Source organism: Diadema antillarum, unplaced genomic scaffold, assembly GCF_040938485.1.
Source record: "Diadema antillarum isolate AM-2024a unplaced genomic scaffold, OU_Dant_1.0 seq00001523_RagTag, whole genome shotgun sequence".
NCBI lineage: Eukaryota > Metazoa > Echinodermata > Echinoidea > Diadematoida > Diadematidae > Diadema > Diadema antillarum.
In genome coordinates this window covers 721,911-866,089 of record NW_027272255.1, presented here as the reverse complement: position 1 = coordinate 866,089, position 144,179 = coordinate 721,911, and the positions used below count along the sequence as shown (strand labels likewise).

Below are 144,179 nucleotides of genomic sequence, written 5' to 3'. Positions count from 1 at the left end.
GCGTCTCTGTTTGTCAAATAAAAAAACAAAACATCACCGTTTACATAATAGCTCTGCCACATTTGTCATACAATGTACAGCGATGAATTTTTGAAAAGCTCAAGGGACTCACTCCTCCGCCAATCCGCCACTCCTGATTTTTCAGTTGTGACGTCATTTTCTTTAAATCCAAAAGTAGCCCTGAGACGACTTGCTTGCATAATCATACAGCCTATATAAATGGCATTTCGAGATTATCACGATGATGGTGTTAAGAGGGGTAAAAAAGTCCTCCCTTTTACCACCGGGTGGTTCTCCTCCTCTTAACCGCGCTGCCGTTGTGGTGTGAGCCGGCGCTTCCGTAATGGCAATTGGGACTTCTCGTCAGAGGATAAGTCGGCAGTCAGACTCGTCAGCTGCCCGCAAGAAGGCATTATGGGGTATTTCTTGCCATTTTCTGTTTTTATTTTAGAATTGGAAAGAGGACCCCAAACATGCCATGGCACAGAGCGGAAATGAAAGTTGAATGTTGTTGTAGATAATGTTAATGAATCCTAGAGAATTGTTGTGTTGATGATGGAGATAGAAATTTGTGATGTCCCAACTCCACTTAGTAAGATCCTCAAGACAGCTGCCAGAAATTATCAACATGAATCCCGAGCGTGCCGAAATCATTTTGTTCTAATTTTCTACAAATAGAAAGATTTTAAAGTTGCAAATGGCGCTCATGCACAGACATACTAAAACGCACTCATTGACATGTATGAATTATGCAAACCATGTGTATAATGACTAACTAGACTAAATGTTACAGGATAAAAGCTTCATAAGTACCAGGTAGTTTCTGGCAAGGGTCATTTCGAAATGCCATAGATCTCTCGAAACTTTTATCACTCCCCCTCCCCCTCCCCCTCCCCTCCAAGAATGTACCGGCCGCGAGCATCAAGTCAAGTGCTTGCTTGTCTGAGGACGAGAGGAGGCAAAACATTGACAAACATTTACTGGGTTGACATTTTGTCGACAAGCTGTTTGCTCCTCGAAAATACAGACGTCTTCGCAGCCATGGACCCACACCGCCTACAGACTCCACGGTATACGACTTGTCTTATCGAGCATTCTTTTTAAATTTTCATTCATTTTTATTTTATTTCTTTTTCTCCAAAATATTCTTTCGAACCCCCCACCCCCACCCCCAAAAAAACAACAACAGGAAAACAACCCCCTCAAAACAACAACAACAACAACAACAACAACAACAACATCAAAAACAGTGCTATCGATATTATCAAGTAGTAGGTTTATTATAGGCATTATTTACCACTTGCAGATGAAACAAAAAACCTAGCTTTAGTGCTTCGAGATAGTTCTAAAATGTGAGTGAGGGACAGAATCAACCATAATGTAAAAATGTCAATCTGTATAATCATTGTTAAGTATCGTTAGATATACAAATGTGACCGATAGTTATAATAAAGGTGTTTGTAGAATAAACCGTCCTTCTCATTCTCAACAGACGATATATGTTTTTTTAGAAAAAAAAGTGGTATCTCCCTATATCTTAGGCTTTACTGCGAAATTTTTATTTGCTAGGATGTTTTGTGTTACAACAGACCTACACATATGTATCAAATGTGATATCTGCTTCCAATGGTAAACAATACCTTTAATGCATGGAGAGGTAAAACAACATGTAGTCGCAGTGAGAGACTTGCAAAATGGAAGTTACGTCCGTATTATCTTAATGTTGCTCTGCTCAACTCGATGATGTAGTAATGTTAATAGTATGTCACAATGATCTGAAACTAATCAGTGTTGAAGGACCAGTACACTTTATACGCCCTTGTGATGTTGCGATCTGCCAGATTGAATTGCAGATAAATGTGTTTAAAGAATGTTGGCCTATACTGACAAAGATTAATTTCCACATTGATAATGGAAGAATTTTTTTTTCTCCAATGTGTGGATGTATGTCATAAACGCAGATAAATGAAACGGGTGTCATAGATCACCCCCCCCCAAAAAAAAAAAAAAAACAACAACAACAACAACAACAAAACAACACACACACACACACACATCGCGAAATACAACCCAACATAGTGATTCCTGCCATCCTATGTTCTTCAAGTCTTCAAAAGTCATCGCTATGGCAACATATCACTTCCGAGGTTAACGATGTGTATGTCATATCGGATGACGATACATTCGAAAATGATACGACTCAGAACGGAGGAAAGATGCATGAGAATGAAAACATTATTCTTTTTATTGGAGAGTTAATTGCATCAAGTTTGTCCGAAGAGGGCGTTGTTTTTGTTATTTTTCGTCGCGGGCATTTTGTGTCACACTTTTGACCACACACTTGTGATTGTTTTCGAAGTCGAGTCCTGCTTCGGAGCCGCAAGCGTAGCTTGCCATCTATTCCCTTCGCTTCGACCGCGCATAACTGCGCTGTCTGCGATCATGGTTAATTATTCGTGTGTACCTCTGTTGATTTATTTATTTATTTAACTGAATAATAGATTTGCTGACCTATGGAGATTTTCCTCGATAATTCATGACGTATCTGGGCTACATCGTCACCATCAACAAGCTAAGAAACCATACATTCAATATGCACGTATTCACTAAAGTGAATATTATGCCGTGTGTGTAGAGAGACACCGGTGTGTTTCCACGAAGCGCAACAGTGCGGATTACAGAGTGAATGAATGATTAAAAGGATAGTCGTACTTTCTGCCGAGAGCTCTGCACGAACATGTATCAAGCATTCAGATGATGAATCCGTAGTTTAGACACCGAGAACACATCAATATCGCCAGGCAAATTAACATTATTGCATCAGCAGAATTGGGCAAACTACGTGATAGGGCAAGATTTTTGATGTTCGTTCGAGGATAGCTTGAAGTTTACGTTTTTGTTTGTTCTATATAAAATTTTTTCGATTCTTTACGTCTGCGCTGAGTGAATTGTGTTCAACGCTCCTCTACATTGTGCGTTCCTGTAACCAATATTCAAGCAGTATAGCAGAGTAAAAAAAACACACAAAAAATAACAAAAACAGACAAACAAAAGGGAGACAAACAAAAGCGCGTTTTGAGTTAAAGTCAAAAACGTACCAACGGACGATGTACTCGTCACTGCCTTTGGAAATCGTGAGATCATTTTATTCGGCATGAGTAATTCTATTCTGCAGCTATGTCTTATTCCAAGCGATTACCCACCCGTTCTGACAATAGCTGAAAAGAAATTTCAACGCGGACTACAAAAATACTTCTTTTTTTTTTTTACATAATTTTCTCCTAGCATAACCTCAGGCAAGTGGAAAAGTATTTATACACTTCCCTTGAAACTCGTCACATGTGCGGTTTTGCTATGCTACTCTGCAAAATGAATCGACGCCGTCTTCTTAACAAAGGGAAAGAAAAAAACTTTAATTTTTCAAAAAGACACTGAGTTCACTGCTACTTTTCCACGATATGGCAGATAATCAAACTTTGAAATTTTACATTCTTAGCGCAGAGAAAAAGAAGATAGATAGATCGGTGCGCCTGACTGCTTTTGGCAAAAATGTATTCTGATTCTGTTCACCCACCAAGTGCCATGCAGAAATTATATTTTCGTGGTTTGGTAATTTTCATTTTTTCATCATTAAACTAACTTTTGCCGATCAGATTTCTAGCTTTTAGACCGGATGTCATACCGTAGATGTGAGAATTAGCCTGACAAGGCATGAATGAAAATAATCAGTGAGGTATACTACACCTATTGATTAATGTCTAACAGGTCGTATTTATTTCCACCAAACACCCTCGGGGTTTTTCATCTGTTTCTTTGCTCGTTTGCGTGTTTGTTCGTTCTAGTGTTTGTTTTTTGCTTATCTGTTTGTTTGTTGGTTTTTTTTTTTGGGGGGGGGGGTGGAGTGTTAATTTTTTTAGCGACAAACAAAAACGATCGTTAAGACAACTTCCTCTCAGCTTCTTCAATCTCCCTTCAGGCTGCCCCGAAATAAGAACGGTCATTTTATATGCCTTCAGATGTCATGGTAACGCCATGCCCACGGATCCTGCTCATCGTTACACTCCTAGTCAGGCGTCATTTTCGATGCCATTACCCTGTACTAGTATCTTGTTTCAGAACCCCAAGTTTACGCCGATCGACAACGGACCAATGGTATTAGCCAAATATCTGACTCTTCAGATCAACCCCAGGGCACTTGATCTCTGTTTTGTGTAGTTCCCCCTTTCTCTCTCTCTCTCTCTCTCTCTCTCTCTCTCTCTCTCTCTCTCTCCATCTTTATTATACAATGTATTTCTGTTTGTGTGTGTCGTAAAAACATGGATCCATAAACTTTTAAATAATACGGATGCCCCGCGCCCCGGGGCACGATAGATCGCAAAATCGCGATTGATGAGTGCAAGTATTCGTTTCTCGGCGGAAGTAAACTGTAAAGGAGGTCACCCTTCTTTTGATGTTGACTGTAGATACTCATTTAGGCTGTTCTTTCAGAGCATCGAAAAATTAGTCCATCTTAAAGGGATGAAACAGTTTCGGTTGAGATGGGGCGTCAGGTTTCCAATATTTTTTGATGATTTCTTAATTGAGCAAAGAGAAACTTCTTATGAATTAATGAAAGAGCATACCTAACAGCAATTCAAAGTTTATTTGAGGAAAATTGGTTTCGAACTGGCTGAGATATATCCAAAACAAGGCGACTCTGATAAAAGTTGGGATCCACCTTTTATTAGGATCGTTTTGTTTTACTTTGTTTGTTTGTTGTTGTTTTTTTATATCTCAGCCATTCTAAAGCTGATTTTCAGCGAATAAACTTTAAATTCCTTTGAAAATTCTATGTCCTTTAAGATTTCATGAAGTGATTTCTATGTATCTCGCAAAAAGTTAACAGCTGAATCCTCATCTCAACCAATACAATACCATCTCTTTAATCGTACTTGTTGATTCTCTGGCTATACCTTTGATAAATGTTGCACTCTCCTATCTCTGTGAGTAATTCCACTCAATGCGATATTGAGAGAGAGAGAGGGGAAACAAAATAAGGACGTGACAGACAGACAGACAGACAGACATATTAATTTTGAGATCCCAAAATGGAGAAAATCGGGAAAGCAGTCTATTTTATCAATAGTAGCGAGATGTATCTTTCCACCAACATGACCAAAAAATATCCACGTCTATGCCATTTTTCCCTTCTTCGAAAGGGCAATGCGTTAATATTTCATCTTCACGGCGAAAGGCAGCTGTAGAATAAAGAACGGCCTCTGAATATAGACCTTTCATTCGGTCATCAGCTTTTCGCTTTTTCTTCTTATCATTTAATGATTCATAGAGACGTTTCCATGGAAACGGAAATACGCGTAGACTTATGATTATAACGTTAATGCGGCAAACAGTGTCACAGGTATAGAGGAAATGAAAAAAAAAAGAGAGGGAAATTTTGTCAAGAGCAGGCGTAGCTTGAGTAGCTCCCTGAGTATTGATCGTTTCTTAAATGCCTGGAGGTATTGATGTGGCGAACAGCGATGCCTCTTCGTCTTATTTACCTTCGGCACACTGCGCTCGCTGTGACATAGAAGATGGACAATTTTCCCCTTTTCCAACGGTCAGTATCTGATCGTGGTCTTAATGTGGTGGTAATAAGTATCAAAATGCCTCCACAACCTCCATATTTATTGGTCGTGCAAACCGGGGCACTCCCTTGATTCATTTTGTTATGAATGCTTAAGATTTGAGCGCAAGTGATTGCTGTTTAGTACTCAATGCTTTGCTATTTTGTATCTCTGTCTGTGTGTGTGTCTATCTTTCTGTGTGTCTGTCTGTCTCTGTGCATGTGTGCGTTTGTTTGCGTGTGGTGTAACTATGCATGTACCCAACCTTCGTTTACATTATCATTGATTGATATGTAGGAATAACAGACCTGAAGCTTCCAAAATGCTGTTCGGCCCCTTTAGTTCCGTGTGTTATTTGATCATTTTCTGTTAAAAAGTGAATAAGTCTTCGCTTCACGCAGTGTTATCGCACTCAAAAATCCATTGATACCTCGACACACATGACAAGGAAATCGAATACAATTGAACCAACAATCTTTTGATAAAACATTGTATGTGAAAGCGTCCTAAACTATAGATTACTAGACTACACTGGGACTCATTCATATCAGCCACAAGATAATTTTTCATTGGATCATTCATATCAAATCTTATTGTGATTCCTATTTGTAATTCGCGAAAATTCATCACTTAGCTTGGGGCTAGGGGGTTGCTGTCGGTTCTGCGGTTCTGTTATTTGTTGTTTGGGTGGGTTTTTAGTTTATTCTTTTTGTGCCACTATACCCGACATTGATCGCATCAAAGTGAAGCATATATACGTCACACACCCACCCACACACACGCACACACACACACACAAAGCTTGGAAAGTTCCTATATCTTCTGACGATATCTCAATAGAGATGGCGAAGGTTTCTCATTCGCCGCAGATGACGCCTTCTAATTCCACAACAAAACGAGGGAAACCGGAGGAGGAAGACGAAAAAAAAAAAATGCCGCAAAGTTTGAATAGATGAAAGAAAGCCCAAAGCTGAGGAAGATAACCTCACACTGATCTCCAATTTCCTTTCGAACCCGTTGCCATGGTAACAGCCATGAAATTACCCCCGCCAGTAATCGAGTCTTTTGGCTATGATATCGTTTGTTTAACGTGAACCGGTGGGAGGGTAGGTAATCGTTGCCAATTTGATGCTAGATCCCTGTACTGTATATTGCTCTTCATATTTTTCCATTATACATCTTTTTTCCTCTCTCTCTTTTGTTCGGTCGGAGGATCTGAGCATAAAGCATGTCTACGTATACAAACGTGCCATGGTCAGTGGTGGCATGTTGCGTAAGGGGCGAGGGAGACAGTGTTGACCCCGTCAGGGTAGAATATTTACAAGTTATCTAGAAAGATTTGACTTACGTGACAGAAGGTCAGATCTCCACCTACCATCATTCTTACGTGGCAGCAATAGCTTTATCCCACGGCCAACTAGATGATACCATAGACTACTATACTAGTATACAGATATTATAAGATGCATTATTAGTCATTATCTTATCATAAAAAAGTCCAGCTAATGTCGGACTATAATTATAGTGACCCTTGCGTGCATTATCTTTCAAGGCGCTCTGAGGAGGCAAACAGAACTTCATGACCAGCTCAAGGGCAGATACAAAGTCAAAGGCTAGTATTCGTCTGTAAAATGTCTCGAACACTATGGGTTTACTGGCAACTTAACGCCCTTATCATTCTCAACCGAAGTATTTTACATCATAAAAGACCTTTACAACCCGCTCTACAAGCATGCCTTGTATACCAATAGTTCAGTGCTGATGGTGCGCCCTCTTCCGTGTAAAAACAGCTAGACATTCAATTCAATTCAGTTCAGTTCAATTCAATTCAATTCAATCCAATTTAGTTTAATTCAGTTCAGTTGAATTTATTTCATTTCAACAGTAATGTCCTATCTCAACGGAACACGAGTTAAACAAGGTATGCGCATGGGCTGACGATACAGTGAAATCAATTGGCAATTACGGAATTCTCTTTACAGCAAATATGCTTTACCATAACAATAAATTGTAAATTTGAAATAGGTTCAGGGAAAAACGGCGGAACCAGAGGGAGAGAGATAGATGGAGAGAGAGGGGGAGAGATGGAATCCGGCAATTCACACCTGACATTTCCCGCTCAAACATGACGTCGCCCTTAGAGAGGTCTCAATGGACCAATAGCCGGAATTGACGTGTGTCCTGGCATTTCGGACCAAACAGGTGAATTTCCCTCTTCGGATGACATTTTGGCTCCGCATGGGGTAACGTATAGCCAGAGTTGTTTTGACGGAAGATGGTCCTCCAGAAAGGTCCCAAGTTTGGATACTGCTTAGTTACATACTTGTGGGTTTTGTTTTGTTTTGTTTCGCTTGTTGATTTTTTTTTTTTTTTTTGGTGTCTTCTTCTTGCTGTCTAACTCTTTGTCGGATACCAGCACTTAGCTGTATTAAAAGTACAGTGAACAAGAAATGTACGGGAACGCTCTTCTGAATTCTTCTCTTTGTTAAGTTGGTTACATGTTTACTCAGCTTATTGAGCATCACAGGGAAAGCAAACAGGAAGATATAATGTAAGCATCTCAACTGAAAAAAATAGGCAAAATTGGCGTCTTTTATCTACTTCGTTTGTGAATATCAGCCTGCACACCGGAACAAAAACAAAATGTGGTTTATGGCACGTTTTCGGGTATATATACAGAGTGTGATTCAAAATGAAACAAAAATCATTTTATACAAGAAGAACACTTTCCCTCAAAGTGGAAATGTGTCCGGTATAACAGCTTGGCAAACACGCTTGATGGAAGAGAAGCTTTATGGCGAAGTTTTCTGCGCTGCCCAGACTGCGAGCATAGATGGAAATAAATGTGACTAAATCAATGAGCCCTGGCCACCCTTGGGAACAACAGAATAGAGGAGGGGGAAAGAGAGAGAGAGAGAGAGAGGAAGAGGAGGACTGAGAAGGGGGACCACTTTAGGAAAACTAGAACAAAAATGCGTGAAAAATATTCGCACTATTTGCCCACTCCTTGACGACGAATGCAGCCAAAATTTGTGGCGGTAATTGGTGTGACGCGCGACACTTCACCCTCTCCGGCGCGAAGATGCGATCCTTCTAAAGGGTCCAAAAATTCCACCTGCCCATCCCTCTTTTCGTCTTTGGAAGGTGCCATGTGCTCCGGAAGAGTTTGTGTATATACATGTGTGTGTGGGGGGGGGGGGGGAGGGGGGGGGGGGACTTTAAGCTTCAACTGATGACGCAATTATTTCTTCAGCTAAGACCAGTTATGAACACCAGTTGCGTGTCTAGAATGTTTTGGAGGACCCCCCCCCCCCCCACAAACACGCAAAAGAAGAAGAATTAACGAATAGATAGATAAAGATACATGTAATACATATATAAAGATGAATAGATGAATAAATGAATGAATAAACAAATACTAATTTAAAGAGTGAATAATTATAAAGTTTTCCCTCAGAATTAAAATAATTTCTTGATGAAATGCAGAAGATCTGTTGTATTTAATTAATAATCTTCCTGATTTTTCATCATGATATATATTTCATTCAATATCATGATATTGATGAGCTAAAGTCGCCAAAGCGTGTGCTAACAAGTCGGCAGGTAAACATTTAGATGAATGAATTCCACTTCACTAGACAGTGACTCGAATTGCTGAACTTCAACTACTCAAGGGCATGAAAAGTTAACTGAATGCAAGGTCGTGATGATGCTGCTGACTGGTGTTAACAACTGAGTTGGAAATGACTAAAGAAGTAATAAGCGTTAATACCAATTCTCACTGATACCTTAATGGGATTTACCTATCGAAAGATCCGGTGGTCATTGAGCAACCGTTTTCAGAAGAATAATATGTCGAATTATGACATACACTGCTGACAATATGAGTGATCCAATTGATGCCTATGATGTAGCAAAATCCCCTCGTTCTGTTGAATTATTCCCGCCATAAAGCTCTCCCAATTACACGCCTCGCCGCGAGCTGTATGAAGAGCCGCGCGCGGAGATGGTTTTTGCTTTTTTCATGCTCAAACAACGAACGAGGATAACCGCGGAGGATGCGATGAATTATTGAGGAGCGGTTAACGTATTAAATAATTCATCTTGCCGGTAATGAACAAACCGGAACGTCGAGTACGTGGTGCAAAGTCATGAAGTTAATAGAAGAGAGAGACCTTCACGAGAGAGCCCATTGAGTTGATGAATGACTTTGGGAAGTCGACATGTTACACGCTAAATGTGCATGCGTACCAGTCTGTATTGGCGTATAAATCGTCCAACGTAAGAAACGTATATAGTTGTTGGGTTTTTTACGTTCTTGAAACTGTCACTTAAAGCTTTGCATATTGTTGCATTCATAGAAACGAAAAAGCTGTCTGACTGCAGCAAAGTTATAGAGGAATTGATCAGCACAAGCGATGATACACAAACATGCATTGGTATAAACGCGCGCACAAATACCATCATCATTATAATTATTCCACAATGGGTCAGTCTTTTTTTATCAGCATGAATAGCTCGACCGCTAACGTTGATGATTTGGTTAACCTCATAATGAAATGATATGGTTTCTTCCTTCTGGTGTCTTATCCTTGACACAGAAAGCAGAAACTCCAAGATATGCTCCTGGTTCTCGAAAATTTCGGTCAAGTTTCAGTTCGTCCTATTGGTTAGAATATTTGAGGGGTTATAGGGTATTTGTTTTATGCTTGATATGATTTCTTGTATTGGTAAACTTGGTTTCAATATCACCAATTGGGCTAGAGGTCTTACAGATCTAGGTTTATGCGATAAGTATCTAGGTTCAATTACTAGACTAAGTCTAGCCCGTTCTTCCTCGATCTATAGACTTCCAGCTTTACTGCATCTGAAATGTGGTTTGTGATCATTAGTTTACTGTCCACGAGTCATTAGGGAATTTTTTATTTAACGTACAGCTGTAAAGTTTGGTAAAGGTTAAACATTTCCATTCCAAACGGCACCCACAGATTAGATCAAGTCTGAATCATGTTCTATCCATGGGACTACATATGAAACGCAAAAAAAAAAAAATAATTAATTAAGAATTAAGAATGCGTAATTAGCGCGTCATAATTTGATGATAAAAGAAGACTTACGGTTAGATTTAAATGCATACCTCCGACTAATTTAGGGACTCTATCCCGACACCAGATTCTTTTCTGGAAACTCTATAAATTGTGTCTCATTTGCCTTTTTCTCTGTGGACTCGTTCCTATCGAATAAGGAAGTTTGCGGCTACGGATCGTCACACGCGACCATGCTATAAAGTTTTGACATGGTCAAGTTCGCAGTAAGAGTCATTAGATAAGATTGCTTGTGTTTCTCTGCTGTTGTATCGCACACCTCGGCACACTGGGCGGTATCGAAAAGGTCTCCTTATCTAAGATATATCATTCATTCATTCAATTCAATAAAAAAAATATTTCATTTTTCGAAAAGAACATAGACATTTCACTTTCTGTGGTATCAGAGAATAAGGTTTCATAAACAAAACAAAGTAAACTGAGAAGAGACTGAAATTATTGTGGAACCTCGTAATAATATATATGTTGTCATGAAAACTGAAGTGATGAAAATGAAATAACAATACGCAAACTTCGAAAAATGGAGGGACCCACTAAAAAGACATAGCTTTAGAATGTGGGCCCCTCAGGTACAGAATGTCAATAGAGAAATAAGTTAATGCGCAAAGGAATAAAAAAAGGTCTTGAAAAGAAAAAAAAAATGTCTGGAAAAGGTTAATTAAAATGTGAGGCGGGCTATTGATGAGTTTGCTTCAGTGATTATAAAAGAACGAATATGATTCTTAATATGAAAACGAAATTACAGGACAGACTACCAATTTCGTTTCATGGTGATTAATGTATAATGTAGTCCTCATTATAACTCTGGCTACTTTTCAAGTTATCGAGAAAAGAGATATCTTATAACAAGATAATGAAAAGAATCGAAGTAGCAATGCAGAGTTACGTGGCTAGATAAATCTTCACTTGAAGATAATTATAACGTACTCAGGTACAGTTTCATGCTACGTTGAGAGAAATGCACAAACCCTTGCAGATAGGGCGTATATAGATTTAAAGGTCGTAAGGGCTCAAAATTCATCATGCACCAATCCGAATTTGCTTGCAGTTATATCGTGTATATCGAAAAACTGTACCGGAAAAACTTGTCAGGCTGACGCCATTTGCCGGGATAGTGAGTTATCATTATCATCTTGCTTTTGGTAGTATTTTAGTTCAATAGTTTGAAATAATAAAAGTTAGTATACCGACTTTTGTTTCGTATGCGCCCTCCCCGTTCATTATCCATCGGTAATCGTGTTATCATGACGTTCTTTCACACACTTCTTTTACATTTATACAGTCGACTCCCGTTCATATATTATAACGAAGTCCTCGGAACCTGCATTTTTCCTTCATTATATCGAAATTTCGTTATAATCGAACAAATGCACAATAAAGGATATAGAGCTGATAATGATTATGTTTGGGACTGAATGTTTACTTCGTTGTGAGCGGAACTTCGTTTCAACCGTTTTCGTTATAACGGGAGTGCGCTATATAGCAAAAATCTACAGTTCTGCAGGCGCACGAGAACTACAGTATTATGTTTTCACTGTAAAATGATTCGCTATCTCCCCCATGTCCATGTATGCCTATTTTCCTATCTCTTTATATATCTATAGCTCTCATCTCTGTCATGTCTTTTTCTTTCATTCTAATCATCTCCCCAACTTATAATGCGACGAGGAAAAACTAAGTACAACATGGAGACTTTGATTGTCTGGTCTTTGGTGAGAGGATTACATCCACACCGATCGAGGAAACCACCGATCGATACTCTTTCATTTCTCGCCTACGAGAAATCTGCGCTAGTGTTTAGCGTGTGATTAATTGATTGAGTATTATGTCTCGTGTAATGGATCGCGTCTTTGCGGGTTTTTTTTTTTGTCCGTTTGTTTAAGTAAACTTTTACTTCTAATATAGTTGCTTTCATCAAAAAATCAGAAAAAATTAAAGCGATAGCTACTAATCTGGAGTCAGTTTTTGTCCCCCCCCCCCCTGTAAAACATTCGTCATGTCATTGTTTTGTCACGGGACATCTTTTTTTTAACATTTTTTTTTTTTTTTGCAGTTTTGGAAGATCTTGCTGACTCGCTGAAAAAGAGATAACATAATTTTTTGAGTGAAATTCATGTAATTTGTAGCAACTCAAACTTACACGGAATGCCACTTATTGATCAATCCATGAAGTCAATTGGTATACAGGAAAAGAAAGGTTGATTCTCTCCTCTTACAATGTGTTTTCATAAGACTTTGATTGAAACACACACACACACACACACACACACAAAACAAACACACACACACACACACACACAATAACACACACATACATACACAGAGTATAACATACCAAAAAAGCAGGATGATTTATTTACCTCATGATTACTCCGTTAAGAGATGACGTCATCCTTCATTAGAGTTAATGACTAAGTACTGCTGGTCAAAATTTACAATGTAATTCAAATGGGTTATTCTGTCGTAAAGTAATTCATGCAACTTGCGATAATGATGATTTAGCACATCTCATAAGCGCAAAGATTATCTGGCGCATTTATGTTTATTTAATGTTTCATAAGGAATAAATGACCGTGGTAATGTGCGGCTAACCGATAAACCTCATAATATTTCAAGGGCTGATTATTCATGAACCTATTTCCGAGGCTTTTGCTTCTGAGCCAGTGAACAGCGTTGCGTTAATTTGCCATTATATTTGATTTATTTGGTCTGTTCCAGATACATTGCACTTCTACAGGTCGTTTCATATGGATTGATAAATGAACATAGACAGTTTAAACAGATTATGTCGTATCTTGGTATAGTCATCTTACTGTTAAACTTCACACCACGTAATTAGTGTATCTCTCCCTGCATGTCTTTCTTCTCTACCAGTCTACTGACAGCGACTTAGTTATATATAGGGGCCCCAGCGTACCCAGGGAAACACTTTAATATAGGCATAGTATAGAAAGAAAGGGTTAAATAGCTAATCGTTCATTAGAAATGTCAGTCTGCAAATAGATTCGTTTAGGAATATTTTTCTTTCGAGGTTGTTTTCAGAGTATAGTGATATTTCCCTGTAATCTGTCCTGAAAATTCTGATTATCCCATCTTGAATCCAAGCTCTTCGTATACATACTAGCGACGTTCTGTTCGTATCAGGAGCTGTTGCATGTACCCATCTCTAAGTTAGTGACTCACTGGCAAAGATGCCCTTTCATTTTAGCTTCTCGTTGGACTTCTATAATAGACGAGTTGGCTTGCGTTGTATACGTGACGAAGCGCACAATGACCGCCCTCGGTATTGGTATGAATATAGTCCTTCCGTTCGCGCGTCGTCATCGTCGTCAGGTCGAGGTCGTTATGCGGGTCTGCTTCCACGGCCGATGTCCTTGGTGTGGTGGACGCCCATACTGTTAGGCCATGGTGTATGTTTTTATTTCATTTTCTGGACAAATATTGTCTTACTGACCATATTCTTTTGAGAGAAAAAGAAAAAGAAGGAGAGGTGGACGTCGCCTCATTTTTATATGTTTTTTTTTGTTGGTTCCTCACTCGCTTCCATTTGTTGAATTGATTAAGTTAGTACAAGACAAGTTTCAATGGCAAATTAACCATTTTGTGTTTGTTTGTTTTTATCTTTTCTTTTTTTTTTTGTCTTAGGCTGCCACCAGTATCATGCCACACTCCTGCCTTTGTTTTTGGTTTTTTTCTTTTCTCTCCCTAACCATACGAACTGGAAATAAGTGTATTGCTGATTTCTTTGCTTTCATGGCATTTGTCCAAATACTATTATACTGCAAAGCTATTATGTAGGGCCTTCATTTTCTTCAAAATACACTTTACGTTTACCGTAAAATTTGTATGATTTTCATGGAGAAATACAGAAACAAAATCGAACTGAAAATGAAGAGAGAGAAAGAGAGGGAGAGAGAGGCAAGAGAGACGCAGAAAGGAAGGGGGAGAGAGGGGTAGAGAGCCATATCTTCAGGCAGGAGGGGATTTTGCATTTTCAAAAAATCTAGTTCGCGATGTGGCGTTGGAGAAAAACTACGTTACTTTTTTACCCCGTAAGATACCCAGTCGCCTGGCAAAACGAAAAAAATAGATTTCCGCGGATGCGTGAAATTGGAGAAAGCTTATTTGAAAATGCGATACCTCACGAGCTGTTCTATCAGGCGCCATTTTCATCCGTCTCCTCTAAATTCTTCGCGATTTGGACCGATTGTTGCTCAATTACCGCGTCAGAGAGCGAATAATCACCCGAAAGCACTTGGCAACATTCGGGAGGAGTTGGGGGGGGGGGGGGGTGGGGAACAGACGAGATTGTACCAATTACTTTCGAGAAACGATTTATTTCGATATGGAAATGGCGAGGACCATCGCCTGAATGAACCAGTGACAGGATTAATTACCCAAACGAGGCATTCTCTTGCAATAAAATAATGACCTGTGTTCGATTTTTTTTTTCGAAACAGGAACACTTTTTCTAACCCTTGGTCTATAGCAGACAGTATGAAGCACTAAGGTGCAGTAAGGAAGATGATATGTTCGATAGTTTTCACTGCTTAATCGAGGTCGATAAGTTGCTGTACAAGGGTAGGAAAGCTAATCCCATACCACCATGCCCATAAAGTTTCGAAAATTGAATGCCTTGATTTTAAAAAGACAACATACGGATATGATATATTGATATATGATAGGGAAAACGGATATTATTAAAGTATGTGTGCCGTAAGAATGCATACTCTGGAAATATCAGGAATAAAAGGGGACAACTGCCCCAATCACCCTCTGCTACATAATGCGGCCGTGTGCTGAATGTTTGAAAATCCATAATCCACAACTTGCCCGCAAACAAAAAATATTTGGTCCATGGCCTAATACCGATTCAAGCATAGAAAAGACACAACGGGATGTAGAATACAATATTAGAAGAAAAAAAAATACGCAGAGAGCGCTTTCGGAATCCATAACTTGCCTCGAAGCCTGACTTTTCGAGAGAAAAAATAAAAACACGAGGGAAAATCGATGTTTTTTGAGAAGCAGATGCTCTCACTAATTCCATCCATTGGAATTGTACTCAGTAGATTTGAGTTCCTAATATATTTTCCTCTCTTTTTCCCATCCCACCCTTCTCTACCTCATTTCTTTTCTCCAGTGATTACACAATGTCACCAGATAAACAGACTCCTATCAGAGGCCAACGATGCGAGACAATTGAGTGAGTATTCTGTTCCTTTCTTCCCTATTTACAAGACTGCCGAATAATGTCGCATTAGTTGAAACGCATAGCTGAAGCAGATTGGAATTTTGTCGTAAATATCACTGCTCTTTATTCTCACAGTGGCATTTATATGATAGCTTCTTCCCGGGCAAATTACAAGGATTGTTAATTTTAGTGGGGGGGGGGGGGGGTCGCTCTCCATGACTACGCACCCATGTCCAAAGGAAATAAAAGCGTCGAAAAGGGTCTGCTTTTAGACACTTATGTCGTCGACGACGTTTACAAAAAAAAAAGGAAAACTTTTTCTTTTGTCTATCGCCAGTTTAAGAGTCCCATTTTACAAAAATAGGATTTCGACATTCAGAAAGGTACATTAGTAAATTCTAAGAGAATGATATGAAGTTCACTGGTATGTGTTGTCGATTGAATAGAATTAGATCTGACATCCATTCGACTGAATTCCTTCTTGTATTTCAGGGAAGATTATTTTATTGTTATTTTCAAACTAGTGTAAGAATCACCTATTCAAAACGCCATTTAGGGAATGGTTCGCCCCTGGTGACACCATGCATTTAGGTATGTCTTTACAGGTGTGACGCCAGTTAGAGGTCCATATGGGATATGCACTAATATGCCATGTAGGTGCCATTTCCGAGGTGCTTAGATGCTGATGGGTTGCATAATTATTATGTCGTCATGTAATTAAGGATAAAGATCTAACGATATGTTGGACAATGAAAAACTGTTTTGTTTCTTTCAAATTATTCATTACACATGATTTTGATGTTTCTAACATGAAACATTTCACATTCATAGAGAATGTATTGTCGTAATGTACTTAACCATTTACATTCTGTCTTTATCATGAGGCCACATTTAGTAATCTCCCCTATACTCCCCCTGAGTTCGTACATTTACCAATCTAGGTTCCATAATTGCAAACACAAAAAAAAAACTGCCCACATATTTTCAATTGTTCATTAATGATAAGCTGATGTCTTTATGAATGTTAATTGTGAATGAATTGTCTTTGTAACGTGAAGCTTAATCTTGACAGAATTATGATTTGTTTAATTATCGAAATTTTGCTGAAAAATACCATGCAAACACATATTGTAAACTAATAACAAATTCCCTTATAAAATGCTATTTACAAAGCCTAATAATTCCCTTTATTTAATTTTCCTGCTATCAGACATACCGATAGGTTTAATTGTTTTGTGTATGATGAGGTATTACTATAAACAACATTTAGGTATGGCAAAAGAGAGGCTTGAGGGAGAATGAGTTAAAATCACAGTTAGCAATGACGTTGCACACCTATCTATTTTGTTTAGTCAAGGAATTTCCCCTTCGTAGGTTTGTTGTTCTGACTAATTTTGAAATTTAGCGCCAGAACTAACTTACACATAAGATTTGCCTTTCAAAATCACATCGTTTGAGGAAAATGAATATCGAATGCGTTTCCCCCATATTATTGGTAAAACTGTAAAACGCTCTATATGAGTATCTATTTGGATATTTGTGTTCTAAATATATTTCTTTAAGGATTTCTTTGCCCTCGCATCGAATTTGTGTGATAGATAAATCTCAATTGATTTGTTGAATATCAATCAACATTGAAACCTGCTCATAAGGACATACGTTTAATATTATTGATAATCGCAATATGAATGAAATTAAACCGCCGTCATTTCATTAAACTCAGCAACAGAAGGTAACTGTTTGTCGCACTTTAAGAACGTTAACACTTCTACTCACATTGAATGCATTGCGGACATTTTAAATGTTATTGTCCCAATGAATTCGTCACTCTTTTCACCTTTTCTCGCTAGCCTTTTTCCATTCGCTGGGAGCATTTGAGGTGATCAGCGCGGCGGCCACGCTCACCGGTTGCTCCGTCGCCCTGGTAGCCATGCTGCACCAACAGCCCCTTGCTATGCTTGTGGCTGGCTTCACCATGCTCTTTTCAGGTACGTGGGGAGACTAATATGTCTCAGGAAAAATTGACTTGTTCTTTCCACTGCCATGACGTTGTCATAAAGTGTTGCTTGAAACTTCTTCCTTGTGAAAGATAATAATCTTAAAGTGACCTATTATCAAGAGGACTCTTAAAAACTCATAGATAGAGATCAAGAGAGTTTGTTGGTGGAGGAAAGGGAGTGTTTTTATTAGAAAATACAAATGTTTTTTACTTATCCTGTGGCTTGAGTACAAGAATACATTTTGTGCACGTTTGTGTATGCACGTACTGTAAGTAAATTATTTCAATTAGTAACCAATGAATATTCATCAACTAGGGATTGGCGGTTTTTTAATTGATGTATGTACCATCGCAAGACCGTTTCCTTAATCTGTGTGTTCTACGAACATTCATTACATCACCTTGCTTGTAGTTTTGTTTTGTTTGATTGTCTTACATGCGTTGTGCTTCTGCGTCTTTGCCGTAGGAAGAAAGACAAAAATAAATCCGATTTGATATGGAAAATCATAATCATTGTTGTTTAATATTGTCATCATAGCTATTTTTTTGTCTTCTTTAAAAAGCAAGAAATGTATAAATAAAAGGCTGTACTTTATATGACCACTTTTGCTGCCATTTCAACAATAAATGCTTGTCAAAATTTTAGGCATCACATCTGCACTTGTTCTGTTAGTTCCTCCCATAAACTCTCTTGTAAGTGTAATTCTAAACTAAAACAAAAACAATTAATTCAAAATTATACTAAACAGGATTTCATTCTGTGCTGTCTATATCTATGCGTCATTTAGTAATAACTGAAATCAACGAACTAATTGTCATATTATCAATCTAATCATATGCCTGTCTCTCTGTAGACCTTTTATGTATCGCTATATTTATCTCTTTCTTCTCTTCATTTTAGTCTATCTATGCAAATATCAATGAATGCTGACACGACATTTGCTCCGGTCTTATTTTTAGGATTGTGATGGGATTTTAGGTTTAGTGTGATGTGAGAATTAGGGTAAGGGGTTATGTTTGGGACAGAATTTATGTTTGGCTTAAAGTGCAAATATTTCAACGTTGTCGAAGGAGCAAATGTCACGGAACGAATTATCACAAGTCGTGTGTAACATCATGTACATTGACTAGTAGTCAGAGAGTGAGGTACATTGTGCTGGATTGGGTGCGTAGTTTTTTAGCCCGGATGGGTGCTGTGCTCCACTCACTTCCCCGAACAGTTGATCGACTGTTGGAAGGGCAATCCTATTGTGTGTATGTTTAATTTTTTTTCATTGTATCATCTCACATTGTATCTGCATGTTTTTAGGAATATTTTACTGTATATATATGTGCTAAGAAGCGAATAAAGAATATAATAATTGCATCTCGTCAATTTCACCAACATTTTTCTCCTGTCAGGATTGTTCATGCTGGTGGGGCATCTTATGATGCTCACGGCACATCAGGAGGAGGAAGAAGAAAACACCCTGATCGGGGCGATCGTCGAAGAGGCGTCGACGTGGCGCTACGGCTGGAGCTTCGTCGTCGGCTGGACGGCCTTCGTTCTCTGCCTCTGCGCCGGCATCACGGACTTTCTCGTCTACCGCAACTTCCGGAAGATCACGGAAGAGCTCCACAACACGCCCGCGCGCGTCAAGTACGTGCAGAGACAGAGCCCCGTTCCGCTCGGTCCTACCATATGATCGTTGCTCCTTCAAGTGGTATAATTGTCAATCGGCTGAAGACGAACTGTCGAACTGTGCCGCCGGGGAACAGAAACGCACGAAAGCGAGTACTAAGTACATTGTAGGCCTACTAAGAATTGTTATTACAGGTTCAAGACTACAAGGGCGCCACCAAGCAATGATTATTCAGAAGACTATAAACCAAACGTGAGGAAGGTACACGTATTGCAGAGCACATGGATTTTTGCTTGAGACGATAATATTTCGTTGGGCAATGTTGAGTAAACACGAGCGAAGTCATGGTCCGCCATCTTGTCATCATGAAAGCCGCTTCAAAGAGTATTACTAGTTCACAGAGCACAGACTGACTCTTGCCTTGCTCTCATTTTGAGCAAATTTTCACTATATAAAGAACGATCAACAATCAAGAGTTTACCAAGCACCCACTTTTGAGCCTGTGTGATGGCCGTTATTTATGTCTCGATAATTATCATTTACTGCTCCCTAAATCTACATGATTTTATGGAATACAGTTCATGATTTTGATATTTCACTAATTAGCGAAACATACATTCATGTTTGTCTTTTGTGTCTTTCTGTGTTTACCCTTTATTCACTTTTTCCTTCCTTGTAGTACTTCCCTTGATATTTTCAGATATCAAAGTGATAAGATTTGGGTTCCCGTGCAGTGGCGGTCGTTATCTGAGGCTTCTGAAGCGTCTTTTATCGATCCATATCCACAGACACAGCGGAGTAAAGCTTTGAATTTCATCTTCACTCGCAGTATCAGATGATAAGCGAGAGTAAGACGGCAGTTGGAGAAGATTGGTGATGATTATTACGATCACGTGAGGTTAAAATGCAGCGGCAGTGGATCGAGCCAAAGATGATAAGAATCTGTCCTCGTCGTAAATACAGTAGTATACCGACAGATAATTATCGCCATTGATATGTAATAGACTGGTAATTGTTGCGATATATCTTTGGCAGACGATACAACACATATCTATGGAGATCATGCATACCATGACGATTAAAAGAGAGCACGAAGTACAGTATCTAATGTTTTATTTAGACGATTACATCAGCACAATAATATTGCCCAGAGTGCATCCAAAAGAGCCAAATCACGACATCATTACGGTTGTTGCGACGTATTTGATTGCTGTATAATACTGTTAATTCCAAGACGTTTCGCGCCAAAAGATATCTCAAGCAGCCTCCATCTCCCCAGCGCTGCGTTTAGAGTGGAGCGAGGGATGAATGATAAACCAATTTAAAAAGAAAACAATATGTAGCGAAAGTGTGACAAACTGCACATAATGAGGCTGAGGGATTGCTCGCTGCGCCGCCGAATAAAACGCATACGTAATTGTGACGACAGCTCAAAACAATCACAGTAATCCGTGACAGGAATTGGATTGTGCTTCCTTGCAGTCTATTGGTACTTGTGCGTTCGCATTCGTTCAGGTCATTATAGACATGATAGAAGGGAAATGTAGGCTCATAGTGTATTGGTGTCATTGCTTTCGGACAAAAATAGAAAACATTCTGAGAAACTCAGTGTAAAAGAAAATGATTAAAATGTTATGTAAACATGTCGCGGCTGATCATTTATAATATTTCTTACGTCATGTAAATCTGAAGCTTATCTTCTTCTTTTTTCGAAGAAGGTCCGCCGCCTCGCAAATACTGTATACTGTATACGATCACCCCTGGGTGTCTTAGGCTCTTCGATCAACCTCGAGTTCTGCCGATTTCTCCTCGTAATGGCGGCAACATCCGTCCCCAAAGACTCGAATCCGATGCCGATGATACAGTTGTCTTAATCTCAATGGCAGAATCTCTATCAATATCTAGAGCAAACATTCAATCGAAAGAGAAATGCGATCGCCCGAATAGCTTCGGGTCGTGTGTCGTCGTCCCCCTCAATTCAGCAAGTCGTGGCGTCCTCTATATATCAATAAAATGCTGAATTCCTATAGGGAATAGTCAGCCCAACTACCCCTGGCCAAATATGATACAAACAATGTTTGTATAATGCGGTGCCGCACATTCAGTGAGCAACATGAAAAATCATATCTTGTCTCTCCCTTAAAGGTATTACTTTCCATTTGCAGATGAAACAAAAACCCAGCTTTTGTGCTTCAAAATAGTTCTAAAAAGTGAGTTAGGGATAGAAACAATCATTGTAAAAATGGTGATCAGTATAACCAAAGTTAAGTATTGTTAGATTTATAATATGTGAACAATAGTTATGATAAAATTGTTTCGAAAATAAACCGTCTACAGTAATGGTTTATTGAAAAAAATGTGATTTTTCCTTATACTTTCGGCTTTATTGCAAAATGTGAAAGATGTTTTGTGATACAACTAACCTACACATATGCATCAAGAAAGTGATAACTCGAACATTTTTTTTTTCAATTACTGCTTTGAATGGTATAAAGTACCTTTAAATCTTACAAAAACTGCGTGCGCATCCCCCCCCCCCCCCCCCCCCCCTTGGCGTTTATCAGACAGTTTCATTCCAGTCCGGGGCACTGTGAACAAACAAATGGAACAATAGATTGGATATTGCCGACGAGCAGTGGACATGATTGCTAGCAAATCTGAGCAATGACGCGCCTTTAATTCGATGTGGGACTGAATTTAGTAGGAACCGCCGCGTCATTGGAGTCCAAGTCACACTTGCGTGTTTGTGAGTGATACATACAATTTGGTATTATGGAGTAAATAGAGGGCTCCCCACCCCCCCCCCATCCTCTCTCTCGCTTTCCCTCTCTTTCGATCTCTTTATCAATCGAAAAATGATTGAAAAACCACATTATTCGAATAGGTACTCAATTATCGCATATTCCACGCTGTATTAGAAAATGTTAACGTTAAAGACAATGCTGAATTATTTTCTTAGATACTGTTCACAAAAGAAGTTCTTTTCAAGTTATCTTCCTAATTTAAAAAAAAAAACATCCTGTAAACTAGACCTATTCAAATAACCTCTTTACTGAGAGGAGACGGCTAGTGCTCCAAAAAGGACTGATCGCAAAATGCAAAGTTATCCGTCAATGTAAATCGTTTAATTACATACACTACAAAGCAAAAACAAAAAAGACATCAACTCAGGGTGATGGAGAAAGCTTGTACAAAAAAAAAATGATGTTCTCACGATGTCGATATCTAGATGAATTCCTTGCACAAATGAGAATGTCACATTGTAAATCTTGCCGTGCAGTGTTTGTGAGTGAGTGTACGACGTGCTGCAGTGATGCTTTAAGACGGCGCCAAATTCTGACTGTACAAACAATTGCAGATCTGTTCAATTTGCCTCGAACCAGCCATGTCACGTGACTGATTTTATTCTAGATCAGTGCAATGATAACTATGATGATTTATGTATTTGCTTATTCATTTACTCACAACATCTTTTAAAAGGTACATTCCGTTCAGTTCTGCTGATATCCAGCAGACTTGCTTTTCAAGGAAGCCCTGCATACAGTATACATAGACTTTAAAATTAAAACAAACACTACAATACAAACAATCGAACAAACAAACATACATATATATATATATATATATATATATATATATATATATATATATATATATATATAGTATTTACAATAATAATTTACAACTACATTCGCAAAGGGTACAAAATGGGTACCAGTGTAAACAAAAAACATTATTTTCTATCGTACTTGGCAAACTGAGATTATGATTATAATTTCTATCGCATTTTTCTTCTAAACGTTCTCCTTCTTCATCCACACCATCTTCATCTCCTCTGACTTGTTATCATGATTATAATTATCATTATCATTATTTTGTTCATTATCATTATTGTCAGTATTATTGCTATCATTATCTTTATCAATGCACTGCTGGGAACCAAATTTATGAGATAGCTTCCCAGCAGGACTAGATTGCTTAAAGTTTTGTACATTAAAGATAGAGCCTATCCCCACTATAGCTTATAACATGTTGAGATGTGTGGTACATTGTATAAAGTATCTAGTGTGATGTGTTTGGTATATGCGGCCTTGATTTCTTCATTTCACTGACGACATTCTACTAGGCAACTGCCTCTACTAGTCCTTAATAGTACTTTATTCGTGTATATATGATATGTATAGAACAAATAACTACTTCCGGAACATGACTATATTTTAGCACCACTGTGAGTAAGAAATTGTTAAGAAATCACGTATGGTGGTATAGGAATCATGTACAGTACGCGTAAGGTGAACGACCGTAAAAGAAGAAGAAGAAGAAGAAGATAATCTACTATTGTTTATATTTTTATACGAGTGACTGAATTCTTATTCTCATGATTGTTATATAATATCACTGTTTCTTTAGTACAATCTATCGAATGGGAAAATATGTTTCGACTGCTATTCGACTGTGTTATGCTGTGTATACGTATCTTTAACCTCACTTGTACATAATTAAAGTCTTGAAATCATATAGATAGAAGCCTATATGAGGGAAATATGTCTCGCCTTTTCATCTTATAATTCCCAGTTTCATATCCCACCATAGCACCGGGAAAACGGCTCACTCATGCGTTGTAATTTATCAACAAGTATACGAGTGCCTTCACTCTAAAAAAAATCCGAGTCAGAACTGACCTGGAACCGGGTCCGTTGGGGTCACACCCCATTCCGGGTCAAAAATGACTTGGAATTTGGTCATGAAGACCCAGAATGGGGTCACCTGACCCAATTCATGACTCTGAATGGGGTCATATCTGACCCCATTCCTTGTCATTTCTTACCCGGAACGGGGTGTGACCCCAACGGACTCTTTCCGGGTCAGTTCTGACCCGGAGTGTGGTGACCCGGATGTTTTAAGAGTATTGGACGTGCAAATACACATTATAAAAAAAAAAAAAAAACAGAAAAAAAATAATGATGTCAAATATTGAAAATAAGAGTAGGGTAAGAAAATTGGTCACGCTGATTTACGCAACAAACTCTGTCATTTTGGTTGTACCGTCACCCACCGTATTTGCTTACGGCTTTGCACAACTGCAGTTGAATTGTTTTTGCAGTAACGAGGACTATAGTTGAATCCGATGATACATGGTTCTAGATTGACACGGATAATGAACAATCACACTGCACTGAGACCACCATCCAGCTCTGATACAGTATACAACTTTTGCAGTTTGTTCAGTTCATGTAGTTTCTTCTCTTTGTTTCAAAATTTTCCCCATTTTCTCTGTGCATTTTGAATGGCAGAGAGAGAGAGAGATCGATCTGCAGTCTCAATTTCATTTCACATATTGTGTGGTCCGATTACCATTGTCCTTGCATTGCCATAATATGCATGATTTATTGTTTATTAAGCTTTAATGTTATTTCCCCATTATATGCCCCCTTTTCTTCTTTTTTTTTCTTGTCATTTATGTAATAATCTTTCTGATGCTACCGATTTTATAAAGTCACAATTTTATGGGATTTACCATAAGACTATTCGATAAGAAAATTTTACAAGTGACAGTACATATATTTTATTATCGCCATAACTCATGCTTCTACTATCCCACTATCATTATTATTTGTTCTCCATCAAATTGTAGCTTGTTCTTTTCGTTTTTAAGCGATGAAATATGAATAAATAATACAATCAGTTTAAGATTAAGCAAAATGTCACTGAAGTTTTGAATTTCATTGGCTTAATTCATTTTGCGAGTTTGTCTGAATTATAAACTTGTATCTAAACTTTGGAGCACGTCGACACATTCACACAAAGACTCCAAGAATCCGCCATGACAAGGGGAGGGGGGGGGGGGGTAATTCAAAGACAATTACTAGTTCAAGTCTTGGTATCACGACTAGTGACCAATAACTACCAAACCATCATTTCAGAAGCAAGTTATTAGACCGTTTTTGTCTATCAGTGGGTGCTAATTAGCTCATGCTTCGTTGAAGTGCTTGACAAGAATTTTCAGCTGTGTGCACTTAAAAAAAGAAAAAGAAAAAGAAGGAAATTGCTCCAATTTTGTAAAAAACCACTCTCCTGTTTGGTTCCGATTGAGCGAGCACCCTTCAAATTGTTTCATCTTTACGTATAGTTCTCCCAAAATGGGGAAACCAATCGAACCAATGCACGATGTAACTTTCATGGATGAAAAAGGCTTCAGTGACGTCGAAGTTAGCGAAATTGTCTGCAACAGTACGTTAGAAATCTCCTATGACATCGAGTTATGATTTTTATTGAGAGAAAAAACAGTGACGATGCATTACTTCGCTGGAAACATAAGTGTATCTTACGCACTGAAACTGATGCTCTCTATCTGATGTGTGTTTTCATCTTATTGTGATGTCATCTCGACTGTAGTCCTCATTAAACCACGAACTTTGTAATTATTGAATGTGCCACTTTTTGACTGTTGTTTCCGAACGAAAAACCGTCACAGCAGATAATCAATACCAAGACTTCAAGTGAACAAAAAAAAAAAGAAAAAAAAAAAGAAGAGAGAAATGCTTAAAGGGAGGATACAGTTTTGGATGAGATGGGGCTTCAGGTTTCCAACGTTTTTTGATGATTTTTTTTTCTAGATAATGAGTAACCTGTTATGAAATATGAAAATTTATTTTGAAATGGCCGAGATATCTGAAACAAAGCGATCCCAATAAAAGGTGGGACCCATTCTTTATTAGGATTGCTTTGTTTTACTTTGTTTTTGGATATCTCGGCCATTTTAAAACCGATTTTTATCAAATAAAGTTTGAATTCCTCTTAGAATTGTATGTTCTTTAACATTTTCATAATGTGATTTTTAAGTATCTCGCAAAAAAAAGTTAGAAGCTGAATCCTCACCTCAACCAATACTGTATCATCCCTTTAATGGTTGTGTATTGCGTGGATGCGAAGAGAGAAAGAAACACACACACACATTATATATATATATATATATATATATATATATATATATATATATATATATACATATATATATATATGTATATATATACACACACACACACATATATATATATATATATATATATATATATATATATATATATATATATATATATATATATATATACATATCATATATTATATACATATTAGAAAAAGAAGAGAAAATAAGAGACGCCACACCTGACACCACGATTGACTTGAAATAGTTTAATTTTAGCTTAGATTTTTTTTAATCTCTTCCAATGGTACATGTGTTGTTCTCAGAATACAACGAAGATATCATCTCACCTTTCTTATCACGTTATGCCTCTAGCGAAAAGGAAAAAAAAAACTGAACAAAACAACCGTCTTACACAACAGAAGACAAACGTGACGTCCGAAGTTTGTCTCGCAAAAAAGTTAGATACTCAATGGCATTTGATAGAGATGTCACTATGTACAACGTTTAATATTAAAGACACTCTGCAAGTATCTTGTTTAATTTCTCTACACATTTGCCTTCACTTCACATCTCCGTGTTCTCGGCAATAAAAGAAAAACAATAAAGAAAGAAAATATAAGTATTAATATCATCATCATCACTATTTGACAAGACATAAACACAAAAAGATGTCTTGCCAAAATATATTCGGTCGCTGTTAAGCTGAAAAAAAAAAGAGAAAGAGTCTTTGAAGCTCGGTAAATTCCAAGACATAATTCAAGTCTTATAGAAGTCGCTATGATTCCAGCGGACAGTGTCGTTTTGAAAACACGGAAAATTGCAATACGAATTAAGTATCATTTACAGCGCTTTTTTTTTGTCACCGTTTTTTCTCAAACACAGCAAGTGACGTCGTGCGAGTGACATGTTTCGAATAGTAAACCGCATGTTCATATCCGAAATATACTTAATACAACTCCATATTTACAGATTGTACAGATTTTTCTGTTGCTCAATTTATCCACTTTTTTTCGTTTTTTGCAGTCTTGATAATATTCTCGTCAAATCTGGAAATTTCGAGAGTAACTTTTGGCACTTCACATTCGTATCATACAGCATTTGTACAGTTCACTGCTTTAAGCTTAAGAACGTAATATAGACACTAAGTTCTGTTTTAGTTTCTTGCCAAGTGGAAATACGTACCGAAATAAATAGAATCTGACGAACTTGCAAGAAATGATATACAACGAGTGTATTCACAACGGACGCAAACCAACTGACTTAATCAGCTGTTCCTATCTCTAGAAACTCTAAAAGTTCACACAAAATATGATATGTATATACTACATCAACAAGACAGCAATAATGCCAAATGAATCAACGCGAAACGAACATGATGAACAAGCCAAGTATACAGCGGAAATCTAAAACACAAATGAACAGCTTGATAATGTCTTCGACCAGTTACGACGTCAGAGGGAAAAAAAATCCCCAAAGCTTGAATACGTCCTGCAGGTTTTGCAGTTGATCACGTGTTGGAATCATACGACACATAAATACAAGGCTGAACTCCAAACAACTCCCCATCTCTATTCCGCCTATACTTACGCAAATGATGCCATTTCATTTTTTTTTTTTTTTTTGCTTAAAAATGCGTAAAAAGACGGAAAATGTGCCAATATTGCACAAGCTTTTTTTGTTTGTTTCCTTGGTAACGAAACGCTCGACTAGATCCCATTGAAGCGTGATACAAAATGGCAGACATATTAAACTGAAATATTTAGGCACCTCCCTTTACTTTACTCCTCTTTGGCTTATAAACGTTCAAACCACTCTTTTAAAAAAGAAAGAAAAAAGACAAAGACAAACACGAACAAGAGATCATCAAATGCTCATTTTAGTAATGAATCATTTTTTATGGCGATTTCAATCTTTTCCAACATGAGAAAAATATAAATAAGCAGTAATAATGATGACATTTTACAAATTGTCATCAATTATGCTGTATTTTTTTCTTCTCCTAATCAGTCTTTTCCATTCTAATGATGCACTAATTAAAAAAAGAATTACAATCACGATGAAGACAAAACAAAAATGATAAAAACCGGAAAATACTCTTTGTGACAGATATTTTTACCGAATCATCACTCTTTTGCGTAATCTTTTTCGCAGCTCAAATTGAAAAAAAAAAAAAACAACAAGTATTGTTTTCTGTTTAATCCATGATCAATGAAATTATTCACAGTACTGTTAATACATATTTGCCGTCCATTGCACATATATCGTTCTAAAAGTGGGAATATGTGCAAGTAAAGCGACACTGCATAAAATCAGTCAAGAGTCCAATGAGAACAGAAAAGACAAACAAACAAACAAACTTCATTTTGTCTATCAAAACAAACGTATTTCGGTGGCGCTATTTGTTTACGCAACAATAATTTCATTCCACACGATCGACACTACATTCCTTGTCGACCTTCTGGAACGTTAATATTCTCATGATTTGACGATAATATCTGACTTACAAAAATATGACTGGATTTCTTTACAATGAATCTGACGACAATGCACACCATCAAAATGTTCCTTTCCATTAAAAAGACCTAACATACAGGCCATACAACCGCCGGCGTCATAAAACAATAGTACTCTGATCAAAAAGATAAAACATTCATAGAATTAAAATACTGTCCATTACTTGATTTTGGTCGCAATTCAAGTACGCTTGATTCTACTCCATCTAAAACGCAAAGACTCGGTCACGAGATATAATGATATCACATTACGTAATCACGCCCATTTTATTTTCTGGCAGGCCTATCTGCTGCCACCTTTTGTCCAACTTTGAGCAGTCTCTCTCTTTGAAAGAGTTGTAAACCTGGATGCGACGGATCTACGACGGCAAGGACGTAGCAATCTAACACTCCTCCCATTCCATAGTTATGCACTCAGTTTGTCGACTGGCAGTACCACATGAAAATGAATACCTGGAATTACCATGACTTTTTTTTTCAAAATCTGCATTAAAAACAGCGGCGACAACAGCCGGAAGTAAATTCTTGCAGAATACTGCAAGGGCATGGTATTCATTTTCAGCTTCGTCTTGGATGGTTGTTGATTTACACAATTTATTGTGTGGCTGCCAAATTACTGGAACATGATCACTGAAAAGAACAGATTTTATGAAGGTTGGTGTTTCATAATTCATGCTGTGCTGCGTAAAATTTTCTGCTCCAACTTTAATCCTCCGCGAGCGTGCGCGCTCGTCGTCACGTACTATAGACGCGTGCGTATAAAAACCAACCATTATGTTACTTTGACTAAGGTATACCGGTCTCCCACTTAATATCACTTATAGCAACCGTACAAAGTGAAAATCGGCCACTTCGTACTAATTTTCTCTTCATATTAGAAACAAATAGCACATTCTATGCAAGACAGATGTAGAATTATCGCGTGGCTCATCCAGGCGTAATACATAATTCCGTCTTCTGCTCGCTAAATTGGATATGAATCCCTTCCATGGTCAAAGTTTAAACATACACCGCTCTTCTGTCGTGGTCAAAATAATTATGATGTAAGGGGGTAAAGGTCAGTTCCGTTCCGGGGGGTCAGTTGGCCGAAACGGTGTGGCCGCTGCCCGGGTCGTAGGTGCCCGCTAGATAGTAGATGTCCTGGCGTTTGACGAACGTGTTGCGCACTTTCTTGCCGGACACGTACTGCTTGAACTCGTCGAGTGAGAAAACCTCACACTTGTGCGATATGGTCTGCACGTCATTTTCGTCCACGTGCTGGGACAGGTAGAGCGCCATCTGTTGGCAAGGGGTAAGTAAAATAGATCAGTAAATTTACGCACTGTTTTAACTGTTTTAACCACATTTTTAGCATCATCCATTACAACGGCAGTACAACGAGAAGTAGTCGTGATAGTTGTCGACGTAATATGAGAATTAGTGAAAAACGAGCAGTACCAATCATTTTCTTGTTTTCTTGGAGTCTGCTGCACTTTTCTTTGTAAAATTCAAAATGACCTTTTTTTTTTCTCTCTCATAAACGTCAGGGTAACCATGCTGTTTCACTTAAAACAAACGAAGAAATAAAGCATCATAAAATGACACGCGAACAAATATGAAATATCTACATACTAAATATATCAATAAAACGACACGCATGAACAACAACCAAGGCAAAATTAAAAACAATACATAACATATGTCAACAGAATACAGTGTACAACAAAAATAAAATTTAAAAAAAAGTGAAGGAGAAAAGGAAGTACAGGGGGCATTTTATGAAGCATTTTGTCCAAAAAATTTGTCGGACAAATTTGCTCTCAGCCAATTAGATGCAAGGATTTCAGTAGCTTATAACAGTTTGCCAGAAGGAAAAAAAAAAATATCCGACAAAATGCTTCATGAAAAGACCCCCAGAAAGGAGACGGAAAGTCGCACAGCTCTAGATGTCCTCGCTCACCTTGCCATCGCTGGACTTCCGGCCGCCCTTCGTCTCCTCGGGGTGGTAGAACCACTTGACCCGCACCACCATCATACCACCCCACGACTCCCACATGCTCTCAATGCGGCCGATGTACGGCAAGCGAGGGCGCCCTAGCGAGAGGAACACGGCGCATTCGCCAACCTGAAGAAGAGAAAACGTGGAAATGATGCATTGTGAACAAGAGTTAAACATTTTTAATCGTAGTAAATGGAATAACGTATAGTGTTATTTCAAGAACCGTACATTAGACCATCCTTGGAAGTCTAAAGCACTCTAGACCAGTCAGAAATCCTACGATTATAGTACAATGTTTGAGGAAAAGTAAAACATAATGTTGACATGACGAATTTCATACGCAAATGCACCATTTTCACGCAATTGCTAGGGTCTGTAACGACCAAATCGGCCTTTGATCGTTTGAATGGACTGCACTGAACAGAGACATAAGACAATTTGCTATACCTGTCAAAACAGTGAACCAGCTGGGCGGCTTTAATACAAATTATGAGAGAGAAGAAGTGTAGAAAAGTAACTATGAGTAAAATCTTCACCAGAAGGATATCGTCACCAGGGTGAACTACACCAACACTGAAAAAATGACACACACTGGTATGCATCACTGTTAAGGGGCGGGGAAGGGGGCGAAGGGGTGGATTTCAGACGACATGGGTTAGAGACTAATTGTAATTTTGATTTACAAGAGCAAGCACCTCTAAAACTTTTCGTTTTAGTCTTTGTTTTGTTTGTTTGCTTGTTTGTTTGTTTTGTTTGATGAAGTCACAATGTTTCGTATAGGGCTCCAAGAAAACATCGAGAAACAAACAGAACAGCACTACAAATTCAACACTTTGTCGAACATTCAAGGACAACCGTTAGGCTTGGCTACCTCAAATCATTCCCAGCTCAAAGTCACGATCACTTTCACTCTACAGTGCATTAAGGTAGTAAGGTAGCTGGTGTACACAGCTTTAGCACGTACGAATCTTCCCGACACCCCTCTACCAAACACCACGTCCTCTCGCTCTCTAAGGAAACGAAGAGGAGGGATGGAGGGATGGGGGGGGGGGGGGGAGGGGGGTCATCGAGTCAAACGACATTTTTTCAAATTGCATTCATAAATTCGTCCTCAATGGGTGCCGAGGAGTACTTGTAGGTGACAATCAGTGTCGGAAAACCAAAAGACATTTACGGTCCTTGTGGGGCTCCAATTGCGGATATAACATAATGGACAGACATGACAGGAGGGTACGAGAAAAGAAAAGGTGGAAACACAAATCACATTGCGTTTCCTATGAGGATAGGTTAGGACTTCAAAACAGGCGGTGCACTCGTGCGCTGATGAATACCGCATATTTTGGATGGAAAATCATTTACAACTGAAAACAGATCATGAAGTTAATCACCTCAAATCCTTTCCCTTCCTATTCGCCCCTTTTCTTTTTCCCCTTTTCTGTTTCTTTCATGGGAATTCACCGCAGTGAGACGTTGTTTCGACAACGTTTGATCGTTTATGACTGATTTCATGGGCGGTATTGCTCTTATTTCTCATGAGTTATGTGACTCATAATCTGACGTTGAAACTTAAGACTGGACTGGTGGAATCTCGGGGGCGGGCCGGCAAAATGTCGAGAGAAATTAAACGACAAATATCTCAAACGACATGATCACTACTGAGAGCCTGTCAACTACGCAAAGAACTCATTTGCAAACCGTCTGTGGACGCACAAGTTTTATGTTGATCAATGATTTTCTTTAAATCTGAAAGTAAGTTGGAATCCTGTTTTCCAAAACAGGTTTTTCTCATCGCGATTGGCAAATCGTGGCGTGGAGGTGCTTTCCAGTTGAGTTTTGCTACTTTTTTCGTCGAACTGTGTGACCTTTAAAACACAATTGAGGTGAATCTTCGCTTGACCTTACATTAATTTCCGCCATAGTGCGTACGTGTGGGAAATACTCTAGCCCATGGACATGATTATCAAGAGCTGTGTGTGATCTGCAAGCCAAAGTTTGTTACACGACAGATGGGTGGAAGTACTTTTGCAACGTGCAGTTAGCGAGGAGACAAATTTCCGTGTCTGAACACTTCAACTCTAACTCTAAACACGTTTAGAAACGCGTTTCAGAAACAATAATTGCAAGCGAGCAAGATATTTTGTAGGTGTGAAACACCTCCAAGTCATCCTATCTATGGAATGCGGTATGCAAACACCTCGAAATAGCCGTCCTGCTCACATGACTGTGACGTCATATCCGGAAAGCCCACAACTTCCTACGACTGTATACGAAGGGGATCAATTTTTGTGTCGCGATGGATGTACCAACACACAACATCCTCATAACACGAAATGCAGAGTGTCGGGGGGCTAGGAGAAACGTCACGCGACAAAAATGTGAACATTTTTGACATTTCAGTCATGACCTAAATGAGAGGTGTAATGTGATCTAACGAATGATTTAAGGTACCCACGCTTACTAAACGTCATATAAGATGAATTACTGACATTCTAAACTTGTACCGGTATTTCCATTTTCTTGGAATGGGGGTCACGAATGATTCCAACATGAAGCTTTCATTCAATCCTCTTCACACTTTGATATGACTGACATTTATATTGTATTTTCAGTAAAATGAACTGAATTGAAGGAAATTGCATTGACATTTGAATCTCTGTCTTCTACATCAATATATTAATTTTCATCTGATTTTACTCGAGAGTTTCATTAAGTTCTTGCTTTTCTTCCACACTTCTCCTCATAAGAGTAAGTGAGCTCTGTACGTTCTCGTAAAAAAAAGAAGAAAAAAAAACGGTTGATGGCTTAACCCATTCTTTGCCAAATAGTCAAATGTGCACACACAAACCTATGGACATAGGAATGAATGTGGCACGCAGAGTTATGTTGTAAGCTCTTGACAGAGAATGGAATTAAAAGTTATCGAAGCTTTACGACAATAATGAGAGGTATAGGAAATCACGCGATATCTCATCTTAAAACGAGGTCTCCGCAGTTGAGCTGGTGTGTTTGTTTTGTTACAAAAGACCCTAATTCTATAACATATCCATTCTCTCTTCATGTTGCGGATGTAACATTCTGACCACCATACTTTAATTTGCAACCCACCTTCTCATATGAAAATACCGCGTTTTCAGTGGACACTCATTCCATTGTTAGGCCATTCTCCGGACTTCTAACCCATCTGATGACCAAACCCAAACATCTAAACCACACCTAGACATCTAACCAAAACATCAATTGGTCACTGACTAATACTATATCTGTACCAATGAAACTTCAATAATGAAACACACACTTATCCTCCCAACCACCGCGAATAAGTGAATACAGTTCATTTAAGTTATGCCCACGCATAATTTGTATGAATTAATATTACATGGTCATACAATAGAAAAATATTGCCTTTCTATTTTTAACAAATTAATTATGCAAATTTGTGCATGAAATCATATTTTTACCTATAACTCCATTAAAAAGACTGGAGGATTGCTAAATTTTTGTGTCAGAATTCCTCAAGACACATCAAACAATTTTTTTGTAAAAAAATAGCTCAATTGAAATCAATTTCTTTTGTTTTTTATTGTTTTGTTAATTTCTTATGTATTTTATTGTTTTTTCAACCTTTTGTTTTCTATTGTTTTTTGCCAAAATTTGTTGCAGGCACTTTTTCAGGCTTATCTAAACTAGAATTTATTAATTTCAGTGGTTAAAAGTTGAAATAATCTAATTTATATCAATTTAACCAAAAAACACAATTTGCATTGGATTTGCACACGATATCATGAATTTGAGCTGTTTTTTGGTTGACATGCATATGCAAAACATTATGTAACTTCAAAACGGTGTAACCAGACGTCGCAAATTTGGTCTAGGAGACCTCTGGATGATTTTTAGACTTACGTTTGAACAGCTAATAGTTGGTAATACTGGGTACAGAGTTTCAGAATTTATAGTAATTGCGGTTTCGGATGAGGAATAAGAATGTTTTCAAAATTTATAACTAATCACAATGAACAAGGATGGTGTCATGGCAGCTTCACCATAGGAATGCAGGAGTTGGGGCTCAAGGAAGCAGAACAAAAGAAGAAGGCATGAATAGATTATACGCAGGTGAACTTGTTAAAAGCGGTATTGTAATGGAAGTACATTGCTACATTTCTACAAGATATGAGCCTCCTATGTCATCATCATTGTTCAGTGTAATTTATGTTGTTGCTGTTTTTTTATTGGTTTCTCTGCTCAAGGACCACAATAAATTCCAAAAATCTATACATGGAGCTGTCGATTTATGTACTTCATGATGTGAAATTATGAAAATCGTCTGGACTTCCCCTTTAAACAGTCACTATATCACAAACTAAACGTGGCATATTACAGAACACGCTGGGCATGTTATGCCAGAATAATTGTGCGGGGAGGACCTCGCGTAGGAAGTGGTTTTTGAGGGGCGCGGCACTTACCCGTATCACTTCCTTATCGCGTACGATGGACCTGTAGAACAACTTGCGGGCCTTGCCTTTACTGCCCCGCCTCTGCGTTGCCTTCCCCAACCACCTCCACAGCTGCCGAGGGGGCGAAAATGCTGCCAGACACGAGAGAAATAAACGAACGAAAACAATGCATACACCGATAAGTTCTTTCTTTGTCTGCGGTCGAAAACAACCAACCACACACACACAGACACACACACACACACACACACACACACAGAGTGCTGCCAACAATCACACATCAAAATTAGAGTGACACTATTCCAAAAGGGGGTAACTCACTGAGCGGAAAATGTTTGCGAACGTAGCGAATCTTAGGTTTTGTCAGGGTTCGTAAACAGTTGCAATCGAAATTCTCAAACTGTTTTCTTTGTCGCTGTTTGCGACAATGGAAACTGCTTGCAAATTTAATGACACCTACCGAAAGAACACAACAACAAAAATATGGGAAAAGAAACGATGAAAAATTCAAGATATAAGTAAAGTCATTTATGGACTTATATGGCCATCATCTCTATAGGGTTAACACTAAAGCAAGAAGTAGGCAGCATCTCAAAATGGACTCCTACCTGGGAGGCTGCAGGACGAGGATAGAGTGTCCTTACTCCTCTTCTTGGTTTTCTTCTTTTTCCTCAAGTTGTCCACGCTCTGTACGAATTAAACATGACAAAATTCGCGTCAGATCAAGTATAAAACCAATATACAATTCTAAATATCACTTCTGAGTGCGCATAAATGTTTGTTTAGAATAGATATCGCATGAACATGCAAGAAACTCACAATCATCAGCCCCTTACATAAGAATCGGATTGCAAGAGTCCTTAATCCGCAGAATTTTGAAGAAATAGTTGCCACTGATGGAGTTACGCAGATGACAATTTCGAAAGTTACCTTTGAGAACTGATCGCTCTCATCGTCGCTGGAGTCGTCCGAGTCGAAGGCGTTTGGTACCAGGCCGCAGTCGTGGAAGTCCAGTTCGTCCGTGTACACCTCGGAGGAGTAGACCGTTTCGATCTCCACCGTACACTGGGATCCTCCTCCTCCTCCTCCTCCTCTTCCGGCACCGGACAAGGGCCTGACCACGCCCGAGCCTCCGCCGGATGCCTTCTTCTTCGTCGTTTTCTTCTTGCTGCCAGTCTTCTTCCCCTTGGTGGCAAATCCTTTCTCGCGCTTGTTCAGCAGGTTCCTCGACATCGAAGGCGGCACTTTCCGCTTCTTTAGCTTCCCCAGCTTAGGCTTCAGCGAGAGACCGGAGCGCACTTCCGACGAGGAGGACGTACCCTTGCCGGCGAACAGGCTCTTGGAGAGCTTGGAGGTCTTGGTCTTAAGCTTCAGCTTGCTCTTCGTTTTCTTCGAGGCCAGCTTCTTGAAGGACTTCTGGTCGCGGTCGCTGTTCTTCCTCGACTTCGGATGAGAGGGCAAGAAGACGTCGTTGTCCCCCTCGGAGATAGCGTTGATGTCGTCTTTGCTGCTTTGCGATTGCCACGAGTAATCTGCAGAGGTAAAGAAAGTGGATGCAAAGATAATGGTTTTGTGTCAGTTACCGTGTCTTACCTTAATCCTGATCCTAAATATTTGATTAATATTGTATTTTTTTAAATTTTAATTTGTACGTTTGCTCGTTCTTTTTTTTTCTTACAGTTTTGCTCGTTTGTATGTTGTAGTTGTTGCTTGCTTTGAGGAGGCATTATAAATTATGACTGTTGACGCAATTTACCAAGAGCGTCATGTTGAAAGCTTAATAATTATTCACTTCTGACAGTTGGTACTGGCACTCGTCTCTCAAGGTTTAGGTACGATTAAAATCAATTCATGAGTAAGCTCTGGTCATGCTCAGCATCGCAAAGAGAATAAGTTATCTTTACAAGATGACGGTTGTATCGAAGCTTTTAAAGGCGGAGATGATACAAAAGGAAACAAAAACCAGAGAAGTGACGGAAGCAGAAGCAAAGGGAAGTCTTACCTCTACTTTTACCAACTCGTCTCTCATCCAAATCGACGTCGTCCTTCATGAGGTCCATTTTCCAGTCCATGGTAGAACTTGTCTCCGACGGTCTCCTGCGCCGCTTCCGTTGTGCCATGATGGGCGACGGCTCGAAGTCGACGATGGGATAGTCCTGGGGAAGCATTCGAATGTGATCGAGCGGTATACGGCCGGAGTCGCCATCGTCGAATTCGACGGAGATGAAATTCGAGTCGAGCGTCGGGTTGGGAGATCCCTTGACGACGGTCCCTGGGTAGAGATACTTGTACTGCTGGCTCCAGTAGGCGCAGATGCGGGTCCCCTCCGGGAGGTACCTGGAGGAGGATGGCTTGACGTCCGCAATAGCTTCCTGCAGAATTTGCTCTTGCGAGAACACGTGCGGTCGACTTCCGCGTCCGCCTTCGATCACGACGCCGTAGACGTCCGGGGGTTGTATGCCGCGGACGTTGCCGGCGTGGAAGAGTCCGTCGATGGGTATCAGCACGCGGAGTCCATCCTGCAGTTCGTCCACGGAGATAACACAGCTTCGCGGTGCCGGCGTGGAAGGTCTGTCCACCAGGGATATCAAAGGAACATTCTCTCCGTCACTGTCGCTACTGTCCGTCAGATTCCTAGCGTTCAGCGCCATGTCTAGATTGGCCATGTCAAGAGCAGGAGTCTTATCCTTCTTCTTGGCCTTCTTCTTCAGCTTCTTTCTCCTTGATTCGTCCTGGGGGCAGCTGTCCTCCTCGTCCTCCTGGGCGCTCAGACGGATGAGTTTCTTCCTCATCTGGAGAGGGTCGGTCTTGAGGGCGTCCAGGACGCTTCCTATCTGACTAACGACCGGGTTGGCACTGGCTGTAGACGTCGGCGGCTGCTCCGTCGTCTTCTTCTTCGCTGGCGATCGCAGGAGCCGTTTCTTCGCGGCATCGGCCTCGACTTTGCGGCTCGGGCTGATGTCTCGAGACTGGACAGGGCTAATGTCGCTGAGGAAGATGCGCTCGCTCCGTCGACGACACCAGGTTCTCTCGTCAAACTGAGGGGTGGGAGTCGGGTTTGGAGCAGGTGGCTGACTGGGCTCGCTGGAATCAGTCTGGTTGTTTGAGACCGTCAGCTGTTTTGCCTTCTTGGGCTTGTCATTCTTGGTGGACGCTGTTTGTGATTCGGTGTCCTTGTCAGGCTTGCTGGTTTTCTTCACTTTCTTCACAACTGATCCTGGTAAGATGACATATAAAAACACAATTAGTTAGCTTCGGAATAATGGATACTTCGGATTTGAACATACGGATCTCAAATAAAGGTCAAACTGTAAATGGTCAAGATACTTGGATTGTCACGAGAGAGAGAGAACGAGTTGCCATAGTTACTGTCGTTTGTAGTACTCGAAGAAGCTATGCGCATGGAAGTGCACGATTTCAGAATATAGCCACTAGTTTAATGAATTAGTAACACAGATCTAGAAAACTTAACATCTGTTCAAAAATACAACACCAATGAAACTGAGGATATAAACGTCTAGACATGTAAATAAGCATAATGAAATGGTCATTAATTTCATTAGTTGTAAATATTACCACTAAATAGGCGACAATGATATACTGGAAATGTCATTCTATTTCTTGAATTTAAAATAGCAACCACAAGATGTAAAGGCAGTCAGGACTTCAACACCGACGGAAATTATCCAATTATCCACATATGAATTTGATCATTTCAGGACTTAAATTTCTATAACCCTCACCGTTCTCGCTCTTATTCGGAGACGACTTCTTCTTCAGGATCTTCTTCTTGCTACTGACTTTGACCCCGTTGTTGGAATGGCCTGAGGTCGTCGTCGTCCCTGTCATCGACATGGATGTCGATGACGAGATTTTACCACTCCCGGAAACCGCTGACGGGGACGATGCAGACTTGCTCTTGTCCTTGATCTTTTTCTTCTTGGCCTTGGTGGGCGTGGCACAGCGAGAGGAGGATTGGTTGGAGGAGAGCTCGGCTAGGAGGGCAAGGCCCTTGTGGCTGGTCCAGCTGTTCTGCAGGGAGACCGAGGTAGCCGTACTGCCGTCTTCCAACGTGGAGTCGCTATCTTCACCTGCAGTGCAGCCAACCATTGATAAATACCACATAACGCATACTTATGACGGTCACTATGAATGACATACATGTAATAGTGATTATAGTAGTATGGTCTTCTTTATCCAGGGTTGCCTCTTCGGTATTGCCACTCTACCAGACGGCCCTGTCACTATTCTCCTCATCCTAACATTGTCAGGTACCCATTTATACACCTGGATCGTGAGGGACATGGTGGGTAAATATCATCTAGTCCAAGGACGTAAGCACTGGACTGGATTCGAACTCAGACTGAAAGTCAAGAGTCTTATCCACTATGCCACAGTGCCCCTTCATGGGGAGAATTCATCTTGTTATTTAGTAGTCATATCTGTTTCAGAAGCATGGGCTCAAAAGGTCTCCTATATGTGGCATTTGAGTGACGATGTACGATAACATAGATTCTACACGAAAAATTTTATTTCCTCTTTCCTCAAGAGGAATCACATTACATACTTAATGCTCAGGACGTAGAAAAAGATAACGATCCACATCGACAATAATGCCTATCATATAACTTGCCTATTTGGTAGCCTACAATAGAATATTGATGGCTTTTGCTGTAAGTAAGGTGCAACTATTTTATATTTCATCACCGAATCTTCGTTTTAAACTGTGAATGATTTGCATTATTATTTTGGGATTTTCTTTTTCCTTTTCCTCTTACCATAGACATGTGCTATCGAAAGTTCAGACTTGGGCTTGGTCTCGAGGCCGGATACAGCATCCAGCTTCGGCGGAGATGCATCACTCTTGGAGACCACGCCACCGGATGGTGTAGCCATAGCAACCCCATCCGCCGCACCCTTGGGCTTGATGCTCTTCTTCTTCTTCCGCACGGTGGACGAGATTCCCAGCTTGCCGTCCTTGCTCTTCAGCTTCTTGGACAGCTTGGTCTTGAGCTTGGGCACTTTGACGGTCTTGACGGAGGCGGAAGACGGGGAGGATGGGGCGGGCTTGTTCGGCCAGATGATGCTACCAGAATCTGTGTCTGCGACAAAAAAAGAAAAGAAGAAAGACTTTATATATAGGCCTACTTTATATTTTTTGCAAGCAATAAAAAAAAATCAATTTAGCTAAATTTTGTCCATTTTTGGAGCAAGCGAAGAAAGTAGACGAATATATGTCTAAAAAACAAACTAAAGGTTTTGTATCTGATATTAATTGGAATCGTATTCATATTATTTAGACGTTTTGTAGCTGCCTGTCAAATTTGTATCATTTGTCTTTATGTATCATATGTGACATTTATTTTTAACCTGAATAAAGTTTCTTAGTGAAAACAACGCAGAAGAAACAACCCATTTAAACAAACCAGCATACACAATTAGCAATAGATCGCTTTATACACTCGGCACTTTGCATCGCACAACTTTTTGGTAAATACACAAAAACCTTCTAAGGAAATCAGGGGAATGGACGGTAGGAACAAACCCTTCGTCATTTAAATCGTCGCGTTTGAGATCCATGCAGATTTGATTAAGTCATTTTTTTCAAATCCTCGATAGTTTTGTTATTAATGATCAATGATGTAAAGAGATTATCAGGAATCACAACAAACTATAAACGACAGGCTAAGAATAGAAGTAAGAGATAAATCTCCTTGTCATACCAGAAGTAAATGAATCCTGGCTAGCCAGGTTGGCAATCTGCAGTTTCTTGGACGCGCTTTTGGATAAAACTTGTTTCTTCGACTGAACGTCTCCGGAGATGGGAGAACCGAGGCGTTTCTTGGAACTCTTGGATCCTGAAGGGGAAATTAAAATCATAATGATTAGAACAGAGAATAAACGTGTCGTCATTACTCGCTTTTAAATTGACATACACAGTTTCTCTGTCAATTATTTGGCATCAGGGAAAATAGAACAAAAATAAAAACCCATCAAAATCATATAAAGGGTATCAGCAAAGACACATTCTCGTAACAACAATTTTCACCTGCTACCTTTCCTGTTCGATTACGGTACAGGAATTGAATCAGTAACGTGTATATACGTACATATGTATGTATGTATGTATGTGGTGGTAGTGGCGGCTGTTGATGTGGTGGTGGTGGTGGCTGTTGTTGATGTTATGGTGATGGTAGTTGTAGCGGTGGTGGCTGTTGTGGCTGTTGTTGTTATTGTTTGAGATGCTTTGTTGTTATTATTTTGTCTGGGAGTCACCTTTACTCTTGAGTGAGGCCGAAAGACTGGTCTCTGATGACGTTGACGGATGCGACGAGCCAGTCCTGTCTTTGTCTCTCTTCTTCTTGGTGGGAGTCTTGGTATCCGAACCCGTCAAACCAACTCCACTGTCGGCGTTCAGCTTGGACTTTAACTTCTTCGTCTTTTTGCCCTGCGGAAAACATAATCAAAACGCGCCATGACATACGTGAAGTGGCCAACATTTGTAGTTTTATCACGAACCCACTAAAATCACACACAGTACCTATGCACTTTTTAACCTGCTGCTCAAGCTTTGCCACAGAGCAGAATGGACAACGTGAATGATTGAATATAAATTCATCTTTCATTGCAAAACGTATGGCTTATTCGTCATCATGCTCTAGCTTACCAGGTTTGGAAGACGGTCTCATTTCAAGAAAACATTTTTGATCTATATATATTTTTTTCTCACAAATTTACAGAATTAGAGATGATTTAGAACCTAATGTCCAAATTACATACGTATTGAATCAATTTCGCTAAGAAGAGCCCCCCCCCCCCTCGCCCCCCCCCCCTCGCCCCCCCCCCCCCCCAAAAAAAAGAATAAACATATAAAATATTTTGCATTAAAAACAAAATATACATTATACCACTTAGGATTTTACTGTGGAACTAAAGTACTTCTAGTAATTTGAGCTTTATTCTGTTACATTATTTCCTGTATTTGAAAAACAAATCTTTGTGTGACATCGCATTCCCCAAACAAATATATAATTGTTTCTGTGGAGCTCGAACAAAATGTACAGAGGTCTATGTTAGAGATTCCCACAGCAAAAAGTAATTCATCGACACCAAAATTTCTATGTACAATTTTGTATTGAAAATAACAAAGTCTTTGATTCAGAGTAGATCTACAAGGAACATCGTATATCTTTAGTCCAGTTTCAAAGATCAAACTTGGGAGACTACGTTTCGTACGTTCTGACAGGTTTCGATGCATTTCTCAACACTCACCTGTTTAATCGTCTTTTCCTTGTGTTCCTTCTTGGTCTTGTGTTCCTTCTTCTTCTTCTTCTTGGGGACAGGTTCCTCCAGCGAGGCCGCGGCCTCCAGGAGCACCGTGGCCGATGAGTGGAGCGTTCTCACCTCCCTACACACAAACACACATGACACAGATGAAAAATCACCGTACCACATGACTAACCCTCAGCGTGTCACATTCATTACCTGTCTATAGGTTTGTGTGTAAAATTTGTACACATCTGAGTCATTGGCAAAGAAGGGATTAATGGACACGGCTGGAAGCATAACATGGCCGTCATGTACACAGCTGACACTCACGTACCACCCCCCCCCCCTACACACACAGAGTTGACTCGTATATAATGCATAGTTGAAGCACACATAGTTGCATTCATACACACGCACACACACACACAAATAAACAATCAAACACGTATGAGGAAACACTCTGCATGATTAACTTTCATCTTTTCGCTTATGATTTAACCTATATTGGGTGTTATTTCAGTGACTACACACAGATGAAAACAATGATGTGATTAATAACTTGAGCATTCTGCCTGCTAAGAGACATACATGTATAGAAGGCTACATGAGGTCGGTTTGATGCTCTTGTTACCACAATGTGCATTCACGTTTTTCAATCCCATTCCTACCCCTAAAAAAAAAGATGGAACCAACAAACAGATGAACAGCTTCTTCTGTAAAAGTGCGTCTAACGTGTATCTGGCATTACGTTTTCCCCTGGAATAAACACATACGAATCACATTTCGTCTGTGTCGAAACGGTTTAACGACCTAACAGCAAAATTCATGATTTATCGACTTTGTAAAAGTGTCACATGCCATAAGGAGAAATCAGGCAAGACAAAATAAACATACAAAACGAAACGAGTCTGGCAGCAAAGCAGGAAGTATATTAAGATATAATATCATGAATACTTAGTAAAAGTTTAGCTTATTGTTCAAAATCATTGCTCTCAAAATAAGGATATGGAGCAGGAAGGTGAAAACTCACTTTTCTTTGACTGGAGTCGTTTCGACCTGCTCCGTGCCAGTGCTGGATTTACTGCTAAACTTCCGCTTTCGGGGTCGACCACGCCCCCTCCTCTCTTCTCCACTGTCGGGCTGTTGTTCTTGGAGTCTTCTCTCGCCCTGTTACCTGCGAAATTACACCAAGAGTATTTTCAGGAACGCCGCCCATGTGCTTAGGTTTTCCTTCTTCGCTTTTACTGTACTTGAAACTTTTTTGTGCATTATATGAACGTGTCCTTTCGTAAAAATACTCAACCGAATACAAATATCAAGAAAAATGTGCGGCTTTGCACAGTCCAGCTTTAACACAAACATTGTGTGTAAGTGTAAATTTCATATCATAACAATGCTTACCAAACATGTTCACATTCAATTTTGAATTACATAAACTATAAACATAATAACAAATGAGTGCAGCAGAGTGAATCATTTTGACTAGCAATAACGACTCGAGCCTTTGTTCTAATACAAAAGACGGTCTTCACAGAAATTGCACTAGAATTTATAATTGAGACAAAGAGTATAAAAACTTCAAAGTAAAATATGAAAACTATTCTATTCTATTCTCTTTCTTAAATTGACCACAAAATTAACTGTGATGAGAGGCACGTCGAAAAAAACAAAACAAAACAAAACAAAACAAACAAAACAAAAAACATTACACACACAAAGAACATCCCGGAACTCTTGAAAAAATACAGGGGTTTCCCCAATCTTACTTTTTATCTTTCTTTTTCTGCAGTTTGTCTAGTTCCTTCTTCTTCTCCTTGTACTTCCTCTGCAGTTCGGCCAGTTTCATCCTCATTTCCAGCTCCATGGGGTTCATGTTCTCCGCCGACCCGAGCGGGGTGCCGCACGCCGAAACTTCGCTCCGACCTGGACGAAACGAGGACAAGGTTTACTGAGTGAATGCCTTGCAAAAGCATAGCGTCAATGGTCCACTAGCTTTGACGCACAGGAGTTTCATATTCGGCATCCTAGCTGTTGAACTCTATGCACTCAATTTCCTGATACTATATGTTAAATACGGGTCTAGGGCAATTACCCCCTGGGCAATTGCCCCTGACCCTAACGCTACTAATCCTAATCCTGAACCTAATCCTAACCTTAACTTAACCCAAACTATAACCCTAAAACCTAATCCTAACCCTAAAACCTGAAAAACAAAATACAAAAACGTATTTTTGTAATTGAATAGATTAAGCCAGCTTGCTGCAGAAGTCAGTTGCCAACACCGACACATAGAGTTGTGGAGGCATTTAAAATCCTAGTTTCCCTTCATTATTAAAAAAAAAAACCACCCACCCACCAACAACAGCAACAGCAAAAAGACATTGCCAATGTAACTTAAGTTTCGCACGCACCATTAGCCTCTTTCTTGATGGTGATTGGACATCTGATCTTCAGACTCAGCTCGCCTGGAATGCTGGGAATGACGTCATCGTCCAGGTCGCAGCCACCGTTGGACGCCATGGCGCTCACGGAGTTGCCTTGCAAGGGCGTGTTCGACTCCGTCGTCGTCGATTCGGCGTCGTCCGCCTGCTCGGAGTTCCGGTTTTCCGTCCGGTGTTGTTCTGAAAGATGTCAAAAAACGGAAAGGGGGGAGGAGTTATTCTTCATTCTATTGACTAGGATGGTTGGGAGAAGCAATTACTTTTACCCTTTTAAGTTATACTTTGTCTACAGCTTTTGTTTTGTTTTGTTTTATTGTTGTTGGTTTGTTTTTTTTTTTTTCATTTGTGAGCAATCAGTCAATGAGACTACATGAATTTGAACAATACTTACTTGGCTTCCCCACCACACCCCAAAAATTGTCAGTGTATACCCAGTAGTATATATATATATATATATATATATTTGACTACATGAATACACAAATATATATTTTGTGTATTGATGAACGGTGTAATGGTTGAGACCGAATCTACTGGTAAGGTTACACATGTTAAAGAATGGAAAGCATCCCGACAATGAAAGTAATATGTCGGTGATTCTGAAAGATTAGTTCACTGAAAAACAGAAATAAAAGGAAATCCCAATGCACTGACCAGCCACACAGTTCCAGAATTCAGCTCTAGTGGCTAACGCCTTGCGTTCCGCTACTTCGCTCAGGAGCGCGATTCCCTCAATGGCAGCCATCTGGTCGGGATCGAGTCCGTCGACGGTGGAGGCAAACGTTTGCATCGTCGTCATCACGTTGGTGATCAGCGTCTCTCGACTCGTGGTCACTGGGATGCTGTCGGTCGGCAAAGTCGGCATCGCGGTGCTCTTTTCGAGCGTCGTGTCCGTGGGAGCGACCTCGGGCTGGTTGTCCGCGCATGAGTTGTCAGTCTGAGCGGGCGGCTCGGTCGGTGGGGCTGCCGGTTCATCGGGCAGCGTTTCGAGTGGAGTCCGCGGGCGGGGTTCCGCTTCGTCAAGGTTTGCACTGGTGTCTTTGACCTCTTCCTTCACGCATACTGTCTCGGTGGATGGGGATTCTGTTTGAATACTCACTGGCTGCGATTGCTCCTGCGGGCTTGCATGTTCACACTGCGTCGGCACTTCGGCTTTGGTCAGAATGCTGTAGGCGTCTGACACCAAAGACGGCGATGATGACGACGCGACTAACAGTGAATCGGGCGAGTCCACAGTGACCACGTCGATGTTAGGTTCTAATAATACTTTCTGCTGACTTGCTTCGGTTTGTTGCGTCCTGAAAACTTTGGCACTTTTACTACTCACAGCGGCATCCGAATCGGTCTCCGATTCGGTCTCTACTTTGGCCGTCGGTGCGGGAGGCGTTTCCGCGGGCGATGTCTGCACGCTAGTACTCTTCAGGGCACTCTCCTTCTTGTCCTTGTCCAACCGTGACGACGGCACAGAGGCCATGCGATCGGGGAAGGGCTCCTTCTTCTCCTTCGAATCTTGGCAAGTTCTGGAACCCGGCGCCTGCGGCGCCGACGGTGGAGCATTTTCGTATAAGTAGGGGACAGGCGGCGTGTACATAAAGGGGAGCGGAGGGTGCTGGGAGGCCGCAACGGGAATGGCCGGCAGGAACGGGGCTTGCGAGTGATGGATGGAATGTTTGATATCGAGGGGCTCCTGGGAAGAAGTTCTAGTCCTGTCCGCTTGCCGACTCTCCGGTCGGCCCTCCCCCTTCACATCACCCGACTCACGACGATTCCGGTGGTGTCCACTGCCTCCCTTGATAGCATCTGGCGGAAGCTTGATGCCCCCGATCTCGCCACTGGCGTTCGTCTTCGGTTGCTCCTTCCGCATTCGCTCCTGCTGCTCGGCGTTCCTGAACATGTGGGCGATGGCTTCTTGGTGCTGTTGAATGATGGTCTGCACCTCCACGCTGGTGCCTGCGGCCGGCAGGTGCTGCAGGAGAGCCGGGTGCTGAGATGGATGCGCCGGGCCGGGCAGGGGACCGTAGGGAAACTGGTTGAGCATCAGCTGCTGGAGTTGGTGGCTATGAGGCTGCAAGTGCGGTGGGACAAGGTATCGTGGCCACACTGTTGAAAAAAAAAAAAAAAAAAAAAAGGAGTTAAGGCGCAGCCGTTAGTGACACATTTCTAGTTTGAAGCGTATTCCAGGAAACAATGACCCACTAAGATCAAAACCACTGTTTTAGACATACTGATACAGACAACATCAAAACTTTACGATATTTTCAGTTTATAAGTGAGACTTCAATATATCCTCCATTGAAGAAATAAACAATACTCAACATATGTATTCTATTAAGAGTGAAATATTGAAGACAAGATCGCCAAAGTATCTCGAGATTTTATGAAATTTCCAACAACATATGGCACAGGCCAATGACACTATTGTTTTTGCATTCTACGCACAGCAAAATTTCTTTCTTAAAACACTTTCCCTATCTCATTCTTGCATCGAATCTATCCAAAAGAAAACTATACTGCATTAAAAGTCGATGAAACCTCCGATGACTTTTATTCACATTGGGAGGCATTTAACTTGCAACGTGGAAGGGAAAAAAGGAAGAAGCAAATCTTACCAAGATTTGAAAGCGGGCTGTCAGGATGGGTCGGATGCGGCGGCACCAGCATCAGTTGGCCCGTGGTGGGATCCTGCGCCCAGTGCATGCCTCCCGGGCCGACGGGGAACGGCGATCCCCGAGGCGACGCCTCCAGGCTGCTGCTCGTGATGGGCGACGGTGGCAGTCCGTACGGCCAGAGAGGGGACGGGGTGGCACTGGCGTGGCTCGATGGTCGTTGCCAGTGGTGAGGCGACGTCGGCAGGTGCGGATGAATCGTCGAGTCCGGCCTGCCAATCGTCCCGCCTCCTGCAATGATAAAACATCACTCAGTGCTATGCAGACAACCACTTCACAAAACCCTTACGATATACAACTTCATCAGCTGGTAATGCACATGGGAAGAGCAGTGAAAAAGGTCTTCAAGTAAGCTTCGTGCAGGTTCCGACAAGAAAAGTCAACGTGTTCTCTACATTGCGTCATAAAATTGTCATTGCGGTCTTGGGAAAAACTATGACTGGACATTGGTATGGATGACGTTTTTATTTCAAAGATAGTCGAATTTTAGTGCATCCTCCCTCAGAATATATCCATTTTCATTAAAAAATAATAATAATGGCAGAAAGGGTAAAACTTCCATATAGACGTGTTAGAGGAAGATGTGATATTAGAGTATCCCTTGAGATTCCCTTCTTTGAAAATTCTCACTCCGTCTTTCAGTCCAAAGCGTCTGCTTTGTCTGGTGACTGGTTCTTTGATACAATGAGCTCCGTGTTGGCACGAGTCCTTGACCTGGAAAGGTTGCTAAATTACTCAGATCGCAATATCTTTCTGCCGATACTTTAACCGAAAAGAAGTAGGGAAGTCTCAGAAATATTCCCTCATGATTTCCCCTTCAACAGAGGAAAAACAAAAAAAACAAAACAATAAACAGAGCGAGATACTGACACCTCTCGAGATCACCTAGAAGTCTCCAAGAGATATAAAATTTAAGTACCGGGCAAAAAAAAAAAAAAACAAAATCCTCAGTACACGTCTTTTGAAGCATGGCAGTGATTGAACAGATTAATGTCGACCAATCCGGAAATCAAAATAAAAAATTGATTGGCTACTGTCCGGACAAGGGGAATCTTCATTCAAGATCTATGTTACTTTTTTTCTGCCTTTTTCCTGGGGCAGAGAGCAAAATGATTAATGCCTATACAGTGTCACCGCCACGCACGCGAGCTTACCCACAGGAATCACGCGACTTGGGTATAATTTCACTTCCGGAGAGGGTGGAAGGGCTACAGAGTTTCGCTGGGACCTTGGAAAAGGGTGTCTTTACGTGTTACATCCGAGGAATTATAATAATAATACCCACTACACTTGACACAACTACACTTAATTTATCGTAACCCAATACATTTGACACAACTACACTAAATTCTGATAACCCAATACATTGGAGACAACTACACCAAATTCTGATAACCCAATACATTTGACACAACTACACCAAATTCTGATAACCCAATACATTTGACACAACTACACCAAAGTCTGATCTGATACACAACTACATCAAAGTCCCAATACATTTGACACAACTACACCAAAGTTTGATAACCCAATATTCGACACAAGTACACCAAATTCTGATACGCGATGACTTTCATGAAAGCGATCATTTGAATGAGAGCTGAACCATCTGCCTACGAAAAAAGACCATATTGTCGTTTAAACGATTACGTAACCCTTGACCTTGGCCTTCAGAGTGGTAACTTGATGATGTGCTTTGGCCACGGAACTGGTCTGAAACTCACCTGTCACTACAAGGTTGGCGCTGAGATCGTGGGGATACCGTCTGTGGCCAGCTAGATGGAACGGAACGTCACTGCCAGATCGGGATTCCCTAGAAACACAAAATCATCATGATAACGATGACAACAGTATGCTTATCATAATAATAATAATAATAATAATAATAATAATAATGATAATAATAATGATAGTAAATAAAAAATCATAAAGAAGAAAAAAATCAACGAATCCTTCATTTCATCTTATACCATGTACAATGTTTCGACGTGCAGGCTCGGTTGAGGTCATCGCACTTTAAATAACTTTTATTGACGAACTTTCCTTCGACATCTCAAAGTTGAGCATTTTATTTTGGAAAGAGGAATACCATTAAAGTGGGTATGTTTCTCGTCACAAAACAATAACAACAATCAAAATAACATATATCTGATTTATCCAGGGTAGCCTGTCTGACGTATGCGCTATTCTCTTCGAGGACCCTGCCATTATGATAAACCCAACATTGCGGGCTGCATTAGTAAGACCATCTGGGCCCTGTTGCATAAAAGCTGACATCATACAAGTAAAAAAATCAAAAAGAAGTCTTTGAATATTCAACTCTGACTGGCTGATACTTGAGTTCCGTTTAATTTTCTGACTTCTGTTTGATCGCATCTTTCATACTTATAATGAATTTCACCCATCACCATTCATATCACATGACACGCTGTTTTATCACAAACGAGGAGGTAGAGCCACAAAGATATTTATCAGTCGAACGGGATGACATGAGCTACTTACCTCGGTGACTGATCGCGTACGGCCCGGTGGTCGCGTTCGGTCGATCGGCCGTGGCCCCCGATGCTGGACTCCCGACATCTGCCGGGCCGATCGTCATCGGGCTCTCCGCCGTCCGTGGAAGGCATAACGCGACTGACGTGCGGACTCGAACTCGCACCTAGGCGGATGACAATACGACAAACGGTTCCTGATCAAGTCAACGAATCGATTTAACACTGAGAGATTTTGTGTGAAGTTTTTTTTTTCTTCCCTTGCCTGGTTTTCTTTCCTTCCTTTCCTCTTCTCTTTTCCCTACACGTTCTCTACAATATTCTCACTTGATCTATATTCTAATAAACATTAGATCTGAGGGCGGTTTTATCTATAATGTATTCATTATACACATTTCAACACCACTGAAAGATGACGAGAAAGTTTACTTTCAATATCCTTTGAGAGCGAACTTTAGATCTGCGACGCGAACGCCAAGACGACGCAGCCTCTCGGGTTGAACAATGGAAACGATTGTCTCGCGCATGTGCAGAACATTATTTGTAGCGTAATAACGTCGTCTTAAGCGTTCACGTCGCAGATGACAATGTTAGTGATGACATCTGCTCATAGGGTTACATGGGAATGATTTTCAAGTTTACTGCTTGTCAAACAATCCCCTGTTCCTTTAATTTACTGGAAAGACAGGACAATACTTACTTCTGGAGCTGTTACGAGGGGGGATCCTGCCCTGGGACCCGCTCGAGTCCCCATCCTGCCTTTGCTGCGCCACAGCAATGCCGATGGGTGGGCAACGCCCGTCAGACGCCTTGATCCCCGGCGTACCCCTGCCTCCTAGGACCGTCCCTTCGCTGGCACTACTGCTGCTTGGGACTTTCTTACTGCTGGACGACGTGTGCGTGTTGACCGTCGCGTGACTGGTCACCAGGAATGGCTTGGAGCTGGGAGTGGACACCAGAGGCGCTCCTGTCCCTACCTGCATGCGGTGTGCGCTGCCCATGAGAGCTGTCCGGAGCATACTATCATGCCTCGCCATCGCTTCGTGGGCCGCGGACGACGGAGTGAAGCACTCCCCATGGTATGTGGGTATGGGAAGGTTGGGGTCAGTCCTGGCCCGGTCGGCAACCAGGGCCATCTCGTAATACAAGTTCGGATGCGCGACCCTCCCACCGGCCAGTTCAAGCCGCCGGTGTTCTTCGCTCGTCACAGACTTTTCGCCCCCATGGCGGTCACTGTGTCGCGCGCTCGCTTCCCTCGGAGAGGCTAATCCGCTGAACGAGGAGGGTTCGTGTGGTCCCGAAACGTGCCGCGAACGTTCGGCATGCTTGCCAATACTGTGGCATGTAGTCCTATCCGACTTACACTCACTCCGCGGCACTTTCACTCCACCACAGGATCCATTCCCGCTCGAGTGTCTTTTCGGAGCGTGGGACTCTTTCTTCTCACCATCGTCTGTTTTCGCATGTCTATTCTCCTTTGCTTCCACTCCCGAGGCATGCACCTTCCCACCATCCACCTGATCACATGGTGACGTACTCACAGATTTGGTCTCTTCCGTCTTACTTCCGGTTTCGGACTTCTCTGCGGACAGATGGCCGACTGGACCTTTCCACGTGTCCTTTTTCGCGCTTCCCGTTTCCCCCGATTTTGATTTTCCGCCGACGGACACGGGAGACTTACCCCCCGAAGCCGCGGAGGGTGAAGGTGACGTCTTGGACTTGCTCTCCTTCCCGACCGATATTCCCGTGGTGGCGTTTGTTGCCGGTCCGGGAATGAACTCCCCGGGAGCGGGAACGAACGTGGTGGCGTGGACCTTGGAGCCGCTCCTTGGCGCGTCCTTGTTGGATTCCTTCTCTAAGCTCAGCTGACATGTGTTTGGCAAATACATTGGCATGTAACCCAGGTGGACTGCGCTGGTGTTGGGCGGCGACGACGTGGACGTTGACGTCGATGTTTCACTGGACGAAGTTGTAACGTGAGGACTGACGCTAGAGGGCGCCATGCCTAATATCGGAGAAATGTTAAAAAGAACAGCAGAACAGTCATCACGATGTCTATATTGCATGATTTTATGTTCAGTATCTGTCTCTCTCTCTCTCTCTCTCACTCTGTCGCGTGCAAGTTTTTACTTCGTCAAATTCATTTCTAGACAGCCTAACAAAGCTTCTGTCTGTTAAATTCGGACAAGGAACAGTTCCGAAATGCAATTCAAATTATCATAATACACTAAACACATCAACGTCGACTTAATCCCAAATGTTCATGTCAGTGTGCGTGCAGTGCGGGGATTTCCTTGCAGAAAATTTGACTATGGTTTTAAACACTAACACTGATCCCAAGCGAAAGAGAGAGAGATGGAGAGCTTGAGCTTTATTAAAATTTCCTGGAGTGAAGAAGAGTCCTTGTAGTGATAACGTAAAGATGGGGGAAACAAAGGTCTAGGGGAAAGAGTAAGGTTTGCAACATACGTCCTACATCATTGACTATAACCTCTGATCATCTCTACAGACTCCTCTAATGAATTGTGTTCTGCGAATGGCCGTCGAAAAAATAGATGCTGTGTGGGCACACACGTCCCGTCCTGCGCCCACGAATATTTATCGTAAACTCAAAATAGTTAAAATCATTTTGAGAGGTCTCTTCTGACGGATCTTCGGTCCTTGAACTATTTTATGCTGTCTTGAACTTTTCTGGCTTCCCTTCTGTTGCTGCAGATTCTGCTTTTCAGTCTTTATAATTTGTTTGATTCAATTCCCTCATATCCATCCAATGTCTGTCTTCATATTTCTTTCTTTCTTTTTTCTTAGGTCAAAACTGACCATGGTATACTCTGCTTCTTCTTTTTTCCATTTATAATACTTTGTTAATGTCGCTGTTTTTGTCGTAAATGTTCTTATGGATAATATTCTCGATATGTTCTATCTTGCTCGTTTTACTCTACTATTTCAAACGTGTGATGATTTCAATGTTCCTTCTAACGGCGATCACGGTTTATTCAAGCATGTAGTTTTTATAGTGGACCCCGTCATATTTCAATGTAATATAAACATTTTACATCTTAACCCTAAAAAGACTGGGCTATTTTGGTAGCTCGAAAGACTGGGGGGCCTCAAGGCCCCCCCCCCCCAAGATCTCGGCCGTGGATCGCGCGATCGCCGCGGAACTTTGCACAATGGTAGTGTGCGATGTAATCTACAAGATCGTGTTTTTAAATTTTAGAAAATAGTTTTCTTTTATTTCATTTTGATTAATTATGATAATTTATGCGAGAAATCAGAATCTTTCATCTAAATCAGTAAATAAAGCTCCAAAAGTGCTCATTTCTGGTATAATTATTCTTTGTGGCATTCTTAGCAAATGTACTTGAAAAAAATTCGGTATCAAAATTAATTTCTCATTTACTTTATTGTTTCATGAATTTCTTATGTATTTCCTTGTTTTTTCGACTTTTGTTTTGTTGTTTTTTGTAACAAAATTTGTCACAGACACTTTTTGAAGCATAATACTCCTAAAACAAACTAATTTTAGCCATTGAGAGTAAAAATAAACATATTTATATGAACCATGTGAAAAAACTCAATTTGCATTGACTTTGTACACAAAATCACATTTTTTAGCCATTTTTGGTCTCACGTGCATGTACAAAAAGTCATGTAACTGCAGAACCGTACCCCCAGGCGTCACAAATTTGGTGTCAAAATGTGCGGGAAACTCAAAAGAAAAAAAGTCATGGAGCATCGCGGCGAGAGCATTGCGTGTTGCAGAGTAATCGTGCGAAATGTCGAGGGGGGGGGGGGCCTCCGAGCCCCCCCCCCCCCCAGTGCAGTTAGGGTTAATGCGATATAATTTATACACATTTTATATTACGAAATCAAGAAAATCAATTTAAAATGAGGGCTGATAGATTTCCTGTCCACGTCATCGGAGTGAATTTGTGATTTGCCAGCAGTGTGTAAATCCCATCAAAGCATCGATCACGGAAGCAATCATCATTAAAACATTAAAATCGGGAAGGAAGACGCTATAAGCGGGGATTAGCGAGTTATATGACCATTTCCCAAACAAATTTGAGGTAAACAAAAAACAGCCGCGCGGGTATTTTCTCTCTTGCCATAGTGATACGAGACAATTCTCACGTACAAAGTAATACAGACGTTGGTGTGTGTGCGTGTGCGTGTGTACCTGTGTCTGTATAGGTACGTGTGTGAGTTTGTCTGCATCACGTTGTGCATATGTGTGTTTGAGTTTGAGGCATTCGTTTAGATTTCAAGAACCACATGACATTTGAACCGGATTGACGTTTTCAAACTGTTTTGTTGAATCACACGTAACAAAATCACTGCAGTATAAACGTTATCACTTTACAAAGCTGCGATATTATGTCGTCAAGCACAAAACATAGAATCATAGTAGACGATTAAACTGTGCATGTTTTGTTTTGTGCCCTGTTTGTTTGTGTGTGGGTGTATTAGATTGAAACATAAGGTAAACAATTGACATAAGCTAGATCACCCCGCAATGACAAAGAAAGTTATCCGGACTGGATGATTTGTATGACACATGAACTCCTAGTAAATAAATTGGGTTGTGTGTACCGTCATCTACTTGTACAGCATGGAAACCTACGTGTACTGGATTGTGCGAGAGTGATTGCTTATGTGATTGTGTAGATGTGTGTGTGTATGTGTGTGTGCACGCGTGCGCGCGCGTGTGTGTGTTGTGCTTGTTGTTCATGAGGGCAAGAGAATGAGTGTTTTTGTGCAGGTTAAGGGAAAAGGGAAGATTATATTGTACTCAAATCTCAACCGGATCTGCGTCAATTGAGAGTATACATGTATTATTCTTATCATGCTGAGCGCTCAAAATCAACCGTAATCCACACGAATGAGTGGTGTTCTAAAAGGGCCTGGTAGCTTTTGCCATTTTCTTCTGACGGAGTGAACATCCTAAACATGTCTTTTTCAGAAACGGTGCATACTAAAAAGCTCTGAGAGTTGGCTGGTTTATATATTCTTTATTTTACATTTATTATAATTTTTTTCGCAAGTCTTCAATACATGAATCCGCAGGTGCTCAAGCAATATAGCAACGGGGGTAACAATAATTCGGACACTTTTAGCTTTCTCAATCACCTCGATGGAAGATTACACAGAATACCGGGGATGTAGTAATGCTTTGTGGCATCCCCTGATGTTTACATTGACGAAGTAGATTCCATGTTTGTTGTTGGCATTGCGAGATAGGGCAAGAATATCGTGAAACAAAAAAATATTTCCCGCAGACGAGATCTAATTATATTCCATCTTCGCTGCATGAAAATTAGGGCATATTGTGTGTGTGTGTATGTGTGTGTGTGTGTGTGTGCGTCTGTTTACTGGCGCGCTCAAACGGATGGCCGTGTTTCTGAATTGTGCTGTACGACTCAAAGCCCTGAATTAATCATTGTCACTGTATGTTTGCGGGAGGGGAAAAAATAGACAACACAGCGGGGAAAAAACGCGAGCGCATGAATATAAGCCTAATACCGCCCTCAGGTGTTGTTTCAGAGCACAGAGTTGGCGAAATTTGCATCAAATTTTCGAGACGTGGTTTCACAGGGGACTCCAGATGGCGTATAATGACCAACATGGAAATCGACGTGAAATAGGAAACACTCGTATCCTGGAGACACACAGAGCCGCAGCTAACGGCCTGATGATTGTCAGCTGCCCGCACGGGGCGCCTGCATCCTGTCCAGGTTTCTAGCTTCACTCATGCGGGACACGAATATATATATACAAACATATATATGTTAAAGGGCCTATCAATCCTTCCATCATTTCCTATTTTGTCACCACTTTTGGTTGACGTTCCTATGAGACCAGATGACCAAAACTTCGAAATCGCAGCATAGAGGACTTTTTAATAGATTTTCTGTCTGCGCGTCAAAGTGTGAAAATCACGAAAATCTTTTATCCGTTGACTTAAGTATAAAAAAATATTATGCACGATTCGTTACGTAGACCATCCGAGGGATTAACACTTTCAAGATCGCTTTAAATTTGAATGAGGCTTGTTAGAAAAATGAGAACAATCTATCTGAACGCGATATACATTCGCGCCATAACAAACAAACAGACAGACAAACAAACAAACAACAACAGAACAGAACAGTTCACACATTCGCTGACTTTGATGCCCCCCCCCCCCCCCGGCGAGTTATTCAACATCAGTTTCAATGGCAAAAAAAAAAACACACACACACACACACAAAAGAAACTGGCTGACCTTACCGGAAGTAATCTGAGCAACACAACTTCCCGCTATAGACATGAAAACTAGAAGACAAAGGTGCAATAAAGGATAATGGTTCAGCATGCTTCACTATGGACCTAAAGGCAGCTACGACTTTGTACGTATCACTGATTCGGTGTATGGTGAAAACTTAATACTGTATGTAGTATGAACATGACCTTTTGACAATTGTGTGCCGCATAGTTATGTCTGCGACATTGACTACTTTCGTAAACAAGGCAAGCAAAGCTATGACTGCAAAACCGCGTAAGTATTAAAACACTATCAAATATCAGCTGGCAGTCTTAAACGCGTGTGTAACTCACACGCAAGTTTAAACTCCTCTATTCCGTACAGGTTGTCGAGTCAGTTAAGAGGGTTCAAAATCCGTTCAACTGATTTTCCTGTTCCAATTCTGCAAATGCAAGCCGCAAACAAAACTCTCTGCATGCTCATATTGCGGAGAACAGAAGAAACTTATTCAGCTTCGTTAATCTATCTTTGTCATACAAATTTATAGAAGTGAGCACCCATGCGAGAATTTGCGGCTGTGTCACGTTAATGGCCAAACATCGGGCCAAGTTACAAATTCATTCCACTTTCGAGACTTTTAATACGGAGCCTCTGGGAAAGGCCCTAGTCACTGCCAGCAAAACGCTGCCAAAAAATAAGAAGAATGAAAGAGTGCGATTATCACAAGTGCAACATGCCGGGGAAAGGGCTGGCGACATGACAATAAAAGTTGCGGAGGGGAAGAAGCATTGTTCTCGCGTGCTCACTGCCACACACGTGTGCGCCGGCGATAAAATCCCGCGAAATGATGAGCCCAGCGACGTGACTTGAACATAACCGCCGTACGTGTGTAGATCGTATACATCTGCATGTAATAAATACTGGCATATCATGGCCGTGTCGGCTTGTCACAAGTGCGGGGTACTCTGCAAACCTACTTACACAGTATGGGAGGTGCACAGAACAGTAACTTTATATCATAATTATATTCACGACGAAATCGTGATGAGTAATTTGAAAGAAACGGAAAGTTGTTTTAGAATATAACTATGCCAGAAGGGACAAAAATACAGAATACAACACTTCGCCATCAGTCTTTGAATAATTACAATTATGTCAGAACTAATATTTTTGTGTCTTTTGCATTTACGTAATGACTTTCACAGACTGTGCAAATTTGTATAAGTTATTGCAATAGATTATGTAAAACATTGAGGTCTCGGTCCATTTTGCTTTAACAATAAACGGAGGACAACGCAGTATACCGATCCTGAAATTCCTTTCACCCGTTCATTACCAGAAGACGCTTATAACGCACTGCCAATAATATTCCCTACCAATATCATACAAACGCATACAGATGTATGATACAACATTCATAGACGAAGAAAAAGACGAGGAAGAAAAAGAGAGAGAAACAAAAAGCAACTAGGGACTTTCACAACAACATTCATAAAAACACAAATATACTCACAATAGATATGTACACTAAAGTATTTGAGGATATTTCTCAGGACGTTAAAATCACAGGTGCGACATTCTTAAAGTCCCTCTCCATAAATACAAAATATAATTTACCACACAGGAGCAACGGATATGACTATATTACACTATAATTTGACTCGGATGCACTAGAGCATACATTGATATATATATAAACTGTTGAGCATAAACAAGTATTTTTCCTACTTCTTTTCATCGAATTTATACACTCTGTTAAAGCTCACGCCATGGCTGTTACGAAGAGAGAGTGAGAGGGCTTATGCGATATCAAAAGAGTCAGTCACGTTTTTTTTTTTCTCGTTCGCCCCTTCGATTCTGATTAACATGGCTTGATTAATCGGTGGAAAATTATCGCGGCAGCCCATGCGCAAATCTCGAAAAAGAAACCCCCTCTCACCGCGACCTTCGCCTGGGATAGCCGCAGCTCGAAAGAGCTGCAAAAAATGGTAAAGAAAGAAAAAAAGAAAGAAACGGGAGCTGCAACGCAGAACGGTCACAGAGGATTTGCGCGGGAACGTGAAATGCTCGTTCGGGTTTGAGATTAGGAGCCGAATTGCCTCCGCGGGATTACAAAACGGCTCTCGCTAGACTGTTGAGGCGCGGGGATTGCACGGTTAAAGGAGCTATAACTGAGTCGTCGGTGCCAAACGTCACTCCACGGCTATGTCATTATCCAGAAAACTAAAACAGAAACAACTCTTGCAGAAACTACGAAATTCGTTGCTTTGTTATGCTGAGGTCTCTATATCACTAATGTGTGCATTTGCATGACTTTAATTTGTGTGTCCGTGTGTTCGCCTATTTGTCGCATTTGTTTATTTATTCACATTAATCATTATTTCTTCTTTCTTGGTCAACATCCGACGTGCAATTTCACTGAAGTAATCATTGAAGGTTTTAATCACACATCAAGCCCTGCAACTAAAAACTGGAGAGCTTGAAAAACAGTCAAATACGTATATTAAGTCAGTTACTAGAAGTGGGTAAAATCGTTTGCTTATTTACTTGCTCGTTTCGCTTATTCTGTGTACATTTGAATATTTCATGAATAGTGAAATAACCTAAAACGTGACAGTCCATCATACACAAAGAAGTGCTACGACAGATTTTCTGCCAATGTCACCCTCTGTGTACATCGACATCGATTGTCTCACATGTTTGTTAAAATGTAGATCAGCAAATGCGATATTACATATACATTTGTACAGAGGGTGAAATTAATCATTAAAACATTTGTCATAGCACATCTCTACTTACTCCGTATTGATAATCTCTTTCTTTTATAGACAAAGATATTCATCACATCACGTGCATATGAATAATAAGCAAATAATCAACGTTGGTGAAGGTGATGGGACAAACTATCACTTCCGAGGCGATCTGGATGTAGCTATCTTTCCGAAGCGCAGCTGAGGAAAGATAGCGTACACATTCAGATTGCCGAGGTCTTTAGGTATCCTTAGGGCTTAGGCTACGTATGCGCGTAGATGACAAAACAATGAATTTGCTGCGCGCACCGCGCGGCACCGAGGTGAAAGTGCATTGCACTGTGTACTATCAAGTGACCTAGGTCACATGATAGTCCACAGTGCAACGCACTTTTATTTCGCGCGTACTCATCTTGCGTTAGGACTGTGTGGACTGTGTGGAGATCAGCGAAACAAAAGGGACTATCAACATAGAGTGTAACGAACTTTTCTTTTCAGGTGATGTGATGGGCAAAACTACGCTTCATCACGTGATCAGCTCTGGACCAATCCTATTGCAACATTCTTAGTATGTGGAATATAATTTCTTATAACCGGTGATATAACAATCACAGTTGGTCCTTTCGCGCATAAATTCCTAAAGATGTTATATAACAGAAAGTTGTTTCTGTAGTCTTTCACTAATTCGCATTTTGTTGGACGTAATGTGAGATAGATCGCCAAATTTGGCAGGCAGGAGTTATCTTCACGCTATCAAGAAACATCACATGGAAAGAAGTGAGTCTGTTGAGAAAAGTCTCCAGCCAATATAACGGCTACTGATCAACGGTCATTGCATGGCGTATTCAAAATCGTGTCCCTGCGCTGACGTCACATCCACACTTCTTCCATTGTAACAGTAGGGGGCGGGATAACTTCTTTCATGCATCTCGCACACTTGCTGTTCACATATCTTATTATACATTAATGTTTCAATTCAATATTTCTGTGACTAAAATAACTTCCCACTACATTAAGAAAGAAAGAAAGAAACCTCTCTTCCATTGTCTCCTCGCAAGGTTGAATGTGCATGTCTCAAACAGTAACTTACTAGCTCTTATACAGCTCATTAATACATGTAATACCATGTTAGAGCTGGTCTCGCACGTAAATAGGGTGCATAAAACAGCAACCCGCTACCTGTACTACTCAACTCATTTCCAGATATGGCTTGTATTATCCACATTAAGAGTTGTGTTCGATCGACTGCTTCTGGATCAGTAAAAAGTCGTACTCATCTGAATATTACTAACGGGCATTTTGTTTGAGCATTCCTTCCCAAACAAATCTGCAAAAGTTACACAGAAAAAAAAAGAAAAACAAGAAAACAGACTTAATATAGCTGCCAGTAGATTTTATCAGTAATAGGCACTGTTGTTTCCGAATGAGAAATTTCCTATTCCCTAAGCGAAAAAAAAATCTAACAAAACCCTTAAAAAAGACCCAACAAAATGGAATAGCATGAACATGAACTACCCTTTGTTTTACTTTCAGGCTTGTGCCTTGACGGCGAGTCTTCTTTGCGAGGGTATGACTCAGACAAGTAAAGGTATTTTTAGACGCTATCCATAGAGTGTTGGGGGTACAGCGACTAACAAGGAATGAATGAGAAGTAATACTTTTCATCTCTCGTCACCCCTTATCGTCGTCATTCGGAAAAGCATCTTTGCATGGATGTAGCAGAGCGCTTTTGTGTTTTGTGGTTGTTTTGGTGGATATAATGTGTGTTTTTCCCCTCTCTCTCTTTCTCATGGCGGTAGATTCACTTAAAAATGATATACAATCCATATGCACCAAGCGGTAGACTGAAATATATTCATCTGCCCTAATAGCGCCATCCTTCCATTCTGGTATTTAAAGGCGGTGATTCACCGCCGCTTACAATGGGAGACATGTCAACCATAGCAGAGGGTTCCGATCTGAGAGAGCCTTAACGAGGGTGTATTATTTTGGGACAGGGAGTCGTGACGTGACGCAGGTCTTTGGAAACCAACTCAAGGGTCATCATAAGGAGGCGCTGGCAAACAGGAAAATGAATATATGGGACTGAATGACATTAATAGAAGAATCTCCGATTGATTTTTACCTGAATTTGGACTCGTGAGTTTATCTCTCGGGGAGCCGAGGTCCTTGGGAGATTTGTTGTTGTCCCTCTTGTCGTCGGTTGGCCGCTTCGTGGACTCGCCCTCGCTGCCTGACCTCCCGACATCCCTTGGGGAGGGTTTCTTGTGGTGCACGAGCGTTGAAGACTCCCGTGAAGGGACGGGGCTCACTCCCGGCGACGCCTTATGCGCTGGTTGCTTCGGCCCGTCCTGGAGTGCGACCAGGCTGTTAGTCAGGGGCGGTGACACGGTTTTGAGGAGCGGCGTGGTGTGGTGTATGTCCCCGGTGACTGGGTACAGCTCCACGCCGACGGAAAGGGCGTTGCCCATGCTGCTGACCGTACCGAAAGGCACGCTGGGCACCTTAAGCCCGCAAGGTGAGCTGGTGAGCTTCTCCGTCGTGACCTTGGCCACCGGTTTCCCGTCGCTCGTCTTCAGCGAGTTGCCATTCTCGTCCGCGTGCTCGATCCTCTTCTTCGAGCTCTTCCGCCTCTTCTCCGACGCATCCCCATCGCGCTTGTCCCGACACTGCGAGGGAGGGGAATTCCCCTTCCCGGCGAGGGGGTCGGTAGGACCCGCCCCTTTGTGCGTCCGGCTTTCGCCAACAACCTCGGCGCCATTGTTGGGTTGACATTTCGCTGCGCTCTCGGCATGAGGATGCACTTCCTCTTTCACGTGTCTCTTCCCGCTGGGTGGTGGCTGCTGACTCTGGCGGCCCAGCGAGTCAGCAGCGCCGTGTGTCTCCCGTGAAACCAATTTATCGTGTTTGCTCCCCGCCCTCGCTGCGTTGACGTCAGTTTCTATTTTGGAGGCCAGGGCTAGATGCTTCTTGGACGCCATGTGGTGCTTGGCACCGTCTACCGTTGGCAGGGGGCTCTCTTTCTCCTTTAGCACTTGGAGGTGGTGGAAGGGGAGCACTGCTTTGCCGTCGATTTGCGGCGGGTTGAGAGTGGCAGGAATGGGTTGACGATCTGAAATATCAAAACATTAATCATATTCGGTCGTCAATGGTTGTAATTTCAACAATACCAAAATGACAATGTCTACTGAATGTAAAGAGCTACCTAACGTTCTAAAGCACATATAGTTTGTTATCATTATTATTCCTACCAGTCCATTAGTAATGTAACTGATGATGAGGATTGTACTTGCAACATAACTATGATGAAGATACTAATGATAATACTACTGAGAATAATGATAATAAGGATAATGAGAACACCAAAAAAAAAGATAAAAAGAAGAAATGGAAAGATGAAGACAAGAAGAGAAAGCACTAGAAGAGGGAGGAGGAAAACAAAAAAGAGATTGCTAATCATGAAAATCCTGCATTTTTGTCACTATAATTTTTCATGGGTCTATTTCTATCGAGATCATTAACTCTAAATGCAATAATTATTCACTCTATACTTATACTCGTATATTCGTCATACCGTTAAGTACTGAGAATGCATGTTGAACAATAAGATCTAAAAGGACTTAACACGAAAGTTTACTAGTTGTGGAACGGTTAGGTGCCGTTGTCTAGAGTGAGTGAGTTGAATGAAATATCAAGAAAAGTGCACATTGCCACATTAGAGGGTTTTTCAATTGGAATGCATGTGGTCGCATTTCATTTGTACATAATCGGTATGCAGTTCTGTGGACTATCATCGCCCCTCCCCCCGTCTGCTGCAGCGTTTATGGCTGCGCTAAACCGTCCGTCTAAACAATATTACCATTCTACATCATATTTTGTGACATGGCTCCCCTGAGGTACGTGCGGTATAGAATTTCCCATGACTAAAATGACGTTGTATCAGATTTACATAATCCTACACTTCATTACGACGTGTGCCGACACGGACGGGACTTGGCGAATTCGGATATTATCATTAGGAGTTGAATGATCACGGAGCTAGGATTTCAGCCCCATGCAAAAGGAACCGGACCACGTAAAGTGTCGCAAAGGTAATTAAGAACGGATCTTTACAGTTTTAATAACAGTCCACGGGAAAACGTCATGTACACTCGAATCCAATACGCCGAGTAACATTTGCCGACATAAATGTGATACTCCCGTTCAATTAACAACACTTGAGAATAAATTTAATCTAGCCCTCAGCGCTCGGGGGTCAGGTCGTATTGAAGATTCGGAGGCTCCTCTTTCTCCTCCCCGTTCGGTTTCTATCTCTTTTCGCTCTTTCTCCTTTATTCTACAACTACCCACTCTTTCTTCATTCTTTTTTTTCTGTCTCTCTGAGCAAATTTGCAATTTGGAGGTTGTGACCAGGCCTGGGTCGTGGCGGTACCTGAGCCGTGCATGGATGAGGGTGGTAGAAATGCTAGCCCACCGAGCGCTGTTCCCGAGGGCGACAAACCACTCAGCGACAGGTAGGGTGGGTAGAGGGACGAGGCTCCGACGGGCAGATTGGCGAAGCCTGTCGACAAGGAAAGACGGGTGGGTGGAGGCACGGGGGGGGGGGGTGGAGTGGAATAAGGTAAGTTATGGAAGGATGGGAAGACAGTTGCGATGATTGGTGTGGTGAGGGAGGGAGAGGGCGAGTTTTTTAGAGAGGACAGGAAAAGGTGATGGTGATCGGTGAGGGTGGAGGTGAGGATGAGGGTGGGGTATGGTTAGTTTCATGAGGAAGGAGAGAGGTGTGTGATGGTGAACATAGTGATTGGTGATGGTTGTTTGAAGAGAGAGGGCGCGAAGGAGTGCACGAGCACGCACAGGGTAGGAGCACAGGGAAAGACAAACAGAAAAACGAATACGGAGGATAGTAAGAAATAGGATAGAATCGAATGGCGGTGATGGTGGAGGGGGGGGGTAGGGCAGATGTTGGGATGGGGCATGTCGGAATACACAAAATGTGGGAGACAGACAGAACGCCAAGTGAACATGTGGTGGAGGCAGGGAGACAAGGAAGGAAGGAAGGAGGAGGGTTCACCCGTGGAATCGGAAGAGGCATGGGTAAAGGAATGGGAAGAAGAAGGCAAAAAATCAAATATAGAGTTGTCAAAACAAATCAACGTGAAAGAGTCAAGGCTCTTACAGTGAATGACACGTGATATACACTCGTTTGGTGAAGTAGACAAGTAAATGAGAGATCTATTTATATCTCTGATACAAACAAAGAAATAACAACAAATCAAAATATGGTTGCCACAAAGTGAAATCATTGTTAAATTATATCAAGTCTCTGATGGTCTCGTGCATGAAAAGACATTTCAACTTCTTTTTAAATGGAGAAGTTGCCGCTGTTGTTACTCTGCACACAATTTAGAGATTACAATGTAACGATATTGAATTAGAAACATCTTTTGTATACATGGCAAAATACAGTCATCAATTAGAAGTGCAAATGTATAGTACGAGGGGTTAAACGCGGGAAGACAAAAGCAGCGCAAACATGTCTGTACATTATTTCCGAAAGACATATGTTTCTCTCGTTTCTTTGTATTAAAATTCCTCGGAATTGACGACGTTTATTCACTTAGGAGACACAGTGTTAATGTATAATGAGGCTGCATATCGTTTTGTCAACACGCATACCAAACACTGCCATACGACGACTGTTGCCGACAAGAATCTATGACCTCTGTAATCAATGATGGATATGTTGCGCACAAGAAAATTCATTATCTCTCTCTCTCGATGTTAATGTCGAGGAACTTGATATTCCGTTCGGTGTTTTGTCGGAAGAAGGAATTACCAGAAATGTCAATTTGGGTGAACATTCGAGATCGTGTGTTGGTGATGATTACCATCTGCACTATAACACACACACAAAAGAGTGGCATTTTAATCGCAAAGAGCTGAAAGTGCACAAGCAGTATTATAGTCGATATGATGTGATTGAAATTGCGATTGCGTTTGCGTTTTCGTACATGATGCGGAAATTCAAATGGCCTACAACTATCATGAATGCCGCGTGCAGAAATGGTAAAACCACGTGACGCCGTTTGGCGATTAGATCCAAATGCCAAACCATCAAACATCTACGGAACATTTAGTACAAAAAGTATACACACGACAGCAATGTATAAAGGGCAATCACATTTCATTTATGAATTTACAGTCATTTGTTGACGATGTGCATGAAGGAACAAGATTATTTTAAACCGCGGGAAAGGCAATCTTTTCGCTGACTCCATATCACCTTGCGTTCAAACTGGTTATATACGCGGGCATAACTGGTCACGATAATGATCATATTCCCCTTCTTTTGCATCGGATCCACATTTTTTAAATTCCTTTAAGCAGTTTTGACGTAATATATACAGCTTATTTCTGGTATTGAAAAACCCTTTGTTGGTAATATATACAGTGTATTAAGAAAAATTAACGGTTGTCCGTTGTAGGATGTACAAAGTAATAATGAGTAAAAATGAAATCAAAATGAAAATAACGCCCAATTATTACCGTCACCGAGGCAACAAAGTGAAAAGCTCACAGTTCATTGGTTGTTGCTTTGCAGCTACCATTATGGTAACTGTAGTTATGGTCAGGTGCTATCATGTTGTCAGGTGCGGTATGAAATGGGGGGTCTGATGGCAGCAGCTACACAGTGAGAATGAACACTTGGAAAGGTGTTGAAGGATCGGGCTGGATTTCATGAATTATACCGTATCATTATTATTCATACCTTCCATGGAGGGCGGGGGCCATGCTCGCCGCAGGTGTAGTTGGGATGGAGTGCCGGTGCCACCCGGATTGTACGTCGCTGCGTTTCCAGGGACCATGTACGAACCCCCGTACGGGTAGCCCGAGCCTGAGGACAACAAGATCGTAGAAGAAAGACGAAAAATTCTCACAAAAACGTGATCGTCTCCAGAAACTTTACGTTCGCACAAATTCTAGCTCGCAAAGACGTGCACGCAAAGACGACCATTCATAATCTGTTTATATAGGTATGGAGCTTGAAAAGATCAAAATACAATTGTCTTCTTGCACCAATTAGTCTATATTCATACTCAAAAACTTATTTATCCCCACATACATACGAAACGTTTGCGAATACGTTCAACAGCGTGTGACTTTCGTTCTCATACCATACGTCAATGTCTTTTGGATTGACCTTAATTTTGAACAACACAAAAATTACTCATATCAACGTTTGTCTTACAAGTTATACCAAGGAATGTATATGATTTGGGCAGTTACCTTGGTTATACACGGTGTTTCTGTCAACATTACTTATTCATCCACTATAAATGCTCATTTACATAATTATACGGATGTTGCAAGAATCTAAATTAACGTGATACATTCTTGAGCATCTTACATACATGATATACACTTTCTAGGATGACAGTGTTAATACTCTGCAGTGGATTGACACAATAGTATACAGTGCTCCTTCCTCGTCGTCTGCGCGCGCGTCAGCGAACCAGAGACTACCACAAGGAAAGTGTTTCTTCATGCGTGCGTACTTCAGTGAGCCGCTGGAGAACGCGCGCACTATTTGAGTACCGTTTTTCCGCAGCATTATTTTGCACAGCCTTTGTTTGCATAGGTCATTCTGTGCCTGTTGAAAATGTCACTCTAAATGCGACTTAGTAAAGAGCATGATATTTCAACACAAGAAAAAAATAATGCAGCCCACTCCATGCGAACAATATATGGGGCGTTTTGAGAAGGAAATTATATGTTCCTTATAGTTAGTTCCATTGTATGCAGTTGAATCTCAGTGACATTTTCCACTGCGCGTAGGTGGTTTTAATGTTGATTTTTTTTTTTTAACAACAGCAACAACGGAAGACACAATCGCGGAAGGATCTAAAGTGCGGGGTTGTTCGGCTTGGATGATGCATGATGCAAAACTATATAAGGAACATTATAACAAAGTTGGAAAGAACTGTCACGTGATTAGCTACAGAAAGAGAGAGGGAGAGAGCGACAATATATCTAAGGTAACTGAAGACCTATTGAGACACTAGTATCCGATTTATTTTTCAAGTTCTTTGCATTCACACATTAACATGATATTTGATAGTAGGAGTAAATTTCCATGCAAATTAATACCCAATCTAACACTGCGAATGAAAACGTAAAAAACAATAAATAAATCACGATTTGGTTTATAGTCTATCGTTAGTAAGTCATCAGGACTTTCAATTATACTATTAGTAGTTACTTAATACAACTGTAATCCATTCAGAGAAACGAATTTTAGGGAAGATTAGTGTGCCTATTAATGGGGAAACTAGTGAGGAGATGACATAATCGTTTCAGCTAATTTGCATATTTTTTGCGTCACTCCTTAGCGAAAACATGTCAAACTTTTAACATTTAATTATATATATAAAGATATACTCTACGTCCGATTTTAATGAAACTTCAATCATTATCTTCGTTTGATTTCGCTCAATTCATACGAGTTCTAATAAACATGGAGTGTGCACGGCTTGACGTCACTTTAACACCTCTAGTATACATTCTTGAGCTTTGATGAGCGTCTAGAACTAACAACATTGCAAAGTTTTTGACCGATGAATTTTCCTTTCTTACTGATGTCTGTTACGCTCTCAAACTCCTCCTTAATTTTTCAAGAATTTCTGTGGGAAATTATAATGACACGGATGTGACTTTCCAACCTAGATACCTTTCATCAACACGATGTTACATCACGAACAGTAATGTATGCGAATTGAGCAATGTGCAGTCATACAACGTTGCTAATCACTGCTCATAAGCATATTTTCCGTAATTCAATTTTCTCTATTTTACGTTTACAAAGAAAACAAACATGGCGTAATATCAATAATTGTTAGGGAGATAAGAAGTCCGCTTGCAAGTGTTATCAAATGTTACGTTGTCTTGAATTAATTAGCCATCCTATTTCTGAAATTGATGGAATGATATTTGCAATTTTTGTTCCACTTCACCTCATTAACCCCCCCCCCCCCCACGCTCAATCATTCCATAAAGAGAAATAGCAAAGATAGCATCATAAAAGAGGCGACAAGGAACGGTTACGTTAACGCCATGAATATGAATGAACACACACATCATATACTCATATAGATACACGATATACTTGCATGCGCTTTTCGATTTCGCGTTTCATAATGGGAGCAAAATGACAGAAATATCCCGAAGTGACGTTATCTGTTCAGTCATTGCCAAGCAGCAAAAAATAGATGAGTGCTAGAAATCATCAATGGTTTCACGTGGAGTGAACCGAAGCGTAAATCCCTTGGGTAAACAGGGCAACATCTGTACAACCACTTCCACATAAAGCGGGCATTATCATTCATCGGCCGTGGTTCGGAGGAGGAAATGCATTGCGCGCCCTCGAACCAAATTAGCTTTTCACATAATAAGAAAAACATGCTTCGTAATCCATCCACAACTTTGAGCTAAAAGGCGAAAGGAAAAGCCCTTTCCTACAAATTTGTGTTGTTGTCGTTGTTGTTGGTTTTCTCCGGTTGTTTTCGATGGAACTTTGCAGTCATAATAGAAAGTCATGTGATAACCTTAAATATTATGGTTACAGTGAATTTTCTATAGTTTGTTGTCAACTGGAGAGATTAAATCTCATCAGTATTTCGGAGGGAAAGTTCTTAAAATAGTCAGAAAATAAAGAGTTTAGCCAAAGCAGAACTTGCATGGAATGTCGTCTGAATGATGAAATTCAGTTCCGGCAAAGTCAGGGTAAAAAAGCAGAGGCTCGATAAAGTTGGTTTGCATGAAACACTGTCTCTGATTATCGACGAGAACGAGGTAATACTCGTGACTATACACAATAATGTCTTTCGCATCTCCCGATTGCGACTGATTTCCGTATAATTGCGAATAATGCCCCGTAATTCAAATGGTACAGGCCATGAACTTGGAATACTAGGAGAAGTGCAGAACACTCTGTGGAAACGCCGCACAGGATTCATCGATGCTTCTCTATATAACATAGATCTCCGCCTTTCACAATACACGCTGCGTCGCTATCTCAATATTGTTCAAAGTACACTGCAGTCAACAGCATTCATTACACATTCATCACACTTTTCAAATTCGTGAACAGTCAAAAAGCCCTTAGTAATGGGATTTTGACTGCTGGAATTGGGCACATGGCTGCAAATGTACACACAATTTTGAGAAATTCGATGTCCTGGTATCTTTGTCGCGAGAAAAGTAATTTCGCTATTGGGAAAATACGACCAAGAATAAGATAATCTCACTGTCTGTACGTGAGAACGCATCATCAAGATAAATCAAGTTGCGGTTCTATTCTAGACGGTTTCCTACTATCTATTCTCTGCTACACCATCTCCTCCGGAAATTTCCCCCAAGTTATATTTCCATTCGCATGATCACGAAAGGTCATAGCCGGGTATAGGTGCGAGTATTGTATGGCGACGCTATGAGGAGCGTATCCAGTGTAAAGTACTCTCGAAATGTGGAGGCGTGCTAGAGGCGTCCGTTGAGAAGCTACGAGACCGATTATATCTTTGTGGAACACATATTATATACTGTGGAGCTATGTAGCAACATCGTGGTGGTGGAACACACTAATGTGTACGTACCCGTGCTTGGCTCGGTACTCGGGTAAAGAGATTATACTCCCCATGGACCGCACATTATTATAGTAAGTACACTTTTCCAAGGTAATATAATGATCTTCGACCAAAGTATAAATGCGCACGAAAAAGCATAAAATATGCAGACATGTTTGAACTTCTCGCTCTCTTGCATTTCCTGCATTCTAAAGGAAATTAAAGTTTTCAGTAACGTTTTAGAGATGATGATTTGCTTGTTGACGAAGAGTATTATTGTTTAATTTGGTGTTTGTTCCTGAAGACAATGCACAGGCCAACTTTTTCTTTCACAGTCAGTCTTTAGTTGTATGGGCCAGTACTCACACATTGATATGCGATCCTTGTTCGGGGATGGTTTTACAGGGCCTATCGTTGACCTGCTCGTCAGAAGACTTATGTAATACGCCTTGGCGTGCGACAACGATGCAAATCTCTACAGACTGTCATGGCTAATGGTATTACTAGAGTCGCGGCTTTACTTTATGTAGGCCTATTTTGTTTCATTCACGTCACATTCTCCATGTTGTCCGAATCTATCGCAGAGAGCGAGAAAAAAAAATGTGGGCAGTCACGTCAGCAGAATACAGACGATGTGCTAGACTCCACAAATAAAAGTTTTAAAACAGTTCGTGACACCTCTATTCTTCCTCATACTCGCGATCGTCGCACCATGAGTTACAGGTCTTGATCGCGTGGGATTATGCCGTCTCCTGCTTGTGCTCCATCGTACCTTCGCGCGGTCCTGCCCCCAACGCCGACCTCCCTCCCCCACTCGGTTGACCAAACATGCACGGGACAGTAATCCGAGAGCGCACGATCGGGACAATATCAACACTGTCAAAGAGCTTGGATCTTGGCTTCCAAAACACACTGTTTTGAGGGAAACATAAATTATCTCCATTGAATTCTGCTCGATGAAAATTTATACAGCATCTATCTCGTGAGATACAATCCGACCATAATTTTGCATGAAAAGCCTCATCATTCTTCTGTATAGATTAGTTAAAGTGTGTGATATAAGTCGTCGACAGGTATTTCTATTATTTTGTCTTCGGATGGTTTGGATACCGGAACTTCGAATGGAACTGTGAAGATTAACGCCCAAAATCTGAATGATGAACATTTCCCACATACTAACCTGCAGCCATGCGGTAGATTTTACGAAAGCATGCTGAAACCATGTAGTGGTCCCTACAACGGAAATACCATCATGAATATGAGTACACGGGACTAATGTAAGTGGTCACCCTCGAAATCTCAGGACGGCGTCTGCGTTGAAATATAATGAACGGCACTGCCGCATTCCGATACCATCATATCTTCACGACTTCTATATCAATGCATAGTCTCGCATCTTTAATTCTTTATTTTGGGTTTCCCAAGGAGTTTCTGGAAAATTATGTTTCACGGTTGAAGCCTACTTTTATGTTCTGTTTAAGCCCCAACCTCTGAAGGCAGCTTCCTCGTACGCCTTGCTTGGTGTGGCTATACAATAAGATTGAGCAATATTACACTACAACAGCGATAGAAATGACTTCCCATCACGCGGTATCCATCATGCCACTGAATCCCGCCTCCCAACATAAAAGATATTATTGACCCATTTCGCTTGCCATAGACACTGCCATGGTCGGCGATGACCGTTGGCATAATAACTGAACAAATGTTTATCCATACCGGTGGAGGGAAAAAAATGACCTCGCTCGCATGTTTTTATGGCGACCCTTGCTATATATTGTGGCATATAATAAACACACCGTTTGGAACCACCCCTGAAATGGCTCGAGCTCCAATGCTATATCAATTCATCTTGTCCGAATGGGGGGAGCCCATGCACTTTTACGACCTTTTGCGGGCTAACTTGGCATACTAACAGCTCGGTATTAGTGAAGTTATTGCACTCCATAAGTGAACAGGCAACGTCATCTTTGAAATTACTGGATTCAAACGGACCAACAGTTTCTTTCCTCTTATCATTTTTTTTTCTACCAGCCCAAATGACGTCATGACAAACATCTTCTTCAACATAAAGAACACTAACATATTTTCGCAAGCACATAATTTTTTTCCTACTCACAGCAAGATGCGATATAATCAAGTGGGTTTAACATGATATCAAACAAAAAAGACATAGTTACGGCAAGCCAACGTAACGAAGACAGTGTTTTCTTCAGTAGGCCTACAAAAACACTGGATCTCTGAGCTAATCCTTACAACACATTTACTATGGCCGCTTTCAGACACATTGAGGTATAGGCATATCCATGTTGTATATCCATACGTTCTATAGCCATACTAGTCTGAAGGGGGTGAATATACTAGTTGTTAAATACTTGCATAAAACTGTGTGCAAGTAATGAAGAAGTTTATGAGGATTTCATAATAAACGCACCTTGACTGTTGTTGACACGCTTCCTTGCTGTTATGGGGACACTGCATTATATGCCGAGCATAGTAGTAAAATGATGAGGTCGAACTAGCTCCATGGTCAAACACAGGCATGCCTATTATAGCACATTATCGAGAGCGCTGCGGGGAGCAGAATGTCTCTGATCACATTGTGGACATTACGTTGGCTATCTAGAAGCCTACAAGCAATTGCTTTCATTATCATTATTCTAGCTGAGCGCGCAAGAAATTACGATGAAATAGATTGATACTCATCTTATTAATTCTTTCCCACAGTGTCGATTTTTTTTTATAAGATAAATTCAAATTGCGGAATTATCTGCAAATGCACTATTGAGGGGTTTTTAAATTTTAATTCTAACCTACCCCCACCCCACCACTTTGGAAGTCCGTTCTGGATAGAAAGAATGAGAGCGTCGAGCTCCCATCAATGGCAGTGGTTTGCATACAAAACATACGGTATTTGTGTAAATGATTTAGCCTCTTTTACAATAACTTCCAATAAATATGTTCCCAGCACAAATTTTGATACCAAAGCATTGCTCTCAACTTCTATATGACTGTCATCAATGCGAAAGAAATATTAAGAGCAAAATTCGCGTGCGGGTCAGTTACAGACCTGTCAAATCTAATTCGCATGTGACCCCGATTTTGAACGTTGTCGCTGTTAAAGAAAACTTCACAAAATGTTCCCATTCTTAATAAAAAGTACACATTCCCTCGACTTGCTTCTGAGCTTTGTTTAGCAAAGGAGGATACTCCCTATCCATCCTCGGGGAACTCGGATATATGGGTGGGGTTTTTTTTTTTTTTTTCGGCGTCCTCGACAAATTAACATCTGTGAAATTCTGTTTATATATCTCGTCATTATAAATCGTAGTGTGACACATTACTGTCGAGTTCCAAACGAAAGAGGGCGGCACATGCAATTGATCAAAACTTTAAAACGAATGCTTGTAGTCCCGTATTCTTCAAACTTTCACTGGGTGAGTGTTTCACTTATCCCTCTGCACTTACTGAATCAACATTTATATTTGGGGACCACTTTTCCTCTAACAATGAATAACAGGTGTTTAAAGTTGCCGAGAAAGCCAATGTGTGTTATATAACTCTCTCATCATTTGGTGTGTTGTAGTTTTGTTTTTGTTTTTGTTTTTTTTTTTTTTTGTCGTTATGAACATTACAATCAACGAGCACCCCGTCTTTTGTCAGAACGGTTCGTGATACAAGGGAGAGAAGTCAAATTTTGTCAGTTACCGTAATGTACATCTGTTGGTCTTTTCTCATAAAACTTGACCTTCTCTGACATTTTGAACCTACGATTCGCCATGCGCTATTCAACCGTGCGACGAACTGATAACTTCAAAAAGGGGAAAAAATATGCTTTTGGAGGATGATGATCGTCTTGCTTAATATTGACGAACCATTTTTTCTTGTTTTTGTTGTAGTTGTTGATGTAATGTCAGGGATGGTCCCGTACCTACAATTTCATGTCATTACTTCGTCAGATGCCTTTTCATGCGTATCACGGCGTCAAGTTCAACTGATGGCACGAGGTTTGTCAGTGCGTTTACCACTGCTTTAGCATGGCCCACACACACACACACACACACACACACACAGATATATACACACACATACACACAAACACACACAGGCAAAACAAGCATACACACAACATACAAGCACACAAGACACAATCACACTGCAAGACGACTTAAACGCGAAGCGCATAAGAAAAAAGGGCAACAACAATACGCACGTAAATAAAAGCACACATTCGTGCGAAAGGTTGCCCATAACATAAGATGTTGGTCTAATAACACAATCATGCGGGACGCACGCAAAAAACCGACATCACATCATCGACTTGAAATCAGGGGGAAACGGTTTATGACCTTTCCATGGACTCCTAACCCGGCGTCTGGTTCTTGGACTATCACAACGCAGCGCGTTTTAATTTTCTACTTCACTTTCTCTCCCCCCTTGTTTTCCATCGGTGCGTGTTCCCTGTCAAAGTGCTCGTGATTAATGAGTTAAGACATTTCCAGATGCCTAATAATGATCTATTAGATCGACTTACAAGGAAATTGGGAATACATGATAGGCACGAGAACTCGAAAATCCGTGCACTGCTCTGTTCTGTTCAGTCTCCATGTTATTTCCCTTTTATATATCATCATCATCAACGATAACGACGATGCACTTCATTACTATTCGTCATCATGGCAAATCACGCGATGTCGAGCTTCCTTTCGACCATGCCTTCGTCGCCACAGACCGGGCCTCTTGAGAGTTTAAACATGTTTTTTGCCTCTATTGACAGAATCTGAGTCAATCCGTATCAGCAATTCGTAGGCTTCCACCCCCCCCCCCCCGCATTATTACATGTGAAATCATATTGTGTGTAATGACTTATAGGGCCTACATTCTTATGAATACGTTACGATAGTAATGTGCCTTGTTTTGCACAGTCACTGCGTGTGTATCGCTTTTGTGATTACTTTTATCACGCAAACATGTTTATGTCGCGCTCACTTATCCTTCCTCCTTCGCCATATTAATCGGCATATGCAGAGAGAGATGTACGTAGATTGTTATAGGCAGATAAAGATAGAGAGATAGAGATTTGAAACTGGAGTTGTATAATGAATACAGGTATTTTATACAAACAAATGTGGCTCGTCGGAGGATTAAATACAGAAAGGAAAAAACAAATAGGTGTGTGATAGCTCCTTTGAAATAAAGAAGCAACGACAGAAAGTGGTTGCTGAGGTCACTACCGTGATTATTAATAGATTGGAACGCCAAATATTAGGATGATTACCTCCTCCAACAGCCTCCATCCTCTCAAGTGAAGAGGCCTTGCTCTTGCTCGTCGTGCTCAGTGCGGGATGCGCTCCGCTCGAAACGGCAGACAGGGCTCCGGACTCCAGGCAGCCGAGTTTGGCGAGTGGCAACGAGGTGGTCTTGGACGAGGACGTCGAGACAGGCAGGTCGGCGAAGACGGGGCTTCGGAGCGGGTGCTTCGAGGAGGACGACACGCACACGGGTGCTGCCGCTCCTGCGCTCGCGGTGGGTGCTGCCGCGGTGGAGTGCTGCTTGGCTGACGTGCAGGGGTGGGGGCTGTGGCGCTGCTGTGCCCCTTGGTGAGGGTGGCTGTTGCCGGAAGAAGGGTGCTGCTGCTGCGGCTTCGGCGGAATCTGTTTCGTCGGCGACTTGAGCCGCTGCCGCTGCTTCGGGGAGCGGTCTGGATCCGGGTTGGGCGCGTTCTCCTGGGCGCTGCCCTGGCGCGATTTCGCTCGCGGCTCTTGCTGCTCTTCCGGCTGCTTTCCTAGCGGCGTCTTGGCGAGTTCCTTGTCCAGCTGATACAGGACGGAACCGACTGGTGATGTTGTCCCTTGCCCTGGTCGACTGCAAGACGACTCTTCCATTTGCCACCGACGCGCCGTGGTCTCCGAGACTCTGAACGGAAAGGAGTGTTGCGGTCTAGGCCGTCCCGGGTAAACACCCGGTAAGCCTAGACGCCAGGAATCCCTGGCAAATGCCGGGTTGCTCTACTGTCGAGTTCCTAGTGCTGTCATGGTGCCTCTTCGAAGTCGCACTCTCTGAGGATTACCATAGTCTGCAGGATCAAAAGATAAGAGAACCAAAGAAGCAGGCGTTAAGACCAACAAAGAAGTGTCGCACCGAAGCATGAATTCATAATTATTTTCTTCTCGATATGACAACAACAAAAGTGAAGAGGGTAAAAGATGGGTGCCGCACTTCGACAACCATTAGCAAACCGTCTATCTTCTTTCATTCAAGTTCCTACCCCTAAGATCTCTGCTCTGAGAGAACATGTCTTGACTATAGAACACCCCGCCGCTGTCATTCACCAGATGGTTACGTAGCGTGCAAAATTCCCCAAAATGATAAATATTTTCTTAGAATTCAATATCATCGTCATTCTTGCGCACTCAAATAAAAACAGACGCTGTTGTAATAAAGTAAGTAATGCCCGAGTCAAAATGAGGCGCAGCTACACGGGAATGAAATCGTGATTCTGCCGTGATGACTATATTTTCCTTTCATATCTTTTGATCTTCAAACCGTATCATTTGATGATTCAGCCGACGAGAGATCATTCTACGCGATATCATTTTTTTTTACCTCTCTCTCTCTCTCTCTCCCTCTCTCTCCCTCTTTTTATCTCAATCTCTCACTATTTCTCTCTAAATTTCATGTTTTTGCACGAACGGGAACAGTGGCTCAAAATACTGGTGCACGCAGTGTTCCCTTGCCCGCAATGAAAAGGCGGGCTGTCCCTATTGTAATGGGCTTATTTCCTATGCAATTTTCCTCCGCTTCTGCGCATGCATGAGAGAACGAATTGAAGCGCCTCAATGGCATAAACCTACTGGGGGCAGCTTTCTTTTCTGTCCTCGTCTTTCTCCTTTTTTTCGCTCTGCGCCGTTCTCTTCTTACCCCCCTTCCGCAACGTTTCGAAAGCAAGCGTGACTCGGCCGCTGCTTGCAAAACCCCTCTCAGTGTTTGCTTTGGCGAAAACGCACAAGAAAATTAACATGAATTGGGCGATTATGTCTCGCGAGAAAAACACCGTGGAACACTGAAAACCAAACAGAAATCCATGTGTGCATAGCAGGGGAAGGCGAGGTGGGGGGGGGGGGGGGGGGCGTCAAGATGCGATGGCTCTCCCTCTCTTTCTCCTTTTCTCTCTCCGGTAATGATTTGGCGGGGGACTGGGTCTGCGCGCGCATTTTAAATGCACACATAGCGATTCTATCAGCGCCCCTGGCAATCAGTTATGTGGGGGTTTGCATATATGAGGCCCGTGCGCACACATGCACGCAGCCAGCAACAAATTCTCACGAGCTGCTGAACAACTCGCCACTTGGCTCTCTTCAAAATGCATCGGCACACAATGGCAGCACATGATTATGCCGTATATATACATGTGCGTTGCATTTATACGAACCACCATGCCGCTGTCTGTTATCATCTTGAGGTTTGTCTCACGATATGCGGCCTCTCTTTATATCTTTATGTGATTCGGGAGAACAACGATGTAAAGAGTTTGTGATATTTCGCGTCCCGTGCATCGGATGTCGACATCAGGAGCACCAGGGGGTGGGGGTGGGGGCTTTGATGTTTGGCCAATCATGTGACAGAGAGTGTCCTCACGCGAGTGAGGGAAGCGGAAAAGGAAACCCTGGAGAACCACGAGCCACGATCGAGCATTCCTCACACGAACGGCCAATAACTCGAGTGCTTCAAACACGTCGAGCCACTGACAGAGCCGATAACCCATTTCTTTCGCTCCCCTTTTTTGCCCACAACAACGCACCGAAGGACGAACCTCTAAATATCTTTCCTCTCAATATATTGACGGAAAGCCCGTAAGTCCTCTTGCAAGAAAATTGCGTTTCACGGCCATCTCCCTGTCACATTTCTAATCCGAATTTCCTTATTGACAAGTCCTCCTCGAAAGGCCATCCGCACCACACACCTTGTTGCCGCGCGCGCAGCTCGCCATGTTGATCAACGTGATGGAAACTTGCACAGCGCCCTCAATATCTGATCATCAATCAAACCCCTTGCCCATCATCTGCGCCCCGTGTGTTTCCATGCATTCTAAACCGGATTTGGTAAACAGTTATTAGTCGCAGGAAAAGCGGGTATAGTGGCAGAATACAGACCTCATACGTCGCTGCGAAGGGTAAAGAGTTTCTTTCATCTCCACAAATGCGTTAAACATAAATTATAATAATTTCGAAGAAGGCAATCAGATTAGCTGGAACAGAAAAAAAGACCCCACCTCACCGTTACAAGCACACCACGCTCTATACTCAAAGCGAGTACTTTCGTGCGACTGTCACCGTGGTGTAAGCATTCGCGGAGTAAGATAGGGAGGTGGGGGGGGGGGGGCAGAGGGGAGAGAAAGAGGGATGGATATGATGGTATCAGACACTCGATATCATACATCTTATTATTACCGTGGACTGATCAAGGAAAGTAATTCCCTGAGTGAGAGGTACCTCGGAGAAAGCGTTGCCGTACATCTTTTATACTCGACTGATTCGAATCAAGTCGAACATCCCTGAGCCACGAAGAAGGTATTCCTATTATCTTTTTTTTTTTTTCTGGAACACTTCCCAAAGGGCTTTGACCTGGTTCATGTTCAATATTCCATGCTGTTGAATGTGGAGTGAGTCGAGGGACCCGATTGAGAATTACAGGTGTATAAACAAATCAGACGCCTGCTTTGGCAAGCCTGCACGTATATCCTGATTACGAGGCATGCATCATTGTACTTTATCCATGCAAGCGAGTGTCTCACACACTCAAGTTCATCTAAACCCTTCTTACTTTAGATCCGCGTATTATGCGGGTATGAAGTTTCCCATCACACAGATACATACACACATACACACTCACGCACGCACAGAGACGAACAAGCACAGCTGATGCATGTCACAAATATACATTCTATGCTTGAAATGTGAAGGATAAAAACAATTGTGGACACATAATTTATAGGCCCTATTAGTATACAGATGTGAAAAGGCATCTTTTTGACTGAGTTCTTTTTTCCATCGCTTTACATTTGTCTACAAAAAATACACTAAAATCTACCGTGTTATAAAACGGAGGACTACATTTTCCATGAAATGCGTATCCAATTTGATTTAAAGAAAAAAAAACCGAACGATGTTATACACAAACGATTTTTTTTTTCAGCAACGTTCGTTAAAATACAGAGAGACAGAGAGTAATATATCACAGTATAATGCACGCAATTTCTATTGAGGTAGTTCTTAGTACTTCACGACGATTGTGATCTTGGAGAGCAATGTGTTCATCCTCATTTTGGCAATACATTATTGGTGCAGACACATACTCCATGCACCCCATGTTGCAAAGCGTCATCTATACTGCTCAATATTATACCGACACATCGTTCTGAAACTAAACGGGCGAAGCTTTCGGACTTGTATATGTAATGTAGGTCATTGAAACGGTATAATGCTATCGCTTTCTTTCATTTCAATTTCTTTTCATTTGGGCGAAAGTGAAAATGAAATATAAAATATGTTTCAATTCACCCGTAATGATTTTTCTCGCCAAAATGAAGCCATTCATCTCCGAGTGATATCACTATTATGACTACGAAATTTTACCTTCCTGACAGAGGATCTCGGAAAAAAAAAGAAGAAGAAGAAGTCGCATTTTCACAATATTGGAATTCTGGGTAGATTTTGAACGGTATAGACAACGCAAGCAAAAACGCAAATAATTGAAACTCTACCTTTAAAGGTCCCACGAGCACCGTGACATAGTGCACGCGTGCTAGAAATAAAAGGGAGACGCATATAAAAGAGCGAAGGTAGATGAAAGGGCGAATGCAAAACGCGGCTGGCGCGATGCCAAGATATAATGGCACGGAACACTCCTTCTTTCTTTCCTCTTCCTTTTTTTTCTTCTTTTTTTTTTGTCACGTGACAACTTGACCCTCGAGCCACCGGAGTTCCCATAGTCATGTTCGGCGTAGAGCGCGGATAGATACAAGACAGGCACGGAGCTCGAGTATTCATTCCACGGAATACTCGGCCAGGCCAACAGCGGGACGCGGTGCAGGAGCTCTTCGCGACGACTTTCTCGAGGCCTCAAGCCGTTCGCGCGGGACCGAGGATTGTGGCATGGAATATTTCGAAGGCAGCCAGTTTTGACGGCGAGTTTCAAACGCCAGCCGAAATCCCATCGGAGCGTGATGACACACAGACTATACGAAGGAATCTCTTCCCATCTTTTTTCTCCCACCCCTTCATCTCAGTTTGTCGCATGAAAATGAGCATCGAAATCCACACATGATTATGAAGGAAACACATCAACTTCGCTTCGTGAAGGTCCGCAGAGAAGTCAAGGATAATGTCTCGAACTTGTCAGATGTGTGATGCAGAAATATTCAGCTGAAATGGACCCAATTGTATATCCTGGAGATTTTCTGAGGAAGAATTCTTGTGCATATTATCAAAGAGCTCCTCGATATACATAAACACAAGTGAATATTTCATTCAGGGCAGATACAAGTCTTCTTCGACTAGGGCGATTGAATTTACTTCAGATTTCTTCCGAATAGCGTCAAAACAGAAATTGCACTTTTTCTGCTACAGAGATACATATAATGAAAGATTAGTCTATGATATCGTATCATGTAGGCCTACTTCTCTCCAGAGGGAAGAAATGGACGGAGGTATTGCAGTCGGAACGGTTGTGTGCTGTTTAAGATTCGAATGGAAATTGGGGAACCAAGGACAAGAAATTGCGTTGGTACGGGAAGACGACAAGGATGAATTAAAAAAAAAAACAACAACATAGGATGTCAATTTCTCCCATCTTCCTGTCATACAGTGTCAAAGAAAATCTGATGGTTGACTTACAAATTTTTACAGCAATCTATTCCTGATATCAAACGGTATATTGTTCGCTGAGTACTTGCCCTGGTTTGTTCTTTTTCATGGGACTGTTTTCTTCTCTTGTAATTAAATGGCGGTGTTTTGGCTCTCGACGCATATGCAGATTATTCCATATAATAGTCTGAGGCACTATTATAAGATCCATTTTATCATTGACATACTCAAGCACGCACACACACACACACAAACACACACACACACACACAACGAGCAAATACCAGCTATCGCATACACACACAAATGGATTAAAAACGTGGAATATAGAGCTTATGGGCTAACTGAAATCATGAATGTGTATACAGTATAGGTAACAATTAGAGCGGGAAAAAAATGACGCCTACAAAATATAGGTGATAACCAACACCGTATCTTTGGTAATCATATACTCAATAGTTTGTCACATTTATTTATCGTTATTATGTTATATCATCAACAGCATCCGCCCGAACAATTTACAGTTTTCATCCCCATCCCTCCCGCTCTTTTCTTTCTTCCCTTCACCCACCCCCCCCCCCCCCCAAAAAAAAGCAAAGTTCTTGATTCCGAATAACATCATTATTTTCATTAATTTTGCTATCATGTCATCTTCGGGTCAAAATTGCCGAACACCTCTTGATCACTCGTCTTTTACCAAACGAAACTATAAATAATCATCTATAATTATGGTCTTTTTAATGAACATCATTACTCCATAATTATCATATCAGTTAGGCACGTTAAAAGGACTGTCAAGTATTTCCATATCACTCAAGCATAATTTCATATTCATGATGTTAAATCACTTGAGAGACTGACGAGGGATTGACATTCCTCCACAAAGGCTTAAAGGCTAACAGGTACACATAATTATGGGTGTCTATAAGAATAGAGGAACGCTTGCTTCCGTTGACCTACAGTGTTATCCGTTTCCACGCAATACCTTTTTTATAATCATGAATGGCGTAATTATGATCTATATACGTATTGCTATTCCAAGTTTCTCTTTCTTTGAACATGAAGAAGCATATCACACTTCTTTTTCCGTTCTTCTTTGTTCTTCTTTGGGAAGAATGATCCATCATTTTTTCCAACAAAGCAGAGAGAGAGAGAGAGAGAGAGAGCGACTACCTAAGAATGTAATTTTCACTATTGTTCTCGCACCATTTGCGCTCTTGCGTGCATCTGGGCCCCATTTCATAAAAACGTTATGATAGCAACTTTTACTGGAATGGCAAGTGTCATGGTAACGACAAGAATCCAGCTTCCTGATTGGCTGTTGCTATGGGAAGTTTCCATTCCAGCAAGAGTTGCTATCCTATAGCATCTTTTATGAAATGGGGCCCTGGTGTATGAGAGTGGGTGTGATTATACGTTGATTATGATAATGACAGCTTGCATCGTATAAAGCTGTGTGTTATGAAACGGAAAAAAGGAGGACCGTTAGATAAACGATGCCTTGATGAAGGGGAAAGTCCACCCTGAAAATATGATTACGTGAATATAATTATGAAGCATAAGAATCAGAAGAACAGAACGGCAAAAGCCGGAGCAAATTCTGATGAAAACTAAGAAAGTTGTGATTTTTACAGCAACTGTTGTGATCAATCAAACACAAACAGGCAATTTTGTGACGTCACACGCAAGCTTACCCCATATTTGTTACAGATGCACGTACTATGATTTTTTCCCATTTTACCACCAAGTAAATGCCCAACCGTATATACATGCAATAAATAGATAATTAACAAATAATAAATAATTTCTGCAGATAATTATACACAATCCCAGTGAGGACAAAACATAATCCGTAATCAATATTTACCATGTAACGAAAAAAAAAATGGAATTTTCTGCACAGGGCAAATGAAAGCATACCTCACAATTGTCATGCTTCATAACCGAGACATCAATCTCTGTTTAATTAATTTTGGTCACACCAAAATTTCATAACTTTCTCATTCTTCATTAGAATTTGGTCAAATTTTCAGCATCCTGTTCTTACCATTTTTCTGGTTCTATTCAACCAACCTTGTGTTTAGGGTAGATCTATATCCCCTTTATGCTCGGTATGAAACTAAGAAGGGAAAAAAAAGGCTTTGAAACATAACTTCTTAAGTATATTTCTGAAATTACCATTGACATTGTATTATATCAAAGTAATTTATAATGCATTGTGCAAATGGTAAGAACAGCAATAAATGGCGTATTTCAGACCGCGTTTTGATTTCAACTTTGGATTAAGTGCAGCCACCCCCCATACCACAAGCCCTAATAACGGTTTGAGTAGGTGCACATACCCAAAGAGTTTGTGTTGTTGTTGGTCTCATTTGGGTTTTTAAAGGGATACTTGGGTTCTATAGTCGAGTTGTGTTTCAGCGCCTAAAAGTGTCCATTATTCACCTTGGTGCTTTTAGAGTGTGTTGATGATAAAAGGGGAAAAAACAGACATCTGAGAAATTTCATACATATCTCAGAGGTTATGCGTTTCGAACTCCATATCGAGAGGGGAAAGGGACGCGTACGTCATATTACTGGCCGAGTGTTTGGACGTAGTGCAAGAACGTGCACAGTAAGGGATTTGCAGAACTGCCCTGACAAGCCTAAGGTCATCTTGGTTGGTTTCGCGAAGGTTCCCCCTCTCGGGAGCAGTACTGGCATACTCTCACCAGCTAAGCTTCTCCATACCTTGCACATTACCCGACTGCATTATTATCATGCGGCCGCACGGCCAATCATCCTGTATCAACATAAAATTAGAAGCTGTACACAAGGTGGGCGTTGTCCAACGTGAATATGACACCAGTGGTGATACATTGTTTACGTCAGTTTGGGCAAAACTTTGATTACGCAAAGTCTTCCCTTCCTCTGATCGATTTGAATTAAATGAATAATTCCCTGATTTAGGAATTTAAAAAAAAATCAGGAAACAAACGCATTTTCGAAACAAAAGAGAGTATTATGGATAACAATATCCGCTCCAAACTGATGGATTGACACGTTATAATATTATGATACACATTTTGAGTGATAAAGGTTCCTTGAATGCTTGTTGATAACCGAATCTTCACCGAGTCTGGGTGAAGCAGTGGTATTTTTATCACTTGCGATAACAGATGATCGGTACAATGTCGCTAATTGTGTGATTTTTTTTTTGCACGATTGTAATACGAGTGCGCTACGACTATTGCGACTAGTTGTGTTTTTGTGGCACACTGTAATTTACCCGTTGATACGTCCTGTAATCTGAACACGAACACATCTGTCCCACACCACCACTGTAACTCGTTGACACGGATCCGTCATACGCTGATATAACAGTGAAAACATTGATATTAACATTATTATAAAACTATTCTGCGTTGTCACTCCTCTACCAGAGGTCCTTGCCACGCACCAATTGAGGTATCTGGGTCATGAGGGACACGGGTGCATAATTGTAGTGGGAAAAAAATATTTTATCCAACGGCTTAATCGACGGGATTCGAACTCGGAATCTTCGACTGAAAGTCCATAGTCTTATCCACTACATACCACGGGGCCTCATCAACAAAGGGGAAAATAATGAATCATACCGTGCGGTATACAGGTAAATGAAGCAATTTCAGTTTATAAAGGACATTGTCGGAGTAGATGGACGACTTCCACTTTCTCTGCGATGCAGTGTATTATGGAGACTACTAGTATACGGAGAACACGATGTCTTCCAAGATCTTGTGCGAGAGCCTTTTACATGATTATTGTGTGCTTGTAATTGTCAGAAAGTTTGGCAATCACACGAACGGTTTAGGAAATTACTTTGTTCTTGATAACATTCTAATGACTATTGGTCGGGAGTGTTACACTTTCGGTCTGTTTGGGTTTTTTGTATATCATTCGTAGAAAACGACTTGGCTACTGAGCTCCGATGTAATCAGCTTTTGCCTGTAATTAACTTTGTTCTGTTTTTTTTTTTTGCTTGTGCTACCGTATCGTTTTCACTACCATGTTTGAAATTGTCGATAAAACAGCGTAATTTTAGCCCGACCCGTCACTTTTGAGCGGTAGACACGAGATACGAAAGGGGGAGGTTGGTACGATGAAACAAAAGGTATGCGTCAACAAGATAACAATCATTATAATGAAAGGTAATCACTTCAACAACAACAACTGAAACACAATGTGGGTTATCATCTGGAGCATCCAGAGTTGATTCACACTCTAAGGAGCATCTCGTCGGCTAAATCCATCGTTTGTGATGCATATACAGCGGAAGGGGAGACAGGCACGTATACACTTGCATAACTACCGGTGCATTAAATCATGCTTCTGCAAGAATAATAAGAATCTCCATTGCGCAGACAATAGTTACAGAGAAGGCAATTTGTCCTGCATCAGAATGTTTGTGTCGAAATGTTCTTTGCATTACGAAAAAAAAAACACGCAGTGCGAGCCCTTAGTAATGCAATAATGTTTCTATTCCTGTGACGTTTGGTCACGTCAGAGGATTTGGCTTTGTCCGCTAACCATGCTAACGTTTTAGCTGCGCTCGCCTGCAGGAATTGTCCGTGATGGACACCATGCATGTACAAGGAAGCTTGGAAGCAGCGATTGTTAAATCGCAAATCATCCATGGGACAAGAAGTCGCTCGGTGATTATAGTATAACGCGTTCTCATTATTCAATTATCATAAACACGCGTCATACTCATATCTCATGCCACTAACAACATATATTATAGGAATTAATCGTTTTAGGTTTTCACGATCGAAAACAGCAATAAATCGTACCGAAAATATCACCATTTCCGGCCTACTCCCCACTCGAATTTAATGCGATTTTCTCTCACAAAATTCAAACCATATACATATTACAATAGCAACACATCATGCGGGGTCTTCTATAGCTTTAATACAGGATTATGATGGCCGATGGAATAATTATGCCTTTCAAGCTCGAATACAATAGAAATTGCTTTTTGTGATAACCACATCCGAGTAAAACAAATATCAAACGCGGAGGGAAACTAAAAATGAAACTTACGCGCGAGAGGAAAATCAACAATTAACGTCCATGATCATCGCTCACAGAGAGTTTGCGCCATATTTCCCTCTTTCGGACAATTTCTTCACTATCTGGATGACGAGACGTTGCAATCAAAACCACGTTTTAAATGGACGATGCGCCAAAATCTCGAGTTGCAAAAGACTCATTCACGGGCAAATCTGTTCAGAATATGATTCTGCGCAAACCCGTCGGAGTCCACATTACCATTCCGCCGTCTACAACTGTTTAAAGAGGACGAATCTAGACAGATTTAAAGTTAGTCTGACAAGAAAGAGGAAAAATTTGCAAGCACAGCAGTGAAAATTTGATTTAAGTTGGATACAAATTCGGAAAGTCATGAAATTGTGAAATTTCGCTTATTTTCATAAGACAATTCTCAAACAGTTATATGCAGTGACTTTATGACGTCATTACCTCATGACTCCCCATACAGTTTATTATGCCTTAGTCTCAGATGCTAATACTAAAATACAAATATCGACTGATCAGTATCCTGAATATTATTCAGCCAGCTACTAGAATAACATTATGTTTTACGCTTTTACAGCAGAAAAATTTGGCATTGAATTTTCGGCAGTTTTTTTTTTTCACAATCAAAAGAAAATTGTTAGGTGATGACATTACCAGCTCACTCATTTACATTCTCATTATCAACTGTTTGAGAACTGTTTTGCACAAATATGTTGGTGAATCTTCAGCATGTTATAAATTCCTGAATTTGAATCCGATTTTGATCAAATTGTAACTGTTGTGCAAGTATTTTTTTTTCTTTCTCTGTCAGAATTGCATATGTGGATTTCTGGTATTTATAGTTCACAGCAAAGAACGTAGTTACCACGAGATATATTCCAATAACCACTGGTGCTGCGATACCTCACCGATATAAGGTTGGAGTATAACTTGATCAAACAGCGAGTGTTGTTTGTTTCGAAAAACCTAATACACCTCACGGAACGGTGAAATAAACTACGTAAAACAAGAAATCCCGGAAGACAGACAGTATGTGTCACCGAAGAGGGAGATACACCTTCGGTTAAATAGAAAAGAGAGAGAGAAAAAAAAAGTACGTTCGCACCCCTGCAGACTGAAACGAACCTCGCTCGCGGGCATAAGGGTACGGTGTGGGACCGCCGATGCAGGGTGAGGCAACCCCGGACCGCCCGCAAAGTCCTCACTCACTCACGCACGAACGCCCGATGGCCCCGAAGTGCCAGAGGATTCTTTACCGGAGGATACGATGCTAAGGGGGTAAATTGGTGTCTGTCGAACCCTTCCATCTCACTTTGTCTCTCCCTCTCTATCTTCCACCATTACCCCTCCCCCCTTCTCTCCATCTCTCTCTTAACCCCCCCCCCCCCCCCCCCTACTCCCTCCCTACCTCTCTTCTTCTCCCTCTATTTCTACCCACTGTCTTCTAATAAAAGCCTTGGGCGCAGAGAAATATGACCATTACAATGTGTTTTGACCCTATTCCACAGGAAAAACAGTCCCGTAGTCAGGTCAGGTGTGTGTGTATGTGTGTGTGTGTGTGTGTGTGTCTGCGTTTGTGTCTGCGTGTGTGTTTGTGCGCGTGTCTAACATGTGTGCGCGTATACACGTTTTGTGTTCAGTGTATACTGCAAGCTTTGTGTGTGCGCGCTTCCGAGCCTATGTCAGCGCAGCCGATTATATCGTAAAAAATATTATTTTTCCGTTGACAGGGACAGAGCCTATTCACGTGTATTTGTCAATATCGTTACCTCCACAAGTTTGTTTGTTTTTTTTTTTAAGTATCATATTCGTTGTATATTTTAAAGGGACTGCACAGTTCTGGTTGAGGTGAGGGATTAGCTTTTAACGTTTTGCGCGATATTCAGAAACCACTCTATGAGATGTCAAAGAGCATGCAATTCTCAGGGGTATCAAAAAGGATGAAAATTGGTTTTGAAATGGCTGAGATATCCAAAAACAAGGTGAAACAAAGATATCCTAATAAAAGGCGTGGCTTGTCGCCTTTTATTATTATCACTTTTTTTAGATATCTCAGCCATTTGAAAACCAATTTTCATCAAATTAACGTTGAATCCTTCTTAAAATTACATACTCTTTCATATTTCATAAGAGGTTTCTCATTATCTCACGTAGGAATGTTAGTTATAAACCTGAATCCCCACCTCAACCAGTACTGCACAGTCCCTTTGACCTTCTATGTTGTTCTGGTCGAAGAATGTGCGCTTTACTTCTCTCTTCCATGTACGCTTATATGGGTAAAATAATAGTCATGGAGTTGAATTCATTTCCCCAGTGCTTCAAAACCATTCATTTTGTCAACATTATTATTTATATTTTTTGTTTCATATGTTCATAATTATTGTGCAATCTGTTTTGTTTGTAATCAAGAAAATCAATAAAACATAAAAAAACAATGAACTTTTCACACATATTAATAACGAGACATGTAATCTCTTACGCGACAGCTTTTGTGACACCACTGCTTAAAAACTAAGGTTCAGTTCACAAACACTTCATGATACATCTATACCGTACATACAGCCATTAGTATGATAGGGATATAGAGGGTCTACTTCACCGCCCACGTGTTTACTCTATTATGCTGGTAAAGCCGACTTCGATACAATATAGTCGATTTTTAATCTACAATGATTCTGGCAAGGGGAAGGGCCCCTAATCTCAAGGGTGGCCGCAGAATACAAACAAAAAACTCTACGAGATAACGATTTTTATATAGCAAGAAACATACAAACACAATCACTCGCATGCATGAACTTCGAAACCGATAATTCATATTCAGGACGAGACGTTAAGTTGGCAAGAAAACAGAACAAAATGAACACAATAGGTAAATAACGACGTATATGTGTATGACTTCATACGTCAGAGGATTTTCTAAAAGTCATTTTGAGAAGCTCTTTAATGCAGTCCTTTTCTTCATCCTCTCAGAGTAGCCATGTTTATAATTTGCACCCCTTTTCACCAGTGTTAAAAATTGCTTCTGCAAAACTAAAAAAAATACACACCTACCATGCTGCCGACTCCGCCAGCAAGATTACAATTTCGCGAGAGAAATGAAAAGAAATTGCGTGCGGTGTGCTTGTGTGTGGGTGTGTGCGTGTGTGCGCAGTATGGCAATGTGTGCGGCAAACACGCACACTTACAAATTTATGCCTGCGCTTATTCATAAGTAAATAGCAACTCCACATAAAAGAGCCGAGATAGGCCCTATATTACCAATTATCTCCGAAATCCCACCTAAATTCGGCGTGCGTTCGAGCTTTCTCCGCGATGCGGATAAATAAATTTGTGGGTTTTCTCTTTCACTTTTTTTTTCTGCGGCATAGCGCTTCGAACAGCGTCAATTACTCTATTCAGAATCAGTTTTTAATCCAAACGCACACGCATAATGAAAGGCCACTGAACGAGTTTCCTTTGTGGCAAGTCGGAACTCGGCCCCAGTTGAATGAACATGAGGGCACTACAAAATATTATCCTATAGAAGAGTACGGAGAAGCAGTTGTATTTTCCCTGTTTTCCCTCCTCCTCCCCCCCCCCCTTCTCGCTATACTTTTCCTCATCAATAAAATTATTTATTACTCCAAAATCTCGGAGCTTTTCCCAAATTTGCTTATAACTGACAATGGGTTGCAGTAAACGGGTCGGTAAAATTGTTGACAAACAGTATAAACATTGGCTTGCATACGCAAGTAATGCATGTATTATGCTGTATAACGATACACACAGAGACACACAGACTTACACAGATCAAATCAACAAAGAAATATCATTACGTTATCATCTGCTGCGTGTGTGTGTTGGGGGTATAAAGTTTATACTAGGCCTATACAATCAACTTCTCTCCTCTAAACGTTTTGAGAGTCTTCACTTATATTGTTCAAGTGCTTTGTTTGTTTGTTTGTTTGTTTGTTTGTTTTTTGTTTTTGTTTGGCTTATCTTTTTCCTGTTATGTTCCGGTGCGGGGAGCAGTAGTCAGTGTAGTACAGTCAGCAATGGCAAAAGAATCCATCACCTGTAATCACCACATGAATATCTTAGACTGAAGTTGCGAACTTTTTGTCAGTTAGACCGATTTGTTTGTTGGCGTGTATTTCGCTTCGATTTCTGCATGCATGGTCAGGACATTTTCTCTACAACATATTAGAGGACAAATTCAGATACAATTCATTCGCATTTCTTTCGCTTAAATTAATTCATGAACCTACGGTGAGAACCTTCCGCCACATTTCTATTTTCCATTTTTTACCAATGTATATCGTACTTATATTCTGAAACTGGGGTAGTGGGGCGTAACTGCTTCCGTATAGCACTTTGCTGCATTAATGGTCTTACATGTACCAGGCACCTCCCTGCATGTACAGCATCTGCTTTGATGTGAATAAATCTATCAAATTCGCCAAATTATGTTCTTGCTTAGGCGGTGGGATATAATACTATAGAAACCTAGTCGCTCGTTGCCATCCATGGCCATATCTTCCCCTCAACATTGATACGATTGTTGGTGCAAGAACGTATACCCGCCACGCCATGCCTCATGCAAAACGGTGGCGACACGCCAGTCTCTCCAGCGCCTCACTTCGAAGGCAACGGGAAACCCAGGGCCTCGGCAGGGGTGGTTGGCCGTGCGAGACATACGATAATTGTCGCAGCTTTTTCTTCTCCATAACCCTGGAACACGCAGCATGTCACACTATACACTTGCCCATGGCTCGTCATCACCTTATCACGATCATCGATGAAAACTAATGCAGGTACGGGCATTTCGTCGACGCATCCAGCGTCGGCTATACCTTCCTGCCATATTATTGTGAGGACGAGGAATACACAATCTATGATTCTGTAGTTACAGTATCTGATTTTTCAGGACAGAACTCATGCATTTCGCATTAGCCTTGACGTACACACGATAACCACATGACTGTACGAATTAATCATGCATCTAATGCATGAAAATTACAAATATACTGAATATCGTGTGGATAGGGCCCTATACTAGGACATCGCCATAATCGTCTCGTCACTCGTAAACAACATTAACAAAAATGACGTCAACACCAAAATCAGTCGTTTCCTACATGTTTTGCTTTGCTATAATCCCAGCTTGAAACATTTCACAGAACAGGTCCACTGTAAAGACAATAGGCCTCTCTCTTTCTGTTACTTTCTCTTACGGCTAATGCCTATGATTTGAGATGATAGTCCTATATTATAACAGCATATGAATATATTTTGGAATTTGCATGAATAAAAATATTTCATTGAAGCGCAGGGATTGAGATGTGTGAGCGGCGACCCTAGTAGCCTACTGCATGGGGGACGGGTAAGAGGGCAGGTAGGAAGGGTTTTGTTGTTGTTTTTTTATGGTAGCTACGTGTAAGTCTAGGCCCTATGTGTTTTTCATTTTGTGTGTGTGTGTTGATCAAACATTGCTGATTGTATATTGTGTTTATGCATTCAAGATTATTTTTTGTCATGTGAAATTATAGAAATCAAATAAGATTATTGAAAAACAAAAAAGGGCGCGCGCGCGCGTGTGTGTGTGTATGCGTTTGTTTGTGTATGTTTGTTTGTGTATGTATGTTTGTTTGTGTATGTTTAGGAATCGGTATATGTATCAGCATTATGGTGGTCACTTTTTTTTTTCCCCCATGTAAAATGTTTAGTTAGCTTCGGTTTTAATTTGGTGTGTGTTTAACTGTCAAAGAAACAGGTAACCAAGATACCACAAATATGTAGTGTGACTTGGCGTGCAAATGTTGGTGTTTGTGAGTGCGCACTGGTGGGTATGTTGTTGTTTTGGTTGATGTCTAGTGCATATATGGGTGTGTGTGTGTGTGTTGAGGGAAGGCTACGGGGGTGGGGGTATGTTAGTGGGGAAATAGGTGGGGATGGTTAGGGTCATAGGTAGATGTAGTTAGGTTAGAGTAGAGTAATGGTTAGCGGGGAAATAGGTGGGGATGGTTAGGCTTAGGTAGATGTAGTTAGGCAATGGTAGAATAATGGTTAAGGGGTCAGGCAGGAATATGATTTGTTTTGATGATATACACATATGGTTATTTTGTGCGGTACGGGGGGGGGAGGGGTGGTTGATAGGTTAGATAGAAAAAAAAATGATGAGTTTTGTTCGGTTAAGTAAAGAATGCTTTTTTTTTTAATATGTTGTAGGAACTGCTGTATTCTCAAGAGAGTGTAAGAGAATTTATATAATGAAGTGGATATTGAGCAATCTGATCAAGTTGATCAAGATTTTTTTTTTCCCTTTTAAGAGTTATACTTTATCTGATATATTTGTGTATATAGTGTGTGCTCTGCCAAAAAAAAAAAAAAAAAAAAAAGAAGGAAGTTAAGTGAAAAAAGTGATTGAGTAGCACACATCTCTTAGTCGGTGTGTGAGTGATAAGGCACATTCGGATTGGCTTGATTAGGCTGATCAAAATAGCTTTTTCTGAGAATTATGCAGATTTTCATGTCATTTCTTTTATAAAAACAGGGTATGATTTGGTAAAAAGAATCAAATATATTGTACTGTATGTTTGAAAAATGATTTAGCAGCACAAGAAAGAAGAATGCAGCTGCTTTCTTTTTTTTTTTTGTTGATGGACGTATTAATTTTATTGTTAATATGGATTTCACATTGAATGAAACTCAAATAAAAGAATATTACAAAAAAAAAAGTGTGTGTGTGTGTGTGTGTGTGTGTGTGTGTGTGTGTGCGTGTGCATGTGAAAATGCATGTGTGTGTGTGTGTGTGCTATATACATGGGGGAGGTGAGGGGCGTTGGTTCCCATACCAGGCCGTGGTTGATACGTGATGAGCATTGTTGAGTGCACGGTATAGCGGGAAACGTGAATATATATTGTTTGGTTACGAGGTTGCAGATGACACTGAATTTACTGTGATGAAATTAGTGGGTTTACGATCGCTTTTTAGAAAAATGAAAATCAAACGATGGACGATGCGCACACAAAACCGTATAAATCTTCCGACTGGTTTGATAAATGCATTCAATTTCGCTAAGAGTATTCGATATCAGTTTAATTGCCGAACAAAGCAGGTCAGAGCAAGGGGCAATAAAAAAGAGCGCAAACGACTTACGCACGTTCTGTCTGAATTTAATATGATTGCAGGTTCAACGAAAATGCGAAAAATAACGTTTGAGCGAGTTCGTGGTTGTATAAACCTACGCGCATGTGAATTCAGAACGGGAAAATGGGACAACGACCTTTTGACTGCTATGAAAGCTTGGAAAATTTTTGCACTGATCAATATGCATGTTATGAAGATACATTGGACATCTCTCTAGAAAAAAAAAAAGAGAGAAAAAAAATAAACAGCCCGCATGCCCTACATCATAATATTATACTGCTAGTGATAACACAAGGGAGGGGGGGGGGGGGTGTCCCCTATATTGATGCTTAACTGTATCATTTTTCATCGCAAACACTTTATGTAGCACAACATTTTGACATTAAACGCTGTGACCGAGATAATACCAAGTTCCCGAAAATCACCCTTAAATATCAATTTATACCACTGCACATGCAACTAGCATGAAATCCTATATCCCAAAACGGGCATGACTACATTTGCCAATAATATCTTCTTCTTAAAACGCTGACGACGAAAAAAAATCACACAGGTACATCTCTTCCTGTTCGTCTAGGCACTATACGACTTAAGAAAAAAAACACCTCAAAGCATAACTTCCTGCATCTTAAATTCATGTTCCTACGATCAATGCATCTTCAAAAAGCAGATACAATATCTAAAACTTTTAATCGCTCGGAGCCCATACTTTAATCAGACTAGCATTCGTATTTTGCTTATTTTTTTCTCTCTCATGATTGATCACAATTACCAATCTCGTCAAGCATCTTGTTTTATATACGGAGGAAATTGTCTTTTATTTTATGAAATCAATAGAACTGAACTGAACTGAACTTCTAAACACACACAAACACACACACACACACACACACACACACACACACACACACACACACACACACACATACACGCACACATATTCTAAATACATCGCGTAAAAAGATTTTTATCAATGAGTGCAAATACATTTTATGAGGACAAATACAGAGACATATTATCGTCTTTGTATGAATTTGCCCTCATCACTATACATCGCCTGACAGCGCGTCGCGACTATTTAGCTGCCCGTATAATGTGGCTGGATGGAGTGAGAGGGATGATCGCCGAATGTGCTATGGTCGCTATGGGAAACACCATTAAAGAGTCAGTCAACCACGTCCGGAGGTTACTTCAGGTCAAACGGGACCACAGCGGACGAGAGCGTTCAGAACAGGCGTAAAACACGGCTCTAGCGAAACTTACGGCTGGGCTATATACCATGAAGCCTCCATATAGTTATTGAACACAGCCTGCCAATTTAATGTCCTTGAAATGAGCTACTGCGAATGGGAGTTTTAATCATTCACAAAATATCATCATCATCACCCACACTTATCTCTTATTATTACACGGAATGGCTTTCAATAATACTCTTACATCATACTATTGAATAAAACTTCTCCCTGAAAATGAAATGCTGTATATATACTGCGGCTGTACATGGCGACACTGCTTTCAAACAAAGTATACTGGAGAAACGAAAACTGCATCTTAACCTTTGCCAACAACGAGTTCCAGGAAGCGGAGCTTACTCCTATGACGTAATTCTAACGAAAAGACGAAATCATAATTCTTACTCCGCAATATTGGTATACATACATCCCGTTTATGACGTTAACGCCTTCATAGTAAAGTAACCTTCAGTCACTAGCTATACACTATAGTGGTTCACTATAGATGAGAAAAATTCCATCTGAGTATTGACCCGCCTCCCTGTATTCTCTGTGAAAGGCGGAGCTCGATATTCATCAATGAGCAAAAGCCAAAAAAGATATTGATCAATATGAAATGCCTCTGCCTTTGTTGCTATTGGATTGTTGGAAGAATGAGCATGCATGGATATATAGTCAATAATAGCGATCTACTTTACGTCATATAATATGAGAGGCCGGATACTATAGTATACCAGATTCATTTACCCCGATAATGATTCTTTTTATCTAAAAAAATTCTCCAGCAATTCAATCCACTCTATCTGTCATTTATTTAGATAGAATTGAAATCCCAAGTAATTGAATGTGCCTCAAAAGACGACGGGTTACATTTCCAAGGCAGTCAAATCGAAACGTGATTGATGGGAATTTGAATGTAGCCCGTTTCCACGACAACGCGATCCGTCGCAGAGCGACTTTAAAATAAAAAATCGCCGATAAAGGTTGAAACTACCTTCATTTTACTCAGCCTCCAGAAGTTTTTCCACGTATAGGAAATGTTTTCGACACAAATCCACTGGCATGCGCAAGCATTTTTACATGCTATGAAATATAGATATATAAGATACCCTTTAATTTGGGCCACGACGAAACAAAATTAGAAAAGTGTTGAAACGAAGAAGATATTCCAGGAAGGAAGTTGACTCATTGCACTGTAAAGATATTACTTATGTGCAAAAACTCGTATCATATAGTCAGTAAGTGAAATATTTAAAGTCGTGCTTGTAAAACCTCGTATCATATCGCAGGCGACGCACTGCCGCGGAAAGGCGACGTATAACGCTGTAATTGAGAGGGAACTCCAAATACACTCTACTTCTGTCTGTATCAGACAGATTTTGAGACAAGTTTGGTGCCGCATTTGGCACATGCGCAATCGCCGAACCAAAAACAAAACTCTCGAGATGAAACTGAGAGTAAGTATAACTCATGGAGGGGCTCCTTCAAACTTACCTGCATCCACATTTAAATTCCAAATCATTCGATTACTCATACACTGTCTATCGACACGGACATTCCCTGCTAATCCCGTCCCATCCCGGCTTTGCGTTGGTGTATTGGTGTGCTCGTAATAGCGCGTAATCAAGGAAAGAGAGAACCAAGGAGATCCAATAATGATTTCCCCCAAATAAAACATCTCCCTCTTGTTCTCCTCCATACCCCCCCCCCCCACTTTCTTTCCCCTCTCTTCGTCTTGCTCTCTCCCTTTCCTCTTACGAACAATAAAACCCCTATACCTTCTCACACCCTGCAAACTGGAAGGAAATAGGGCAATGATAGACGTAATAGGATTTAGTACATCCATACAGCCATAACTCCAAAGAGCTGTATTAAACTACCGTAATTAAAGCAAGGAGAGTCAGCTCATCGCTGTGTTTGAAACAAACAAAAAAATATTCTCATTACATGCACATCCTAGACCAAAAAGGACGTTAACGCTGCACACAGTCTCTAAGAAATAACGTCTTTCTGCTACTTTAAACAGAGTCTCTCTCCGTTCTGGGTGCACTGCGGCATAGTGGATAAGACTCTTGAGGTTCAATCGAAGGTCCCTAGTTCGAATCCCATCAAGTGCGGACGTCTTTGGACAGACCTATTTTTTTCCAGTCATGGCCTCTCCGAATCAGGACTGGTTTATAAAAGAAATGGGCACCTGGCAACGCCAGAGTAATGATAATGGCAGGGACTTCTGGTAAGAGTATCGCCGAGAGTATCAGTAATGATAGATACAGCGCAATATAAATGTACTTTATTAGTATTGGTATCACTGAAGAGGTTACCGAGGATAAAGAAGACCATATAATTTTCATTTTACAGGTGTATTACTAGTATTTTATAAAAGCTGCATGATTGTCACTAAAAGCAAAACGAAAACAGAGACTTAAAACAAAAAAGCACAAACATCGTATAGACTCAGTCGGTTTGGATGCTGTTGTTATGTTAACGTCTATATTTCAGCCATAACCGGGGAGGCTTTAGTATGCCTCGTCGATTTATGTGCACTGACACGGCAATGCACCTGACTCAGTGCATACTACTAACCAAAATCAAATCATCTTTTATCAAAATAAATAAATAAATAAATAAATAAATGAAAAAAAAATATATATATATTTATTTATTTATTTATTTATTTATATATTTATTTATTTATTTATTTATTTATTTATGATCGAAATAAGTTACAGTATTTTAAAACCGAATAGGTCTGTAGGGGTCATTGACACTCCTCCCAGGCTTGTGTGCACCTTGGGTTGTATCATTCAATTTATGGACACGATGTGATGTCACTCCATAAATTACACCAATTTTCCTCAAGGCGAGCGGAATGGTCCGCAGGCATCCAAAGCGAATGTGGACGAAAAATTCATGGAATATTTTTTCTCCTTCGGCTATGATTCACAGTCAGTATCATTCTGATCGAGACTTCCGGATCAGTAGTAAGAGTTATTCTGAAAAGAAAGAGTAAAAAATCTTACAAGCACAACACGTGAATATTTGATCAAAATAGAATTAAAGGTACGAAAGTTTAATGAATGAAATTTGAAAGATTCGCAAATACAATTTAATTGCCAAACAGTTCTTGAACAGTAGATGAATGTACGTAGATGAGCAAGCTGAACGCCTAACAATTTTCTATTAAACCTCGTAAGAAAGAAAAAAACGACAAAAATCAAATTATTTTGCTATAAACGTGTAAAACATATATTATTCCTATAGCTATGAGTAACTTCAATATAATGATCAGTCAATCATTATGATTTAAGGCTGGGGCATAATAGCTTCTGCACGTTGGATTGAACAAAGAAGAAGAAGAAGAAAAAATAAAATTTCAAGATTTGTGTACAAACTATATGGCAAGTTGTAAGGTGATGACACAAACATCACTATTTGCATATTCATATTATCTGTTCAAGGACTGTTTGGTGAAAATTTTAGCGAAACTCAACAAACTCATAAATTCCTTAATTTTTATCCGATTTTGATCAAATTTTCGTTGTTGAGCTCGTAAAACTTCACTTTTTCTTTTCAGATAACTCTAAGCTGGCGCGGAGTTCTTTTTTTTACAGCTAAAATTCCGGACAAAAGCACAGTTTTTTGGAGAAAAAAAAACCGAAAACTTATTCAAACTTCCCATTCTCTCATGAGGATAGACACACCGCGTAAATTTATGAGCCAAAACACATACACACACACAATCAAACACACAAGGCCGACTATGCACCTGAATATACATATATGAGAAACCACACATTCTTTCCATAGACTAAATCACATAATAACACAAATACCATAATACACAACTGTGTTGCAATTTTAAAGCATACGTGATATTTCTCTCAGTTTTGCTTCCATTTTGCGATGACCATATAGTGCAAAACATCAATTACACTCCATTCGCTTTAAGAGAGTATACAGAAGTCAATGTCTGGAGGAAGTTAAACCATTCCTTGTATCAAAACTTATATAATCATTATTAAGGCATTAACACGGGTTTTCAGTGTGACATAACAAACAGTCGGGTGAAACCCTGTGGAAATCGGACAAGAGTGAACAAAAAAAGGACTAGTGGGCACCCTTTTTTGTCTATCGTGGGTATCTAGTAAGATGGCGGTGGGGTCGTCACTTTGTAGGGCAAAAAGCAGTGAAGCACACTACAACATTCATTCATGGATGGCACCTGTGAGTATTATTCGGCTGGTTCAAAAAGAAGCACCTTGGTAGGCACGTATAAACTGCAGATAGCATATATAGCATCATAAGAAGTGAACGACGTTCCTTATTTCCGTGAGAACTCATGGTCCACATTATAGATGCCTAATCAAAATTAAATGCGAGCTGGCAGCGCATAACATTTTCGACGGACATTAGATGGCACCTATTGTTATGAAAATGCGGGTGGTTATTTTCAACGCAGCGCCGTTTGCCGCGTTTCAAGTTCACGGGAAGTTAAGGTTACCTTTGTTGCCAAGGTTTACCGGGGAGGTGGGTTTATTTAGAATCTAATTTCTACGAAATACATCAGATGAAAGGACAAGACGCGAATGCCCATCATGGGATATCTGGACGAAAGTATGTGAGGGTTGTGACGATCTCGACATATAGTAGGCACCTACCTGCTGAAATGGTTTGCCCGATCAAAACCTATTGAGAAAAAACTTTACGGATGGCAAATAATTCTGAAACACTCCCACCTGCACACGGCATTAGGACCTCCCTGGTCAAAACCGATGTGGGTTCATGCCATTTCTGTACAGACTCATGAAGGGAAACATTTAAAAATTCAAGCCATGTTTACGTCTATGCATGGTGGCATGTCACATGGCCATGTGAAGATCTTATCTAACCGATACAACCCCATTAAAATACTGTAACAAGATAACTTTTGTTTAGACTTAAAAAGGACACAGAAATAAAATGAGCTAAAAGGCCACAGAAACTGCCGGAATTCGTTTGAGCTTATCAAAATATTTCCATGGATTAGGATATCACGAAGCAAACTCTAATCCTCACATCAATTTTCGTTCTCCGTTTAATTCATAGCGCTATTATAACATTGTCATATACAGCATTTCGCGTAAGAATGTGCGTCAGCGCACCGTGGTAACGTTATGTACAGTGTATATGCTTTCCTGGATTCCACGATAATCATACGTGTGTATATTACGTGGGTAAATATAGGAACCACCCACACCCCGCTTCCACCCTCCCCCCCCCCCCCCCCCTCAAGAAAAAAAAAAAGAAAAAATAAATAAAAATTGCCGCGGCGCTAATTCACTGTGACATAATGTCATTACATCAAGGTCTGATTATCACTGAAACTGCCAAAATAGCAATTCCTGTATTGGATCTGATTGGGAAGCAACGCACACGCACCGGGTTTTCTAACTTTCAGGCAAAACTGGCGGTAACCATTAATGTGCATTATTTGAAATCTCTTACTAGCTGCACTTTATAGGCACATTTCGACTCAAACTCATTTTGTGTTATAAGGCATTCCCTTGACGATATTCTTATTTAGATAAAATATCCACATACATACTATACATAATCTCAGCACTCTCTACATAGAATACATAAGTTACGAAATATACTTAATATATAATATAACACAGACAGAAAAATTAATGTTACCCAGCCTTGTAATAATGGTATAACGCAAAAATATTGCAAAGGACAAGATAAAATGTGCGCAATCGTTTTGGTCACTTTTATACCGATGCGGACAAATTCTTTCTTCAGCCAGAACTCAGCAAGCGGGAGTTTGACTTCCAAGATGCAGTACGCTGGAATAGGTGGGTATGGTTTCATGCTTTTTATATATAGGACATGTAGGAGGACAGAACGGAATTCGGCCAGACATGATAAAGCGAAAGGCTACTCTATGTATACATCGAAGTTGTTTTCAATACAAATAGAGTAAAATTTAACGACCAAAACGATGGAAGTTTCGGTAAAGTAAGACATCGAACAAGACACTTATTGATTTTGAAATTTTCGTATGTTTTCACGAAGCACATGCAAATTAGGTGAAGTGATAATGTTATCGCTTCACAAGTCTCACAAAATCTTCCCGGAAAATCTCTTTTTATAAACATCATTTTTTTATTACAAGTTATCATATATACAAAAAAGAACACGATTTTATCTACTTACATCCTGATGACTACAATCGTAGAATATCATAGTGAGAACTTTTACAGCCATGGGGGTTATATTTGCCAAGTTATCGACCACCGCAACTGATATCCATGTAGGCACCTACTGCGGAGGTATAGAGCATGTGAAACCATATCGGGGCTGCAGGAAATGATAACGCCATGCATTTTGATCGTATCTGAATATGACCATGCATCATGCGATTAATTTTCATGTGGTCAGATATTCTGGTCTGCGCTTATTAATATATAACACACTGTTGTTGTTGTTGTTGTTGTTGTTGTTGCTGCTGTTTGAAACGGTAATGAAATGCTTCCGCTATCGATACGGAGTACATGTATATACATAATGTGATATTGCTTTCATAACATTATGTTGAGGTCTTACACAATTATGAACACGCACACGAGCGTTACGTTTCAGAAATAAAGGAAAACTTGGAGAAAAAAAAATGCCAATCTTTAAACATGTGGGCTTTGGGTCTATGCTTGACAATGGTACTCAAATGCAAAACGTATATATGGTGTCTAACAACGTGCTTCTATCAGAAGCGAGTCCACGCATCATCTCATCATAAGGCCTACGGAAGACGCATCAAGAAAGGGATGCGAAATCATAAGGTGATCTTTTTGTCTAAGAACTGGAAAGTAATTTTGTGATAATATTGTCGAGAACACTTCGGCATAATCTCTTATCTCGAGGATTTCAGTCCGTGCAGATTGGCAACTACCTTTGATTTCCGAAAATTCAAACGGAGAGAATTTAAATAATGACAAATTAGTGTGCCTTTCCTGTATATCATAGTCATGGGATACCTTTTCGAGATTTTTCGTCATTTTCATGCAGCATTTCACCACCAGCGTCTCTGCGATCCGTCCGTACGCATTCACAACGATCATAGTGATGGGTTGTGACACATACCAGCTACCTGAAATTTCAAAAGGGGTACGGGACGTGCAGAAGTTAGCAGGTTAAACCGGTCTATATTTAGCAAAGGACAAAGGTCCTGTGGAGGATATGAATCCCAGTGCACGATGGGTATATTCAATACGCCACGAATTCGTCTACAAACACATGAGAAGTAGAGGGTTGGAATCTGATGCTCAAACGAACCGTATAGCTTTGGCAGGGCGCACTCAGCCGCGGCCCGATCTCCGGCCGTGGCCGAACTTCCCCGGTCCCCTGCTGCCGACGAGCGGACGGAAGATATTGCTGGGGGCATTTCTGGCGTGTCTGATGGACAATCTACCTGCCCCCTCCTTACTCCAAATGTCTGCGCCCCACCATACAACAATATCAACGGCCACAATCAAATGGCCATCGTATTCGAAAGCATCACCAGCGACAAGCCCATCATTCAAGGGACGGGACTACGCATAAACTCCGATCACCCAGTTTTGTATGTAAGTGTAACTGTCATAATAAAGCTCATTAAGGTATGGTGATTACAGACTGTATACACTATAACAATGCAGGTTTGCTTTACTTGTGGCTGCTCGCCCTAACTAACTTTAGTTCACGATTCGCTCGTTGCTTGTGTACGTTCGAAAATATTCGACGATCCCATTCTGAGCAAGTGATTACGTTATAGATTCTGATGACTGTTGGAAAATAGCTGAAATTAATTGCGAAGTGATTTCAGAGGCAGCAGTGAACTGTTGTCGAAGGTACTGAAGAAAACAATTGCGTTATCATGGCGTAAGCTTAAAAGAAAAGCTTACAAGCTCTACAAACCAAACGGCAAATAGGTCAGAATGTCCTCCTGATCAAAACATGTTTGCCAGAAACCATTTCAACTTGAAGACGCGCTGAGCATCAAAACAATATATCATCATGATATAGGAAATACAAGCAAAAAAGATCACTTCTTCACTTCCAAAATCACAGGTGGTCCGAGCTCTTTTTTGACGTGATATTGCTATAGCAGATGCAATCTTCAGGAAAAAAAAATAAGGAGGAAATTAACAACACTTTAACAGATGGTAGCTAACTTAATACCTTGCGCGAGATCTCGCGAATTTCATTGTCCAAAGCTGAGCATCGTACATGTGCACTTCCAGACGAACAACATACAATATTCCAAGCCAGCAGAAATAAAACAAAATATCGAGTACATGCCGAATACCTCACAACGAAAAATATGCAACAACCTACGCGAGACTCTACGCACTGATACTTTGTATAGCACAACACTATTCTGTCGGCCTCAAGTGATATATTATTCTGAATTAAAGCGTGGTTGTTGCTTTTTCTTTATAATCGTCATGAAAGTGACGCTAGGAAAAAAAAAAGAGAGAAAATAATGTGTGTATATTATGAAAGATAGCATCGGGTACCTTGGAGTAAGACAATAGTCAAAATCCATGCTTATACAGGGGACTCGGTAGCGAGAACAAACGGAGGGGGCAGCTCGCCGGGGATAATTATGAAAAGGCGACGCCATCAAAACAACCACGCACGCTGCACCGCCGTGTAATTTCTGTATGAAATATTGCTTTCCTTCAACAACACCAACAAAAAAAGGGAGGAAGGAGAAGAGGAAAAATACGGCGATTGCCTGGCAGAGCGGGGCTGCAGGCGCTTCATCATCGGCTTATGGCCCGATGAATTTTGCATATGGCTTCTTGCGAGCCGCGGCGAACGAAGCAGGGGTTGTGTAGGAGTAGTAGTTCACGAGCTAGGGTTAATATTTCCATGCTCGAGCGGAGGAAAAGGGGGTGATCCACGGAGCACTCTCGGCCAGAGATCCCTGCGTGATCTGGGTTGAGAGGTGATGCAGAGCAAGGAGGAGGATTTTGACTTGGAATGGAGGTTGTTGGGAAGAAGGGGTGGGGCGAGAGGAGTGGAGCGCTGGTTGACCCCATCCCCCCACCCCTCCTCCTCCCAACGCCCCCTCCTCCTTCCAACGCTCCCCCCCCCCCCCCCCCCCCGTGGATGTAGGAGTCTTGATGACATTGGTTGGTCAGCACGACGTCACGTTCATGTCCCTGATTCCTCGTAAAAGTGTATATTTAAGATTTCATCTCGAAAATAAAATGGGTTGAGGATTGACTGGGCATAAGCAACGTTACTACACAAGGAGAGTATTATGGTGGTAAAAGTTGATGGCAAACCTCCACAAGCGATGCGACTATTCAAAATGTACCATCCCACTCCTTCACCTCCCGTCCCTTGCCAGGACATTACACCATCACCTTGGTTTTCTCAAGGAGGTACGTATATATTATAATGAGTAATAACTCCTTGGTTTCTTCACAAGTGATCTGAAATAAACAGTCTGCTGCATGGTTCTGGTTTAATATCAACCATCCAATCCTTACTACGTTCCCAAGAGTGGCATACAACACGTCAGACTTCTTTTCGCATATAAAAAGAGAAAATCACTAATTGCAAATCCAAAAAGCGCTTTGTTTTGTTTTCGTTTTTTTTTCTTTTTTTCTTTTTTACATCTTGCAGGTTAATTGAGAACTGTCAAATATCCAGTTCTCAATGCGGACATCCTAGTTCAACTGTATCATATTCAATTGGAGTTCAAATCCAATGGTGAATTAATGCAATTCAGATCAAGTTGCGTTTCAAATATTTCAACGCGACATAAACGTGGTTTTAGTGATAAACATCATTTCGATTTTTTTTTTAAAGACAAATTTCCATATAGGCCCTTGTTCGTAACGATATATCATGCATATAGGAAAGTGCCGATTGCATACAGAGAAGATAACGTTGGAGTTCCTTTTACATTTCGGGGCCTAATCCCATGAGATGCATGCCATTAAATCAATGTGCCCAAACTATGCTTTTTCTTCATCAAAATTGGTCCCATATGGTCACAAACAAGCTGTACGGCTCTGCCGGAAATATGTACTTCCGTCATGTTAGTATCGGGCATGTTCACACTCGGTCGTATCGATCAAAGGTTTGCATTAATACTTCTTATCTACCAAAATGTCACGAGTCCGAATAGCTCGAAATTATGAAATACGCATGGTGTCCGAAAATAATTAGCCCTATATAAACGTGCGATTAAGTTTTAAATTGCAGAGTAGCAATGGGCAATAATTATCAAGTACTCACTAAAATTCTCCTTCCTTATCCCTCCCCCAACAAAACACAACAAAACAAAACAGAAGAGGGGAGATAGACCGCGCTCGAGAGGGGGGGGGGGGGGCGGACGGTATACTCAAAATTCTCTTCTGACCATAAGACGAAAAATATAAACACGCGCGGCAACAGCGTCCGACCCAACGTAACGTGCATGATATTGAAAATGAAAGATGTCAAAACAAAGTCGTCTAAAACTTCCTTCGGCACCAGCAGCAAAGCGTGCCAGATAATGGATACCGTACCTTTGGAGGACAACCACCATCTCTCTTTTTTTAATATACGCCGAATTACACATCAACCACAAAAAGAAAGAAAGAAAGAAAAAGGAAAAGAGCATGACGAAGAGATGTACGCTAAAGCGTGGTCGTTTGCTTGTAGAAAATTGAACAGACATGGTTTCATAATGCGCAGACAGAACTCAATTGGATTCGTATTGCCATGGCTACTTCCATTAAAATACCTCACGATACTTGCGCTGTACTTTCTGCGAACTTTGTGAACTCCGGCCGGCCGTTCCACTGGTCACGACTGCATTACGGACGAGAGGGAAAATTATATGTATACATCATATATATTTCCCCACCACCATCAGGCGGCCAGCCTGGCCGGCTTTGGCCGTGCATGCATAGTAATATAAATTCAATTCGGGTGCCGCTGGAGATTTCGGGTGGACGACAGTCGCTGGGCTGCATGCGTGTGTTTCATTTGACGTTTTAACAAAGCATCATCTCCGGATAAGCCATTTATACACCCACTCAGGATGTAAACCAATACATGAAATCAGTGCAAAGCGGGCACACACATGGTCACAAACAATGCTATCGTTTAGCATGAAACAAAAACAAAACAAAAACACACAAGAAGCATACCACCAAAAGAAAAGGAAAGAGAAGAGAACGAAAAGAAGATAGGTACTTTGATCTTGCGCTTCACTCTCAGTGTTATACGCTATCATTACAGAAAACCAAAGCCCAAATTTAAACGTGGATTGAGTGAGAGCAGCAATATTAGTAGAACACATCAGTGAAAGTTTGAGGAAAATCGGACAATTTATTCAAAAGTTGGGGTTTTTTAAGTTTCCGACATCGCTGGATAAGACTACACACTTCATTATGTCATTTTGGACAACAATATGTAAAAAAAAAAAATAATATGAGAATTCCACAAAATTTACTTTTTCAAGAAATATACACATTCCATCGACTTGCTATTGGCATAATGTTAAGGTATAATGTAATTTCCCCCGCTCTCTGAAAGAGGCAAGTCACGTGCTCTTTCGTTATGCTATAGAAAAGTGAAAATATGTTGAATTTCTTTATATTTCATGATTATTGTTGTCCGTAATGACATCATGAAATGTAATAGTCTCCCTATCCAGCCGTGGCGGCAATGAAACTTTAAAAATTCATAATTCTTGACCGCATATTCCTCAAATTTTTACTGACATGTTCTACTAATATTGCTGCTTTCACTTAATTTCACCAAATTTATATTTCGGCTTTGGTTTCCTTTAACGTTGCCTGACGACATAGCTTCACATCTGGTGAAACGATCGATGAAAACAAAGTTGCTTCTATAATGTTCTTGTACATTATATTCGTTAAAAAGTTTCTCCATTATTGTGATATCTATCCATCTACTCCTTCCAGTATTAGTACTTTTGATTTATAAAAGCTTTTACATGCAGTGGCGAATTTCAACATCTGGCAGTTGACGAAGAAATTTGCTTTTGTCATATGAGTCATGATGGCAACACTATACACAATGAATTTCAGTCTTTTTGTATAATTCATTATATGATAGTATTACGTTCATCAGCTCCATTATCTCTAATTTGTAAGATCAGTTATAGACTTTTGTGAATGGGCTACATTTTGCTCTCCCACACACACAAATAAAGATTGTTCTTGTTTCATTTTTGAATGATATTCTATCCTGCACTCACTTCTCAGAGTGGAAGGGGATACATGAGAATATTGGGATAAAAAACTGTCAAACATTGGCGTTTCACATTTTTCACGCCCAGTCCCGTGTGTCTGCCTCCGCGGCGAAAAGTCATTATTGAAGATAACTCATAATGATGCAAACTGACATTACATTGCCATTTTGGTGCGATTCCACCCAAATCTCTGCACGAAAGAAAAAATCACAGTTTTGTTTGGTTTCTTGGATTTTTCTGTTTTTTGATATTTCCATAAATGAAAAATGAAAAATGACGGGCCAGCATTTGCTTGAAACGAATGGCCTGCGTGACACCTGTGAATGTATCTCCATACCACGCAAAACGTCACTATATGCACTGGTCTCGCTGTTTCAGTAATATTGATGAATGCGCTGATTAATGCTGTCACTACCGCTGGAAGCTACACCGCATATGATGTCGACGGTACTTATCGATATCAGTCATGCGAGAGTTAATAAAACATAATAGGGGCTAGAGGAATCACGTGCAAACATTCAGGTAACATGCACAGGTTATATACATTGTTGCCACCATGAGCATGCTGCATGCACGGCTGCCAACGACGCCATGCAGCGGTTTCTAGCATCCGCGCTCTTCGTTTCTAGCGTCGTCTGAGGCAGTCCTGCAAGTTATCAGGCTGAAATAATAATGAGGTTTGACTTCCAGTTCAGAATGGGGAAAAAATATTGAGTTGATGTCCTCTAGTGTTTCCATTGTTTGATTTTCTTCTTAAATATGGAAGGCGCACTGTCACCAGGCCGTGTTATGAAAATAATCACCCTCGGATTTCCTGTCTACTCGTATAATTTAAATGGGGGGGGGGGGGGGGGTGTACGGAAATTTTCGCTACCAAATTACCATGTGATTTCAAGATATACCAAAATTGCAAATGTCTCCACATCGTTATACAACCGAGCATATCACTTAAAAAGGAAACGTGCAACACGTTTGATACAAAATTCTACAACAACAACATCGGAATACCGATTAAACGAAAGTGAAAGGGAGTGTAGATTTATTTCCTTGATCATAATAACAGATCATAACATGACGCCACTTTATGGGGGCACTGTGGTCAAGCGGATGAGATTCTTGACTTTGATATAGAGGTCCCGAGTTCGAGTCCTAGCTGCCAAGTGCTTACGTCCTTGAACAAGATGTTTACACCCACGATGTCCTTCTCAACCCAGGTGCGATAAATGGTACCTGGTAACGCTGGGGTGATAATGATAATGGCAGGGACCTCCGGAAGAATAGTGCTGATATTTATTTATCCAAGGTAAATAAGATATTTTACTATTATCACTACTGGTGTTTCCGTTATGATAATGATGATGATGATGATAACAACAATAATAATAATAATAATAATAATAATAATAATAATGATAACAATAATAATAACAATAATAATATTAATTGTAATAATAGTAATAATAATATTAATTGTAATAATAATAATAATAATGATAATGATAATAATAATACTAATAATAATAATAACAATTATTATTATTATTATTATTATTATTATTAATATCATTATTATTATCATTATTATCATTATTATTATTATCATTATTGTCATTATCATTATTACTATAATTACTATCATTACTACTATTACTATCATCATCATCATTGCTATCATTCTTATCATTCTTATTTATCATTACAAAGATGAATTTACATTTATGAATATGACATTTGTATGACATAATTACAGCGTTAACCATTTCATCAACATGAAAGCAATACGAGTCTAATCATTCATCATTAATATAGGTCGCCTTATCTTCAACTTTATCAATCATACAATTTTGTATGATACTCCATATTCCACGACTTGCACTTAACATAATGTCAAATGTAAGCTTTGTATTATGTATTACATTTTGTTGGAGGGAGTAGAGTATATGACTGAATTGAAATGAACTGAACTGAATTGAATCAGGAAATAAAGCAATTCGAGCAAAAACAAACGATACATTTTTATCATGAACTCACTGAGGTTTCCACAAATAAATCTGGATTTTATCTATCAGTGCACGTAAAGATATCAATAGCCTGGGGCCTTTGTAAGGACCATGGCAAAACGAACTATAAGACGAACAGATATATCATATGGTGTACATAGATAGATAGATAGATAGATAGATAGATAGATAGATAGATGGATAGATATTATTTCTGTATTATATCATTATATATATTATTCATATTATTTCCCATACACGGCTAGAACTTTTGAAATTCTCAATCATAATATGCTGTCTAAACTGAAAATTTTCGTAATTATGTGTTATGCGATATTTCCGACTGTTCAGTCTCTCTCTCTCTCTCTCTCTTTCAATGTGTGTGTATTGTATATATATATATATATATATATATATATATATATATATATATACAAACTCAGTACACGTCAGCTGACATCGTCATACTTTCTTCACCAAATTTAGCTCAAACTGCCTCTTGGTTCGTCAATGTCGAAAAAAAAAAATCACCCCATCAGAAGTTTTAATTTACGTGTTTCTGCATATGGATCTTCTTGTCCCCAGAAGAAGGAAACGATGAATTTGTTCTCATGTCAGGCCATGGTCAGACAGCAAAAGAAAAAAAATGTATTCTACCATGTCCTATCTAGATCTATCCCGCGCGCGCGGTCAACATTGCACCAATGAACGGCCTCGCAGCGGGAGACCCCACACGAAGTGCAGCGGATGTGGGGTATTTCCTTGAATAATGAAGTTCATGGTCCCAACATGACTTCGGTGATCTACATATACGTGTATCACGTGGGATAGAGGCTTTTTTGTTGTTGTTATTGTTGTTTTGTTTTGTTGTTGTGATTTTGTTGCTGGCGAGGATGCTGCAATGCTGTTGTTGTTGTTGTTTCGCTTGGTCTTGTTTTGAGTGAGTAATCCAATGCTTGGGAAACAGCACGATCTTAAAGTATTTATGTTACTGATATTTATGTAGACAGATATTCATAGCCAGAGGGAAATGGGTTGGGAAAGAAACTAAAAGAAGACTTGTTGCTTGAGCTGACTCAGGGCACACTCGATATGGTTTGTTGAGACTGCTTCTAACCGGAGAAAAATTCCCTACACCGTTCATGATGTTGCATGCAGGATGAAGGTACACAAGGTTTTTCATAAATCACCACAGAAAATCGTATCTCATTGTATCTCGAAATTGGTATTTGCAAAGTACTTGGTACTCGCACTATTAAAGCAATTGCCAAGTTTTCTCATTCATATCAGGATGGTCTTATAAAATGCAACACCCCAAACGCAGTGCTCGTGGGAATGTGACGGTCTCTGTGTGTAAATAGCGAGTCGACGCCATTAATTGACAGGCCTACACGTATTTTATGAAATACTATCCCCGTAGACGAAATGATGATTGATGATTATGACGGCGATGATGACGATGATGATGACGATGATGATGACGATGATGATGATGATGATGATGACGATGGTGATAGCAATTTACAATAACAACGATGAATATAGCAGGAGAAATAGCCCAATAACTACAAGATTATCATCTCGCCGACAAAACGTGGTCCAACATACTAATGCCTGCGTAAGTGACTTCGTATACGTATACGTTTTACAAGATCTCAAGAAGGTTTCTGTACTTTTGTGTGTACGCGGATGTTTCACGAAATCCAAGCTTGCATTATGTGATTTATATTCATGGCATAATCAGCCATCCGGATAAATATGATACAGATTTTCTCCAAGGACGTTTTCATTTCTCAAATGGAGAATATTGTTCTTTTTACGTCCACAATAATGAATCGAATTACCCGCTTTTGGGGTTAGCTTGCATACCACATGAATTAAACTGTTTTGCTGTTGTTGTTGTTGTTGTTGTCTTTGTTTTGTTGTTTGTTTGTTTGTTTATTGAATTTCTTTCTGGTAAATGAACCATCTTCTAATTCCAGAAAGATTTTGCTGCTCATTACTGCCTGATTGGAACTTCGCTTCGAGACATGTTATCCTGACGCTAACAAACCACAAAGTCTGCCGAAGACTGTTGTTGAACTCACACAGGACAGATAAACCTAAAGATGTATGATACATCTTGTGTACCAACGGATCCTATTTCGCCTTCAAAATACAGAAGTTGAAATGCGTAGGGATATATACCTGAAGATGAGGGGTGGCTATACTTACGTGTAATGTTTGCGTATTAGGGATGGCGATGGGGGGGGGGGGAGGATTTTGGTGATAGCGAAGAGAGAGAGAGGAAAAAAAAACTGTCGTGATAAGCGAGGTATACGCTCATCCGCGCAGGAGGATGTCAAAATTGTTGCAAACGATTTTAGGTCTCCGAAAACAATATTGATAGTGCAATGCGATATGGGAGACGTAAGCAGAAGACAATAATCCACAATTTAGTGGGTATTAGCCGATAGATGCGGGATTGGAGTGTCCATTAGCTGCAATCATCGTACGGCCAAGCCTACCGCTCGCTCCTCCTGGCATCAGCGTATATGCACCCGCGTGCAGGAAAAAAAAAATTCCATCTTCACTTTCACCTACCACGGTACGATATTTGCCCAGCGTCCATTGCTTTTCAACCCCCCCCCCCCCCCCGCCTTCCCCCTTGCCGTCTTAATAACGCAACGTAACTCATAACGTGCTCTGAGCGAGTATATCACGATTAACTCCACCAAAGGTAACGTTTCAGGTCAAATTAAACCATCCGAACTTCTCTAATGCAAATAATCATGCTTTGGATCTATTTTTTTTCGAAGCCCAACTCCGTAACTTGCAACATGATATTCGTTTACGTTATTTTGCCTCATCATCATAACATTCATTCATAAATACGCATCTATTTTGGTTATTGCAATATCATACAAAATGTCAAGATATATATAAAATAATGTACCGCCAAGTAATATATTCGGCTCTGATACGCTTTGTGAGTCTGATCAGTGATTTATTCCCGCAAAACATGACGCCAGAATTATGAGGTCGAATGCTCCTGACGAAGATCCTGGATGTCACAGCTTATACAGTCTTCCAATTACACTGAGCGGTATATGATATTAGCACGTGTTATCTCACCGATGCTGAAGGCTTTTTATAACCATTGGGACACCCAAGGAAGGTTTGTGTGCGTGTGTGTGTGTGTGTGTATTTTTTAAAACATATACTCTTATAATTTTTGCCTCCCCCCCCCCCCCCCCAAACACACCTACGTTCAATAATACGACAGTGAGAAAAAAAAAAGGCTTGGTCGTGATTATTACGTCCAGATAGAACGAAGCGGTATTAGGTGCAGAGCGCACTGGATTTCCGGGGACAATATCCAGCTTTCTTCCACATAAGAATTAAAATAATCTCATATTGATTTATCAACACAGTGATTCATCGACGAAATAACGAAGGAAGTCGGCCTAGATGAAGAACAGAGTTTATTGATGTCACGGCTGCTTGACGAGTTTGCATTGACAAAATACAATCAAATGTAAACATGACTGCAAGGCAATCAAAACGACACTTATAATATTTTCGTGCACAAGTCTATAAAGCATTTGGTCCAACAACGACAACAAAATGTTCCCATGCACGCTTTTATGGCTCGCCGCTATACAGCACGGGTGATGGCAACTTTTGAGGGGATCCCTCGCCCAACACGTACGTTGTCTGAAACGCACACTGCTTTACCGTGGCGGCATATACGTAGTCATTGCTAGGTTTGTTCGGTCAATGACACCTATTTTTTTTTATACTGTCATTCGTGATTCCTACTACACTATGTACTCAGAAAAGTGCAACACATGAAGTTTGCATAAGAAAATACAAAGAAAAAAAAACTTGTCACGTATTATCAGTCCAAAATGATTTACGGTCTATGTACAGTGAAACCAAGAAAATTCCATAAGAATTATCAATCATCATAATGCTATCATTTCAAACTTGTGCGCCGCTGACTGAGAAAAAAACACATGTAAAGACATATGAGTGATTAACTATAAAATTAGGTTTAGAGTGAGTTTTCGCTGCGTTTATACGATAGAATGTGAAAAAAGAATAGAACACATACTGAATTTGATAAACTCAGTCACTAAAATACTTTGCAGGAAACTGTAACGTTTCTTGAATAGGCTGAGTATTTCTCATTTTGGTTAGGCAACTGTTGGTTTAGCTATTTCTATTTACCTCCTGTAACAATATATATATATATATATATATATATATATATATATATATATATATATATCTTACTTACCTGGTAGTTCTATCGACATAAATGCATTCCCCAATAAATCCCATTGAGCCTTTTAATTTCTGCATTGTTAAACACAGAATTCATATCATGATGACTTAGCCATAAAAGAATGTTTTACCAAAAATCTCGGACTCGGATACGCTGATGGCATTTTCTTGTTGTTGTTGATGTTCTTCTTCTTCGTCGTCGTCGTCGTCTTCTTCTTCTTTCTTCTTCTTCTTCTTTTTCTTCTTCTTCTTCTTTCTTCTTCTTCTTCTTCTTCTTCTTCTTCTTCTTCTTCTTCTTCCTCTTCTTCTTGGTTGCTATAAATTAGAAGGTACAGTTGCGTAACGTTCCTGGGGCCTGTTTCATAAAGATTGAGCGTAAGTTGCAATCAATCGCAAATTGCGTTTCATAAACAACTTTGCGATTGATCGCAAGCAACGCTCAATCTACTGAAACTTACGCTTGATTTTTCTTGAAATCCAGCGTAAGTGTTTTTATGAAACAGGACTTACGCTCTATGTTGAACTTACGCTCGATTTACCGAGTTACGCTCAATGAATCGCGCTTAAGATCAATCGCAACTCTTCATGAAACAGGCCCCGGGTTCACCGGCTTCTAGTTGCATTTCAACCACGTACGATATCGAAATGTCTCCACACCTGCGCATGCCCGTTCTTGAGGATCCAGGGTCTTCGCTCCGTTTTCCACCGACGACGATCCTATCAGAGTCTTCCACTTCAGCTGGACGTCCTGGCAGCGCGTGACCCCAGCAGGTCAACCGGAGGTTAGAGGTCATGCGAGATGTTTCAGCCCCACTAAATCCATGTGGGTATAAACTATGCCGTTTTAACGACTTTATTTACGTATTCTTCGTGCACTTGCACGTGTGGCAGTCCCTACGATCGTGAGCTGTGTTCATTTACGCAGGGGGAGTCGTCTTTTACCCTGGTTTCGGCGTATAACATACGACATTTCGTTCGGCAGATACACCCGCTGCACATGCAGACCCCCTAATAAACCAAAAAGACGTTTTTGACTCAGGTGGTAGTTGAGCTAATGAAAACAGCAGGAAAAAAATATACGAGTACAACTTTTTAAAGGGCTACAACAGGTCATTAGTTTTTTTATACCAGTGCGTATTTTTTTTTGAATAAAGTTCTTTGTAGTTGCTGTTGTTTATTTCTAAAACTCTTGTAAAACTCTTGTAAATTCAGTGGCTCAGGCCAATCAAAAAAGATACAAGAGATGAATGAAATAAGTATTATCACATTACCAATATCAACGACGTCACGTTTCTGTTGATTAAATGCATTGTCGCTTCTCCCAACACCATTTTCCCCTTCTTCATGAACTTTATTACATAAGGTTATATAATCCTCCGCTATAATTTGGGTATTTGCGAATGGGCAGGGTGTTGCGTCATTACGGGATTTGCAAAAAGAGAGAGAAAAAAAAAGAAAAACAACAACAACAACAACTGGGCAGTGAAGCACGGGCAAAGCTGGCACAGATCTGGTCCGGGAAACCCAAATCAACAATAATGGATACTTCCCGAATCTCATTATTACAGCGAGCCAGTTAAAGGAGAAAGTTTGAGGAAAATCAGACAATCCGTTCAAAAGTTATGAATTTTTGAAGTTTTTGTGCAGTACCCGCTGGATGAGAAGACTACTGCAGTGTATGAATAACTTAGATGTCACATGCGTACAACAATATAAGGAAAATATAAAGAGAATTTCACAAAATTCCATCTGTTGAAAAAAGTATACATTCCCCTGACTCGTTACCGACAAATGTTATGGGTAATATTATTCCCCCTGCCTTTAGAAAGAGGCAAGTCAAGTGCTCTTTTATTATGCGAAAAAAGTGAAAATATGTTGAATTTTCTTTTACATTTTCTTTATACTGTTGTACGCATATGACTCACAAGCTGTAGTAGTCTCCTCATCCAGCGGTTCCAAGACAAAAATTTAAAAAATTCATAACTTTTGCATCGATTGTCCAATTTTCCTCAAACTTTCACTGATGTGTTCTACTAACACTGTTGCATTTTCTCAATCCTTATGTTTATGAAGGTGAACTTGTCACTCTCTCCACAGAAGAAACTAGTGTCTTCGCTTCTTTATGTTGTTTTTCTCTTCTTTCTTTCTTTTTATTCTTGCCTCTGTGCGTTTCTCAAGGGGACCTGATTGATAACACGTGTCCGAAAACAAAAACAAAAACAACAATAAACACAAAAATGGTACCACCCTGTCCCGTGTATAATAGCTTTATCTCAACGATTACCTACTTACGAGAAAAGTTTGACACTAAATTGTTTCGACGGGCAAATTTTGTTTCTCTTGCGTCACGTACACACCGCTTAAAAAAACCCCACACATTTGGAGCAGTGATTTTTTCTATTATCTATTTTGTTTCTCTTTGTGCTGGGGTACAAATATTTTTATTATGGCCTTGATAAGACACGTAGAAAGCATACATCGCTGGCCTGTAGCAGGCCTGTTGGGTTGCGGCTACACATGAAGTATAATACCGCATGTTTGTCGATGGCTGATCACATCTTGATGTGTATCACAGCAATCGACAAAACAAACAAACTAACAAACAACAAGCAGACAAAATAAACAAATTAATATAAACAAAAAACGAAGATATCAAGCATTCTTGTTGATGGTATAAGAGCAATGTGTGTTCCTGACACCATGAAAATTGAGGGACAAATTGTACACACGCGGTAATAGTGCAAGGTAGTATAGCATTTCAATACAATCATACATGGGGGGGGGTACAGCAACTGGCTGTAATAATTTTGCTGGTAGAGTTGTATTGGCAAATTTCGTTGTTTTATTTTCCGTAATGAAAGCCGACGTACAGCACAATATTTAGATGAAAGGGATGAGGAAAATTATCTTTGGCTTTCTGTCTCGGATTTCGGCTCGGCATATTACTGTGGGTCCTTTATATTCTGTTGTGTGTATAATAACACAAGGAGAAGTTCAATCATTCCCATCAAACCAATACACCCACGACTAAGAAAAATCAATGCCCAACATAAACATGCGCAGAAATGTTGTCATAACAGTTACACCGGAACACATATATTTCATAAACTTCCCTCTCAAAAAGGCAAACAAATACATACCGTTAGAATGTCTGTCATTGTTCTAAAATCACAATCCCTCTCTTTCTCTCTCTCGCTCTCTTTTCTTTCTTCTCAATTTGGAATACGGACGTTCAAAGCTGGGAAATAGCATTATATGCATGCACGGTTTGGTGAGGCAAACGACAAGAACTAAAACGTCGGTATTCAGACTGAGATCTGCGTTCCGTAAACTAAAATCCGGTCACCGAGTCCTGTCACGGCGCTTTGCTTTCTTCTTGACAATCACACCAGATTTTGCCCGTTACACCGCGTCCTTCGAGTAGCACGATATGCAACAAAGCAAGTTATGCTCCGTTGTGGTTAAATCTAGGTCCACCGTCCCCTGTCATTCATTTCCCTTTCATTTTTTTTTCTTTGGTAATTCCAACAGTGCTTATTATTGATTTGAGTTACGCAAAAGGTAATACTGGGTAACCATGCAGGTCCTATGTTTTCGTTAACAAGTTGCCATTAGATCGATGGCATAGAGAAATAAAAATATAAAATTAAACATCATCAATGAAATGAAAAGCTGGGAAACCATGCAGGTAATATGAAAATCAGATCGACAAAACATTTGTGTGCGGACAGTTACGATATTCCAATTTTGAGGCCATCTTATTGTGTAGGCCTATGAGATCACAAAAAAATAAACGTCTCAGACACGAACGTCACGTGACTTTGTGAAGACATTAATTTTCCGCTTCTTTGTACGTGACTATGTCTCAAGTATAAACCAATACGAACAATATTCTCTTCATTTCGATTTTCCAGAGGTGCTATGACATCATAATATGTTCAAAGACGTTCTAATGTACACAAAAGAAAGACCTATTTTCCATTTTGAATAATTCTTGCCATCAACATGTAGAGTCCGTGTGGGCTTTAGGAGGGGAAATCAAATGCTGTGCTAAGAATAGTAAGGTGATATCACACGACAAGGATTTCATGTACTTGATGCCGCAAAGGAAAAAAAAATCGATGAAGGTCACACTGACACACACAGACACATTGCTCTCATACACGGTATTCATTCAGTTGATTTTGCTCCGTGTGTTCTCATATTCTGTAACTGCTGAGCGCAATCTTGAATTCAAAGAATACACGTTCGTATATGCACATAAAACGACAGAATTGAACACCAGGAATCGCGCCTGGCGCCAAAATGGTGGTTAAATTAGCCACGGACCAGACAAAACATGACACCGTCTGCCTATAAAACACCGTCATTCTATATGACATCTGGGCATGCGCCAACAGTAAAATATTGTAGAGAAGATTCATAGTAATGGTGAAAAAAAATACTGGCTCGGCTAACTGGTAAATCGGCAATCACATGAATTACAAGACCAAAACTTGGTAGCACACGAATAGGTGGCTAGCTGCAGTATGGTAAGGGATTACACAAACGGCGATGCGGGAGGATAGGGCCTACTCGTAGTGCTGTGGTATAAGGAAAAGGGGTTGTACGTTGGTCGAGTAATCGCGCCTCAACGGGCAGCGAATATGAGCCAACGGTAACTGAGCCGAGAGGACGCCGCAGACGTGGGGCTCGAAAATTGCCGTCGTCCGATATAGGGGCGCCAGCGTTTTCTGCACATCGCGATAGGTTGCGGCATTACTATTTTCATCATTGAGTACATGGGAGGGCGGCAATATAATTAAACGAACAGACACATGAAATATAAAGTCACATTTAAGAATATGAAGGAAGTATTATTTTACCTTATGAGGTGATGAGAATCATGACCGTCTACACGGAGTCAGCAGTACCACTTCGTATGTGCCTGCACGATTGCTCGCTGCAAATGAGAAGGATAATCCATGTTATAGACCTATGAAAGACATCGGTTGTGTTGTATGGCATTGATAAACACTGACGATACCATCACAAATTAGTACGATCATGACTGGGCAGAACGAGAGGTGTGCTTCTACCATTGGTCCACCACTACAATTCCACGAACATATTTGAAAATCATTTCATATTCTGTAATAATGTGAACCAGTAACATTTCATAACACGGGTCACTCCGTACACTTGAATCAAAATGGTGTATTATGGCTCATCACAATACTCCTCCGATTCATCGTCAATAACCACGCAGTTTTTTTGCCAAGGAATGCAAGCAAGTTACAAAAGGAAATGCTCAAAACAAAACATTGCGGACTGGAACATGCTGAAATACCGAGTGAAGATACGGAACTAATGTACGCACGAACATTTGCGAACAGAGGGTACGGCCGAATAACTCGTTTAGGAGAGGCGGTGGCGAAAGACGCTCGTGCCAGTGCGCGCCGCATCGACTTCGCCGAGTGTCCGCAGGCGCCAGGCCGGAGCATACGACGCTTCATGCATCGAGCGAGCAACGGGCCGTAAACACGCACAGCCTTGGTAACACACTCATACACTTCCACACACACGCACACACACATACCCCATATACATACACATATACACATTATCCACACACACACACATCACATCATACACACACTCACACACACATACTTATCGTACACGTATGCGACGCTCGGACTCGACTCGGACTCTTCAAGTTTAAAGGGAGTCGTTACCCAAATTCTACTTCGGGAGAATCACTTTGACAGTGCAGAACCGCAAATTCTCACCGTTGGTAGCGTTAAAACGTAGAGCTTTACAGAGCTGTTATAGGAATCGCCATGTGACGTGCAAAGTATTATCGTTTGGGTTTTCAAAATGAAGGTATTTACAGCGCACTTCATCATAAATATTACATATTTTAGCTGTCGGAATAATATATTAGGTCCTACGACTTTGACAAAAGGAAAGACTGGCGTCGAACTGTAATGGTGACGGAAACGTGTGGAGCAATCGTAGAAAATGGAATGAAATCAACAACATGCATGCCATGAGTGCCTCCGTCCAGGTTGAGGCATTTCGATCCAGTGGAAAATAGAATTCCAAACAGATACATGGAAATATAGAAAATATCGTAAAAGGAAGCCTGAGCTTGAATTCAGGCAATTTCTGATCTATAGCTATATACCGTGGGTGAGCAATAACATTAGAATGACAATGACTAACATCTTGAATTGTCATTAACCCTCTGCCTGTTACATTAGTATCTTGTCCATAGATATTTGTGTGGACTTTGTGCACATTTGACTAATTGGCGCACAAAGGTTTAAGGACTGTATTACCACTATGCACATCCACTTCGTATTGACCAGTCGCTGATTTCATTCTTTTTTTAATGTTCTGAATTTCAAATCTGAATGTAATGCATAATTATATCATAACACTGTACATTACACAGCACTCGTAGGTTGAGACTACATGAATTACAATATAGTTCTTCCGCTCTGCCATTTCTGCGAAAATGAAACGAGCAAAGGAATTGCGAATATTTGGTCTGTAAATTATAATCCTCGTTGTGCAAGAAATAAAAAAAAAATCTTGACTATTCCGCGCAGAGTGTTATTCTATTCATCGTGAGATATAAATTATGTTGTAATGGGAAGTAAGTACAATTTATTATGTAGACGACCATGGAGATATGAAGACAGTTAGAAAGAGAGAGATTGACACTAAGTATTGATAACACAGACAGATATACAGATAGATAATTATGATACATACATAATTATATAGGGCTTCAATTAGATATATGGATAGATAGATAGATAGATAGATAGATAGATAGATAGATATATACGGAGATAGAGAGACAGATAGATAGACATATAGATAGATAGATAGATAGATAGATAGACAGATAGATAGACAAATAGATGGATAGATATATAGACAGACAGACAGACAGACAGACAGATAGATAGGATATATAGATAGATAGATAGATAGATAGATAGATAGATAGAGAGATAGAGAGATAAAGAGAGAGAGAGATAGATAGATAGATGGTTAGATAGATAGATAGATAGATAGATAGATAGATAGATAGATAGATAGATAGAAAGAGATAGGTAGATAGATAGATAGAGACAATATAGGAACCTACCGGTAGATGGATAGATATATAATAAGCAGATGGATGGACAGATCAATGAATAGACTGATAGCTACGATAGGGGATTGACGAATGGACCTAGGGAATAAAAGGGGTACGAGACGAGAGAAATGAAGACGAAACACACACGTACTAACACTTGCCAAAGGTATACAATGTTGTCAGGGTCCATGAAAATAATCCCCACACTAACGCATATTTTATAGGAAATGTCCGTCAGGTCCAAGCCGACGGCTCAGGTCGACAAAGGAGCGAATACTGTATACGGATTATGGGCCCGTGTCACAAAGAGGTGCGCAGTTCCTGCACGTTGCAATAAATGCAGTTACCCTGGCAACGCTTTTCTGTGCACAAAGCTGATTGGTTATTGCTTAGCAGCTGTCATGGCAACTGCATTATTGTTGTAAGTTGCAATTGTTGTAAACTGCTTTGCTATAAACGAGACCCTGGAGAGAGAGAGAGAACTTGCTAATTGACTTTGTGCTCGGCACGCAGTCTGGAAAAAGATGAGGAGCTGGCGAGTCCTTTCATTAAAGTGTATCTGAACTGACTTGTGACGCAAAATATCGCTCACCCTGTTTCATTCTGAAATTATATGCCCCGATTCGTGATATAACATAAAACGATGGTCCATGCGAGCATTGACTGTGCTTCGTGTGCAATGAAAATACCAATTGACATTCCGCGTTGAGTATCACTATCCAGAAACGCGACATTGCAACGAGCATCGGAGCTCCATAAGTGGACGCTGTTAAGTACAAGATACCCCACAATTAAATGCACCCATGGCTTTGTTCGTGTGCAGAATACTGACACCAAAGATTGTATGTGAACACATCATGCCGTGAGGATAAGCCCACAACACTGAATCGCATGCGAGAAAGAGAGGGGGGGGGGAATAAGAAACAAAATATGAAAATTCAAATGAATATTCACCAGATCGTTTTCTAGGTATAATATTTGTGAGATAAATCGGAGCTGGTTGGAATTGTGAGAGCTATTTTCAAATCCCAGGTATCCCTATTTCGTTCTTGTCGAAAAAGTTATAAAGATCTAAAGCAAAAAAAAAAAAAAATAAAATAAAACAGAAAGAAAAGAAGTAATAATCATTCCTTTCATACGTGGCATGTGCACAGCGGCAGGAATGAATTAGCTGCAATATATAATTAATGACGCACACCAAAACTAATGAGGAAAAAAGGAGTGAAAAGATAGAGAGAAATAAAGACAGATAGATAGAAATAGATGGATAGATAGATAGATAGATAGATAGATAGATAGATAGATAGATAGATAGATATGGATATATAGATAGATAGATAGACACAGATAGATAGAAAGGTAGATATATAGATAGACAGATAGAGAGATAGGATGATCAATACACAGATAGACAGACAGATAGAAAGATAGACAGACAGGTAGATAGAAAGAAAGATAGATAGATAGATAGATAGATAGATATAAGTATATATGTATACAGAGAGAGAGAGAGAGAGCAGCAAGAGAGAGAGAGAGAGTGATGAGTCGCGTCACTCCCTTGTGAGCTGTCTTGCAATATATATGAAATTATTATGCAATGGCGCACATCTTGGAGAGTAAAAGAAATGAAGAAGAAGAAAACAAAAAGCATGAGAAATCCCTGTTCGCACTGAAACGGAAATAACACAGTTAAAAATGTGCATCTTCCCTTGCTTCTAATACATGGAACAAAAATGATGAGTAGTGCTATCAAAGCTATAACATGAAGTGTAATCTTTAAAAAAAAAAATTCACTCCAAAAATGAATAAACTTGAAAAAAAAATAGAAAAATATTGCCTATATACAGAACAATACAAAAAATGGCAAAAATTGGATAAGAAATAAGGAAGACATGACATTTTGAAATTTCACATTTTTTCGGGAACATTTCTTGACCAGTCCTTATGAGTATTCAAATCAGCGAGTTGATTTATTTATTTGTATTTTTAGCTGATACAAGTAAAAGCATATTCCCATAACAAGATATATCAGAGTTAACATTTTTTGTTCTTTTTTTATTTAGAGTGGTTTTAAGACAAGTTTTCTATCTATACAGCAGAAATATGAGATTATTTCATTTCTGTATATGAAATGGATAGGAAATTGTGACAGCATGATATCGTCAACTTGCTGATTTGAATATTCATAAGGACTGGTCAAAAATGTTTTCCGAAAAAAAAATGTGAAATTTAAAAATGTATACAGTATATCTTCATTATTTCTCATCCGATTTTTGTCATTCTTTATCGTTCTCTAGGGAATATTTTTCTCTTTCTCTTGAAGTGTATTTATTTTTGGAGGTGGATTTCTTCTTTAACGGGCTGCTTGTAACCACATCCACGAGGTGATGGACAAGTGATAATATGCATGATTCACATTTTGCTTGTTGCGAGGCAAACGTCCAAACCTGTAAAGGTAGTCATGACTATGATGAAAAGAACATGAAGGTGTATGGCGAATATGTATTCACACACACACACATTTGCGCTAGTATGCACGCAAGCGCGCACTGCAGTTACGAGATGATCAGATCATGACATGAATTTCGAGTCTTGTCTTCAAGTTTGATAATTCCACTGTTCTTGTGCTTTGCGCAAACAATAGTAAGAGCAGGGAGGTGAGAGGAAAACACCTCCCTGGTAAGAGTAAAAGAGTTAACTGAAACATATACTATTTGAAAACCATCAGCGTTCCACAGTTTACAATTTTGCTTGCAAAAGATACGAAGATGCTATCATGCTGCAGCGATACAAACTGCATGAACGTTAAACGTTGTAAATTGTACCACGAAAATATCATATAGGCCTACGACATTGTTCTGACTTTGTATAACGGGCCATATCACTATATTTTTTTTTTCCACGAGGCAATTTCTTTGTTTCCTATATAATACGATATGCATGATCATACTGATCGCCCTTATATTTCTTCTCGGAATATTTATGAATCGGGCCAGGTAGGTAAGGAGCATCATATTACATTCGTCATTAGATGTGAACCTACAATCGCTCAAATTCAGGCAGTACAAGTAAAACATAGGCCTACAAGTTCACGGGCCCTTTTCAGACCAGGGGCACATCGGACGTATTGACAGTATTGAAATGTCTACCTATAGGAAAACATCGACATTGTGAATAATGTAGCACTGTGACCGTGCATGGTGGTGATGATAATAAAAAAACAAAAGGTAGCACATGATAGCCCAGCACCGAAGAAACGCGTACAAAATCACACATTTTAAATGTCTCTTCTACCACAAGTTAACGTCAAACTTCAATTCGCATGCTCTAGAACACCAATACCCTACACTGTGCTGCTAGAGAATTTTGAGAACGCGTATCTAATCGTGCATGATACTATGACTAGAACAATCATACCTATATGCAGGTCCTACATCCCACCATACGGGGAGATATTTTCAGCGAAGAGACAAGAATTGCATAGAGTATAGTCACTCGCGATTCCCTTTAACGCATTGACCATTCTGACCTTACACTGCCTGTCAGGCGCACATGTTCGTCAGTGGGACTGGATTTTCGTCGCTGGTGCCTATTGTGATATGCCACCGCTATACACAAGTTCACTCGGTCGTAGACGCACCCCGTTGGATTGCCGTTTGCGTTTGATGGAGAACGAAAAATAACTGAACGTGTTTAAACAACGGAACAACATTAACAAAAAATAAATGAAATTACTGTCCAATCACCGCTGATGAAATAAGTTTATTTCATTTCTTCGACTGACCATCTCTGCGTATTTTTCATCATAATTTATGTAAATTGTCAGATTTGATCGCCGCTGGCGCCAATATTAATCATAAAGTGATCAAAATCACACACTGAGTGTCATGTAGATTTACCGGGGTGATGGTAAAATATAATTCAAAATCAATGTTGGGCGGACACATGACTATAGATACTTAACATAAAGAAAGAGTTACATTATACTGCTACCCAATTACTGCACATCATGATAATTCTTCTACAATCATAAACGTGGGAAATCAGGTGGCGCTTCATCATTCAAAACTCGGTTTCAGTCCATGGTTTTGATTACTGGTATACCGCGTTAACATCCTCCTAAATTTGGCTCGCACTTTCGTTCACTTGACTACTCCCGACCCGTCGGCGTATGAAAGATGCATATATACGACAATTTTTTGAAGTCAATGAAAGTGCCGTTTAACGACCTTTCGATGTGTGTAGGTACCGCTCTAACTCTCTTTCTCCTTATAGCTAGAATAAAAGTGTTTTATCGGTCTCAGTTTGGATCAGCTCAAGTTCATGGATAGGAGATATTGAGGGGAAAAAAAAGAGTGTTGGATGTGTAGAAGAAATATTTCTTGGAAGCTATCTCCTACGTTTTTGGAGAAGGAAGCCGGTAAATGCGCTTTTTTAAGTATCGCAAGTCGCTTGAAGACTCGACCGTTGCCACTGCACATGTATCTCGACCTCGCAAAGGCTGTGTATACGCAACTAATAGCACCCACATTATCATATCTCGTATGTACAAACACTGAAAGTGATGTATCATTACTCTGAACATAATGCACCAAATGCAAGCCTTGACAAATAAATCTAAAATTATTGGAGAAAAAGATATCTGTGAGAGAAACTAGATTCTTTTTCCTTTTTCTCTAAAATTTCACCGACAGCTGGGTCTCAAATTATGCGTCAATTCGTATTTCGATAACATTTATTGTGAAAACAATCGTAAAGACAATGATCATTATTAATACTATGTCCCCTGTCCGTCTTTTTATTCATACTGATAACATGGTCCGGTGACAAAAATGAAATAATTGCCATTCCTTGGTGTCTATGTATAGAAAACTAAATACTTCATCCCCAATATACAGTCATTGGTGTTTTTTGTTTGCTTTGTTTTTTTTTCGAAGCGTACTATAAGCAAACCGTGGTGAAAGAAGAAGAAGAAGGAGGAGGAGGAGGAGGAGGAGGAGGAGGAGGAGGAGGAGAGAAGAAGAAGAAGAAGAAGAAGAAGAAGAAGAAGAAGAAGAAGAAGAAGAAGATGATGATGATGATGATGATGATGATGATGATGATGATACCGGTATATCAACAGCGACAACACCTTGACCTGACGAGATAAACGCAGTGTGAAGTAATCAAGGTCTCGCGCTGCGAGCTACAAATATATGACCACAAAAATTAGCAACCGCGTTCACTCTCCCTGCATGCGTATCAAAACCTGCAAATTAATCATGTTCGAGACATTGACCAGAATCCATCTGAAAATTTTCGATAGGTAAAAGATGAGCATCACAGAGATGATAGGGTTAAAAAAATGCGAAAAATCTTTAAAGGTTATCTCTTTGCCATTTAATTTCTTTGTATCTTTTTTTTTAACCATCAGCAAAACATCAACGATTCAATTTCTCCTGTGAATGGATCTCAAATACCAAAGTGCACGCACTATGTGCGTTCGCCCCCTGCTCCCCATCCCCCTTTTCTCTTCTTTTATCTCTCTCACTTCTCTTTCTTTCTTTTTTTTCTCTCTCCCTCTCTTTCTTCTTTCCTTTTCGCCCTCTCCCTATATACATATTTACATATACATACATACATATATATATATATATATATATACCTTGCTGTCTTAATTGTTTTTCTACATTGTAACAACATGCGTACATTATGTATCTGCCTGACTATATTATATGTAGAATAATGTGAAATGATTTATTCTGTTGTAAACTGATGAGCATTAAAACCTGTGTTATATACCATAGAACACTGGTCAGTCTTTGCATAATATACCAAAGAATGGAATTTATGATAAGATAACATCATGAAATAAAGACACTCTAACTATAGATTTGATTGATTATAGACGAAACGTTAAACTCAAACATAACGTGGCTTAACAATAATTACCATGCAGAAATTCTTTATATACCTGTATTTATGTATGTGTGTGTGTATGTATGTATTTTTCAAATATTTTTCCGTATTAAAAATGAAAATATATAATGTAGGCCTATATAATTCTAATTTGTATGTATGAAATGTTTACCTACATTTATTTTCAGACAGGCAAAACGCATTTATATATTTAAATGTATGTATTATGTATGTATGTATGCGTGTGTCATGTATCGAATGTCTGTATAAGAGAGCGTGTGATGAAGTGTGTGTATGTCTCTGTGTGTGTCTCTGTGTGTGTGCGTGCATGTGCATGCATGCAAGCACGCCTTGTTCTTCTGGCCTCCGCGCAAGAGGCTATCCCTCGAGAATTTAAGCCGAGAGTTGCCATAAAACCGCAGCGGAGCCGACCGGTCACCTCGCTGCATGATCCGATATACGTGTTGTGTGGAATGAATGACCAGACCGGATAGATAAATAACCTGCTGTATGTACGTATAGTACGTATATATACGTACTATATGAGAGCAATTCGGCCTTTTTCTTTATGCATAAACATGCTTGCTGCAAACTTTCGAGTCTGAGGAGCCGTTCTGGACCTAGATACTGCCGTTCATAATAAACACGGTTATGAATTTAAAAGCGCGCTGCGAGAATGCTGTTTGAGTCTCGTTTATAGGATGAGGCATACATGTATAACAATAATATCGATACACATACTGTGAGATATACGTCGCCCGTATACTAAGTACAACGTTAACAGAACATCATAGTAATGACATATAATAATCTCTCTCTCCATATATAAATAAATATAAATATAAATAAATATATATATATATATATATATATATATACATATACATATATATACATATATATATACTCCATATATATATGCTGTGACTTTATTATTGCTATTTCTAGTACTGCCAATACGCGGAACAACTACAATATATATATATACATATATACATATATATATATATATATATATATATATATATATATATAGGGCTATAGAATATATGATATGTTTTTATGTATATATATATATATATATATATATATATATATGCACATGTGGTAGATAGATAGATATAGACAAAGATATAGATATATAGATATTATATAGGCTAGATATATTAGATTCTGGAGTCATTTTGAATAAAAGAGCTTCTGTAACCAAAGTCTGCAGGTAAGATTTTCTTGCGAATGGAAATCGATCGGACGAAGAAAGGTCGCGTGTGAAATTTCAAACGTTACCAGAATTGAACTTGATACCCTTTAGGGAGGGATACCGACTGACCAATACAAGGCAACTGACAGCAATGTGAATATGAAAAGTAAGACAGCAACACAACAGAAATAATATACTGACTGCACGGAAGATATAGTAATATCATACACAGACCGAGTTCACTGGAATCGACGTCCATACGAAACAGGCAGATAAAAATCACCGCAGAAAATATTATGCAAATCTTTACTATCATCATTTTTTATATTCAGGACAAGTTCGAGAGCACCGTCTATACCACAAAGAAACACACAAGATGTCGAATGACATTTACGAGTATAAGAGCATAATTCGACGGGTATAATAAAGCTATACGATAATATAATAGCGTACTATGCCTACTACTCAAGCATGCACAATTTTGGTCTCGTTTTCACCACTGGAAGCACTGGCCGAATAAACAGAGTTCAAATCGCAGAATTACCGAGTGTGGGCCACTGAAAATGTATGACATTAGCAGTCTCCGGAGGTACGATTATACTATATCCTACAAGAATTTGTTATACTCATCCTTCCCTACCCCATCCTCATCTACATCATCGCTTTGCAGCAAGTCAATAAAAGGTAGTTCTATAGCCATTATATATAGGCACACACACACACACACACACACACACACACACACACACACACACATATATATATATATATATATATATATATATATATATATATATATATGATTGATAATATACATTATATATCATATATGATTTTAATAATTATATAATATATATTATTCACACACACATACGTGTGTGTATGTGTGTGCGTGGGCATATTGCCTTCATGAAATATACATCACTTTTTATGTCAACTATGCACATTATTTCCAGATGCTGAAATAGGAGTCAGACATTTCTTTCTATTCCCTTGAAACGTTACGTGGATCCGTACCTGCAGTGGATAGATGGGGACACGTGACATTTATCGATAATGCCTCTGGCACCGTTTGGGACTTGGGCAAATAGGCATGACAAATTGGTCACTGTGTTTACTGATATAAGACTTGCCGTTACAGCAGTACAATGTTTAAATATTCTCTCCCCTCTTGCTCTCTCTGTCTATCTACCTTTCTATCTATCCATCCATCTATCTATCCATCTTTCTGCGTCATTTTGGAATGAAACACTCTGTTACAGTAATTCTCCACCCAACATGAAAAAAAAAAAAAAAACCGCTACATATCCAGCAATTTCGGTACAATTCTGTGTAATGCCAAAGCAACTCTGATAGGATATATCGAATTGGGACGACATTATTGTTATACTAGATTCGCCCTGGTTGGAAAAATTGAAACGTCCGCTCGTGTCTTACGCAAATGAAATGGTAATCAGTCAAAGAACGCGCACATAAAAAAAGAGTATATCGAAGTGGATCCCAGTTGTTTTTGACATGATGCAATATTCCGATAACGATAATTGTACTCGCATTTCCATATATAATGGCATTCAATCTGTCAAGAATCTTCCCTTCATTATAATGCAACTCGATCGAGTTGCCTCGGAACGAATCGAGAAAAATCTCCGTGAAACAAATCGTGATTTCTGCGTCGGGCCCGTGTCATTATGTCGCGTTCCATCTGTATGCTTTCTCACTGAATACGCAAGAGCATTGCGTATCATAGACGTAAAATCAAACCAGGCATGCCGTGACGATTCGGTAATAATAAGGGCCCACCAGACGAGTGCAATGGCGAAAACTGAGGTCTGAGGGGGCCTCTGTTATGTACGTTTATAATACAATCTCAACTTTATTATGAACAATATGCGATTCTATTGCAAGTAAACGTTCCCAGAGAAAATCACGCATTCGGCAGCGACTCAAGGGGAAATGGACAAGTACAAGTTTACGGACAATAACGTCGAACTTTTCGCTGAACGGTAACAAATATCTTATCAGTGGCACGGAACGATTAATGAGCTGCAAAACAGATATCCTAGGCACGTCTCCGTATGTCGAGGGGTGTTCGGCGGTGTGCTCAGACCTTATCCAATACTCCTGTTCGCAGCAGTGGGAGTGCGTACGAGGGTCATGCGTGCCCGTGAATGCCCGGGTTGCCGCGATTCGGTGCTCCTCGGTAATGTGCCGCTGCTGGGCTGCATTATTATTGCCTTGGCCTTATCACAGCGGCTACCCACTGCACACAGACAGAGCGTCGTGTGTTCGACATATGCCACGGTCTTAGGCTTATTGTCTTCGTCAATTGTCACGGTATTGATTGTTCTCTACAATGTCTATACACATTTGTACCAGTCGCAGCTACTTGTGGCTGGCCGAAAAGATTAGGCAGTTTCCACTGAACGCGTTCGGGCTCATGATAGCAAGTTAGAGCAAAACGTGGACGAACAAGACCAGATCCCGGGGGGAGGGGGGGGGGGGGGGGGAGTAAAAGCAGACCACCCCTCCCATACATATTCTACTCGACTAATTCGATTTCCTCCCCGTACTTATTTCAACGAATTATATCGGATCATGGTGCGATAATAGCACGATGGCGGTTTCGTCACTATGAATTTTCATCCTCTTCAACCGTTGCGCTGTTCGATGAAAAGAGCATGATTGTCTTCATGAAAATAATAGCGAGGTGCACGGGATCTCTTTTTCATCCCCCTGAATCCACCTATTTCGACTTGGTGTAGTCCTTGTAACTATCAGGGAGCACATCATGTAATTGGGTATATACAAAACTGCCATCTTGAAAATATGACGATTATATGTCCAAGCAGCTATGGATTACTAATTACACGTGCCCGGATGTGTTCCCACGAATGACCTGGAACGATTAATGCGGACAGGACCTCACCGAGGAGTAACACTTCGAACTAATGGACTAATCATGACACGGTGTCATTACGTCCGAGCAGCGACGCAACGCGGAGTCGCTGATACGCCGGGTGATCAAGGGTCATAATTTATTATCGGTCACCTTCATCATTAAACGATGATTTCCGTCGTCGCTACGGCGTCTAAAGTTAAAAGCGAGTATAGTACAGCAGAGAAGCATTAGAAACATTACAGAAAGGATTTCCCATCACTACTAGAACTATACCTTCACTGTCTGTGAGATGCGGGTGTATTATGATATTATTATACAGAGGGAATTTCTGGCATCTAACAGTCCACATAAATAGGCACCCGTTGATGCCGAGGATATAGTCGCATCTTTCTTTTTTGACGGAATAGAATACTACAGCCCCAAAATACTACGTTGAAATTGTGGGCGATTCGACTGCAGAAACCGCACGGTCGACATGAGTTCTTGTTTGATATCACGGCAAACAAAACAACGCTAATCACATTCGGTATACTTCCTTCGGATATGGAGGAAAAAATGATAGTCCACAAACGCATTTGCTGTGTTTTCTTTTTCAGGATTTCGGGATTTTGGTTTCATCTCTGTCATTCTACGAACACTGCCCGCCGCCGTAGAGCAATATATAAAAGTACACAGAAATCCTGTTTGTTCTGGTTCAACGTAGTCCAACTACAAACACCCGATGCGGGCAAATGCATTTACATGCGACACACGAAGAATCAAGCGGTATTTACATGTTCAGATATACCGCATGCAGAGTAAAGAAGGACAGTCTACATACCAGGAATTTAAAGAAAAAAGTGAAAATTGTGTTTTCTATTCATTCGTCATAACACAATGCTGTACGGACAATGTCTTCATTGTGTAAATACCACCGCAAAGCCATTATCACCCCGCTGACGATTTACCACACCAGCACCGCATTTTTTTTTCAGACGGTAACTTTTCCCGTCATGAAATGATAACAACGTTCATCTATACGACGGTGTACGTACATTTTTATCTACGGAATAATATTGTGTGTCTTGAGACTCCCCCTAAATAAAAAGAAAAAGACACTGTCGAAAGAACTGCGCCATTGCAATGAATAACGCATCACAAAGCACACATGACCCCGTAACGAAATTGTATACTATACCTTAGTGGTGTCAGAGCTTTGTAATACAGGTCCTCTTAATGGTACGTCACACATGGAAACGGACTCTGAAACCACGACACACACACACAACACACACAACACACACAACACACACATATACATACATACATACATACATACATACATACATACATACATACATATATAAGGCCTACATACGTATACATACATGATATACTGTGCCCACACACATACACACTGATACATAAAGATGTCATTTTGTACATCCACAACAATAAAAGCTGTGAAGCCTTTGTCATCAAACTCAACGTCGTAACATTAACATGAGTGGCGTGTATCACTTATACTCAACAGAATCTGTTTTCTTTCAAATAAGCTGAATATTATCTCTTGCTCTCTTTCTCCGGGTTCCAATCTCATTTCCCTATATATAATTACCATGGCGACGAAAAATCAGGAAGATTTTCGGGGTTGGGTGACAGCATATCGCAAATCGTAACATATCTGTACTACCTCAGTTCCATGAAGAGGCTCTGTCCACGGTTTTAGGTCGTTTTTGTTTTCTCTTCAGAGCGGGAGGAATTTCGTCACCATTCTCTACGTGAATTATAAAAGCAAGCTCACTGCCCAAGAATGGTACAGACTTATTCCTCCACAACTGTACTAACTGTGCTGCATACGAAAAAATGGTGTACAAATTACACTCAGTATAGTTACAGCAGAGAGTCTCTCTCACACCTCCCAGTACACGTAAAGCATTGTACCGTAGTCCCGGTAAGGTGCAGAGGTTTTGTATGTGCGTGTACGTTTATCATTTTCTCATGATCTGCTGCGTATAGCCCACACTAATATTTTTAAAACTGGTGGAGGCATATTGAATCATGACAAACACCTCCTTCCAGTCAACGTGTGACCATTTCCAACCTCTACAAAAAGTCTTGAAGGATATATTTTAAAACAAGAGAATATAAGCCGTCGATTGAGGTTCCAGGCTATTATTAAGGGAGGTGGTCCATGCGTGTTTGCGTGAAGTCTGTCGTTTGACAGTACACGGACACTACACGTCCAATGTGCTCACGCATGGATGCTGTGCAGATGAATCTTCCGTGCGGCTACCGACAGCGAAGAGAAAATGAGTTCATTATCATTCTTGCTACCACTCTTAGGAAATAACACGTGAGCCTGTTCCTTGGCAGCGATATCTGCCCAAACCCAGCGCATATCGGCACGCTTTAATTTTATGCACGGATTCGGCCTCCGCGACCCCGGCGCTTAGTCCGGGGTTTCGTGGTCACCGAGCGACCACGGGTGCTTGCGGCGAGGCGGAATGCATGACCGCCGCTCCCCTGCACAATCCTACCACGAGGGGCCGGGTGCGGTACCTGCCCGCCGAGCCCCCACTAGATGCTTTTATGCCGCTGTAGTATGCAAACAGACTTGGTGTTTTGTTCGAGCAAAACGATGAAGGAAATTCGGATTGAATGTGTTTCCCTGGCTACAATAGTCTATAGTTCGCCGAACAATAGTAGATTTCCCTTATTCCAAAGGCCAAACCGGGGCCTTTGCGCGCACAAAAAAAAGAAAAAAAAATCCTTGAGGGAGACAGAGAGAGAAGAAGAGGGAGAGGGAGAGAGAGAGGGTAAGGAGAGATCGGCTCCGAATTGAGTTTCGGCGTGACGGAACTGCTACCTGTTCGGGCCTTCATCGACGAATAAAGAATATTAAATGCTAGAATTTACGTACAGACTGTAGTATTAGTATTTCAGCGTATAGGCATCGTGGGTTATAAATGAACGATCAGACTCGCTTTAATACTTCCTCTTCTCCTTTTCGTCACCAATAAAACGTACATGACAATGACAACATTCTATCGTCTAAAGCTCCATAGGTACTTTGTTGATGACGATATACATTATAGCTCACATCACATACAGACGTAACGCAGTGATCGTGAATACACAGTGTACTAGTACTTCAATAACATCATGGACCTAATATCAAGGGTCACTGATGGTCAAGATCATCTACCAAACTTTGTAACTTTGAAGTGTCACATGGGTTTGTGTGCAGTATGCTCCAATATCACACATTCTGTGGGTGAAGTTTGCAAATTTATGCATCAATGAAACGTATTGTTTGGCGCGCAGTTTGCACGCAATTTTAATCTTTCCCCCTCATTCAATCCAGACTCCATTCGAATATAAAATTTCTTTCTCATATTATGGGACGTGCCACTATGTTTATATATTCAGATCTGTTGAATCCCATGAATATATAATGAGCTCACCAAGCTGAACCGAACATGTTCACGCTATCAAGTTTCCATATACAACAATGACGAGTCAGAAATACACATTATATATGTAGAACACGGCAATAATGAATACAGAGGCAGCATGCACGGACGGATAATTAGTTGTTTTGAGCGTGGCTCAGAATTCTCACTGCAATCGAGGACTCAGCTGGCTCCACGTATGATAGACCACAGATATCTCGGCGCTACATAGCTCCCTGGTTTGACCAAGGCAACTTTTGGACCAATGAAGGTATAGAACACATCGAAAGCAAGAATAATTGTGATAAATCCCTGCGTCAGGGCACCGGAGAGCATTCCGTGAGCTCGGTAACAAATCCTCTATCGAGAGTTCACCCACGCAGGGCCCGCCAGACTTGGGTTTCTTCAGATCCCAACTTCTGGAGAGGCCGCACTCGTTGTGGGAAGCGGGTATCTACATTGTATGGGATCCTCTGTATAGCAGCATGCAGAAAGATATGTGGCATGACGTATTCTATTAGGCAAGAGTATCTTCACACGATGTGAGGGCTCAATTCAAATGAATGCAAATATAGAGAGCGACAGACCGACAGACAGACGGACGTACAAACGGAGAGGGAGGATTAGCGAGAGGAAAGAGGGAGGGACGGTACAAATCTGTGATTGACAGAATGAAAAAATGGATGGTTAATCCTGCCTGGATTTGAACACAGAGATGGCCATTTCCTCTTCCAAATCAATCGACAACCATAGAACTTATGTATGTCTGATTTCACATAACTAGAACACGCAATTATTTCGTTCCTCTACAAGAGTTTAAAAAAACCCCCAAAAAACAATTGCTGTTCTCCACACACAAGAAGAAATGGTTACCTTCAATATCATCGAAAAGAGGAAAAATAGGAATTTCAACATATACAATACACAGTCTTGAGAAAAAGAGAAAAATATTCACACGGTATAATTCGCAAGGTTAAGAGATCGCGAACTCTGGTGTACCCAAGTCACGTTATGCTGCTCAACCGAAGCACAAACTTTGAGCGCTTTAATTTGCACATTTATATGAATATCATATTTTCCACACAAACAATCATACAATTTTGACAAACTTTCGGAGCCAAAAAGTGATCGATTCTCACTCGTTGTGCAATGTAAGTCCTAACAATGTCTCATTTTCAGAACTTGTACATAATATATACACAGTGACGTCCTTGACATCCAACTTTTGCATCGATGAATATGATTAACCAATCAATATTCAGTTGCGCACCTGGACAATATAGAATCACGGCATTATGTTTGACGAGTCTCGATTCGACTCAGGAAAGGAGACAAATAGTATGAAATCTTGTAAAACTCTGGCTGTAAAGGATATACAATGGAGGTGTTCCCCTAGCTGAGACATAGGTCATCATAATTGCCCACAAAACATTTAACTATTGCATCGAGTGTAAGGGACTTCAGCCTTCGCATATTGAGATATACCACACAGTTGTGCATTGGGAGTTGGTCAGGTATGATATTCACTCTATATACCAACAACAGCGGAGAATAACCGTGAATCCGAAAGCTTATCTCGAAACGTCGTAGACTTTGTCTAAATAAATCAAGAGCTAATGGACCACAAAGTAATAGGGCACACAATATACACTTCCCTTTAAGCGCTCGCATTTCGGTCGTTGGCATGGCAACGGTCAAAATAAAACCATCGGCTTCCTCCATCAACCTTTGTTTAATGCTCTAGTGTAATTAAATTAAATAAATCGAGAACTAAATAACACGGAGACTTTCATTCTGAGAGAAATGCACCATATAAGTAATGCACAGTGGTGGCCATATAAACGGGTCTACATCTTTTCTACTTTCAACCTTCACCACGCGAAGTATTGCACCTTAAAACAAAGAAATACTTACAGAAGTCATAAGAAACGAGCGTTCAAACACTCCCTGCTATGTTTGTGCATTTGTATCACGATGGAAGGGGAATAAACGTTGTTGGCACTGGCGCACAAACAGCGAAAATCTTCACAGAGAAAGCTGTGGTGTATAATAATATGAAAATCTCTCGCGTCGAAATGTTGCACACATTTCGGCAATATACACACGCATACACGTAGTTGCCGCGTTAACAGAGAAGGCATTTTTTGCTTGAAAGCATATTATACTCAACTTTCAGGAAAGGGTCAGAGTTGGGTTCAATCTTCTGTCGGATTTTAATCCATTGCAACGATGGGGAAAGCACGACAACTCGTGACGTCACGCTATACTAATTACTCGTATTAAAGTCAATAATCCGAAATGTCATGGTATAAAGTGTACAGTCAGACATCGAGTGAAACGTATACTATGATACACACACTTCTGTGTGTATAAGTGCTGTGTTATGTGTGTATATGCACATAACCATAATCAGTTCTGATTGTTGGAAGTTTTTTTTGTCTTGTTTTGTTTTGTTTTTTTGTTTTTGTGGTAATGATATTCGTTTGGTTTCTTTTTCTCCAACAGCTGCAAGTTTATCTGCGAGGGGCGGCATACGCAAAAACAAAGAATATCGAATAGCGTGGCATCATATTAAGTGAAATGACAGCACGGTGCTGCTATGTTTTATGAAAATCCGTTCATGGCAGTATAACAACCCTGTATACATTCTATTCAATTTATATTAAGAACATAAAGATTTAACTCTGTTACTTATTGTTATGCCAGAATTCAATCGTATTCACCATGTATTTTTTTAATATCATAAATATAAAGCAGAAACGCTTCTTCATATTGAATAAAGAATTCGAAGCTGTGTCCATTATACAATTTGACAATAATCAAACTATGCACACATCATGTAAATCTCAAACACATGAAAGCATCAGGAACTTGTGTACTATATAAGATGCATCAACGAGGCTATAGTATATATGTCAATACTATATGAATATATATCCAACTCTTCTCTCTCTCTTTCTCCTCTCTCTCCCTCTTCCGAAATTAATAGGGTATTTGAAAACAAAATTCGAAAGACGGGGGCGCATGGCGCAAGAACTTCTCTCTACATCTACATAATAACTTCCTGTTGTGCGCGAGACCTCTTCTTTTCATTGCACAAACCTGTTTTGTCGACAAAAATAGGCAAGTCAGGTGCCGGGGGAATGTATAGGTCTTGCAGTGCATGTGCCAGTAATGAACACGCGAATACTCGTTCAAAACGCTGCGTTCCCCGAGCCCGAGCGCCGAGTAATGAATGAGCGCGAACAGGGCGAGCGGCACAACAGCACCGGAGAAAATACTTTAGCCAGATACAGAAATTTGAGTTATCTGTTTTCCACGAGAACAATATTGTGCCCGGGCTGGACGAGCTATGTCTTGTTTATATACGCACAATGCGAAATGTGAAAAAAAGACTCGACTTAAAGGGGCAACTCCTGAGGCCGAATGTTATTTTCTCTCCCCTTTGTTTCTCGTGATGGTGTACAATATTGTCTCAGTTACGCATTTTCGGTGAAATATATCTAGTATATTAGTTCAAATTTTCTCCTAAGGGCTGCGTACCCCGTTTAATTAGCTGATAAACTTGAAACCAAAAGGGAAACATCTGCATGTTTCACTGATCGTTACCACTGATAGTCTCTTACGCTGTTCACAGATGATGCATGAATATAATGAAATCTTATAGGCCTTTCGATTTAATCACATTCAGGTTTACTAGACCATGACACGCGAGTGCACGCAAGTGTGCGTACTTGTGGGTGATCTGTTACACCATTATGAATATGATGATGATGAAACAGCATTTATCTAATAATAAAATATAGGAATTAAAATGTACCAGCAATTTACGGAACTCTGGTAGTGGGATTCATTGAAATTATTGAAGACCCTTTTTTATCTATCTACATGTTCCCTCTGATATATAATGACCGAATAGGCCTAAGAAATAAATATAAGACGAGAGAGAAAGAGAAAGAGAAGGCCATCGAACTGATGGAAGACGGTGTTGGTGTCAAAGGGACCGTAACAAAAAGTGGGATAAATTAAAGCGCTGAACATAATAAAACGCCATTCCCGATAAGGAGCACGCACATAGTGCCTGTATAAACAAAACCGTTTAAAGGGACATATCGCTCCACAGCGCTCGCCGCCTACCACGTACTGAGTGCTCTTACATATGAGCGCTAATCACACAGCTTCGAGTCGAAATGATGTGACGGCATGATTTTTTTTTTCAGTTTTGACGTTTATCAATGACTTTTCGGTGTATATTATAATTGATCTGGAGAATATACGCTATACCACTATCATTCTTGTATAAAGGCACTATCCCTATATTCGCTACAAATTAAAAAAATGAGATTTTGCAAGGGAATTTCTGTTTTGGTGCGAATTTCAGGCATACTTCCATGTCAATTTTAGTGGAAGCACTACTGCACGAGAGACCCGACTGCGCTTTGCATCGACTTGTATTAATGTCGTTCATTGCCGTCGTGCAAGTATACACTGCGAGAGTCTGTTTTTCCTTTGTGTATAGTCTGTATTGGTGGATACATTAAGAAAGAATCATGACGTGATGTTTAGTACTGCGCATATAAATATATAAAATATTACAGCAACTATTGTTCTTCTCTCTCTCTCTCTCTCTCTCTCTCTCTCTCTCTCTCTCTCCATCTCTCTCATTTTCCATAGCTATCAAAGCATCTCACCTGAATACGATTATAGTTCTGGCACCTGATTTATGGACTGAGAATATGCTGAAATGGGGGGGGGGGGGGGGACTTGGGATGCTTTCTTCTGCCAGTGAAAGTGACCTACAAGCTTAACGGATATACGAGCTCTTGCTATATAGTACAGTACCTTGCTAGTACAGACTAGACATAAAATCCACAATCCGTCACATACACCTATCTACCCACTCCCCAAGAAAGAGTGGGAAAAAAGTATATCGAAACATAGACTTTCTTTTTTATTTATATGATCTGTTCTTTATATCATAAAGTTTATTAAAATATCATAAGATAAAGTTTATTCTCCCTCGTTGTTTGGTTTGATGGATTTTGAGTACGGTTTGTTTGTTTATTTGTTTATTATTTGTTTGTTTGTTTTTGCGGGTATATATATAGGTTTATGTGCGTACGTAAATACATTCGAATAATAAAAACAACAACAGAACCGTGAACGTGCATACGCATTGCACGAGGGTTTTATGCATTTGGTAACAAGTAGCTGCAACCTGCATAAGATGCATAAGAGTATTTGCGGGTGGTTTTTTTTTCAGGGTTTCTTATAACTAAGCGCAAGAGTGCAAATGAAGTCCAATGCCACGAGCCATTCGTACAACTTGATGACTGTACACACTACTGAGTATCCCGGATTTTTTTTTTTCTTTCTCACTCTCTCTGTTTCACTCTCCCTCTCCCTCTCTTTCTCTCTCCTTATTTCAATATGATTTAATCCCCCTTCTTCTTTCACTCTCACAGAGACATCCGGTTTTTGTTTAATTACACCTCCTGTTTCTTTATTATACACGGCAAAAGTTTACTCTAACTATACACAGTCAGAAACGAAACAAAACAAAAAAGTAAACTGTGACTATGTGCATAGAGACCATAATGTTGCCAAGAACAGCAAGAGGACGTTGACTGTACTCTGTCCAAAGTTGGTTTCATAAACAATACGAACAAGGTGTTATATACTCGGATGTTCATTTTTGTCTGGGCATCGGTACGGCTTGGCACCTAACAGCATATACGTGTATGTGTCGTTTCCCGCGGTATTATCGGAATCGCTTCCCTGTACAGTGGCCGATGCAGTCCATGTGCTCGTGGTCATAATAACGACCATGCGATTTCTAGCTTTTGTATGCAGCGTGACCTAATCCCTAATAGTCCATTCGACCGTTTAAATGAAAAGTTCGATTACTAGCATAGTATATAATGCGATGAAACACTGTGCAAAGAGCATTATTTGGCAAACTCTGGAAAACATAATTATTATATACGAGCATATATATTTCCCAGCGATATTCTTCATACTATGCGCTCGCACTGTAAGGTTCTTTTACATTGTACGCTGAACATCAACCTTGTTTGTTTGTTTGTTTTCCACACAGTCAAGGTTCTTACTCTGAAGGCAATAAAATAATGTCAGGAATTTTCAAACGATGTAGGCCTATGTTTCTAATCGTCAATAATGTATTACTAATATAATGCATAACCTGCACCTTGGGCAGTTCATGTATGACGAACACAGAGTGATTTCTTCCTGTATAAATGCACAACACACGGCAAATATTCTCCACAAAGTCCTTCAGCAGAGAAATAAAATCAGCCATAGTTTGCACCAGCAGAAAATTATCATAAAACATCGTTGTGATTCATAGTGATTTCAATCAGCTAGTCTGGCGCATATGCTTTCGAAATATACCTGCGTACTGATGACAAATAATTAGGAGGCATTATGCGACATAACAAGCGTCGAAGTCCAACAAATGCAATGTGGTTGCCATCGCCACTGCAGCAGAGAATACCACCTTTGTACGCGGCTAACGCTGGGAGCGAGAGAGGTCGGCGAGGGCCTAAAAGTGACGAAACCCTCACAATGTGCAATTGAGCGTTGTCCGCGACTTGTGCATAACATTACTGGACCCTAGTCGTTATAGTTGCTTCTCGAACTAACTTAATGCAATTATACAGTATACAGATCGTTATCACCTATCGCATCACCACGCCTTGACCAATTTCAGGTTTCCAAAAAATAGAGACATTTCATGGGTAAGTTTATCTCCTGAAATGATATTTCCCTGCTTAAAATAAACGCACTCAGCTCAGGCAAGCGATCATAGCTCCTGGCCGAGCGCGATCTTTGTTGTGGAGCACAACACCCATGTATGTATATATGCCTACTTTACCAAGAAGTAATAGCATTGTCATTTCAGTTCTTGAGAAGAAATGACGAAATCCCTTCAAGATAGTAACACTCTACGTCAAATTATGTGTACTACGGTTTCGTGAGTCAAAGATCCACCATTTTCTCTGCAGTTGCACTGTATTTGTGTTTGTCAGAAGTTGACGAGGCAGATGAAAATCCTTGAACCCCTGTCACACAGTAGCAAGCTGCAGCAGTGCACGTACCAGCGAAGAGCTCACCGGTTCACCACTTCGAATGTACCCGGCACCACTGGCGTGGCGGAGTGTTCTGTGACCGCTAGTGCGTACATAAATCTTCATTCAGAGATGCCGCAAGTTACCTCATTTTTTCTCTCTCCGGAGGAACTCTCGTGGTTGATAATATTTTTCTACCAAAATACAGACACGTGCGGATAAATTCAGATTATGATGATTGAAAAATGTGATTGCGATTTTTCTATACACCCTTTGAAATGCAGACGTTACGTTTCGATAGCAATGGCGGCAGACCGATCGCATAGGAATAGAAGAATGTAGAATGTGGGATAGAGGCAAAGTGTCGTCTGTTCAATCTAATACTTGATACGACACGTGTCGAAAGTTTCAAAACTTAATGCAATATGGAAGTTAAAATCGGTTGAAAGTCAGTTACGAAAACATTGCACCGCGCCGCCTTGTTCAGGCCATCATAATCCATCGAATATCGCGTTGAACCACACAACAGTGAAATACGCACCATGCGTTTGCACACAGCCTTCTTAGCGGACGTTGATCGCGTATTGTCGGCGAATCGCGGCTGCCCCCGACGCCGGTAGGTTCGGCAAGGAGGACAACCAGCGCTCGATAGGCCAACATGCTCGATGGCATAATGACGCGCTCTGTTAAATCTCAGATCCGTAGAAAAAGGTACATGATCATATCAAATACTACATGAAAAACTAGCTTCGTAAATTGATGCTACTCACCTGTTTTGCTGCAAAAGCACTATAAGTTCTCCCTTACGCTGAGTCAGGAGGAAATTAAACACAACGAAAAGGAAAGCACTGTTCAAGACGAATCGTAGAATATCCAGGAGAGAAGTGATGTCTAACCACTATTCAGCCCAACTCGGCAATCATATTACTCTGAAATCACACATAGGACGTTCTGTAAATTGTGCAAAATGACCCAGCACTGCTCAAAATCACAAATTAGCCGTCTGACAAAGTGACGATGAAATTCCGAAGGCTGCAGACAGTCGTGTTGTGGCGAAATGCGGTTTTGGTGATCCACTGCAAGAGATTATGAAGTTACTTCCATTTTTTGTTGATATTGCAGCAGTTTCCCTACAAACTGAGACTTTCTGCACATTTCCAGAGCATCGGCATAGATCAGGCAGAAGAGATGCAGAAGAAATCACCCCACAGCGACATGTTTCATGGTGTTGAATAGCTCTATGGCACGGCTGAGACTGCACTGGCGCAAAAAGCAGCAGCAGAAATGGTTTCTGTTATTTGACCGTACCGTCTGGGTAGACCGTTGCTCGGTACATGGGCTCAATGCATTGCTTGGTACGGACGGAACATTATTTGCCATACACCGTATTGTCGTAAAAAGAAGAAAAAAAAAAAGCCTGGTGCTTCTCTACGGCAGGTTGTGTGTATGGGTGTGTGTGAACTGTGTGTGTGTGTCCCAGCATATGGGTGTGTGTAACCGTAGGGAGTAGTGTGGGATGTGTGTGATGCATACGCATGGACGTGCCGCACGAAATACCATTCCCTTTCGCACAACCATTCATACGGCCTTACTCAGCGAAGCCACACTTCACCGACACACACACTCCCATACACAGTAACCTCTCGTGTGTACACCCGTATTGTGGACTACACAACTCACACACACACATTTAGGCGACGCACACACACACGCACACGCAGACACACATGCTATAGAGATGCGTTGTTACTACGAGGATACACACACACACACACACACACACACACACACACACACACACACACACACATACATACACGAGTGCACGCGATAACTCATGAACACGGACCGGTGTGCCGTGCTCTTTGTAAACACGAAACTCAGGGTTCTTCTCAGACAGTTTTGAGTTACAACAGCATTCTCTTGGGAGTTCGACAAGCCTATCCCTTAATAACGTGAAAAAATAATGCAGGCATGCTTTTGGAAAGAAAGAAAAAAAATGAACTCTGCAAACGTAAACATCATTATTTCTACGTCTCGTGTAGTAGTGCACCATTTCACGTGTTATTGGTGTGTGTCCGTTTGCGCTCTCTATGTTCATGTTATCTGACTGCCTTTGTGAGTTTTAAACGGAGACTCTGCTTGGCAACAATGACAACATTTAGTCACTGCAATTTTTTAAACAACTGTCTCTTACGCATGTAAGAAACATTCTCATCAAAATATCCACAATTACGAAAAAAATGTCCTCTGATGATATTTGACGTGTTATATTGATAGACAATAAGCTAATTCACTCGAAGAGCACTTTGAAAATTGAACCGATTCCTTATCAATCTATCAAGTCAATAGGCTTGATATTTTTGACTTTACGATTATTGTTTTGAACTCCGGGGATGGATAGTATCGACGCTTCCATTTTTAAATTTTGTTTACTCGAAAAGGCGAAAAGGGAAGGTTACTCGCGCACGTTATTTCCTACACTTATAGGGTTAAACCACCATGCGTGTTCATCAGGATTTGAATTAAGCAAACCACGGTATTATTTTTAGTCATTTACGTCAGAAACAAGTTAGATGTTTCGAAAATGAAGATCATATGTTTGTTGAGCAACAGCAAATTTGAAACTAAGTTGAAGGCGATCAAAACAAAACAGAACAATAATAGTTCGATGCCAAGATAAGCCTATGGATTACTCGTAAATGGCTATCCAGCAACCGCGCAGACGAGCATAATAGCTGAAAAGAGTGGTAGAAAATTCGTCAGTTATTCTCGTCATTAGTAATATCATCTTACATTGACAAATCGATGAATGCAAACGGTATGTGCCACCACCCTTTGCCATCGCGCTGTCAGATCGTTCCAGATACACACAGGCGAATATAATTCTGTTTCGGTTTCAGTGACAGACTGGGGGAAAAAGTGCAACCTTTCTGCGGTCACGGGAAAACGCGAGAGCGGCTAGCCAAGGGGGAAAGTCCCTGTTTCTGGAGAGGGGGGGGGGGGGGGGGGGAAGAGGAGAGGGAAAGATAGAAAGAAAAAAGGAGCATCGCGAATGCTTAACGTAACTTAATCATTGGCGTGTCTGCAGGTAAAACAGGTTGCACTGTCGGAGACGCCAAATCAAACAGCCTTTCTAAATAAACTGACTCGCATTTTTTTCGTAATTCATACTTTCCACTATTATGTAGTGCTGCTATTAATTATCTTCTACAATGCATCACATTGTTCCGACCAGGCAGGGTTATGAGAACAATGGATGCGAACACAAATAATGATTCTTTTTGATTTATTTGTTTTGTTTTGTGTTGTTGTGTTAATTTGTTTGTTTGTTGGGTGGTTGGTTTTGTAGGGGTGCGAGGTTTGTGTGTGTGCGTGCGAAGATGATACAAATAAATAGATCCAGGAGAATCAAAAGGTATCAATGTGAGCCGGCCGGTTATAGTGGGTTGCTGCACCACTTGACATAGTTCAAGTATATGTCACTCTTTTAGAAAATGAAAGACTCATAGGGAATACGATTTAGACTCTCATACTGAATGGTGAATATGATATAACGTCATATTTCATGTGATGATACAGTATAAAAATATACTTTACCTTGAGAGTTTCAGGTTAAAACTATGGGCAGAGGTGACTCCAAAAGAACTATTCACTGAGTGGCGCCGCCCCAAAGTGAATGGTTCTTTTGGGGGCACCGAGGCCTATAGTTTTAACCAGAAACTCATATTAGGCAAAGTACATTTGCTTTATATTTTGGATCAAACATTTGAACAAAAGAAGGGGAAATGGAAAAAATGCGAGGTGAGAAGTCGCGTGGTGGATGCCATGTTGTGAAGGA

The 144,179-nt window shown here is 40.4% G+C and overlaps 1 protein-coding gene and 1 pseudogene across 1 annotated transcript; one reads left to right on the top strand and one right to left on the bottom strand.

Moving 5' to 3' along the window:
* Positions 1-343: 343 nt before the first annotated feature.
* Positions 344-19,589, top strand: LOC139710349 (uncharacterized). Its single transcript, XM_071622273.1, has 3 exons — positions 344-419; positions 17,756-17,893; positions 19,306-19,589. The coding sequence occupies exons 1-3, from the start codon at positions 344-346 to the stop codon at positions 19,587-19,589; spliced, it is 498 nt and encodes a 165-aa protein (XP_071478374.1).
* Positions 19,590-28,773: 9,184 nt separating this feature from the next.
* Positions 28,774-141,633, bottom strand: LOC139710358 (uncharacterized; annotated as a pseudogene).
* Positions 141,634-144,179: the final 2,546 nt, after the last annotated feature.

Excerpts from the sequence above, each read along its gene's own strand:
- LOC139710349 (XM_071622273.1), top strand. The coding sequence starts at position 344 with ATGGCAATTGGGACTTCTCGTCAGAGGATAAGTCGGCAGTCAGACTCG. Across the intron at positions 420-17,755 it reads CCGCAAGAAGGCATTATGGG|CCTTTTTCCATTCGCTGGGA; the intron begins GTATTTCTTGCC and ends TTTTCTCGCTAG. Across the intron at positions 17,894-19,305 it reads CTTCACCATGCTCTTTTCAG|GATTGTTCATGCTGGTGGGG; the intron begins GTACGTGGGGAG and ends TTCTCCTGTCAG.